The sequence below is a fragment of the Pelobates fuscus genome, chromosome 5, assembly GCF_036172605.1.
Source record: "Pelobates fuscus isolate aPelFus1 chromosome 5, aPelFus1.pri, whole genome shotgun sequence".
NCBI lineage: Eukaryota > Metazoa > Chordata > Amphibia > Anura > Pelobatidae > Pelobates > Pelobates fuscus.
Window position 1 is genome coordinate 142,114,128 of NC_086321.1, and position 144,179 is coordinate 142,258,306.

Consider the following 144,179-nt stretch of genomic DNA (forward strand, 5'->3'; position numbering starts at 1 on the left):
TGAGTATTTCACGTACAACTGTATGCTTTTTATAACAGACACATCATAATGTTCAAGTAGCTAAACCCATCTCAGAAATGATTGCTTGTGCAGTAGGAATATACACTACAAACTCTACTTGACAAGATCAGGTTCTGTAACAGAGATATATTATTTTTTTTTCTGTATTAAATTTACTTGTATTCCTGGGTTGAACAAGGATAAATAATACATATAAATTATTCACATGAGCTCTTGACAATCCATCAGTATTTTAGGACAGCTATTGCTTCCTGCATGGTAATCACTGTCCCACTGGTTACCTAAGAATATAACCAATATTTGCTAGGGGAATATGACCAGCAGTGTGATCTATCTATAAAGGCTCGCTTCTAGTTCCAGCAAATAAAAAATGCTAACCAGTGAATGACACATTCTATCAATAACTCAAACCATCTGCATAAATAAGACTTGACAGTTCTACACTTGTCTCCATAGATACAGTTCTAATGCCTTAGTGCATTTTGATGTTATGGCTATGAAAAACAACTAAGCTTTATAGAGCTGTGATCTAACTCACTGTTGCTTCACATAGCATTTTACAGATAGTGTAATTTCTAAGGAATTTTGGCACAATCACAAATAGATAACAATCACCTAGATATATAATTGAATATGATACAACCATAAGGAAGATCAGACACTCAGTACCATCCTTATGACTCCCTGACCTTTGTCTAAACTAAAATGATTATTTTTTTCCCATCGAAGCACTGTCCTTACATCTGATTTTTTTTTTTTTTTTATATATATCATAGGCATAAATAGACTGTGGACAATCCATGTCAAAACATTCTCTGGGCTCTAAGTAGCACATGTAATAGTCTGATTTAATCTCTTGGAATTTGTCCGGTAAAGGAGCAGTATGAAACACTAAAGAAAGAACCTGCACCAGGAGAATCGCTTAAGGGCTCTTTGATGCTAAAACATGATATTACTCAAACAAATTGCAATGCAGTGTTTCCCCAAAAGACTTGCAGTCTCTGATTATGTGTGACGTATAGATTTGGAGCTGCACCCATTTAATGACTGCGTCTGATCATTTTTATACATTCCATATAGAATTAATATAAAATAATAATTGGCAAGCCATTGATATCTACAAGGTTCACTATTTAATTGCAGACATATGCCAACTATTGCCATTAATTAGAAGGACCACTCTAACATTAAAAATACAAAATAAAAGGAGTGGAGCTGAGCAACGGAGATTAGTGGTGACACTACATGAGAGCTCAGAGTATTTTGTACTATTTTAACCTTTTGTGGGGCCTAAAATCCCAACTTTGACGGCACGTGGGGCTCACTTAAAGATGTGAAACTAAAAAACTGAAACTGGGTAAGCCACAGATAGGCTTTAACACTGGGGATCTTCTACGACAAGTACATGGCGCGGCTGGTCCCAAGATGGCCATCTACCCTAAAGGCTATTCTGAATTCTCAGATGATATCTCCCCCAAGTAAGAGGTGGATGATATGCCGGCAAAACAGCCTCTGGCGCCAGTCCCTATGGGCCCAGACACTGTCAGATATAGCGATGACCCCTATGGATATCCCTCAGCTCGATTGGTTAACCAACTAAATAAATCCCCCCACCCCCGCCACCTCTAGGTGGTACAGAGAGTATGTTTTAATAAGTGTACTTTTCCCAGGCATAAAATCTATTATGTATTCACACATCCAATATATAACAGTGACCTTTACTAAATTCTATCTTGCATCACGAGGTCCAAGCGGAGTTCAATTATAGTGGAGTTAGTTTGGATGTTCTTTGTTATGAATTTTGAGCATACATATAATCAAGAAAGAAAAAAAAAAAACGTGTTTAGCTGGTTTACGCTTTAGTTCAATGATCTGCATAACATTTTTGTATGAGCTTACCATTCATGTATGTTTCGATACGCATTAACTATGGATCAAAATCCCCCAAAAAATGTAAAAAAGAAAAATTACAAAAGAATCACTTAACTATTCAAATGCAATACCAGTTGTGCTGCTATCCGTTGCTCCTCTCCTAACTGAGATTAATGTAACTGATGATCTAAGCCAATCTAATGCTTCCCCATTGTGTCCCTGAAGACGGCGTGTGATCACTCAGAAACATGTGTCCGGCATTTCTTTTATCATTGATTTTTTTTTTTTGTCTCCACTTGGGTAGCACCATGTGCACTTAGTTTTGTTTTGTGTTTTTTGGTACTTTCAGGGATGGTTTGGTTCAGGTAGGCACTAGCTTAGTGCAGTGCTGAGGTAAATAGGGCTAAGGTAGCAATTTTCCCCTTTTCTTTTGACCCTTTGTGTTGAGAAGGCCCATTGGTTAGTGGATATTCCCTTATTTTTTCCTTAGTGGTCTATAAGTAACCTCACATATATTTGTTTGGGGAGAGGTGCTTATAGGGCTGGGCCTCTGGTCTAGTGGAGATTCTTTTGAGTATACCTACTTTTTACTCCTCACACTCCCTCTACAGTACATTATTATGTTATCATAAAGGGATTTATTGTTACTACCCTCCTATGATACCTACTTGTCCGAGGGTAGTTGTTATTAGGTGGATACCTTGTTCATCACATTATTGTCTGTATTTCTTTCCCCTTACCTCCTGGCCTGTTCCTATATATACTTTAGAGCGGGGTGGGGAACCTTCGACCCTCCAGATGTTTTGGACTACATCTCCCTTGATGCTTTGCAAGCATTATGGCTGTAAGAGCACTATGGGAGATGAAGTCCAAAACATCTGGAGGGCCAAAGATTCCCCACACCTGCTTTAGAGCTACCTTATATGTTTAGCTATTTTTTGATCTACATGTTTAGATCTAATAAGTATTATTTTTTTTATAATCTCCTTACACATGACTGTGCTCCCCCTGCTGTGCACTCATTAGTGGAGCATATTAGGTTCTGTTTTTCTCTTGTTATGTAATTTGAGGGTTACCGCCTCCGAGAGAGCACAGTTTAGGTGACCTCCCTCCATAACCTTGGAGGTACAATCCTGTCATAAACCATCCCTCTCCTCCTTTCTTCTTGTTAGGGTTGGGAGGCTTGTCACTGTATCTTGTTCTTTTAATTGTTAATTCTTCTCCATAGCAAATCATTGAGGTATTTCTTCCGAGCCATACATTAAAGCAATGCACCTCAATAAGCATGAGGACGCTGAACATCAGCCTTGCAAAGAAGGCCTTTTGCAATAAAGGAAGTTACTGGGGACTTTGGAATTAATATTATGTATATCAATACAGTGAAGCAGTTATACCACTATACTATAACAGAATAATAAGAGCAAACTAATTGAATATCATAATAAAGGTCACCAAGGATTTATGATATCTCTATTACATAAGGGAGAATTAAAATTGCTGTCTCAACTATTCCAACACTGGAAAGATATTCAAAGCATTTGCAGATCATTGTCAGATTTAGATGTTTGTTGATGTTTGAACTGGACACTCTTTTTTTTAGCAAATCCTTGTTTGGCTTCCACAGCTGGAAGCTCGTAAATTCCTTGGAGGTGATATTTAGATCTAAACACTCCTTCCTAAAATCTCAAGTTTATTTCTGTTTAGTGGGCAGTTCTGTTCACCTTCTGGTCTGCTTATCTTGGACCTTCAATTTCATTCCATTTTAGGGCAAGGATAATGGAGATAGCTGGAGAAATGCAGAAGTGTTAAACAATCACAGTTGTGGTCACAGGTCTGGTCCATCACATCTGATAAACAGCTTCTTTATTTAGAAACACACTTGTCTATTTCGCCAAGTACATGTATGAAGACCACAAATATGTTTTAAACAATTTATCATTCTCAGGGTTATTCTCTAAAGTGAGGAATTCAAAAAGGATTCAAAACTAAATTTCAAAATGTATGCCAAAGCTGCTGTATTGGAAAAAGTAATCAATTTACATTCGGATGCAGGGGGGGGGGAGGTGGGTTTGGAAAATTGGAAATATTTCGTTTTCAGTTTGCTTAATTTGACAATTCACTTTGAATACCCAGCAATTCTTACTTTCATGAATAACTAAGTAAGCCTTTTAGCTCTAGCTAGTCTGGAATACATATATAGCATGACAAATATACATCTTGGTGCTACTCCAAATGCTTTTCAGAGAGATCCAATCACATATATAGTAAGCCAAAATGACACTTTCACTTTCTCTGTCTGCATATTCTTGTAAAAAATGACACACCATTTTTTCAGCTGTCTCCAGCAACTGTTTTTCTCAACGTCTAGAGCTAGAGTGTATTGGGGGATATATTAACTACCGTAACCGACGAAGACAAAATACAAAATAATAGGCCATTTCCTCTTGTCCAATGTATTATCTGTGACTGTGTCACTGCTATACAACAGCAGTGACATGAATAATAAATTGGACAAGATGATTTTTTTTTATCCTAAAAGATAAAAAGAAAATATATACTTTGCCTGGAGTGCATTTTTTGGGAAGACTAGATGGGCCAACTCGTTCTCATCTGCCGTCACATTCTATGTCTACGTGTAAAGTGCACCATTTGTTAATTAACATTAATGTATCACAATGAACACTGTATGCCTGTTTAACTATTCCACGTCTAAAAAAAACATTGAAGCAGACACTTCAGCATAGCTCCTTATTGAAGCAACGCAGATAAAGGATTCTTTAATGTCACTGAGGCAAGCAACCTTCATGTGTTCATCAGTTCACTTTATCAACCTGCCTGATTGCTAATCTCTGGCATTTCAGCTGTGGGAGACATTTCCCATGATGCCCACCCAACCAAAATATCCATGGTATGCAGTGCCAGCAGTTAGCCCACAAAGTGCAGTTCTTTGTTTTTAACAAACAGCACACATTTAAAAAAACATTTTCATGGCCATTAATTTAATAAATAAGAAAACTACATACACATGCCAATGGGAAAATTCTTCACATTTTCCATCCTACCAACCTGGATATTTATCTATTGTTTGGGTAGTGAATTCTTTGGGGGAATAATCCTCACTCTTTCCTCCAGTGTCTTTTGCATGTTTTGTTCTGTTGCACCTCTACAGAGGGGTCAGGGCTTGATTTATGAAGGATTGCTGACAATGTCACAGCAATAAAACTGTTAGAGGGTTATTCCAACACCATGACCACATCAGTGATTTGATGTGTGTATGGTGGTAGTAGTCTGCATGTGCACTGCACATCCATGGATATTTTTACTCGTGTGCTGGGTGCTAGTTATACCCCCGGAAAATGTGACTTTGGCAGCCCAGAACCAAAAAAATAATTCCTCCCTCCCTTTGCTCAGAGCGCATGCATGCATCCGTGATTATCCAATCATAGGCTTCTCTACGAGAATGAGGGATATTAATGCCTGGAGCTTCCAATTCCGCTGTGTTACAGGTAAGTGTAAACTTTTTAAAGTTTCAAGTGGGAACCTATTAGTGATGCCCAATAGGGTAAGGTAAGCCGAAAAAATAAAAACCATATTAAAGGTTTGAGAAACGCTAAGTTAGAACCTATTATGCAGGAAATTGGGACACAACACAATGAAATAAAGTGAAACAAATATCAGTTAAAAACAAAACAAAGAGTAAGCAAGTGTTAACAATACAATAGAAATAAAAAAGAAATGCTTAGCAAAGAAAGAGAAAAGCAGGATGCAGACGGGGAGCATGCATGCCACAATCACAATAACGGGCAGCAGTCAAGCCACAGCAATTAGGGAGCAGGCCTCCTCCGGGTGCATAGTACTTAAATTCTATTTATCTATTATTGTATCTACATTAGATAATATTTTTTAGACCTACCATGATTTTATTTGCAGACTAATAGCTCATATTGTCAACATTAACCAAATTGTAGCTTCTGTCATCAGGAAATTAGGGACAGATTTACCAAATAAATTTTAATAGGATTGCCCACTCCAGTCATCCAGTCCAATATTTGCAGTAGTTATTTTAGTGGAGGGGACGGAGGTAAGCCAAAAATATGTGGGGGAAATTGTGTCTCTTTATTTCTGCAATAGGTTTTATTTATGGAGGGCCCCTCCCTCCTCATTGGTGGCTGTTTGGAGGAGCTTTCTTGACAGCATCTAGGCATTTCAAAGAAATGGGGCAGGTGTGCCCTGCTTCAGCAGGTTTTGCACATACCTACTCTCCTTCAAGAAGGAATTTCTATTAAATTTCTATATGTGCAGCAGAGCCCATGAGAGGGGAGGGATGCTGTTGACCTCTCTATTTAAGGGTCATCATTGGCCCATAGTACCAGGGGCCTCTGGAAAATGCAAGTGTATAATATTACGACACTGCTCATCACTAATAGTTTTAATAACTCCTACTGTTCATGCCCACTAGCTTCTTTTAAGTGTTCACTTATTCTACTGAGCTGAGACACTCATGCTGTGGCTAGTTGTGAAGCTGCACACTGTAGGACTGGGACTCTGAGGACTGATCTGATACTGATTTAAATGTTTTAATCTATAACGAGTGTTGCTTCTGCTAATCCCTTAAGGATATCAGGAGTGGTTTCCAAAACACCATAAAACCTGCACATGTGGCGTTTTGTTGTATCCGTGAGACATCACTGAACACAAATATGTATATTTTATCACAGTAAAATCTAACAGCATTATGACATTCACAATAAAAATGCCATGTAGATTATCACACGTTTCAGATTTTATTCATATAAAATTGTTTTATATATAAATATTTGGCGTGAAATGAAAGCCCTGTTTCCCATGAGAAAAATTATGTATATTGAGTGTAAATTGTAGTTGAACAGATAAATAATTAAATTCCAGGTTTTGTTTTGATTTTGGTTTGATGAGAACTTTTATAATTGCCTTCTTCCTTAAGGGTTTAACTATGTCAGCTACTTATTGGCTCCATATTACCACTGCAGATTGATTATATTTTCAGCAAATGTAATGCGTCTATCAGTGTCTTGCTGCGTTAACCCTGTGTACACGGTGTGCTAAAAGCTAATAGTGAGTCAGGAATAGCTAAAATGGTTGGAGTCTATCAGTATCTTGCTGCGTTAACCCTGTGTACACGGTGTGCTAAAAGCTAATAGTGAGTCAGGAATAGCTAACATGGTTGGAGTCTATCAGTATCTTGCTGCGTTAACCCTGTGTACACGGAGTGCTAAAAGCTAATAGTGAGTCAGGAATAGCTAAAATGGTTGGAGTCTATCAGTATCTTGCTGTGTTAACCCTGTGTACACGGTGTGCTAAAAGCTAATAGTGAGTCAGGAATAGCTAAAATGGTTGGAGTCTATCAGTATCTTGCTGTGTTAACCCTGTGTACACGGTGTGCTAAAAGCTAATAGTGAGTCAGGAATAGCTAACATGGTTGGAGTCTATCAGTATCTTGCTGCGTTAACCCTGTGTACACGGAGTGCTAAAAGCTAATAGTGAGTCAGGAATAGCTAAAATGGTTGGAGTCTATCAGTATCTTGCTGTGTTAACCCTGTGTACACGGTGTGCTAAAAGCTAATAGTGAGTCAGGAATAGCTAAAATGGTTGGAGTCTATCAGTATCTTGCTGTGTTAACCCTGTGTACACGGTGTGCTAAAAGCTAATAGTGAGTCAGGAATAGCTAAAATGGTTGGAGTCTATCAGTATCTTGCTGCGTTAACCCTGTGTACACGGTGTGAAAAAAGCTATTAATGAGTCAGGAATAGCTAGAATGGTTGGAGTCTATCAGTATCTTGATGCTTTAAGCATGTGCACACACTGTGCTGAGACATGTTTCATAACAGCAACAATATTTAATAGAAAGCTATAGTTATCATATCAGGAGCACTACTGAAGATGAGATCATGCAAAAGAAGAAATACAGAGAGAGGGAGATTGAGAGAAAAAGAGAGTCGGAGCATTATACAGAGATACACACTGTCTGAGTACCTCTATATTGCAGCTCTGTGTAATCAATCACATTGATCCTGGCTGTATGGGATAATTATGTTATCTTCTTATTGTGCCCAGCTGTGTGTGTTAATTCTCTGTATTTTGCTCATCTCAACCTGTTGGATGGGTATCTCTGCAGTCTACCCAGATACGAGTATTGTATAGGTATCTCTGTATTGTATTGTACTTAGCTCTGTGTATTTTATAGATATAATTTATTATTGTTTTTATTGTTTGAGTATCCATGTATTATACTAAGCCCTGTATTGTATGAGTATCTATACACTGTGCATGGAGGAGTATGAGTATCTATGTATTGTATGAGTATCTGTACGATGTACTGTATATGGAGAAGAAAAATTCTGGGTGAGAAGTCTGGCTTCCCCAGCATCATAAAACTTCACCAGTTGCCACTGGCTAACTCATTACCATATGTTCTAAGTAACTAGCTCCAGACCCCCATAGGACAATGATGGGAACATACTACATACTACTGCTATAGTTATTAATTAGGGAAATAAAATTAAAGTAAGTACGGCAATATTAACTAATGTGTGCAAAAAAAATCACATTTCATACATGTGGATTTTCAGTTTGGTATTCATGAAAAAATAGGGGGTTAGACATGCCATTGTCCACCATTCTAAAGGAAAGGCCACCCAATGTTCTTTTTTTTTTCAATTCAATTTTTTTCGTCAGCCCCACAAAAAACCTAATAAAAAGTTATTATATCCCCATACTAATTAAAAAAAACTTGAACTGAAAAGTGTTAACCCCCAATTGTCATTAATACCCCGAACCCCATGCCCATAGTTGGGGGTAAATCAAGACATGTCCTATCCATTCTTTAATTTTAAATATACAATACCAAGTGTGTTAATAAATCCCTCCCAGACCCAAACATCCCACAACCCATTGCCTGTGGGTGGGACAGGAAGGACAGTTTAAAGTCCCCCATGGATGTGGGCTTGGAATGATTTTTGTATATCCCCATATGTGTTGTTATTGTTTTTTTATATAGAACCCCCTACACACTGGCCAACGTCAATGATAGCATGGTGGGGACCCCTAGACATGTATAGGCTCCATTGCAATGAGATGAGCAATAGCTGTGCCGTCACTAGTTTGTGTCACAGTGAGCGGTAGACATCCTCCTGTCTGCAGAATGGCAGGTATACCTCCCTTATACTAATGTAAGGTCTTCTTGACCATCATAACTTTTTTATTTATTTTCTTCTTCGTGTTTTTAATGTGGAACTTCAAATTGTGAAACATACAGAACGGCTCCTCCATTGTCCATTGCCCTAGTTTAATTTAATTTTGTTTTATTATACACCCATATAGCATTTCAGAGTTGCAGAATTCAGATGAATCCCTTAAAATTAGTGCATGGATTTACTGTTTACAGAGGTTAAGTATTACCTGCAGTCAAGACGATGAGTATTCTAACTGCACTAGGATACCTCATTAGCATTTTATTTTGCTTCCAACACATGAATTTCAACATCTGAATGTTCACTTGCTGCCTAATATATCCCATCCATTGACAGGTTCCATTGTAACAATATAATCAATGTTATTAACTTCATCTGTCAGTAGTTTTAATGTTGTGGCTGATCAGTGTAAATACTAGTATCTCCGATCTGTGTCCAAATAAACCTTTAATTTTACACTAAAAGCTGCAGTGCAATCTATCATCCTATACATATCCTTAATCTAAGATGTTTATTCATTTAAACAGACATTGAGTACCAACCACTTTCACCCTGCTAACCCATATTAATCTAATTGTGCGCTCTACTGCTTGAGGAATTCCTGATTAAAAAGATGAATTACTGGCAATTTAAGTATGTCTAGAAATCAAAATACCCTAATGGAAGCAATAAGTCACTGCATATAGGAGAAAACAAAATAAATTGTCATGAATGATCTTATAGAAATCTGGATTTCAGGCCTCTTCAATTTGCTTCAAAACATATCAGGGCCGCTGGCTTGCTGTGGTCCTGTTGCTGCCTTTTATCTCTCAGACTAAAGATTAGAGGTAGAGAATAATTTTGTTCGGAATTGAAATAATCTGTATTTGGGCCAATCGGGTGATCATTCCAATTCCTGAGCATTAAACTAAAATGTAGAAGAATCACACACCAAAGAAAAAGCACAATGGTAGAGCATGTTAATTTTGAATCGTGATTTGGAATTCCACCTGTAGCGCCAAACAAGTTAAATGATTGATGACTAATGGCTAGTGGACAATCACTAATTGTTGATTTTATTTGCTGCTCAAGTAGTAATCGAGGGGGAAAAGGAGCAGTAAAAAATATATATATTTATATATTATGTATTTAATGAATACATAAGATATAATTATTATTTATTTTACTTCTACTCTTTGTTTTACTTCTATTGGTTCCTACTTGATCTGTGAACCATCTGGTGGGAAAATGATATAAAGAATACAATCTGAAATAGAAAAAAAGGAGAACGCAATAGCGTAATATGATAGACTCCAAACAGTAACAGAGAATATATTGCACTCACCGGTGTTTCATTGATTGCAGGTTCTTATCAGTATATTTAAAGGGAAAAAAGCCTTATTTTCTTCTCTAAGATATTTAGATATGAATTGCACATCAAAATCACAAAATCAATGGACAGGTCCAGTCCCACACCGTCAAAATGATGGCAGAAAATTAAAATACTTACGTGGAATTAATAAAATAATAAAGAATACAACTTGTGATACAAAAGTTCAGCACTTATGTAGGTTTCCAAGCCCCAGGATTTTTTTTAGAAAAAAATGGTTTTGCTGAACGGAATTCTCTCGCTGTGTGGACAGGTCTACTAGAGAGACATGATTCTCCTCTCAGTTGCTTTTCCTTTTCTAATATGCCTCTTCTTAATAAAAAGCCTCTTCCCTTCTACTTATTGTTGCTTGTTGAGCTGCTTAACTGATTGTTTTTAACCCTTTGTTTTGCATAGAGACCTGCAAATCTTCCAGAATCTCCTTACCAGCAGAAAATCCATTGGCCACATAACCAAACAGCTCAACCTGTGGGTGCAACTACCCAGCTGGTGTGTGAATAAACCCTATATTTTAAACCATGTACTAGCATCTTGAGATTTTCCAAAGGTCTACCTATTCCTGAATATAATTATTCTTGCTATACTTGCATTCCTGATTCTGCTGTGGTATGAAGAAAGTCGATCAACAATGCCAAAATAAATATCTAAGGCTGAGCTCAAAAAAAACTTTCTCTGTAGAGATAACCATCTCGGAAGTTATAATATTTCCTAATGAGACATTCATTTTAAACCAATTCTATCAAAACAAATTCAGTGTCAACTACCAGATTCCAATATTCCTGAATTTAGCATATGAAGTATCCTTTCTAGTGACACTTAAGATTAAACCACTTTTTGTTTTGTTCTGTTTGCTGGGTTCTCCTCCCGCCCATTTTTGTCTATATGGTAAGGAGATATGTTTTAAGGAATACCAATAGAAAGAGAATAAATAAAGTTTATAAAGCTTAAATAAGCAAGGAAATATAATAGAAGTGATAGGGACGAACCAGCAAATATTTATGATGACTAATATACCAGCCATAAAGGAAAAATTGGTAACGATGAAATACGGCAGGTACAGTCTGAAATATTAAAAAAAAAAAAAAAAAAAAAGATTAAACCACTTACCATAGCTCTTTATCTAGTTCTTGAAAGAGAAACATTTATGTACATTCAAGATTCTAAACTTGAAAATAAAACTTATATTGTGAAAAAAAACTAATTTCAGCTCCTATGATACGGATGACCCAAACGTTTTTCACTTTAATCTTCTTTCTTTGTCCTGTACTGCATCCAACCCTGAACCTATTCCCTGTCCAACCTGTAAATTGTGTTTGTTCTTTTTGTTCTAGCATTTCAAATTCCACATGAACCTTCTTCTTAGTGATTCTTTGCGTGGACTGAGGAACTCTTTACTCATAGTTTTCCTATTTCCTTTGGGAAGGGTTTGCTTGTTCAGTGCCTGGAAATTACCAGTAAGAGGGTGTTTTTCAATGATCCCATGGGAAGATTCAGATCTCTTCAGTTTGCTACAAGACTTATCAGAGCCATCATTTTGCTATGGTGGTACTGCAGACTTTTGATCAGTATTTCCAGTTATGCATTTTCCAGGTTTTTGTTTAGATGGTATTTAGCAATATATTTCTAACATATTTTTGCGTGAGTCTTATGAAGATCTACAAATTGTACAGAGCCCATTTCCAGATGCCCTAGCAGCCACCTAACCAAAGGCTCAATATGCTAGGGGAGTGGCATATAAGATCCAGTTGATGTTCAAATCAACTCTGTGTCCTGAATCTGGTCTTATTATCCTGAGTGTTCTAATCCTGCTCCAAGTTTCCTGAACCTGGTCCTAGTACCCCAAGTGTCCTATACTTAGTCTTAGTGACAATCCAGTGTCCTGAGTGTCCTAAGCGTAGTCCTATTATCCTAAGTGCATTGAGCCTGATACTTTTATACTGATTATCATAAACATGGCATAGTACTCTGAGTCTCCTGAAAATGCTTATAGTATCTGGAAATTGACCCTAGTATCCGGATAGGTCTGCTTGCATTCTGAGATTTTTCAGTTTTATTTTTCTGGTGTTTTGTTTTGTATTATTATTATTTGATTTCTTGTTTTGCATTATTTGTTTGCTTTCCAGTTTTACCATTAATAAGGAACACTTTAGAGTTAGGAATAGTGACCTAGTCCATAGTTAGATTAAAGCACTCCAACATAAAAACAAAACAAAAAAAAAAGTTTAAACTTACCTTTTCGCTTGCGCCGAAACACTCTCATTGTTCCTACTCATTCTGCCTCCAGCGATGTCATCTGGCATGCATTGCTCTGTGATGGTCCAGTCTAATGTTTCTCATTTACATAGGAAAGCATTGAATTTGAATTGGACTGCTTTTGATCACATGACCAAGTTTTCACAAGTACCTCTACTAGTGACTGTCAGAAAGGCAGTCATTGTTAAGTGTAAAAACCTCAATGACTTACACTGCAGGGTTAAAACCACAGGGGCCACTGCACCCAGACCCCTCCTGGATTGGTGCATATTGTGGTATTTTAATTTAGCTTTGCTCACATCTTCTTTTGTTACCTGTTTATTTCCTGAACTTTGGGTTCCAATTAACTTCTCCACTGTTCAGACATTCTGCCTCAGCACCATGACTGCTGATCCACCTCGAACCCCGTTGCCCAATAAAACTCATGATACTTATATATTTTTGGGTAAAGGGCAATGGCCACAGCTTTATTTATATAACCAAAACAGCGCCAGCAACACATTGACCTGTCAGCTGTTGGGATGTCTCTCCAACAGACAGCTTAATCTGTAAATCCAAGAGTCCAGGGCAGGCTGCCGACTGACATCAGCTCTTGGCAGGCTGCAACTCCCCAAGCCGATTCAGCAGTTTAATCCCCTGTATCCTCTATCTGCACTGGCCAGTAATAGCGCAAGCTGTGTCACAAGAAACAAGAAACAACAGACAGCACACAACCAAAACCCAACAACAAACATTTTACGGGAGGGAGGGTAGGAGAGTTAGGATCTTTCACTCTTCATCAGGAACTGGTGAGTCCCCTCCCCTTGAGCACCCTTATATCAGCCCTATTCTTGCTACAAAAGTATCCCCCTTAGTACCAGCCCCTTAGCCTACCCAGCAGTCACGTTCTCCCTTCCTTAGTGTCCAGGGAGATTCTTTTCAGCCCAACCCTGACATACAGTCATCTATTCAAGAGTCTTCAGTGAACAAAGCACACACTTATGAAATAGAATTTCCTATCTAGATGCCAAGAAAACAGGTCTGTGTTTAAAATAAATGAAATGCTGAAGTACTCACTAATTTGAATAAGAACCATTCCATTAATTATAAGAACAAAACAAATGCCTATTATAGTACTGACTGAGCTCTTCTCTCTGAATTTCCCTTGTCATAAATGCTGTCGCTGTCAGTCTGAACCTCTCAGGTAATAGAATGTTATCAGGGTGCTTCTCAGGGCTTTGAGTAATGAAATGTACATTAAATCAAGAACAATAGAAACAGCCCGCTAATGCTGCATAGTAATTAGACAAGTCATTCTTTTTGTTTTCGATAAATGCATATGACTTAAGGCTTCTTCCTCAAAACCCATACTTGTGCCTATCACTTTGTAACAGCTTGGGGTGAACAGAGGATTAGTTAAGCTTTGTAAATCTTGCTTTAGTTCTGCTATGGAAGGCAGTTACCATAACCACCTCTATAATTTAGCAAATCTGTTTATTTGTGAAATTTACAATCTGTGTTACTCTGTGCAATAAGAATATTTTGCTATTTAATTCTGCATATTTCTACCAAGATTATACCAAATTACATTTCCTGATACGTACTCTCAAGGTACGGTATTGTTTAAAATCTAAAAGTGGCTGCCGCTAAGGGATCATGGACTTTTTAAACTTTAAGGGCTATTGGTCAGTTTAAAGCTAAAAGTGCTAATATAAAAGTAGCCTGCTTTTTTGTTTGTTTCTGTGTTGTTTTTTCTCATAATTACATTCCACAATAATTTATTTAATCTACTCCTATTCTTTTTGCACTAGAAAATATATGAGGACTTTTTAAGGATTTCATTATTTTTTTATTTTTTTTATTCTTTATTTATTTGTGCTTGGTATAACATGTTTACAGAATACATTTTGGGACATTGTTGTAGTTTGGGTTCAAGCAGATCCATGTGTTAGCTGTAACATACATATTTCAGATTTTAAGCACATTTTTATTTAACATATAGGTTTAGTGACATGCCCGGGGTAGGTAGTGTTGTGGCTGGTCTGTTAGGGTGTGTTATACTCCCCTGGGATACTCCAGGTGTGTGGGTGGTAAATTTGTGATTCAGGCTAGTACAGATATGTGGTTCTGGATGCCTGTGTGTACTTGCTAGTGGAACTTTGTGGATTTCCGTGAGTTTGGTAAGTGTGTAAGGTGCTCCGGTGTGCGATGTACCCTGTGTGGCATCTTGTTTGTCCCCTTTAACCCTGGGGATGACGGGGGGGGGAGGGTGAGGGGGGGCAGAGTGGTGTTAATCTACAGTAAGCACCTGTTACCTATCTATCGTGTGTGGCTGTCGCGTAGGTGTCACTGGAGTCATGGGAGTGTGTGATCAGGGGGATTATCCCTTCTCTCAGGAGGACGGGGTCCTTATTTTGGCAGTCACCGCTATGTCGTGAGTATTGCCCCTGGTTTCAGTCCTTCAGTCCGGTCAGGTGGTAGGTGCCGGTGGCTCATTCATTGATTGTTCGTGGGTGGGGCTGTCTTTCGGTTCCCAGCTCTCCAGTTGGCTTGCAGTTATGGAGGTGTGTTGTGGGGGTTGTAGTCCCAGTGCCCTCATGAAGGTGGGCGCTCCGGTTGGGGATGTAAGATGGTGTGCGGTCCCGCTGTGATGGACGAGTAGTGCGCCCATGTTCCCCCACCTGTAAGCTATGCCAGCTTTGCGCAGTGCCGTTGTCACAGGTTTGAATGTTTTTCGCCTCAGCAGTGTGGCTCTTGTGACATCCTGGAAGAAGGAGAGCTAAGCGCCCTCAAAGGCCAGTGGTGTTTGCCTTTTATGTCATTATCTGTATCTTGTCTGATATTGTCGCCAGGTGCAGGATAACATCCCTGGGTGTGCTGGGTGGTATCCGTGTAGATCTAGTCATTCGGTAGATCCCGTCCGGGGTTATTTTTTTGGTGACTGTCTGTGGTAACAGTGTTGTAAGCAGCCGCCTTACATAATGCGGCAGTTCCTCAGTCGTCACTGCGGTTGGGATGCCCCGGATTTTGATTTGTTGTCGGCTTTGTTTTTCCTCCAGTGACATAATTTGGCCGGCTAGTACATGCTGCTCTGCCTGTAGGCATTGGATCGATTCCTTAAGGGTGGACACTGTGTCATGTACGGTGGTAATGTCTGCCTCTACTGCTCCCACTCTCTCTGTGACTGATTGTATGTCTTTTTTGACCATGGCGACATCGGCCGCCAGCAGCTTTTGTATGTTGGTCCTGAGTGTTTTTAGGTCGCCTTTAGTCGTGGGGGCTGAGTCATCCTGGGTGTCGGGCAGCTGCGGGTGTTCCGCCGGGGGAGTCATTTTCGTAGACAGCTCCTCGCGGTCAGGCTCGGATGTTTGTCCAGTGGGGGGGCGATGCGTGGTGCGTGCCGTTTCGGCTTGCACCGGTCAAAGCCACATCTCCCCTATATCTCTGTCTTGTGTGTTCACGCCAGCCGTGGGTTTGTGTGAGCGGCGGCCCATATCTGTGGTGCCCGAGTTCAGATTGGATGCGTGGTGCACGAGTAGGCTTCCGTCAAGGTAGGCCTCCAGGCCCTGGATTGGCGATGCGCGGTAGGCCACGGATTTGCGCCTTTGCCTGTGCTGCCTGGCTGCCTGGAAAAAAGGCATCAATCAATGCAGTATGTATCACTGATCGGCACCGGTTGCTTTTCGCGGCTTGATGGAGCTTGGTTTAGGGGATATTCGACGGATTGTTCCTGGTTTTGAGAGAGCAAGTTTAGATGGCGTCTATACAGGATGGCTGCCAGGCTCCACCCCCCAGGATTTCATTTTTAACTATTTAGATTCAAATTGGATATTTCATTGCAAGTGCACTGTTTTAATTGTCTTTCATTACTCAAATTTCTGTAATTAGTGATATTTTTATAGTTTTTTTTTTATAATTATAAATACATGTAATATTTTTTATAATTATAAATATATATTTTATAAAGCTATTGCTTGACTACTTAGTTACCCCAAATCTCTGGATTGCATTAAGCCCAAACATTTATTGTTCAATATGATCTATATGCCTATTTATGGTTTTCATTTCTCTACTATTGTATGTCCCTGTCCTGACAGTCTGGTCGTAATGCTTGTTTTATCCATCATAGTATTGTGATACCAGGAATAATCAATATTTTATAACAAGTCTTACTGCTTCTACACTCCAGTGACAAATAAGTCTTGAGGTTTACCTCTCAGAGCACTCCGGTTGGCTTAGAAGCTAATAGTGCGGTGTGAGGGGGACAATAGGTCCCTCTGTTATATTTAGAGCCTCACCTGCTGCCAACGGGTGAGGGACTGGGCAAACTCTAGGAACCCCATTCATTTTATTTTAATGGCTTCTACCTGGAGGCCACTGGGGACACCACACCCCCAGCACTCTATATTTTTTATTTACTCCGCTTTGAGGGCACCTAGGACCTCTGTCAGGTCCCCCTCTATTAAATGAGTCTTTAGTCTTTTATGGCATCGAGCCGCCACAGGTTTCATTCATTTAATCTCCCTCACACTCTATTTGGTGATGAGAGGGGTGGGTGGATTTAGGAAGCTTCTATTTCTAAATAATAAAGATTATTGCTCCTTGCTTGTAATCAAATACATTTCATTCAAAAAGCATTTTGTTCTTCATTCAAATTGTTGTAATTTGCATTCATCTTTCGAAAGAATGGATGAATTTCAGAAACTTTGGATGAAAATATGTTTGTCCAAAATCTAATTCTCAAATCTAATATTTACAGCTGAAATATCAAAATTAAGAGAAGCCCTAAGTTAGTACCATTAATTATGGCGAATTAATTGGTAAGTCCCTAATGTAGTACCGTTAATTATGACTATTCCACATAGGGATACCAGATTCGGGAGCTATCTGCTAAACTGCTGATAATTTTGCCTTCATTTTGTTCTTTCAGTTTTAATATATTAGTCTCTAATTTGGTATTCTAAATTATGGTTAATCCACATAAGCATAGAAAATTAGAGAGTTATCTACAGATGAAAAGGCAAAATTAAGAAAAGTACTCTGAAAGAATACATTTTACTACATCATAAGCTTTAAAAAAAATGGAGTGTGACTTTTACATCATTGAAGTAGTTGCTATTATCTGTTTGCTGTAGTAGTTAGGGGCATTGCTACATGTCAAAAAGACATGGGGTAATGCCCCTCCTGCATAAACTGCCTTAAGCCCCTCCCAAAACAACACTATATATCATGCAATCCATACGTGATATTGCCATAATTAAAGGGACACTATAGTCACCAGAACAACTACAGCTTTATGTAGCTGTTCTGGTGAGTATAATAGTTCCCTTCAGGCTTTTTACATGCAAACACTGCCTTTTCAGAGAAAAGGAAGTGTCTACATTGCCTCTAGGGACACCTCCAAGTGGCCACTCCTTAGATGGCCACTGGAGGTGCTTCCTGGGTCAGTGCTGCCAAAAAGCAGGCCTGATGTTCAGCGTCCCCATGCTCTGCATGGAGACGCTGAATTTCCTCATAGAGATGCATTGATTCAATGCATCTCTATGAGGAGGTCCTGATTTGGCCCCGTCCCATAGAAACATAGAAACATAGAATGTGACGGCAGATAAAAACCATTCGGCCCATCTAGTCTGCCCAATTTTCTAAATACTTTCATTAGTCTCTGGCCTTATCTTATAGTTAGGATAGCCTTATGCCTATCCCACACATGCTTAAACTCCTTTACTGTGTTAACCTCTACCACTTCAGCTGGAAGGCTATTCCATGCATCGACTACCCTCTCAGTAAAGTAATACTTCCTGGTATTATTTTTAAACCTTTGTCCCTCTAATTTTAGACTATGTCCTCTTGTTGTGGTAGTTTTTCTTCTTTTAAATATAGTCTCCTCCTTTACTGTGTTGATTCCCTTTATGTATTTAAATGTTTCTATCATATCCCCCCTGTCTTGTCTTTCCTCCAAGCTATACATGTTAAGATCCTTTAACATTTTCTGGTAAGTTTTATTGCACTTATCCACATTAAATGTCAGTTGCCACAACTCTGCCCATTTTTCTAGTTTACCTAAATCATTAGCCATTTGGCTTATCCCTCCTGGAACATCAACCCTGTTACGTATCTGACAGCCAGACTCACTTATCTGACACACTCATTCATTGACAGACACTCACATGCACACTGACAGACACACAAATACTGACAGACTCATTGACAAACACACACACACACTCACATGCCCACACAGACACACATACTCACATGCACACACTCACTCACACACACACTGACAGACAGACAAACTCACACGCAAACTCACAGACACACATACTCACATGCACACACACACACTGACAGACACACATGCACACACACACACTGACAGACACACATACTCACACACAAACTCACACACATACTCACATCCACACACTCACTCACACACACACTGACAGACACACAAACTCACAGACACACATTCTCACACACAAACTCACAGACACACATACTCACATGCACACCCACACACATACTGACAGACACACAAACTCACAGACACACAAACTCACAGACACACAAACTCACAGACACACATACACACACACACACACACACACACACTGACAGACACACTCACATGCACACACAATTAAAACACACACACTCACAGTAATAAATAATGTAAATTTAATTTAATTTTCCCACCCAGCCTCCCTACCTGGAGAGCTGGCGTGGGTCTCTCATTGGTGGTCCAGTGGGGCTGCTGGGAGGCGTCCGGCTGAACTGGATTGCGAGGTGGCGAGGGAGCTGGTCAGAGAGATCAGAGCTCCCTCGCCACCTCGCAATCCAGTTCAGCCGGACGCCGCGCCGGGGATCCAGGAGGTGACCTGGCAGGAGGGAGCACTTCCCTCCTGCCGGTCACTGGAATTTTGCGCCCCAAGAGCCGGTGCGCCCTAAGGCGGCCGCCTGTGCCGCCTTATGGACGCGCCGGCCCTGACTGCGAGCTGAAATGGAGACAGAAATAGAATATTTAAGATCAAAGTAGCCTCTGTAATATTTACGATCCAATTCCCACCTTAAATTTCATCATGGTTGTGACGAAAGTAACCTCGTCACAGGCCTTTGGAGGGGCCTGTTGGCCAGCCTCCTACCCTGTGACAAGCTGAACCTCGTCAAGCGATCTTGGAGGGGCCTGCTGGCCAGCCTATTGCCTCAGGAATATGGGCCCTGCTCTGATGTGGGTGATTTATTGATATGTTGTTCACCCAGATCAGGGCTATCAGGGGATGTATGGGGATATGTTGTGTTTTGGGGTACTTTTGGGGTTTTGTAAAATATGTGTTTTTTTCTGCTTGGAGATAATTGGGTTAATATAGTATCTGATCCAATTATCTAACAGGCAGAGGGGAGGGATTGTATGTTTGTTGTGTGAGTGTCGTACATTTAATTACTGTTCTGATTTGTTTATAACAATTGTCATCCTGTCCCCCACATGGTGGGTGTTCCCTTGCATGGGGACTTGCATAAAAGGCCAGCTATGGCTCCCATTAAACAAGATGCTTTACCCCTTCACGAAGTCTTGACTCATGTTTGAGGGATTGGAGAACTACACTCTGGGCATTGCTATATCACAATACTCCCCTGAGTATAATCACTAGCTCTTCTAAGAGCTGTTCCTGCTACGCTCTCTGGACTAGGAAAGGTCTACCTACTGGAAGCTGGATCCTGGTCTTGGGTCCAGGGTGGGTGGAGTACAGTGAGACCCCAACCAAGCTGGGGTTTACAGTGGTTATGGTGTTCCAGTGTAGTGCTTATGGTACTCACAGGTACTAGGAAACAGTGATTGATGAAGGTACCTGGTCGGGGTGCAGGCGGTCAGTCACAACGGTATAAAAGACAGCAGCAGGAGGAAGCCCAGTTACCAAAAATTGCTGCTCCAGTTATACACTGAAAGTGCTTCTGTAGAAATTGCATAGTGAAACTTGGTCTTATCTAGACCATCTGAATGGTGCAGCATGGTGTTTTGCAGTACAGCGCTAGCCTCTCAATGCTCTCCTACAAGACAGCATTGGACTGGCTGAGATAATGAAGATGATCTCTGCCAAGGAAGTGGCTCTGGAGAGAGCAGCACAGCATGGGATAAAAGGTAAGTACATTTTTTTAAACTTATTTTTTAACCCTTGTGGGGTGTCACCTAAACGGTGACTAGGGCACTATAGCATTAGAAATACACATTTGTATTCCACTATCACACTATAACACTATAACACTATCGTGTCCCTTTAACATGGGCTTTCCAGGAGCCCACTCAGGTCTTCCACTCTTAACAACAATGCATAAAAATGGGGAGTTGCCACTCTTGAGGGCACCAATGTGCATTTGGAGACAAGGAGCTCTGAAAAAAGCACATCCCCACTTCCAGTTTTAAGGACACAGTGTATAATGTTCCATTCATTGTCCTACAAAAATAAAAACACATATCTTATTTGCAAAGATATTATTGTGAGAAATGTGTGTGTGTTTTTCTTATTTACCCAATTCCATTACGACATTGCTTTCTGTATTGCATGTTTTTTCCAAATGCATGCTTTTTGTAGAAACCTATTTATTGGCACATAGTTTAATTGTTTCCACTTGGCACTTTTTGAATAGAGCTCACGCGTATATTAAGCATTTTGCCATCCACTTGTGGACACAAAGAGGTTGGCAACACATGGTGATATGTTCTCATTTTACAAAATTTAGAAGGATATCATGCTATGTCAATTGCTCAGCAGTAACACAATAACTATTTTGTTGTAGTCTCTAGTTCTAATAATTTTATGGAAACTGACTAATTCATAATCACAATGAGTTTATAATGTATGTAAGTGTACTGTACATTGTTATGTATATGCCAAAGTATGCATACAAATGCATATATATTTAGTACTGGTGGTCCTCACTTTAAGACCTACCTGTTTTATGATGGCTCGCACTTACGACCTGCTCTCGAGCGTGGGGATTGAAGGGATTCCCCACATTAGATAGCTGGCCTATGTTCTGGGAATTTTCCCCAAACATAGATTATAGGGATTCCCTGCTATGGTGCGCATATCTACGTTCGGGTAAAGCGCACCAGAGCAGGGAATCCCTCTAATCTATGTTTGAGGAAATTTCCCTGAACATAGAAACATGCACCAGAGCAGGGAATCCCTCTAATCTATGTTCGAGGAATGTTCCCCAAACAAAGATTTGAGGGATTCCCTGCTGTGCTGCACTTGTCTATGTTTGGGGAAAATTCCCCGAACATAGACCTGCACGGGGGCGCATGCTCTGTAGCACATCCTTACTTACCGACCAATTTGTTTTACAAACCTGATCGTAAGACTTGAATCCGATCGGTAAGTTAGGAGTAGCTGTAGTAAAGACGATATTGGTGGATTAGATTAACCCAGCCATTTATCCGTTACCCGTATCTCACAGATATGAGAACCATTCAGGCGCACACTTTTCTGAGGTGGACAGCAATCTCCATATGAAGACCGGATTCTTTTCCAAATTAGTCTCTTTTGTTTAAGGGAGACAGAAGTTAGTTAATGCTAGCAAGACCTGGACAGACTTGAATCTCTCAGATTTAACCCCACTACTCTTAACCCTGCAAGTGTAATTATTGCAGTTTTTTGTAAACTGCAATAATTACCTTGCAGGGTTAACTCCACCTCTAGTGGCTGTCTACCACTTCATATCACAAATAAATAAAAAAAAAATAAAAGATTAAAAAATAAAAATAAATCATAAATAATAAATAAATATAATAATAAATAATAATAAAAATAAATGAAAAAATATATAAATAATAAAGAATAAATAAATAAATATATTTTATATAATATGTATTCTTTATTTTTCATTTTTATTTTTATGTTTTCATATATTTTTTCATTTATTTTTTATTATTATTTATTATTATATTTATTTTTTTATTATAATTTTTTTTAAATATTTTTTTTATCTTTTATTTGTTTATTTATTTATTATTTTCTTATTTGTTGGAATGATTGTCTGAGGTATCTCTCAATTGAATTGGTTATGCTGAATTTGTCTCTCAATTGGATATTTATATGATTAACCATTATGTTTTTGTTCAGTTAGACATTAGTTCATACTGTACATGATAGATTTGGACCTTAGTCTGTGCTCTGCAGTATACTCGTATGTCTGATTACACGGACGCTCTGTGGAGATGCATTGTGTGGTAGTTATGCGCTCTGTGCCTTGTGGCACATTGTGCATGCTCCATTGCGTTGCTGATACGATGAGCACAGAACTATTCTGTTTTGGTCCTTATGCCGATCCGTCCTTGAGAGACTGCCTCATTTGCGTTCCAGTGACGTCACATGCGGTTCACACACCCGGTAACGAGCTGCATCTGGATGCCACTGATGATATTTATGTATTCATTTTATTTTATTTTATTTATTTTGTTATTCTCTCTCATCTATTGGGCCCTTATAGGTAAACTAATCATTTAAGCATTTTCTTATGTTACAGAAGGATGTCTATGTGTACACATTCCAGACTATTCCTAGCAATTGTATAATTGCATAGTGATTTATGCTTTATTTTTACTAAGTGATTGATGTATTACTGTTTGTGAATTTTGATACAATGAATATATTATGGGATTTGATTCCTGTATTTATTTTGCAACACTATTGGCACTGGTATGTGTTTTTAAATTGTTTTGTATCAATTAGTAACTCCTATTAATTAGTTAAGTGAATTATTGACTGATTTCCTGTTTGCCACTGTTTGCTATATAAGCACATTTTTCACCATGTGGTGTCAGCTTGAAAAAGACCTTTATGGTCGAAACGTTGCGTTGCATTCTGTTACAATAAAACTGCCTGCGGCTTGAATTCGGAGTGCCTGCGAGTCTTTCTTCTTAGCATCAATGTGACTGTCCATTCGGTACGACCATTACCAAGAAACATATATATAACTTACCCTAGACATATCTTAATTGAGAACAATTATAGTAATATAATGTCACAGCGTATTACAACATTCCCTCAAAATTCCCATGTAAACAAGACAACATACAGGATAAGTCAAAACTCAGCAAGCACCCAAATACCTGTAGGATACTAGAAGATGAATAGTGTTAATGCTTCTTGTCTGAATGTTTTGGCAACAGTGCATGTTTTTTATGTGTTTGACATATGGAGGCTGCTGGAGTCATGGAGTGTGACACCAATTATTTCTGCAACCTCCATCAGTATGACTTATGCAGCGTGACGGAACATTCAAAGCAATATGGGCATGCCTAAGAGATGTGACTATAGCTGATGTGGGTATTTTTAATTCTTCAACTTTAATTAGTCCTAAACTTTGCAAACTGATTTTTAGTTCATCACAATGCACTGAATAATCTCCTTTTTTACTCCGTTAACCATGATTTTTTGAGAATTGGTAAAGGAATTACAGGTTTTGTCCAATCGCCTTATATGCATAATTTCCCTGAGAAAATGTAAACAATCCCTGGTTTAGTTCATTCTGCACTTTATACATTCCCTTTGAGGTAAAGGGATGCTAAAGTCAACAAAATAACTTTAACTTAATTAAGTAGTTTTGGTGTATAGATCATGCCCCTGCAGTTTTACTGCTCAATTGTCTGCCATTTAGGATGTAAATAACTTTGTTTATGCAGCCCTAGTGACACCTCCCTGCATGTGACTTACACAGCCTTCCTAAAAACTTCCTGTGAAGAGTCATCTAATATTTATACATCCTTTATTGCAAGTCCTGTTTAATTTAGAATTTCTTATATACTACTCTGTTAATAGCTTGCTAGACCCTGCTGCAGCCTCCTGTATTTAATTAAAGTTCAATTTACAGAAAATCAAAGAAAACCAAGTTACCTGCGCTCTCTCCTTAATCCCTATATATTTTTAAACAAATGGAGGATGTAACGGAGCTCCAGTACTCCGACCGAGTACCTCCGCCAAGTCTGCTTCCTTGTAGCTATCAGGGACCCTGAAACACTTCAGACCCAGACGCCGAGGCTTGACTGGGACTACTTAGGGCCTTTTCCACCCTGGACCGAACACCAGATGACACATGGTGAAGGTTAAACAGCAACTCTTTAATGAATACAGCACACATGGTTTAAGCACCCAACAGCCTCATTTACATACAATAGGTTACATAGATTACTATAGTACAAGGAAGGGTGGGGTCAGACAATAGCAAGGGCTGATGGGAGATTGAGGAGGGACAGAGCAGCTAGTTTAAACTGATCTGGCAGTGTCCCTGGGACAACGCTCTGCTGGGGAAACAATAGGACAGGAAAAAGGGGGAGGGGGAGATGCACAGACCAGCAACACATTCAACATACCCTGCACAAATAATAGGCACAATGTGACAAAACACAAAAGGAATTTGGCAGCCCACCCATAGTGCCTGTCTTCCATCCCCAGTGATGGTGACTACCGTCACATATCTTCCTCCCCAAAGATAGACTAACCAGGTACCAGACCTCCAATCGGTCTATGCCTGAGTTAGTCGGGTAATAAGTCCCAAAAAGTCAATCCATCCTGGCAGCCTTCTCGACAAAGTTCCACATAGTTTGTAAGTTTGTCCGGATCAGGAGCATGGAGCCCTCATAGCCGATCAGTCAGTGGAAGTCTGGTTTGGGCAGGCCAGACTGGGCTTCTCAGTCATCCTGTGCCTCTAATGTGCACAGGGTGACTTAGATATAAGAGGGGACTTGGAAGTGGAGAAAGGGAGTTCCCATTGAATCTGCCATGGCCCCCTTCCCAAACTCAAACCTATCTCTCTCAGCCGTTGGAGGGAAGGCAGGGTGGCTGGGCCCCCTCTGACGTGGGGTTGGGGATCAGAGCTCATTGTCCAGCCTTCCTGGGGACTACAGGTAGAGACCAGAGTCCCATCCATTTGTATTGGATAGAGATCCCCCAGTGCTTGTGGCAAAGGGCTGAAGTTAGCCGTGCTTTGCTCTGGGATCCGCTCTTCTGTCGGACCAGCAGTGTCTGATGCCTGAGGCTCACGGGTTACCAGTGGGTTTGGGCATAGGCAAGTGGAGCTCTGCCCCGATGCCAGCACTTCAGCTGGGGGAGTTGCGAACTCCTTGAACTCCACCTTCACTAGAAGGTTGATCTCCCTGCTCTTCAACTCCAGTGTCATTGCAAGTTGGGCACAGAGGCCAGCAGCGCTCTGACTTAATGCCAGCGCTTCAGCTGGGGTGCTGGTGTACTCCTCAAGTTCCACCATCCCCGAAAGGCTGTCCTCCCTACTCTCAACTTCCGGCGTTGCTGCCAGTTGGAGGCAGAGGCCAGTGGTCCTCTGTCCTGATGTCAGCTCTTCCGCTGGGGTTACACTTTGCCGCTGGGGAAAAAGACCAACTGCCTCCTCTCCCTGTAACACAAACTTCAGCTGGGGAGGGAGATCGACTACCTCTATTCCCAGTAACTCAATCTGCTGCTGAAGCGGGGGACCGACAACCTCTGCTGCATGAGTTTCCATACCAGGAGGTGGGAGATCTGGGATGGCTGCCCAGTATCCCCGTGATTCAGGTGTGGAGAATACGGTTCCTTCCACATCTACCTGACCAACATATTCAGATGTAAGGTCTATTAAATCCCCAGTGTCTGGTACCTGCTGCTGTGCAGAGTCAAACAATTGCTTGTAATCCAGTTCAAGCTCCCACTCCATGGTGGCCAGGTGGGTCAAATCAGGTTCCAGGTCAGTTGCTTCTGAGAGATCCAGGTGTCCCTATTTTCCCTAATTTCATAAAGCCGGGACCTCTAAGGACTTCCCAATTCAATTTTATCCTCAAAGGCCTCCCACAATAGGCCAGGGCCATTATATTCCTCACCCTCTGGAGGGTCATCATCTGCTAGAAATGGGTACTGCTGGACTGCATTCCACCTTAAGGCCCGGTAAGAATTATCCAGCCACAATTCTTTCCGTACCAGCTCCTCTAATTTAAACACCCATTCCGCCAGGGGCTGCTCTCCCAAGAATTGCATCCGCAAATCAACTTGATCCCAAAATCATTGCATAATGTTTGGGAGGGATTCTCCCCGGAGACAACAAACCTCCTCAAGAACATTGTTCCAGAGATTCCGAAGGATTGAGTCCCGCTGGTCCAGTTCACCCTTTGTTAAGAAAGGGCCATCATACTGGGACAGAGCTGCTTGTAGCCTCCGCTGTAACTCCTCCTCAGATGGGGATGCTGCATGGGTGCTAACTCTATCCATTTCCATGAATTCCAGAAAGCACAGTGGGATCCCAGTAGATGTCCAGGGACGTTTCTCCAGCTGCTAGTAAGCCATCCCACCACTGCCACCAATGTAACGGAGCTTCAGTACTCTGACCGAGTACCTCCGCCAAGTCTGCTTCCTTGTAGCTATCAGGGACCCTGAAACACTTCAGACCCAGACGCCGAGGCTTGACTGGGATCACTTAGGGCCTTTTCCACCCTGAACCAAACACCAGACGACACATGGTGATGGTTAAACAGCAACTCTTTAATGAATACAGCACACATAGTTTAAGCCCCCAACAGCCTCATTTACATACAATAGGTTACATAGATTACTATAGTACAAGGAAGGGTGGGGTCAGACAATAGCAAGGGCTGATGGGAGATTGAGGAGGGACAGAGCAGCTAGCTTAAACTGATCTGGCAGTGTCCCTGGGACAACGCCCTGCTGGGGAAATAATAGGACAGGAAAAAGGGGGGAGGGGGAGATGCACAGACCAGCAATACATTCAACATACCCTGCATTAATAATAGGCACAATGTGACAAAACACAAAAGGAATTTGGCAGCCCACCCATAGTGTCTGTCTTCCATCTCCAGGGATGATGACTACTGTCATAGGAGGTTTTTTAGTTACCTCCAATAGCCATGAGAGGATGAGCCCACCTGCCAACGTCAAGGTCAGACCCCACTAGGTGGGTCCTAACTCTAACCATTCACCTTGCTTCCTTGAGCCTCTGGCAAAAATCTCTAATGAGACATAAAAATTTGCCAGAGGCTCAAGGAAGCAAAGTGAATGGTTAGAGTTAGGACCCACCTAGGGGGGTCTGCCTTGACGATGGCAGGTGGGTTCATCCTCTCATGGCTATTGGAGGTAACTAAAAAAACTCAATTTGTTTAAAAATACATAGGGATTAAGGAGAGAGTGCAGGTAACTTGTTTTTCTTTGGTTTTTACTATATATTGGAGCTGATGGTGATGGTGGCGGGTACCCGTTCGCAGGGGTCCGCAGGGCAACCGGGCCCCCTGGACTGATGGGTCCGGTCACAGCTGCGACCCCTGCGACCACGGTATGTACGCCACTGCCTGCATCTCATGCCTGCTGAGTTGTGGCTTCCCAGTCGGTTGTGTTTTGTGTTACGGTGTCTGTGTACAACCTCATTGCCGATTGAACCAGGATGTTATCTGGTTCCCCCCCCCGAACACCGGTGGGAGATTGTGTACCCTCAGTCTGGAGGCACACGGCCTCCCCAACCTGTTCGGTGCTGTTTCTAAGGTTAATTGTCATATTGTTCCCATAAATCCCACACTTTTTGACCTGTGCAGTCAGCTTGTCCATGAGATGATTGTCACGTAGTTTGTTGACTACCAGCGCTATTGGTGGAGTGTCCCTATTGGCCCAGTATTGTGTAATGTTGTAGATTGTCCCTGTGATAGCTACATAGCGTCCCTCAGGATCTTCCTGGCTATGGGTGATCACCAGGAGGCACCTCTTGTGCACCATGATGGCCACCCCCACACTTTTTCTTGGGGCTCGTGCCTCATGCGCTGTTCTGTATGTCCTGTCAGTGAGTTTAATCTGTGCCAGCCTTTTGAGATGAGTCGCCTGTATGAGTGCAATATCCGCTTTTTTGCCTTAAGTTCCCTTAATAGCAATTTTCATTTGTTAGGTGTATTAAGCCCTTTTACGTTAAAATATAGTATTTTAAGGGCCATATTGCTGCGGTGAGGTTGTGTAGAGGTCTGCTGACCTCGAGGCTTCATGAGTCTGGTCTGGGTGTGGGAGGTTAGTACGAGTGTCTATGTGAGGGGGGTACGTTTCGGTGCGCTATTGCATGGTGACCCCCACTGGTGTCTCAGTCAGGTGTGGTTAAGATGGGTAGTTTTGTTATAGTGAACAACAAGAAAATTATGTATATACAAAGAATAAAAACAACTTTTGTGGTCTGATCTTACTCGTTGCCAGAGCTGTTCCCGCCCCGTAGGGTGTGTGAGTGGTATCCTGTCAGGGAAAGCTGGTAAACGCCCTGGCCCACTGTGTGCCAATGTGTAAACCTCACAACTTTGCGTTATTGGTCCGTCTGAACCCCAGTATCTCTGACCCAAGTGTGGGTCCTTGTGTCATAGGCGTCCTCTCAGTGCCATGCCTGTGCAATCTCCCGTCTGCTCCCTCACCCTCTGTTCCCCGCCCTCTTCCCTCCCCTGACTTCGCACATCCATGAGAGTGTTCTCAGCTCCGGCCGCCCGGGGCCCCAGCCCTCCACCCCTACACGGACCCAGACAGGCCAGGGCGGTAAACCATTGGGGTGGGCAGCAGGGGCCCCCGGACACCCAGCGCCCCCTCACACCAACGGGTCAATCAGGATGTTCCTGCTGTCAGATAGTCTAACTCAATGCTTGGTGGGGCGGCATTTTCAGGCCTTAAACTCTGACTTTTATCAAATTACAACCAACTGGCAAATTTTAAACATAAATATAGTGATTTAGAAAATGTCTCCAACTCAACTGTGATCATAGCTTCACTATTTTAGCTTTGATTTTACCACTTGGATTTAATTCTCTGAAATTCAGAGTTTATTGAATAATCCTTTTTTGTCAGACTTGGCAGTCTCTCAGCATAATATATAGTTTCATTTCAATGATATACACATGATGCAATGCTTTAATACATTATGAACCCTGCTATGGCCCTGAAGTTAAATCTGAAATATTGTGAACAGAACAGAAGGTATGATTTTGTCAAGAAATAAACGAAAAGAAAAAAAAATACATTAGCCATTCTGTCCATTTCTTTTTTCCAAAAAGATCAAAAAGATATGTACTAGTGTGAGAACAGAACTATGCAGATCATAGGCTACACTGCAGTACCCATCATTCACTTTGATGTGCGCTGAGAACATATCTTAAAGGATAAAGTTAAAATGCTCAGGGCATCATTGCAGCCTGAAAACGATGAAGAGGTTTAACCCCTTAAGGACACATGACATGTCTGACACGTCATAATTCCCTTGTATTCCAGAAGTTTGGTCCTTAAGGGGTTAAACAAAAGGGAGGAATAATCAGTATCTTAAAGTTATTTCGAGGTACAGACTATTTTTACTTTTCATTTAATGTTTGTATAACATTTTAGGTCATTTATTTGTGATAATGTTGTGACAATGCACATGACTTTGCCCTTTTTAGTAAACTATGTATTGAATGTGCAGTGAACGGGTTTATTGAGCACAATGCTGCATGCCAAATAAGTCACATTCTAATATTGCTAATTATGGCCTTGATTTAATATTTTTGGATAAGCGTTTGAAATTTTATATATATATATATATATATATATATATATATATATATATATATATATATATATATATTAATGTGTGTGTGCTGTTCCTTAATCTGTAATTTATGTATAGTGTGGCTTTATGGTATCACCACTGCTAAAGTATCCCAAAGACTTTAATGATTACTTCTGTTGAGTAATCAAATTGAGACATATTGATTACTATAGGTGCCCCTTTGGAGGTGATCACAGGAAACCATAAATTGAGGAGACTCTCTGGATGCAGTTTAAGCAGTAAATTTTGCAGTTAGAATCTTAATCTCCCATGTTAAAAATTAGGGTTTGAGTTTGATTATTTATTTATTTATTTTTTTGTGTGTGTATGTGTGCACCATTCCCTACTCTGTATTTCCTATATTGGAAGTTCACCATAAACTTATCGCATATTCGCATACCTCAATTAAGTTGTTTTAAAGGTTGTATGGCTTAAGCCAAGTCTTACTTAAAGGTGTTAACCTGGTTTTGAGCAGTTTAACATCTAAGATGCTCACTGTGAGGCCATCCACACACTCCTGTGCTTTCTATGCTCTACCACTGAAGAAGAGGAGGGAATCATTGAGAAGCATTGCTGGTGGTGTCCGATGATGCTCTCAGCTTATCACTAGTCATTCATTACAAGTAACATTAGGTATTGTAACCAGAAAACAGTTTAACACATGAAGGTAAATTTCACCCAGGGGCTAAAGCCCCCAAAACAAATTTATTGAGATTGTTTTGAGGGAAGAGAGACTCTTTAATAATATTCTATCTGCCTTCACTGACACACAAAAATATATACATTTACTTATCACATATCTCAAGAACTTAAAGAACACTATAGTCACCAGAACACCTACAGTTTAATGAGGTTGTTCTTGTGTATATAGTATGTTCCTGCAGGATTTTTAATGTAAACACTGCCTTTTTAGAGAACAACCCTAGTGGCATCCACGATGTGCAGCACTGACGTTCAACATCTCCAAGTTCTGCATTTAAATGCTGAACATTCCTCATAGAGACGTACAAGCATTTCTGTAAATACATTGTGTCAATGCAAGGCAAATAAGGATTGTTGCTAAAATTCCACTATGCTTAGTTTGGACATTTGCTTTAACCCCTTCTCGACCGCGGACGTATCAGGTACGTCTGACAAAAAAGGGTTCTTAAGCGCTGGAAGCAATCATGATGGCTTCCAGTCACTCTGATTGTTTTGCAGCGATGCCTCGATGTTGAGGCATCCTGCAACACCCCCCTCACTGCCGGGCCGCCGGGTGATCGATCACTTCCGGGTTTCCCCTCGTGGCGCCCGGCAGTCAGGCTGGCTTCCGATGCTCTGCCTATGCTGAGTGCCTCGAGGGGTCAAGCCACTCAGTGAAGAAAAATATAAATTAGTTTTTTTTTTAAATACATTTCAAAAAAATAAATATACCCCCCCTTCCCTCCCTCTTCCTCCATTCCCATGTACTTACCAGTTCACCACTGATGTCACGTATTTTTCTGACAAAAGCGCATATGCTTCACAATTGTCAACAAGAACAAGAACATCAAAACAGTAATAGTGACCTCAATTTAGTTGCTTCTAATTTGTATGCCTTCAATAACATAGTAACTTGTTAACAATAACATACACAATCACTAATCTCATATTCCAAGAATTTTAAAGATTTTAATGATTCATCTTCCATAAATGTTTCCTGCATACAGTCATTAAAATGAATTTGTTTTACAAAGAATAAAGAAGTCGTTAAAATGAATTTGTTTTACAAAGAATAAATAAGTCTCATCTATGGACATTTCTTATCAGATATCGGGAAATTTCTTAGTGGGGTGCGGCACCTGAGGATGGGCAGGGCTCATAATCTAAGATGATGGTGCCACCAGTGGGTGGTTTTGTGGCACATTCAGAACAGCACTCTGCCAGCCCAGGAGCAGGATAGAGGACTGATTGAGAATAGCACTGAAAGCACTATAGTGTTCTCTCTATCATGTTTCCACGTGGTTTCCACAATAACCAGCACAGCCATAGCATAGACTAGTCTGTGAGGCTGTGCTGGAACATAGTGGGAACCGCGAGGCAGCATAGAAACATAGAAAAATAGAATATGATGGCAGGTAAGAACCATTCAGCCTATCTAGTCTGCCCGATATTCTAAATACTTTAATTAGTCCCTGGCCTTATCTTATAGTTAGGATAGCATTATGCCTATCCTATGCATGCTTAAACGCCTTTACTGTGTTAACCTCTACCACTTCAGCTGGAAGGCTATTCCATGCATCCACTACCCTCTCAGTAAGGTAATACTTCCTGATATTATTTTTAAACCTTTGCCCCTCTAATTTAAGACACTGTCCTCTTGTTGTTGTAGTTTTTCTTCTTTTAAATATAGTCTCCTCCTTTACTTGATAGAGAGAGATAGCAGTGTTGGGGCCACATCTCCAGGATCAGGCAGCCCTCCACTCCAGCATCCAGCAACACAGACCCAGTTTGTCTGGAGTCTGTCTGCACAATGGACACAGTGGGCAAAGGTTAAAGTGGCCACCCCAGGCTACCTCTACCTCTCCTCATCTCATTCACCTATGCACTGTGAAGTGTGGAAGACAGGCTTTAGGCAAAGGTTTGAAGGTGAAGCAGGCAGCACGCAAGAAAGAAAAAGGAGAAAGAAGAAGCAGTGGGACAGGAGCAGAATGATCTTAAAAGTACAGTCAGAAAATTAACAACAGTGAGTAACGTTATTTTTATTTTTCATCACACAAAATAGGCACACTCAAACACACACCAATACACAGACACATTTGAATACATATACACAAGTACAATCAGGACAAAAGAATTTAAAATCTGTGGATTTTATTTTTATTATTTTTCCTCTTCTCCTATGATAGAGTACCCTAAAAACGTATTTCACTTAGATAAACCCTTTAACCCCAACTTGACTGTCTAAGCCATCATGCAGTGCATGGCTTTAATGCCCCTTGACAGCATAGACCATCATGCAGTAAAGATGCCTGCTGTGATTAAATCCCTGATGGTACCAAGGAACCCCAGGTATTTTTCAATACCTGAGGATGCCTTTTGTCAGCTGTGGCCACAGTTATTGACTCCAGACTGACATAAACTATGTGCAGACCTCAAAGACTGACATAAACTATGTGCAGCCCTTTAAAGCTTTTAAAAATACCACATTGCATCCCTGGTATTTTTTACTCTGTCATCTGCCTGCAACAGTATGAAAAGGGAACCCCTGTGTAGTGGAGCTCCCTGTACCCTGCTTGGGATTGCTTCCTAGCTGGAACCAGGGAAAACCTCAGCACTTCTGCCCCAGTAGCCGTGGCTTGACTAGGGTCATCCTTGACTCCTCCATATTGGGACAGGATAGGGGACAAGCTATATTCCCTCCCAGGGACTGTATGACACACAGACCTGGGAACTGTAGTCCTTACAAGGACTATAACTGCCGAATCCTTCATGAACTCGAACAAGGTTCTGAGCAGTGATTAGCCCTTTCCCCTTCCAGTAACTAGATGACATATAGTTCTGGGAGTACAACTGATTTTAAGAAGCCAAACTCGGCCTTTAATGCACAGACCCCAGCATGGGGTCTCCATTGTATTCAACACAAGCCCCTCCTAAGTACCGCTGAGGACCATTTGTGAGTTTGGTTCATGCTAACAGCCACCAGGGAGCTAGAGTTCGGTTCCATTTGTGAGAAGGGAAAGTGCTGAAAAAGGGGCACCCTGAGAAAGCTGCTAATGGCGTTCTGCAGCTCAGTTTCAGGGTCTTGGCAATCTTCTTACAGCCTAGGCTATCTTTATGTAGAGCAACAATTCTTTTTTTCAGATCCTCAGAGAGTTCTTTGCCATGAACTGCCATGTTGAACTTCCAGTGGCCAGTATGAGAGAGTGTGAGAGTGATAAACACACCTGCTCCCCGTTCACACCTGAGACCTTGTAACGCTAACAAGTCACATGACATTGGGAGGGAAATGGCTAATTGAGCCCATTTTGGACATTTCCACTTAGGGGTGTACTCACTTTTGTTGCCAATGGTTTAGACATTAATGGCTGTGTGTTGAGTTATTTTGAGGGGACAGCAAATTTACACTGTTATACAGGCTGTACACTTACTACTTTACATTGTAGCAGAGTGGCATTTCTTCAGTGTTGTCACATGAAAAGATATAATAAAATATTTGCACAAATGTGAGGGGTGTACTCACTTTTGTGAGATACTGTATGTGTGGAACTCTCTTGGGGCTATGGGTGATGGTTCTTTTTTCAGCCTGGGCCCAGAGAGGTGGTGTTTGGGGGGCACTACTTTGCTGAACTCAGCTGTTTCTATTTTTATTACAGTAGATATGATATTAAGCTTTCTTGCCCATCCATCTTGACAAGGTTACAATCCATATGTTTCAAGTTTGCAGGATACTGTGCCTGGTTCACTTGCTAGTTTATAGGCTAGCCTAACTTGGTGGTTTACAGCTAGAAGTATACATATAGAAAAAGTATTTTGTTTTTCAATGGCTAGGCTTCATTTATCTTTTATAACTTACAAAATTGTGCAGGTATGCTGACATGTACATTACCATTTCACATATACCCCTTCTTTGTTTTAAGGTGACATGTCTATACCTGTTTGTGCGTTTTTTGCTGCACTACAAAAATTTAAAAAAATATATTTTTTTTTTCATTAAGCTAAATTACTTTAACATTTTTCTTATTTTGTTTGCTTGTATTATTTTCCTGTCTACTTAAACTATTTTATTCCGTCATCATTCACATAATGTATTTACCTTACACCTTATTGTAACAAACGTTTCAAACTAATGACCTATAATGGATTTATGCAACATTTATACAATTTTATAACACAACAAAAAAAAAAAACCTTTGAACTGCAAAACTACTTGTATTCAATTTCCAAATACAGGATGGTTTAAAGAAAACACATTATGGCAACACTATCAAAAGAACAGAAATGAACTGTGGCTTGGGCAGTAAATGATCTGGACAGAAACTGGCAATACAGCATGTGATCAAGAGAATTAATGTAAATGGGAGTTGTGACCAGCATTTTACTGTAAGATTGAAAGCATTTATACTAAACAAAATAAGAATGCTTATAGACAGGAACTTTTTTTAATGTGGGCATTTTATGCTTATCCTCAAGGCAGTCTTAATGAAGAAACAAATGGGGACTTGAAAGACATAATTAGCAATCTTAAGACACTCACTGCAGCCCTAACAGTTACTCAAAGTGACATGATTGTATTAAAGAAATGGTACACCATCGTCAAATACCTTGTGACATTAAGTCACTCTGAAATTCATGATGGGATGAACCTGAAGTTATATTACTATTGGGTTTTCTCTTCTGGGAAAATGTATACCCACCCCATCTAATGGAAGAGATTGTCTCTCCTTGGATCCTTCCATTTTTTTACATCCCAAAATTTCAAATGGACAAAGGTAGATACTTTAATGCTAGTGATGTGAGTAGGGGTGTGACTGGGTGGGTAATTAGTAATTTTAGGCCACTTACTAATAACAATTTATACAACTAAAATGTAATAAAGAACAATGTATCTTATTTAAACAGACTGATTACTAAAGACACATTACTGTGAGTATAATTGCTGTGGAGCTCTGTTATACACTCTGACACATCAACAATATAGAGCTCCTAGAAAAGAGGTACATTAGCACAGATAAGAGGGACAGAGGGATTTGGGCCCAAAATATGTATGGTCCCTCCTAGATAAAGACATTTGGGAAATAGGCATCTTACCCAGCATTAAGACTGCTGCCTTGGGGGGCGTGGCTGACTTCCGGCAAGGATGGTCGCATGGAGTGAGGGCTCTGCATCAGTCCTAACCCAAAGCTACAAATAAGCAGTGATTTTCTCAGGGAAACCACGATCCCGATATACAGACCGTGCATACCGTGCCCCACTACCGAAATATGTAGCCGTCAAAGCAAATGAAGCTCACTGAGCCATTCCGACAGGGGAGAAAGGACTGCCACAAAGCGCAACAAGATGGCGCTGACTTGGCCACACAATCTCCGATGTCAGAAGGCACTTCAGAGCCGGATCTCACCCAAGACACATTAGGGGATAAACCTGTGACCGAAAAAAGCATATATAAAACGATCCAAAAGGACTTCCAGCAGATTACTACCTCCATCCATAAAGACCTCGCAGATTTGGGCGAGAGGACCAACCACCTTGAAAAAAAAAGAATTGTGTAGTGACCATAACGAGGTGACAGACCGAATACAAAGATTAGAAGAAGAACATGCCATGATGAAAAACAAATTAGCTGACATTGAGGACAGGTCATGTCGGAATAATGTCCACTTTCGCGGCATTGCAGACTCTGTCACTGCAGACCAACTCGCGGCCTACATCAAAGCACTGTGCCATTCACGTGTACCAGAGCTAGAAGACACAGCGTGGATGCTAGATAGAGTGCATCGCTTGCCAAGACCTGCTCGCTTTACTGGTGCCACACCGAGAGATGAAGTTGCACACTTCCACTATTATACCTCAATGGAAGCCCTATTGAACTTCACTAGAAAGTTGCAAGAGCCGTAACAGAATCTGAATCTATTTGCAGACCTGTCAGCCTCAACAATAGCCTAGAGGAGAGAGTTTCTTACTACAACAAAGACCCTCTTCAACCACAAAACCCCTATCGCTGGGGCTTCCCAACGAAGCTACTGATATGCATAACGGCTCCCTGCACACAGTTTTGGAACCAGAGGTAGGCCTCAGCAAAATAAAGGAGTAGGGCCTGTGGATGAATCCTGAAGCTGAGTCGCCAGCACAAGCATTCTCATCCAGGGTATTGCTAGAATGGTCCATGGTGGGATCACAGAAACAGACCTAACAAGTGGATCACCGGGTCTACTCACAGATACTCACCGCAAGCTCCGGGTTCAAGTCTGCCTGATGCTGTCTGTGGCTCGTGAACAGTCAGAGGCTCACAAGTCTTCTCTCTGATCATAGACTTATACATACGGACTCGCTGCGGACTGTCTTGTGGAGATTTCTGCGAGATTGAGGGTGGTGAAGTTTGGGTATGGGTTATGCCGACGTCAAAGGTTAGCAGATGGTGGTCAGACAAAGGAAATGGAACAGTGGAGAGGTTAGAGGTAGTACAGAGATTGGTGAAGACGAGGTCAATATAGTAATCTAACTATGCCACCTCAGAATTGTCATTACAAAAATTGCAAAAATAGCAATTTTGTAGCCATTTATGCATTACAGCACACTAACAGGGGCCTTTTTTTCCTGCTTCTTTGTCATGCTGGAATTTTCTCTAACAAGAAATGCAATGTAAATAATTTTACTCCCTTCTATTTCAGATATGCAGAGTGACAAGAAGTTTTACCAAAACCTTTGAAATGCTATTTTTTTAATGTATAATACCGTTTATTGGCACCAGCAAAAAACATATTAAGGATCAGAAAACTAATAAAGGATTAGTGATCAAATATGGCAAAAGTCAGTTAAGATTTAATGCTCTGCTGCCAATAGACTCAGTTTACTGCTCACAGATTAGTGGAGTTCCTACTGATAGAGGTTTGTAATAAATACAAACCTCTGTCTTGTTGAGTAACAATGAGCCAGCCAGCCACATGCATGAAATTCTGCCATCCCGAAATGTTTTTTTATTTGCAGACGAAATGGTTCGGCCAAACACATTTTCCACCATGCCCAAGTGTAAATTTTAATATACATTAATAAAAAAAAAAAAAAAATGATTTTGCATATTGTAACATATCCATTAAATTGAGATATTAAAAATAAGTGACAACTTGTATCTGAAGTCTATAATTTTTATTCAATGTATAAAAGTTATAGTGCAGCTCCTTGAGAAGTCTATGAATGGAAAGTGATGTGCAGGTGCTTGTGGCTTGATCACACATGTTTCTCAACTGAGTTCATACTGAGGAAAAAGAGGAGGGCTTGCAACAGCTGCAGACGCCTGATCTGCAGCTATTGCATTATATTTTTTCATATACTCTGAAAGACAACATGCAAATCAAAAGGTATGCATATTTTGTTTGGGGATGTATCTACTGAATAGAGGAAAACATTTTAATGAAGTGTTCCTCTAAGATTTAGTTTCATATGTTAGTGTTAACAATAAAGCCAAAGGCCATCACGCAATTTACCATTTGACTTTGACTAAATTTCCCACTTGCCCCCCACACGAAAAGTCACTGGTAGAAGGTGACTAAGTATGTGTGGCATGACTAAAGCTCCACCGTTTATCAACTTTTGTCTATCTTCAGGTTATACATATGGAAAGGTAGTTACTTAGTTTACTTAGTCTACCCCAATACAAAAAGAAAGCAGCCCGATCCTCCTTCTCCTACAGAGCGCCGCAATTGTCGAACGACCTCCCGCACAATTGAAAATCTTCCCTAAGCCTAAAGTCCTTTAAGAGATCCCTCTCTACATACCTCAAAACATAATGCACATGTCATGGTTGATTTATATATTTCCTACCTGTTCTTTGTTAAATTTTGTATATATTGTATATTAATATTGTTTTTGCATTTTATTGTGCACTAACTGTAACAATGCAATGACTTGTGGACCCAGGACATACTTGGAAACGAGAGAAATCTCAATGTATCTTTCCTGGTAAAATATTTTATAAATAAATAAAATAAATAAAATAATCATCATGTTAAAGAAAATAAATGAGTAAATTCGTCTGCACAGGGAGCCAGGTGGAATACTATAAAAGTAATGGAAAAAATAGCCTTTTTAATTATGTTTTGAGATTTTTTTATTTTGTTTACAAGACTACTACTTTCTCCTCTTTTAGAGACTTTTATTTATTTGAGACTGTAGAATCAGCAAACCAATTGCTTAAAAGGGTAAGAATCAACCTTTAAATACCCTTACTTTTCTCTTTTGCTTGTTATCTCTGTCACAGAAACAAAAATCTTTACATTCTGTTGGTAATGAGATAATGTTTACATGTCTCGTCTTTTACCTGAGCAGATAAATATAAGCCAGGAAAGGTTCCCGCACAACATTGTGCTTCCCTTTGGTAATTCTAATAGATCCCATAAGAATTTCAGTATTTGTAATAGACATTGTTTTCACTTGTAAAATAGCCTTTGAACTACTGTCTCCTGATTTAGAGTTAGAGTTAGCTCTCATCATCCATCAGAGAACAAACTTTAACCCCATCATGTGACTGCCTTCAGGAGGATTATACAAAGGCCACATTGCTGACACTATTAATATATAAACATTGTGGCCAAGGCGGTAGCGGGGAAATTTATCCCTGAGCTTCTTCTATGTGAAGGCTAGTGAGGGGGTTGTGGACTACAAAATTAAAATAGCGGGAGGTGTGTTGGAAATGTCTGTTTACACAGTTCTGCAGGAGTGACGCAGAAGGCAAGAATTCTGCAGGGACTTTGCTAGTCCTGCACTGTGTGGATTTGTAAATGGGCTGGTGGCTGGTTCCCTCATGGCTCTCAAGTGCTTCACTGACCACTAGAATATTTCCCGGTGGACAAAGGGTGAACAACAATGGTCATTGAGGTGCGACCAGGCCCTATGTGTTCTGCCTGTCTGGAGGACAGAATAGAGAGAGTTATTGTGAGGTCTTCTTGGTCTTTGCTCTGCAAGTAATGCCAAGCCTCAATAGCAAGCCAGTAACCAACCTCATGCTGATGAGTTGCATTAACTAAACAGCTGTCCATGAGTGGGTCACTGGCTTTGTATCTCTTCCTGAGTTGTGTTTCAAAGCTGTTTTATACAGCAAACATAAACTCCAAGGAAAGGTTTAAAAGGGAATGAGGCAAAAATGTGATTCTTTGTTGACCTAATTTGCATATGTGATTTCTGTGGGCAAAGCAAGACTTATGGCTTGACTCATGTGCAGATCTGTATTTAGCAATGTATTGACTATCCACTGACTTCAGGTGTAAATCACAATTTTTTCCCACCATAACATATATATATATATATATATATATATATATATATATATATATATATATATATATATATATATATATATATGTCTAATTTGTTAGTGTGTGTGATAGTATGTGTGTCTGTCAATGTGTGTGTAGAAAAGGCAATGGATACCGCACTCTTCAGGCTTCCAGGGTGCTCAGGACCTGAGGACGGCTAGGTCTCACTTCCAAATATAGAAAATAAATATTAATCCAGGCACTCATGGATAAAAAAGCAAAAATATCAGCTTTATTTAGAGTGGCAACGTTTGGACCCAGCAGGGTCTGTGTCTTTGTCAAATAGAATGTGTATGTGTGTCTGTCAATGTGTGTGTGTCTCTCAGTGTGTGTAAGTGAGTGTATGTCAGTGTGTGTCTCAGTGAAAATGTGTGTGTCTGTCAATGAGTGGGAGTGTGTTAGTAAGTGTATCTGAGACTGTGTGTATGTCAGGGAGAATGTGTGTGTCTGTCAGTGAAAGTGTTTGTTGGTTATACCGGGTGTTAACCAATAGGTTTTTACATTGGTCAGTGAGAGTGTGTGTTTAAAAGGATGTTCATGTGATTTTTAGTAATATGTATATATTTGTGAATTTATGTCTATATGTATGCATGCACATAGTATATATTCACGTGCAGGTATTATTAATAAAAGTGTATCATATTAATATAAATAATAAGTGTATATACAAAGTGGCAGTGAAGTCAGCATGCTGGTGTAAGGACGGGGGATTTCCAAACTTATCAATTACTCCACACTTACACGCAGCCAAGCCACACACACACAAACGTCACACATACATATCACAATTAGCCAACACTTCCACAATCACACTCATCCACCACACACTTGCCGCTCAGGTGGATTACATAGGGGGGCAAGGAGGGGCAATAAGGGGGGACCTTCTTTGACACATGCATGTAGACCATGTGATTCTTAGATACGCCACTGCTGGTGGACATCATTATCTGAGGCTGAAAAGGCTGCCAGACTACAATGAGTCTGTAGGATGTCCCTGGAGGTGTTGGAAAATAGCCACAGGGTGAGATGAGACAGTAATGATGACATTCATAACACACATCAGTTGGCATTGGGGTCAATTGAGTCAGTGGAAAAAAGAGCATTTGTCCCATTTATTTATTACAAATCTCTCTCAGTATGAACTCCACTAATACGTGAGCATTAAACTGAGCCAAACCCTATCGACAGCAGAGCATAAATCTTAACTAACATTTGCCATATTTTTGTTACTAATCCTTTATTAGTGTTCTGATCCCTAATATGTTTTTTGTTGGTGCCAATAAACTGTACTATACATTTGAAAAATAGCATTTCAAAGATTTTTGGGTCAAAAGTTGTTGTCCTTCTGTATATCTGAAATACAAGGGAGTAAAATTATACACAGTGCAGTTCTAAAGTTTGAAACAAAAAAGATACAATAGTGGCATATTCCCAGGAAATTTACAGAGACGTTTTATCATCTGACTCCTTGGAGTGCTCTACCTCCCTGAGATATAAAATGCGACTGTTGTGAGAATCCCCTGTTCATTTGTATGGCTTTAGTTTCCTGTCCTCAAGAGCCCTTTCCATGCAAGCTTAACCTTACTGATAAACAAACTTACATGATTGATGAATTTCTTCTTCATGAAAGGCTTACAATCATGAGTATAAAAGATCCCCTGACATGGTGAAGACCAAAGGCTCATTTTTCCAGATGATGAATGAAGAGGTGTATTTAGGTCTCCTCCGGGATATATAATTAGTGTGACATTTTAAATCAGGCACATTAATTGCTTTCAATTGCTTTGCTGGATAAGCTCTTCTATTAACTGATGCTTTCAGCAGTTTATACATTTGCACTGACAGGGCACAACTAAGTCAACAATTTATCCCCATATCCGACCTGCAGGGTACATGGATTGGATTTGTGTCATACACTTAACAGCACCCTAGCCTGAAGAGGCTTGTCGAGTGACTTAGTGATTGTGCCAAAGAAAGAGCAAAAAAGGCAATATATTCATTAAGCAGTCTTATTACTTAGCCAAGGCTTGTCTAACTCTCCTGCTACAAACCTTTATTGAATGTTTTAGAAAAAAACTACTGGCATTAATACAGAGTATTTGACTACAGCACATTCAACTGTTGAAAATGGTGCCTTCGAGGTGTTCGTTGTAGTTTCATTTTACTCCTGGTTTGTTGCTGACAACAAACATCTGCTATTCCACACATGACCTATTTTTGTGCATCCCTTTATTCTAAAATGTCCCCTACAGCAGGTAAAAGGTTAAGTGCTCTGCGCATTATATTTTGGTTGGATGCAATGTGTGATTGACCCATGAATTGATTTGATTTCTGCCATAGATCTTCAAGCACAGCAGCTGTTTCTTGATTCACTGAACAAATAACACTGTACGTATTATTTGTTCATGTAAACACCACATTTTTTCTAAACACCAAACGGTTGCCAACGGTTTAGACGTTAATGGCTGTGTGTTGAGTTATTTTGAGAAGGAGAGCAAATGTACACTGTTATACAGGTTGTGCACTCATTACTTTACATTGTAGCAGGATGTTATTTCTTCAGTGTTGTCACATGAAAAGATATAATAAAATATTTACACAAATGTAAGGGGTGTACTCACTTTTGTGAGATACTGTATTAGCAGCACCACTTTACTTTGGAGTTATATTTAAAGGCATGAAACAAATTAACGTTATCGCTCTCATACTCTCTCATACTGGTCACTGGAAGTTCAAAATGGCACCTCATGGCAAAGAACTCTCTGATGATCAGAAAAAAAGAATTGTTGCTCTACTTAAAGATAGGCTAGGCTATAAGAAGATTGCCAAGACCCTGAAACTGAGCTGCAGCACGGTGGGCAGGACCATACAGCGGTTTCACAGGTCAGGTTCCACTCAGAACAGGCCTCGCCATGGTCGACCAAAGAAGTGGAGTGCACGTGCTCAGCGTCATATCCAGAGGTTGTCTTTGGGAAATAGACGTCTGAGTGCTGCCAGCATTGCTGCAGAGGTTGAAGGGGTCAGCCTGTCAGTGCTCAGACCATATGCCGCACACTGCATCAAATTGGTCTGCATGGCTGTTGTCCCAGAAGGAAGACTCTTCTAAAGATTCATTACTAAAACTAGAATAGAGCCTGTATTATCAGAAGAGACACAGTGGTGGTAGTGGGGAGAAAGTGGGGGGTAACCCATAATTAATTGGTAACTATAAAATTAAACAATGCTAAAGAAAAAGGGGGAAGAAAAACAAAACCAAAAACTACCAGCAGGTGTCTCCTAAGAGATAAATTGGTAAGTAGTATTGAAGTGAAGCCTTTTCACTGTAAAACTTAACTTTTAATGTTTGTAGTTAATATAGGTAACAAAAAAAATATAATAATAATAAAGGAAAAAATCTGTAAAAATAAAACGAAAATGAAATAAAAATAGGATGTTCAGTCCTATTTATGTATGATAATATATGCTGTGCAAGCACAGCAACAGCTCTGAGGATTGTGAATAGGTAGGAAGGTTAATTATCTGAGCATATTGATGTAGCAAGTCAAACGTCTGGAGGCAGAAGGATTTACAAATTACCTAGATTCAACTGTAGTGAAGATCTAGTATTCCTTGTAGGTAGCAATTTGATTACACACGTTTTTATGCTACAGCCCTCGCTATAAAGGTTGAGATAACAGTATAATCGTGAGGGCTGAGCCTTCAGTCTGATTATAGTATACCAATTCAGATATATTGCAGAAAGAAGATAGAGGCTTAAACGGCTATGAGTATATATTCACTCATTCCTATGGTAGTGTAACGAAAATATACCCCAACTCGCAGGATTCAACTCAACAAAAGACAACACAGAACAGAGATACGTCTACCGGACCTTAGAATGGCCGGACTCGACGTATATGAGAGGAGACAGAGTCAGGAACGACCCGAGGTCAAGGGCACAAAGAGACAGCGTAAACTAGGACTAGCCGGGGTCTGGTACACAGTAAACAGCAAGCCGGCAAACAGAACAGATAAGGATAAAGAGATAACGTAGTCAGAAACAAAGCCAAGGACAATACGGAGGAACACAACTGAATACAACAAGCGCTAAAGGGAACTGCAACAGAAACCACGATAGGGCAAGGACTAAGGGAAAAAGGTGAGTATAAGTACCTTCTAAATTAATGTGATTAATCCTGTCATATCCACACCCCTAAAAGGTAAGTGTATGGGGAGTGTGGCATGACAGGGGCCAATGGGAGCCTTTTGCCAATTTAGGCTCCCACTGTTTCTTTAAGAGCGCGCCTGAGACCTGCGGCACGCTCTTAGATTCAGGAGGGACATGTGACCGTTCCCGCGCTCACTGTCCGCCTTCCTGTTGCAGCCGTCGGATGAGCCGCGCGCGGCTCGAAGAGAGGACCATGGCCAGCCCCTGGATAAGGTAAGTAACGCTACAGGTAGGCAATAGTATGATCCCCTCCCTTCGGAGACTGGGCCACAGGGCAGTATTCCAACATGATAACGACCCCAAACACACCTCCAAGATGACCGCTGCCTTGCTAAAGAAGCTGAAGGTAAAGGTGAACGACTGGCCAAGCATGTCTCCAGACCTAAACCCTATTGAGCATCAGTGGGGCATCCTCAAGCGGAAGGTGGGCAAGGTCTCTAATATCCACCAGCTCTGTGATGTCGTCATGGAGGAGTGGAAGAGGACTCCAGTGGCAACCCGTGAAGCTCTGGTGAACTCCATGCCCATGAGGGTTAAGGCAGTGCTGGAAAATAATGGTGGCCTCACAAAATATTGACACTTTGGGCCCATTTTGGACATTTCTACTTAGGGGTGTACTCACTTTTGTTGCCAACAGTTTAGACATTAATGGCTGTGTGTGGAGTTATTTTGACAGCAAATTTACACTGTTATACAGGCTGTACACTTACTACTTTACATTGTAGCAGAGTGTCATTTCTTCAGTGTTGTCACATGAAAATATATAATAACATATTTACAAAAATGTGAGGGGTGTACTCACATTTGTGAGATACTGTACAAATCCTAGCCTGCCCAAGATTAGTGGGAGTTACAGCTGCAGTTACTATTAATTTAATCATTTATTCACTCTCCTCCAGAGAAGCTTGGAGAAAAGAAAACAAAGCCAGTTTAATGGGAGTTTTTCTACTTGCAGCTGCAGCCTGCAGCCATTACATCAGGCATTAATGTGGTTCCTTCATCCATTAAAGGGTTACTCCAACCTATTTGACAGTTTGGTTTTTGGGCTTGCAATGTCCTATTGGGCATTGCTAATAATTCCCTCCCCTAAAACTTAAAAAAAATATAAAATTAAAGTTTACCTGTAATCCAGCACCGGTAAAAGCTTTCTGCACCAATCTCCCTCCATAATCTGATGTAAGCAAGGGCATCGCATGGCAAATCACTTGCTTCTCATATAGAAGCCTGTGACTGGATTGTTTTGCTGGCTTAGAGCTCATTTGCATGCCCTCAGATGGTAAATGTATGGGAGTGGGGAGACCCGCTTCAGTTTGGATTCCGTGCTCAATCTGTCAAAACTGCCCTCATCAAAATATCCAAGGATTTAATTGCTGCTAAATCAGTGGTCACTACTCTCTCCTAATTCTCCTTGACTTTTTTGCTGCTTTCGACAACTTCTTCTAATTCTTTGTAAACTCGGTTTACGAGACGCTGCTCTTCCCTGGTTTTCCTATCTCTCCCAGCGCTCTTTCAGTGTTTTTTTATTCTGGTTCTTACTCTTCTCAGCAACCCCTCTCTGTCTCAGCAACTCCCAAGGATCTGTCGTTGATCCTCTTCTCTTCTCAGTCTATACTACCTTCCTTGGTAAAGCTCTTTTGGCTTTGAATATCACGTCTATGTAGATGACATGCAAATCTACAGATCCTCTCCTGATCATTTGCTGTCACTCTTGACTCATGTCTCTGGCCACCTCTCAGATATTTCTAACTGGAAGAATGCTCATTTTCTTAACTTGTCTAAAACAGCTTTTTTATTTTCTCCCTCAAATATTGCTACTCTCATGTCTGTCTGTCTCCAAGTCAATGGCACTATCATCAGCTCTACTTCCTAGGATAGCTACCTAGATGTTCTCTTTTAATCCAGCCTCTACTTCACCACTAATTTCCAGTTACTTGCCAAATCCTGCTGATTCCATCTCAAAAATATAGCTTCCATCTGCCCTTATCTAATGGCGGATGTGGCTATGGTGCTAATACATGCTACTATCATCTCTTGCCTTGACTACTGCAATCCGTTTCTCAGTGGTGATGTTATGCATAATGTTATTGTGTTTGACCTAATGAAACACTGCACAGTGCTCACTCACTTGAAGAGCACACAGTGGACAGAGTACACTCCAGGTCCTACTCTAGCAGCCTAGTTCCTGCTCTTATGAGATTAATCCACTTACTTTGGAAATGCTTCCTCCTGGGATTCTCTGCAGGTCAAATTGGGCCCTGTAATGAGGCTCCTGTGACAGGGAGGAGTGCAAAACCAGCGAGTTGGACTGGACTCCCAAATATATATATATATGGGAAGGCAGAGCCTGGAGTTGTGGGAGGGGTTGATCCGGCCTATATAAACCCGTTAAGTGGGATTACAGTACATCCCCTTTCTAATTATACCATGCGGGGATCAATACCAGCTTAAATAATGTATCTTCCAGGTTAATTGGTTCAGATGTACTCTTTCATTTATTTTCAATAGCAATTCAGGTTATAGTAATGATCATCCTTCTGTTACAGTAATACTATGTTTCAAACATCAGCCGATGTTAAACTCACATTAGGCATGTTATAAATACATTGACTACCAATCAAACACGTCTACGTCAATCACTACAAATGCGAGTCAGGTTAAGCCATTAGCATAAAACAGGAAAAAAGAGTAAGCACTAAATAACAAATGGGCAGCAACCCTATAAGGGAATCCCTCAAACACCCTTGAAGTATAACAAAAGAAGAAAGAATAGGGAATAAGGGCTGCGCCAGAGAGACTTAATATAAAATATTAATAATAAATAGTCCAAATAAAAAGAGTCTTATCTAGAATGCTCTTATTGGAGACACAGAGTCTATAGGTGCTTGGTAAGGAACAAATGTCCTCGCTGTTCTCCTCCGTGTAGATTCACTCATATGCAAGAGATAAAACAAATAGAGAACCAAATAGTGCTCACTGGATAAAATACTGGAAATAAAATATATAAAATGGTACTCACAAGGAAGGAGCAGACCAACTGCTCCTTGAAGATAGCGCTGGTGGTATTATCCCCACCTAGGATTACTTGGAGTCGAGGGTGATAAAAATGCCAGGTAAAAAAACAATCTAAAGTGTATCAAAAGATAAATGGCATAAATAAAAAGTGACCAAATAATCTTTAATTATATTAAAATACACAATAAAATATCCACAAACGCGTTTCGCCAATACGGCTTTATCAATATGGAATAAGGACCTGATACCTGGCAAGAGAGAGTTTAAATAGCAATTCAAATCTTTGAAATTGGCGCCAAAATTAGGAACAGCCAATCAAAATTTTAGTTATAAACAATTGTTAGGAACAGCCAATCAGGAACAGCCAATCAAAATTTTAGTTATAAGCAATAGTTTATAACTAAAATTTTGATTGGCTGTTCCTAATTTTGGCGCCAATTTTGTATGTATTTACCTGTGTGCCTTTAGTTATGCCTTCTCCCTGCAGTTGAAATTCATGTAATAAGTTCAATTCAGTATGATAGGAGTTATGTATTTTTGTATCCTTTTGTGTTTTACTCATAACATGTGCTCAATGGAGTCTGCCTCTATCCCTGGATATAATTGGATTATATTCCACATTGTCTCCAGGATAGAGGGCTCTGTAAAACCGGTTTGGGCCAGATAGCCATGCTGCCAGCCAGGCCCCAAAAGATACTTTACTAACTTCTGAACCCCTGGTCTGATTCATGCCATTTTTTGATATGTTGTTCCCCTGGATGGATTGATTGTGAATATATAATATTTTATGTGAATGTGATGTAGATTTTAGAAGTTATGAATATGCTAAAAAAACTGTATTTTTCATGCCTGTGATAATTGCATCTTCTATTGTATAAGATAATTGAATCACAGGCAGAGGGGAGGATTTTGTGTGGGCTGTAACGCTGTTTTATTGGCTACTGTAGATAACGTGTGTGTCCCTCCCCTGCATGGGAGCAGGGCATAAAAGAAACTGTAGCTTGAATACTTGTTGTTACTTCCAGTAAAGTCTTGTTCCAGCATTAAGCCTTGGCTCATGTGTGGATTATTTCATGTTACCATAGATATTCATTCCTGTGGGTTATTGGGAATATTCTTTTATGGGGAAAAAGGAATTACTGGACGGTGATATAAACTACTATTGTCACAGTAGGCATTTTAGGATACAGAATATTTGCGGTCCCAAGCCTAACAATTATAATGTTTTATCACAATCACAAGTTAAACCACAATCAGACTCTCCTCTTCACATTCAGCTCATAAAATGCACATATTTTCCCTTCTGTTAATAACTGCATTTTCCTTCTAAAATATTTCAGTCCAAATCACAATCGGTAGTTTCATCAGGTGCCTCTTCCAGTCCTTCTCTCTCCAATTCTATCTAGGTTGTTCACACACGTATAGGTTTACGTTCACACTCATTCCGCAAGGCCCACTTCCCACCTCTACACAGAGGTTTCGTCCAACGGCCCAACTCATAGTTAGTGCCTCACATACTCTTCTGCAGGGTCCCAGTCAGGTCCTCACATGTCACGGGCACTTGTATTGACTCTTTTACAGCCACTGAGAGGTCAACAACCCGCTACAAAACATCGTAGCTACTACATGGCCCAAATCATATGTAGAGCCTCTCACCACCACTTGGCAACTAGCAGGGCCTCACCAGTTACTAGGTAGTTAATATCTTTGCTTATCGGCACCAGTAAGCAACCCAGCTCTACACAATGGATATAATCAATTAACATCAATGTTTTGCATAAATTACTCATTGCAAATTCCCTTACAAGAAGCTGATCATGCTCTAGAGCGGCTCACGCCAGTAGTTTAGTTAACTCACCATAGTAATCAACCGATTTCAGTCAGCCATAGCATTACTTCCCACATAGATGCTAGGTCCTCCCTAAGCCATTTCGACTTTTACTATGCACAATTATATTTAGTCCCCTATTTTGTCCCCTATATCGAAACCAACTGGATTAAAATTTTGTCACGCTTAAAATTGGGTGTATACACTCAGTTAATCGCCGTTAATTTTAACTGGTATAAACATTGATTTAGTTATTCGTTATGTAAGGGTCGTTGGTTACTTCCAATACATTTGTAACATGTTTAAAATACTGCCGGAATTATCAGTACACTTTACGTTCCACATAAACACTTTCATCATAGGTTCTCATTAACATCGCTTTTATTACCTAAAATTTATTGGGTTGTCACTCAGATGTTAACTACAATTTTACCTTAGGTAACGTAGGGGGCAAGCGTTCGGCAGACTACACTTTCTCAATGTACAAGATACTCCTTCAACTTTTATGAGGTGTTTCAATTATGACCTTTGGAGGTCACCCATAGTTCACTGTCAACCATTCTCACCATTCTATACTACCCTCATTACAGGTAAGTAGGCCTTCACGACATCTACGCTAATCTTGACAGGTTAGGTTCAATAGATCAGATACCACTCAACATTATCACACATATCGGGTACGCAATAACACCTTATTCTTGGGACGTCAAGAGGCTTGACCCACGCATGGTCCACCCCAAGTATACATTCTACCATTTCAATCAATTTATGTTTTTCATGCTCATTTACGTTCTCTCTATGTCTTCGGTCTAAAGGGAATCGACTTCTCTCACGTTGGCTGTTATGTTGGTACAGAAGGGGTACTTCTTCTCCCTAAGAGACATTAACTTGGCCATCTTTCAACAGTACCTCCGGCCTTTTTGAGATCTACCCCATAGTGGCAATAGCCAAGGGTCGGGCCACCTTTGGTAGGGAAAGACAGCATGCTACACAGACAACACTACAGCATGCAAAATATTTAACAAGGGCAGGTCCTCATCCCTAACAATCATGAGTCATGTCAGGAGACTCACATGGTTGGCAGCAACACAACACTTTCACTTGTATCGTGAACACGTTCTGGGCAATCATAACACAGCAGTTGACGCCCTCTCTCATTCTAACCTACAGGTTCTTTGAATTTCATCCCAGAGCCGAGCGAATCCCAAACAGGCAACCGTTTTTCCAAGAACTCATCCTGGACTAGCAATACTCATGGCGCCCAGGAAAATACTAGCACAAACTTCGCTTTCAGCTAACCCCAGGCGCTCATTCAGTCAAGCTGTTATCATCTTCATCAGATTCCTTACCCAATACCTAATCAAAACCAGTTAACATTAGATACTATGGTGGCATTTACCTCTTTTTGCCACCTAAATCTTATAGTCGCACACAATACAATAAAACTATGTCTAACAGGCATTCAATACCACGTGATAAAGGTACTGTGACTGGGGAACGGGTTTATGTCACCAAACTCAATAAAGAACATATCAAGAGGCATCCTACGACTAGTAGGTCACAAACCATTAAACGTCAACCAATAGACGGTATAAAGTTCAGAGCATTATCTGACATATTGGGTACATAACTGTTCAAAACAGAAACAAATAATACTATTAGAACCGCTATATTTCTGGCCTTCTACGGGTTATATTTTACGATCTAACAAATTCACAGTAGATAAGGCAAACGATACTACCAAACACGCAAAAATAGCTGACCTAAACAAAGTAGGAAACCACCATATTATGACACTACGCCATTCTAAAACAAATTCAATGGGGCCGTCTGTTGACATACAACTGTTCCCCACAGATAACAAATGATACCTACTTCAATTACTCAACCATTTTCATCTAACCATTGTATATGTAAATACGTACTCTATTTTCAAAATATGTTGTGACCCGTCAGCCTTCACGGGCCATTCATTTCGTATAGGGGCAGTAACAACAGTCTCTATTCAAAATGTACCAGGACAAATAATCAAAGACTGGGACAAGGGAATTGTTTGCATACAACTGTTACATATCCAACAGGGAAAGAACGTAGACAAACATTTAAAGAATTAGTCGAATATTGATGAACTGTCATATCGTCACGATCGTCATAAACGATTACATACGTATTAAAGTGGGCTTTGCAAAAATCTCTTTTTGCCCTCTTTATTTACAGACCTGCCCGAAAGTCGGTTTCAGCACACCCCTACCGAATTTAGTAAATATAATGGTTAACACTTACTCGGCTTATTTCCCAAACCACAAATATATATATAAACCCAAACCTATCTCCATACCAGGCCGACGTCAATGGGTCACCCTACCCACAGCTCCCTATTTTACAATTCCATCATGGTAGGCCCTCTTTATTTGCAGGCCGCCCGAACGTCGGTTTCAGCACACCACAACCGACTTTAGTAAATATAATGGTTAACACTTACTAGGCTTATTTGCCCAACCACAAATATATACATACACTAGAGTTGAGCGAACCCGGACTGTAAAGTTCGGGTTCATACCGAACATGAAGTTTTTTGGACCCCGGACGCGAACACAGGCATATCACTGTATGTTCGGGTTGGAGTTCAGTGTTCGCCGATTTAATGGCGCATTTTCAAAGGCAGCAGGGCAGCCAATTAACAAGCGTTTGACTCGTGTGCCCTTAGAAGCCATCACAGCCATGCCTACTAATGTGATTGGCTCTTCTTATCTGAGAGTCAAATAGAACCGTCAAATACTGTGGTTACATCGCAGTTTTAAAAATTCAAAAATTTTTGGTGCGAAATAGTACATTTGGGGTGTGCACTTCATATCTGGTGTATGTGTGCAACACTGGGTAGTTACCGCTTCTCAAGAAAGTCTAAAGACAAATAAATGTTGCCTATGGTGCAGGTAGTATAGAAGGCAAGACTGAGACAAATCATTCGGGTTACGTTTGCCTGTTGACATGTTAATTATCTTAGACCATTAAAATTCAATAATCAATGAAAAAACACACAAAGTGTCATACAAAAATATGTATTATAGACAAGTTAAAAACAAGACTACAAGTCATGCTATAACAAAATTAAACACGGTTTAAAATATGTATGGGCCAACCAGTGGTTGTAAAAACAAAGTTTTACTGGTTACATTCATGACTACACACTCTAGTGAACAGGATCTTCATGTAGTGTTTTCATTTTTTTTTAAATCATACAGCATCCTTGCATGTGCTTTTCAAATGTCCTATTGTTAATTACCAATTTTTGTTTAGCCTGATTTTTTATTTTTTTAAATAAGTGTTACTGTGATCGCTTCACATACGGAAGCATTAATATACATTTCTATATTGTGTAAAGACACAACTCCAAAGTTAAAAACCAAACACCAAAACAACGTTCCAGACAATCTACCTGTGCATGGCTAGTGTGATACAATAAGTCTACATCTTAAAAATGCAATAACCCACAGAAGATGGGTGAGAATTTTTTTTTGCAAATGGAACTTTGATTCGAATTTACTACATCGGTCACTTGTAATATTGTTTCACACCTACAACATTTGCTAAACAGATCTAAGTGATAGAAAACAGATTGATATTTTCTACACTAGAAACTACCAGATAACAAGCTGGTATATTTAAACCAGTTATCAATAGCTAAGACGTACTTAAACAATATTGTAATTCTGGGGCAATACTGAGAGGTCAGTTTATAGGGAAAACTGTTGCCTGGGTACAGTGGCGTACTAAGGGGGGGAGGAGGGGGCGGTCCACCCCGGGTGCCACCAAGGTGGGGGGTGCCATGACCCTGGTCTGGGTGCTGGAGGGGGCTGTGTGAGCCGTACGGCCGCACAGTGCCCCATGGTAGTTAGGGTGCCGGGCGGCCAAAACAGCTCACACAAGCAAAGAGCTGCTGAACTGTCCGCACAGAGGTAAAGTGGGGGCAGAGCTAAGCAAAATCAGGGGCAGAGCCAAACTGGCAGCAGGGGCGGGGCTTAATAAGGCCCTTACCCGCTGCTGTTAGGAGGTGCAGAAAGATGGAATACCTGCTTCTCCACAGGCTTCAGAGAAGGACTTCAGGGAATCCAGTCCTCCTCCATCCCACTGTCTGTAAGTAAGAGTGTGTGTCTGTGTGTGTGGCTGTGTGTCTGTGTGACTGTGTGTCTGTGTGACTGTGTGTGTAACTGTCTGCCTGTAACTGTGTGTGTGTGTGTGTATGTGTGTGTGTGAGACTGTCTGTGTGTAACTTTGTGTGTGTGTGCAACTGTCTGCCTGTAACTGTGTGTGTGTGAGACTGTCTGTGTGTAACTGTCTGCCTGTAACTTTGTGTGTGTGTGTATGTGTGTGAGACTGTCTGTGTGTGACTGTCTGCCTGTAACTTTGTGTGTGTGTGTGTGTGTATGTGTGTGTGTGTGTGTAACTGTATGTATGTGTGTGTGTGAGACTGTCTGCCTGTAACTGTGTGTCTGGCTATGGCTGTGTGTGACTACCTGTAACTGACTGTGTGTGTGTGTGTGTGTAACTGTCTGCCTGGCTGTCTGCCTGTGACTGTTTGATGTTGCCTGTGACCGTGTGTGAATATCTGTCTGTGACTGTGTGCATGTGACTGTCTGCTGCTGTCGTGTGTGTGTCAATGTATATGTGACTGTCTGCCTGTAACTGTGTGCATGGCTGTCTGTGAGTGTATGTGTGACTGTCTGCATGTGACTGTGTGCCTCTAACTGTGTGTGTGTGTGTCTGCCTGTATGTGTGTGTGTGTGTAACTCTCTGCCTGTGACTGTGTGTGTGAGTGACTGTATATGTGACTGTCTGTAACTGTGTGCGTGACTGTCTGGCTATGACTGTGTGTGACTACCTGTAACTGACTGTGTGTAACTGTCTGCCTATAACTGTGTGACTGCATGAGACCATATATGTGTGACTGTCTTCCTGTGACTGTTTGATGTTGCCTGTAACCTTGTGTGACTGTCTGTGACTGTGTGCATGTGACTGTCTGCCGTGTGTGTTTGTGTCAACGTATATGTGACTGTCTGCCTGTAACTGTGTGTGACTGTATGCCTGTAACCGAGTGTGTGACTGTATGCCTGTAACTGAGTGTGTGACTGTATGCCTGTAACTGAGTGTGTGACTGTATGCCTGTAACTGAGTGTGTGATTGTCTGCCTGTAAATGTGTGTGTGGGGCTGCAGGGATTTTGTAGAAGGGGCAGGGGTTTTGTATTGGGACAGGAGTCTTTATAAGGGGGGACAAGCAGGGGATTTGTGGAATGGGTTGCAGGGGTTTTGTAGACGGGGGCAGTACAGGATTTGTAGAAGGGGGCAGGACAGGGGTTTTGTAGGAGGAGCGGGTGGGGCAGGGCAGGACAAGGGTTTTGTAGGAGGGGCTGACAGCGATTTTGCAAAGTTTACAAACTGTAAAAAAAAAAAGAGAAAATGTAAAATTTTTTACAGGCCAAGCACAGGATCCGCCCCGGGTGCCAAATGCGAGGTGGGCCCTATAAAAGTGTGAAACAAATCTGAGGGACAGATGAGGGGATAACCCTAAGTAAATGAGTACAGAGAAATAGGAGAGCAGTTCTGTCCCTATATAGTATCGGAGAAAATCTCAGAAATTGGTAAATAAAATTGATCCTTTATTAGTTAAATACTAAACACACGCACTGAAAATAACACAATCAGTGGTCATCGCTGCCTCAGTGCTGGATAACTGAGGTAGAAACCTCAGTATTTAACTAATAAAGGATCAATTTTATTTACCAATTTCTGAGATTTTCTCCGATACTATATAGGGACAGAACTGCTCTCCCAATTCTAAAACAATCTTCATATGTCCTTTACATGACTTTACATGCTGGAAAAACACAGGTGCCAACTGCTGTGGCTTTCTGCAGTGTGCAGACCGGCAAGGAGGGCAGTGTTGAGGAGTGGGTGGAAGATGATGTGGAGGATGATGAGGTCCTAGACCCCACATGGAATCAAGGTCATGCGAGTAACGTGTGCAGTTTGGAGGAAGAGGCGCTGGTCGCACAGAGGCACCAGCATAAGAGGGAGCAGGCCGCAAATGTTTATTTTTTTATATGTCCCAATATTTTGGGGGCTACCCCAATTAAAATAAAAAATATATATATAAAAAACAGTGTTGGATACCTCCTCCACTGCTTCTTCCACCTACACCGCCACAGTCACCGCCTCCCCAACCTATGGGTCACTTAGTATAAACTATGTACACAATAGCAGAGAGGCCTTTTCTCTATGCATCAGGAGTTGAGCTCAGTTTAAACAATGAAAGAGAATACCCTGCACTCCAACCCTTTCTCAAATTAATAATTCTGGTGATCCTCCTGACAGCCATGCTTTAGATTTTGATTTATGTTCTTACAAAGCTAAAATAAAAGATTCCATCTAGTGCTATTTTATGGCTCAGCTGTATTTTAATTTTGTATGTTATTTTAAGTGATTTCCCTATCCACATTTGTTTGCAGGGCACTTGTCCTACTCTTATCCCCATTTTACTTCCTTTAGCAGCTCTATAGCGCTTTCCAGGACTTTTTTTAGAGGCATTTTTGTGGCCAAAAGTTCCGGTCCCCATTGACTTGACAATGGGGTTCGGGGTCAAGTTCGATCACAAACCTGGACTTTTTTTCAAAGTTAGGCCAAACCTGCCGGACCCGAAACACACACACACACACACACACACACACACCACTCTCCTTATAAAGAAATAAAAGTTTCCTGCTGGGTGCTAAATCCCTGACGTCCAATATATAGCAAAATAAGAAAAATAGGGAGCACTCACAGGTTTTCATATAAGTGAAAAATTGTGTTTAATTATTCCATTAGATGTAAACAAAAATCGATCGACGTTTCGACCCTGCCGGGTCTTTTTCAAGATGCTCTCTTTGCATGCTTTCGGACTGTTACAGATGAACAGTTATTCTAGCGAACACTACACAATTCCAATTGAAGTGTAAGAACGTTTCACATGCTCTCTCATGAACGCCTTACGCTCTATCAAGTAACACTTCATATGAAGTAAAGGGAATTCCCTTAGACTACGGGTGTTCGGTTATTAAGGCGAAGCGGGCCCCCTTAACGGCTGCAAAAGGGTACTACAAGCTGTCAATTTTCTTTTCTTTCATATTTGTATCTATGTTAAATCCTTAAAGTATTGCTATGGTATTGAATTTTTAAGTAAGGTTTATTGTGTCAATCTTATGGATATGTCAATATCTACGTATCACATCACTTATGTTCCCAGGTTCGGTTTTAAAAGAATTGTACACTGTTTCAGGATTTTCTAAATTTCATAGGTTTCATATTATTAACTAGGTGGGTTACATCCTATTTACATGCGCTAAAACTTAACTTTGTTATTAGACCATATACTTGGATCGACCAGTTCTCTATTACGTGGTATACTGCATTACGGGGCAGCATTAGCTCATTATATCTCATACCTGGCGTTCGGGTAGGTTATCTTAATTTATTGGGGGTCCACAGTCTGACCCCCACGTTATTTCTAAAACTCGATCTTTACTGTACCTTTCTCACCAGTAGGGTACTATAAAGTTCCACTACCCTATACCTTATTATTCCAAAAGTACTATCCACTTTCGGTTTTACAGTCTCAGGTACGTCAGGTACGTTACCACATACCATTTCACAAATCATTACCTTTTTAGCTAGCATTTTACTGGCTCATAGGGCTCTATGTGGCACTTAATAAGTATTTTCAGGCCACTATACCTTTTGTTAGTGGTCCCACAAGGTCAATACCCATCCTCATGCCAACGCATAGTTAGCCGTCTCTCAGGGTTGCATAGAGAGGGCCTCACCTGTCACTCCCATTGTATTTAATGCTTTAATTTTCACCGAAAGACCAACACCCCGCCACAACGTTCAGTGTCTACAAAACCCCCTCGGGCCAACGTATAGATAGAGCCTCTCAAGCCGCTTGGCAACTAATTGGGCCTCATCTGTCACTTTCTTTAGTGGAATCGTTTCGCCACTTGGCACTAGATTGCGAGCCAGTACTCATGTGGGTCCCCACTAATAATAATGTCATATTTTAGATTTGAGAAGATCTTAAAAGATAAGTTGGAGCGGGAGATAATTGCAACAAGTTTAATGACGGCGCCTGTGGCTTCAGCCCCTGCAGATTGCTGCATATCTGCTCTTATTGTTTCAGAGCCCATGCCAAGTCCATGTGTCCTCATAAATGTTCCATAAACTCTATTTTACATGTGTAAATATTATATTTGGGCTGAACTGTTACGTAATCTCCCATCACAGCATTTGGTAAATTTTCTTATTGATGGGCTATCACGGGGGCTTTCACATAGGTATTGTTCACATGCCATCTGGTACTCTGGATTGCAAGAACTTGCAAATGGCACTCGGAGTTCCAGAGATGGTTGACGTATTGATAAAATGGAGTTATGTCATGGTGTCCTTTTGGGTCCTTTTAATTCCCCACCTTTCACATCATGGAGGACAAACTATTTTGGGTTAGTCTCAGGGAAATCCTCACACAAGTACAAAATAATTATTTGACCTTTTAGCCCTCACTCCACAACAGTACCTAGTCCCATTACTCTCATCCCCTCTGACAAGTTCTCCCTACAATACTCTACAATTGAGAACATTATCTGTGCCATTTCTTGCTACAGGGGTAGGAGCTTGGCTCAGTAACACAGACATGGTTAATGCGTTCATATTACTTCCCATTCACCTTTCACTTTGGCATCTGCACGGCATTGAGTGGAAGGATCTTTACTAGTTTCCCGCCTCACTTTCGGGTCCAAGAGCAGTCCAAGATTTTGACATTTTCGCAGGAGCCCTATGAGGTCTACTAAATAATGTATGCAGATGCCAAACAGTCTTTCATTACCTAGATGATTTCCTCACAATTAAAGACAACTCTCCCACCCCATACTCAGTCTTTTTGGGTCCCTAGGTATTTCATCTCCCCAGTGGAACTAAAGGTCCAGACACCGGTATACACTTCCTGGGAATCCAATTGGATTTGGTCACAATGCAGTCCTGTCTTCCTCATGGTAGGATTGAGCGCATCCTCACAAGTATAGACCTGTACTTGCGGTTTGGCTCCTGCAACCGCAAGGAGTTACGGTATCTGCTGGGCTGGCTCAAATTTGCCATCATCCCACAAGGTAGATCCTTCATTTCACGACTTTCACGACTGAGTTTATTTCCTGACCTTCATTCAGACAGTACACGCATCTCCCTAGATCACACTTTCCTGACTACATATAACGGGAAACATGTTCAGTCCCCCCTATATTGGCTAATTCTCCAACCCTCTGGACAGATGCAGTGGCCAACTCTGGTTTCACTGACATCTGTGGCAATCAGTGGCTCTGGCGCTCATGGTCCACAGAGGTTAAGAATATACCAGTTTTCACCTAAACATCTGCCCTATTCGACTTATATCCAATATTGTCAGCAGCAATTGCTTGGGATCCTTTCTGGGCAGGCCACTCGGTCAGATGTTTTCGGACAACCAAGCTACCTACCACATCATAAATAAGTGACGGTCATCTTCCCTGGTTATTAGGTTCTTAAGGAAACTTACGGGGGTGGCGGCTACACACCAATGTTTCCTCACATGCATCCATGTTCCTGAGGTCACTAGTGTGTCTGTATGACCACCTATCTCATTCCGCTTTCATGCTTTTCACATGACTCTACCTACAGCTTCCCGGCTTGCCACTCTCATCCCTGGATTAAATGTCTTGTTAATACATGCTCGAATTCTCACCCACCTGGCACTATCTGCAAACACTAGGAATCTTAGGATAAGGCTTGGCATTTTCAATAAGTTCACTACCGATTATCATGTAGGGGTTAAGTTTGCTAGAAATCCATATTAGGTTTCACTTCCTTTTGCCACCTCAATTTAAAATTGTCATTTAGCACCATTAAAATCTACCTAACAGGCATCCAACACTGTATGCTGACAATACCCCAGCAAAAAATAGGATTACTACCATTTTACCAGATTAAGGCCTTACTCAACGGAATCCAAAAATAAACAACATTATTAGCATTATTAGCCTTATTATCTACAGTTAATTGTTCCACTCCTTAGCTCATCTATTAGATTCATCACCTTTCAAACCCCTCACTAACATAGTAATCAACTGCTATTTACGTGGTTTTTATGGCTCCTACAGCCAAGAAATTTCACAGCCATCAACCTCGCCTCCACGGATTCCTTAAAGGAGCTGTGACGGTAGTCACCATCACTGGGGATGGAAGACAGACACTATGGGTAGGCTCCCAAATTCTTTTTTTGTTTTGTCACATTGTGCCTATTATTTGTGCAGGGTATGTTGAATGTATTGCTGGTCTGCGCATCTCCCCCTCCCCTGGATGTAGTCACTAACTTCAGAGTCAACTCGTCTGGGGTCTCCTGTATTGGTCTCCTTCTAAAGGGGGAGAAATTTGCTGGAAACTATTCTGAGCTGGAGATACAGGGTTCCAGAATTGCTATTGGGGTCTATGGGGGTCACAGTGGCCCCCTAAGAGTGGAGTCATATGGGGATAGGTTTGAGTTTGGGAAGGGGGCCATGGCAGATTCACTGGGAACTCCCTTTCTCCACTTCCAAGTCCCCTCTTATGTCTAAGTCACCCTGTGCTTATTAGAGGCACAGGGTGACCGAGAAGCCCAGTCTGGCCTGCCCAAACCAGACTTCCACAGACTGATCGGCTATGAGGACTCCATGCTCCCAACCGGGACAAACTTACAAACTATGTGGAACTTTGTCGAGAAGGCGTCCAGGATGGATGGACTTTTTGGGACTTATTACCCGACTAACTCAGGCACAGACCGATAGGAGGTCTGGTACCTGGTTAGTCTACCTTTGGGGGGGAAGATATGTGACGGTAGTCACCATCACTGGGGATGGAAGACAGGCACTATGGGTAGGCTCCCAAATTTATTTTGTGTTTTGTCACATTGTGCCTATTATTTGTGCAGGGTATGTTGAATGTGTTGCTGGTCTGTGCATCTCCCCCTCCCCCCTTTCCTGTCCTTTTGTTTCCCCAGCAGGGCGTTGTCCCAGGGACACTGCCAGACCAGTTTAATCTAGCTACTCTGTCCCTCCTCAATCTCACATCAGCCCTTGCTATTGTCTGACTCCACCCTTCCTTGTACTATAGTAATCTATGTAACCTATTGTATGTAAATGAGGCTGTTGGGTGCTTAAACCATGTGTGCTGTATTCATTAAAGAGTTGCTGTTTAACCTTCACCATGTGTCATCTGGTGTTCGGTCCAGGGTGGAAAAGGCCCTAAGTAGTCCCAGTCAAGCCTCGGCGTCTGGGTCTGAAGTGTTTCAGGGTCCCTGATAGCTACAAGGAAGCAGACTTGGCGGAGGTACTCGTCGGAGTACTGGAGCTCCGTTACAGGTGCCATATGCACAAATGACTAGTTTCACTATGTCCTTTCACTCACTCCAAACTAGCCAGATGGGGCACATGGTTGACATACCCTACTATCCTATGCACAATCAATGGTGCCCAGTGGAAATATTGGTCAATTTTGGTTGGTCAACGCAAAACATCTATTAGTAGTGTGTGTGGCTCAATAAGTTCAAACAAACCACAGGAATTCAGTGCTCTCTTTGTGTGGCATCTTTTCGCACGAAAGCAGACAGCGGGACTTAGTTGTCGAGTGCCTGGAGCTCTGAGGCGGCAACTCGATGGCCCAAACACCGGTGAAACCATACAAACACCTGCTCCTGTTCGCAGCAAACCAGGAGAGCGCTGTTCGACAGATTGTTCAACTGGATCTCCCGAACAAACACTGCTCTATTAGCCAGGGAACCCATTCTCCTTTATTCATTAACCTTTTTATTTTGCAAAAAAACTCGAACTAGACTGACCTCTACCCCTGATACTATGGAACTATTTCTGGGCAGACATCTCCAGAACGGTCGGTCAAATCTTCACCCCAGTAGCAATTTGACTATGTTTGTGGGATCTGAACGCTGTTCGGATATGTTGTGCGCTCAGATCCAAGCTATCTGGGGATGTGTAGACTATGGAGATTCGTTAACCCATTCGTGAAGTCTTGGCTCATGTTTGGGGGATTGGAGAACTACATTCACTCTGGGGATTGCTATATCACAATACTTCCCTGAGTATAATCACTAGCTCTTATAAGAGCTGTTCCTGCTATGCTCTCTACCCACTGGAAGCTAGATCATGGTCTTGGGTCCAGGGTGGGTGGAGGACTGTGAGACCCAAACCAAGCAGAGGTGGTTCGTGGGGTCTACAGTGGTAATGGTGTTCCAGTACAGTGCTTATGGTGCTCGCAAGTACTAGGGAGAAGCGATTGACGGAGGTACCTGGTCGGGGTGCCACGTGGTCCGTCAAAATGAGTAATGTACTTTGTTGATAATATCGCCTGCTGCCATGATGTCTGAGTAGCATTTACTGTTTGCCCCATGTGTACAGCTGCTACTATTGATTAAACCTCAAAAAAACCTGAGTTTGAGAAATTATGGTAGTTCTCGGGATACCGCATGTTTCCAAACCATAGATTGTCGTAAATGGCTGCATAGTCAGTATGGGCTGCTATATCTTTTTCAAATGACTGGGGATAAGTCAAGGGAATTAACTGAGAATTGCCATTCTAGTTGAGTATAAACTTGTGCCACATGTTTAAGTCAGCTCAAGCTTGTATATCAAGAGCAATTATGCTTTTATCGTCAGGAAGACTAGGCAGGAGGTGTAATAGTCTTGACATCAATACCATGTAGGTGCCACAAAGAGGGGCAAATAGGAAGCAATTTGAAGGCACCTTCCTTCAAGATATCTGTGTGGCTATCTTGAAGGAAGTCCATGGTTGTATACTGGAGAAAAAATTATTTGGATGGAATTAGAGAAGTAATGCTTGATGTGGCTACTGAATGCAGAGCTGCAGGTCTATGTAGCAGACCGATTCCCTTTGCTTCGGTTGTCCATACCCCCTTGTTAGTTTCCTGAATGGATGGTGTGTGGTCCCCCTTTTTATACCTTCCTGAACACCGATCACTCCTGGCTGTTAACCGCAATCAAGTCATTAACTTGAGTGCTTTCCCTGGCATGTGCTTCATTGAATGGCGACCATTTTGTCTTCTGAACGCAGGCAGTGGTACATGGTCGTTGAACACCTGGAACTATTATCAGCCATGCGAGTCCACAAACCCAGGCGAAGATTGTACCACTGCCCTTCCCACTTCCCGACCAGCTAGACGAATGACGTTCGGGAGATAGTAACTAATGACTGGGGGGGGAGCATTCTTTCCTAAAAGCCAGGGAGAACATTAGTCGGTGTTTGCACAGGAACCCCCGAAAGTAGTCAGAACTCACCACTATTTGGACAACTTGGTCGCTCAAATCCAGGCTATTTGGGGTTATAAGATTTGAGGGGTTCCTGGAAAATATAACTATGTTTTGGGGGGGTTTTATGTATGTTTCCTGTATTTCCCTGGAACTGAGAGATAATTGAGTTACTTAGTTTTGACTCAATTATCTCCCAGACACAGGGATGCCTGGGAGGGCCTTGTGTATATTTTGAATGGAGACCCCATGCTGAGGCCTGTGCATAAAAGGCTGAGTTTGTGTGGAATAAATCAGTTGTACTCCCAGAACTGTGTGTCATCCAGTTACTGTGAGGGATAGAGCTATTCACATTTCAGTGCCTTGTTCCTGAGTTCTTGTCTTCACGGATCCAGTGGAGGAAAAGTCCTTGTCAGGACTAGCGTTCTGCTACAATTTGTAATCATTCTCTTTTGTCATTAAATTTGCCAACATGATAACGGGGGTTTGTGGGAAAAAGTGGAATCCTTGCTTATAGGGGGAGTCTGCCTCGATCGGTCACAAATTGGTGGAATTGGAATAGATCATTTTATTTAACCTGGGATGTCTAGATTCAGTATTACTGATAAATCCCTATAACAATGTGATTGTTTACAATTAAGTCCCATGAGGTAATCAAGAAAGATATAAGATTCACTAGATACAAGTTTTTCCCTTCGTTTAGGTCTTTCCTCAAGAAAGAGGGGACCAGATGTGCTGGGATTATTACATGGCATAACTTTAACAGTTTAACTTATGCTATATCAAGGAGGCCAAATGTGTACTATGGTTAAAATATAAATGGCTCCCTATTTGGCCAAATACTATTTTGCACACTTAAAATTATGGCCAAATACCACTATATAATCTGACCGAATGAGGGCTGCATATAACTGCAACACTCTAATCTGGCTGAATAGGGGCAGCAATATACTGTAATTATAATCTGGCCTCATGATGGGCAAATGCCTCATGATGGCCAAATGCTGCATGCTCCTAGTATACACAGACTTGCTACAAGGCTGAGTAAGGGCCAATGTAAACATACTAATACATGAGCCAGCTAAACAAGGCTGAATGCTCCCCTAACAGATGGCAAGGCCATAAGCACCCCCACACATTTAATGAAAAGGCCAAATGCGGCCACATATGACAAATAAGGGGTGAACTTAATGAGCTTGAACAAACGAGTCGGCTGAAATGGGGCCGAATGGGCCGAATGTGCCCAAACATCCATTAAGGCCACGCAGCCTAGAGCACCATACACATAATAATAAAAAGGCTGAATGCGGCTGCACATAAAATGGGCAGAATGATGGCCAATTTTTTTTAAATGTATGCTTATTGCGAATGTACAGTAACCTGGCCAAATCAAACATATAATTATTACGAAGACACTGAATGGCTGGATGATGGCCGAGCAAAACTTTTTAAACATATAATTGTTAAACAGTTATGAATAACTGTAGTCAGGCCGAATGACAACTAAATGAAATGACAGTGAAAAACATGTTATATTTGAACAAGGACTGATTGAAAGCCCTCGATACCTTAACTTCTCATAGAAAGCATTGGATTGGCTAAAAATCAGAAAATCTGATGATGTCACCAAGTAGGGGGGGCGGGGGCGGGGGCGGGGACAGCGTCGGCAGACCCACACAGCGCTGGAAATAATGGGGGCTAAGGGGGCAAAGGAGGGGCAAGCCACCTAAATGGTGGATTAAACACTATAAGGTCAGGAATACATGTTTGTGTTCCTGACCCTATAGTGTTCCTTTAAATAGGCCTCCCACAACTACAGGCCTTATCCTCAGAATATATAAATATATGTATTTACATACGTATACGTTATATATATATATATATATATATATATATATATATTCTGCTTCACAGATACATGGAAAGTGAATCTGTAATGGAAAAATCCCTGGCTAGCAAGTAAACGCAGCTTACAAGAAACTAAAGATAAACAATGGAATTGAAAAGTATTATTCAAAAGAGTAAAAACATACAAAACAGAGCAACAAAGATAAAATATTAACAATAAAGATGATATTTAGACACAGTGTAATAAAAAAAACCAGTTGTCAGTTAGAACCAAAGAGTCTGTTAATCAAAGAGACATGCAGAAAAACGGACAAATAGTACTTAATTCTATAACTTTGTACATTTGTAACTGTTCTGCCTATTTTCCAGTATGACAAATACACTCATTATATATGATGAATCATGTTGCAACGTCATTAGATGAGAGAACAGTAGAAAACTGAAAATACAACAAAAATAAACTTGGACACTGACAAGGCCGATGCAGATCAAATAATCACTGCACACTAAGAGTGAGGAAGAATCTAAGGAGTATAAACAAGTATATAGTATATTCAAAATATAAAGAGAAAATCTCCTTAGGTTGTCTAACTAAGGGACAGCCATATGGAGAGGTACCCAGTCCAATTCCGTAAGTATAGTAAGGAAAATAATAAATAACATTATTAATTAGAATTTGTATATAAAAGCACAAAACTAAGTAGATAGAGAATTACCCACCATCAGGACATAGAAAAAGTGGCTAATAATTAGCCTACTCTGGCTATATATATATATATATAGACCTTCTAACTAGAAGGAAAAAGTACTGAATACTACTAAGGGTACTCCTAAAAAACCACAGGGGTATATAACTCAGGACTCTATCTAACATAGAAAAAGGCACACAAAATTAAAATATAATACCTAATGGAAAACGATCTCAATTAAAGGAGCCAGAGGGAAAAGCAATAAGAGGGAAGGGGATATGGAAGGAGAGAGGTAATGTCACAGTGATGAATGACTAATGAAAAGCAATCATAAGACATATATACCTCCCCCCAAACTTGCCAAATCCCACAGAACCCACTCTGAGCTAAAACCCTATGCTCCTCAAATGACACTTTCGAGGGTGTCCTAGTCTTAGCCTAAAGCTACAGGAATAATGGAGAAACCAAGCAACGAAAATAGGCAGTGGTTAGACCGCCTACTAGAGAAGCCACTACCTTTCAAAGCAAGAAAGGAGATTAACTCACTACTGCTATGTGTAGGGTATATAGAGAGATAGGGGGAGAGTAATCGGAGAAATGAGGGAGAGAGGTAGAGAGAGGATGATAAGTAAAACAACCAAACCTAATAAACCTCTCCCACCACTTGCAAACTTCCGACAAAACAGTCTCACGCTATACTAAACCCTATGCTCCTATAATAACACCTTCGAGGGTGTTCTAGTCTAGGCTTAGAGCTAATAATAGAGATGGTCCATTAGGTAAAAATAGTGTCAAATCATATTAATCGTGCAGGGTGCTCAAACGTGAGTAAAGTGAAGGCTAAAAAACCCGACGCGCGTTTCAGCGTGTTATACACGCCGTCATCAGGGGTAACGCTAGTGCGGCCTGCCCGGCCGTCTGTTATATACCCTGCTAATTGTGCCTATATCGGAGTCCGCCAATCCCCGATCGTCTGTCAATGACGCAAACGGGGCGTGTCCAGCTGCTCCGTTGCGTAACTTTTACGGCGATCAAGGAGGCTGGGAGCATTGTGGAATTAACCCGTAGAGTGCCTAATCATCCTCCAGGGTTAGATTCAAAATGGTACAAGAGATCAATGCAGCATCAGAAGTGTATAGATACACTGTATGTCCGCGGGTATTACACTTAACTGGTAGTCGAACGGATATGTAAAACCTGTTTGATAACATAGTGTAATGCCTGTAACTGTGTGGAGTAGCCAGTTTAATTTCATTGCCTGTGTAATATGAGATAAAAAATGGCAATCTTTATCCATCAACAGGCAAGTATGCCTTATATACTTAATATACACTTTTGCCAGTAATGCACATCTATAAGGGAACGGCATAACCAGTGAAAAAATAATGAGTTTATGCCTGTACTGTATATCATGCAGAAACACCATTGAGCGAACCCAGCTGCATATATACAGTATCTACCTCTGTTCCTCATGGCTTGTCTACTGTATAATGACATTCATACAGCAGATATATTCATGGTGTGCATGCATTGATAACTATGTAACTAATGTGTAATTCAAGTTGTGCCTACATATAAACCACGATTGAAATGTATCTATTCCAAATATAGTATGGTACAAATCTATCAGTGTATGCAGACTAAACACATTAATGCTCGTACGAAAAAATAGGCTCAAAAAATTAAATAATTGAAAGGAAATTTTTAACCAGTGTGAAGTGATATATACATATGTGTTTTAACTTAACTAGAATATCATTAATAATCAGTTTGTCAAATAAATGGGGAATAAGAGAAACCTTCATTTAGCCCTGCTGGTGACAGGGTTTTCAATTGGTAGATCCAGAAGGCTTCTCTCTGTCTCAGTTTCAAATCCCAGTTTCCTTTGCGTGGCGGTTGTGGAATATGTTCCAGGCCCATAAACCTAATTCCCCAACACGACAAGTAGACCTTGATGAATTCCACAAAGAATGGGATGAGGCAGCAACAAAATGCTCTAATACCTTTATGAACATTATTTGTAAATATGAGTCGATCAAACTAACCAACGTCCAACTAGAATTGGATAAAGAGATTGAATTGGTTCAGGGTTTCAAAGTAGAACCATTATTTGAGACTTTAGAGATCAAACTCAAATCCAATCTAGACAAGTTCTCACACATTATCAAATTGAGAAAACATCAGAAATACATGAGGGACATAAAAGACTTTGAGCAAGGTAGAGTTTACCATCCATTTAAAAAGAGGACTAAAGTAGACTCGGATCAATTCAGCACGTCTGAATATGAATCCACTGATACTGAAATCGAGAGTACCACAACCATAACTCCGAAAAGTCCATCCAAAAGTATTCTTAAAAAAGGGGTGGATTTTTTAGGCCTAAAGCAAGCGGACCTATCTCAGGGACCGCATACCAGGTACAGAGGCAGGGGCAGAAGCCAGAGACGGCGCAGAGAATGAATGAATCTTCCCTGCGCGTCATTAACCTCTCAGGTACCACTCTTGGCCCGACTGAACTTATGGTGCTGGATAAAGGTTTTTCGTTTGTGCCCACACCAACATTCAGTAAATTCAATTGGACCAAGGATGTGAATTTGTTTGTGAGAAAATTGGCCCTTTTTAAGTATCATGCAATACGCAAAGAAATTAGGGCACAAAGCTTAGGTTTACTACCAAAAGACCTTGATTGTTTGGATACTCTGGTTGAATTATTGAATTTAGGTGATGAGGCTATACAAAACGATATCCCGCATACTAACCTCAAACCTAAGAGCAGATTCACCCCACATTTTTCAGACTATAAGAATCTGGAAGTTTTCCTTGAAATGGTTACCAGAGAAATAGAAAACCTGAATGAGAATGATTTTCACTTATCTCCTAATGGTAACCTTAACAAACAGGAACTAGAGTCCCTTAAAAAGCTACAAAGCTATACGGATTTGATTTTTAAACCGTCTGATAAAGGGGGTAATGTAGTGGTATTGGATAGAACTCACTACATCCGCATAGCAGAGAAATTGCTATCTGACGATAACACCTATCGTATAATAGCAAGGGACCCTACAAAACAATTCCAGGAAGAACTGAAAAATTTGCTCATAAAGGCATTTAATGACCAATTGATCAATAAAGATGAGTTTGATTTCATGTACATTAAACAACCATGCTTATCCACATTTTATTGCTTACCTAAAGTACATAAATCATTGACTGATCCCACCGGTAGGCCGATTGTATCGGGATGTGGCAACCTAACGCAAAATGCGAGCATCTACGTTGATAAAATCTTGTCTCCAGTGGTACAAAAATTACCCTCATTTCTTAGAGACACCAAACAACTACTGCAGCTCCTGACCACTCTTAAATTGCCACAAAATGCCACACTATGTAGCTTGGATGTGGAAGCTCTTTATAGCTCCATTCCGCATCATCTGGGCATTCAACACGTCGGCGAACTTCTTAAGCTCGAAAGTACTCTATCCAAAAAGGTTATTGATTTCGTGATGGAACTACTAGATTTCATTCTAACCCATAACATCTTTCTCTTCAATGGTAAGATCTACCACCAGACCACTGGTACAGCTATGGGGACGTCTTGCGCGCCCTCATATGCGAATTTACATCTTGGATGGTGGGAACGATGCATTAGGTCTGATCCTAGACTTAAATCATACATTGATCAAATTTACTATTGGAAGAGATATATTGACGACGTGTTGTTAGTGTGGCTGGATACAATTGATAGATTTCATGAATTTGTAGACCTGCTGAACAATAATGATTTCAAACTCCACTTTACTAGTGAAGTAGGGGGCAAAAACCTCTGTTTTCTGGACTTAACTCTATTGATCTCTGAGGATGGTAGAATTGAAACTACACTGTATAGAAAAAAGACTGCCACCAATAACCTACTATGCTGGAAGAGTCATCATCCCGTGTCACTTAAGTCGGGTATTCCAATTGGTCAGTACCTGAGACTTCGCCGTAACTGCTCAACTTTGGAGGAGTTCAAAATAAAGGCCAATGAATTGCGTCACATGTTCAAAAATAAGGGTTACCCCAATAGGGTCCTTAAGAGGGCATACCTGAGGGCAATACTCTCTGAACGCGAAAATCTTATCACAGACAGGACCACTAAGACCGAAGATACAAAAATACGCTGTATCGGCACTTTTGACACAGGGTGGGAGGCCGTGCAAAAAACCTTTCATAAATTCTGGCCCATTCTATACTCTGATAAACATCTCAAGGAAGTATTGCCTCCCTCTCCCTCCATTACAGCACGGAGGGGGAGAAACTTAAGGGATATGTTAGCACCTAGTCATCTTCAGACCACTGCACCCTCTGGTTACTTCCAGAAGTACTTACCAATAGGCACATTTAAATGTGGCCGCTGCAGTGCTTGCCCCTTCATTAAGAGACATTCTAAACTAACCACCGATAGTAGTGGTATGGGGCAATTCAAACCTCGGTCCTTTTTTAACTGCCTAACCACAGGAGTGATCTATTTACTAATCTGCTCCTGCGGTTTAAAATACGTAGGCAAGACCTTTCGTCCTTTAAAATTTAGGATACGTGAACATGTGAATTCCGTCAAGAGACACCTGGAGACACCAGTGTCGAGACATTTACACTTACATCATAACCACTCCTCTGCAGGAATTAGGTTTATGGGCCTGGAACATATTCCACAACAGCCACGCAAAGGAAACTGGGATTTGAAACTGAGACAGAGAGAAGCCTTCTGGATCTACCAATTGAAAACCCTGTCACCAGCAGGGCTAAATGAAGGTTTCTCTTATTCCCCATTTATTTGACAAACTGATTATTAATGATATTCTAGTTAAGTTAAAACACATATGTATATATCACTTCACACTGGTTAAAAATTTCCTTTCAATTATTTAATTTTTTGAGCCTATTTTTTCGTACGAGCATTAATGTGTTTAGTCTGCATACACTGATAGATTTGTACCATACTATATTTGGAATAGATACATTTCAATCGTGGTTTATATGTAGGCACAACTTGAATTACACATTAGTTACATAGTTATCAATGCATGCACACCATGAATATATCTGCTGTATGAATGTCATTATACAGTAGACAAGCCATGAGGAACAGAGGTAGATACTGTATATATGCAGCTGGGTTCGCTCAATGGTGTTTCTGCATGATATACAGTACAGGCATAAACTCATTATTTTTTCACTGGTTATGCCGTTCCCTTATAGATGTGCATTACTGGCAAAAGTGTATATTAAGTATATAAGGCATACTTGCCTGTTGATGGATAAAGATTGCCATTTTTTATCTCATATTACACAGGCAATGAAATTAAACTGGCTACTCCACACAGTTACAGGCATTACACTATGTTATCAAACAGGTTTTACATATCCGTTCGACTACCAGTTAAGTGTAATACCCGCGGACATACAGTGTATCTATACACTTCTGATGCTGCATTGATCTCTTGTACCATTTTGAATCTAACCCTGGAGGATGATTAGGCACTCTACGGGTTAATTCCACAATGCTCCCAGCCTCCTTGATCGCCGTAAAAGTTACGCAACGGAGCAGCTGGACACGCCCCGTTTGCGTCATTGACAGACGATCGGGGATTGGCGGACTCCGATATAGGCACAATTAGCAGGGTATATAACAGACGGCCGGGCAGGCCGCACTAGCGTTACCCCTGATGACGGCGTGTATAACACGCTGAAACGCGCGTCGGGTTTTTTAGCCTTCACTTTACTCACGTTTGAGCACCCTGCACGATTAATATGATTTGACACTATTTTTACCTAATGGACCATCTCTATTATTAGCTCTAAGCCTAGACTAGAACACCCTCGAAGGTGTTATTATTATTTATTTATTATTGCCATTTATATAGCGCCAACAGATTCCGTAGCGCTTTACAATATTATGAGAGGGGGATTTAACTATAAATAGGACAGTTACAAATAAACTTACAGGAACAATAGGTTGAAGAGGACCCTGCTCAAACGAGCTTACATTCTATAGGAGGTGGGGTGTAAAACACATTAGGACAGGAATTTACAATCAAATAAGGTGGGCTGCCCTTTTGGAGAGGGCAAGAGACAGGTATGTGAGGTAAGGGTTAGTCTTGGAGGCCATAAGCTTTCCTAAAGAGATGGGTTTTAAAGGCACTTCTTAAAAGATGCAAGACTAGGGGAGAGTCTGATGGCGGTAGGCAGGCTATTCCATAGGAAGGGAGCCGCCCGCGAAAAGTCCTGCAAGCGCGAGTTGGCCGTACGAGTGCGGACAACGGACAGGAGGTGGTCACGGGCAGAACGGAGAGACCGAGAAGGGACATACCTATGGATCTGTGAGGAGATATAAGAGGGGCTAGAGTTGTTCAGTGCTTTATAGGTGTGAGTTAGTACCTTGAATTGACTCCTATAGCATACAGGAAGCCAATGTAAGGACTGGCAGAGGGGTGAGGTGTGAGAGAAACGACTAGAGAGGAAAATCAATCTAGCAGCAGCATTCATTACGGACTGTAAGGGTGCAGTACGGCTATTGGGGAGACCAATCAGGAGAGGGTTACAATAATCCATGCGGGAAATTACTAGAGCATGGACAAGCTCCTTGGTAGTATCTGGTGCAAGAAAGGGGCGGATGCGGGCTATGTTTTTAAGATGGAATCTACAGGATTTGGCAACATGCTGGATGTGAGGCTCAAAGGTGAGACCAGAGTCAAGTATGACGCCAAGACAGCGCGCTTGCAAGGATGGACTGATGTTGGTACCACAAACTTGGAGGGAGAGCGAAAGAGGAGGATCAGTATTAGGAGGAGGAAAGACAAGGAGCTCAGTTTTTGAGAGATTGAGTTTCAGAAAGCGGGAGGACATCCAGTCAGAGATGGAAGAAAGGCAAGCAGTGACACGTTGCAGGACGGCAGGGGAGAGGTCCGGGGAGGAGAGATATAGCTGGGTGTCATCAGCGTACAGGTGGTAGTGAAATCCAAAAGAGGTAATAAGTTTGCCAAGAGAGGCAGTATAAAGAGAAAATAGAAGGGGACCAAGGACGGAGCCTTGGGGAACTCCAACTGAGACAGGGCAAGGGGAGGAGGTATCATTAGAGCCATACATGGTGAAGTATGTATAAATAAATATAGGAGCATAGGGTTTAGTATAGCGTGAGACTGTTTTGTCGGAAGTTTGCAAGTGGTGGGAGAGGTTTATTAGGTTTGGTTGTTTTACTTATCATCCTCTCTCTACCTCTCTCCCTCATTTCTCCGATTACTCTCCCCCTATCTCTCTATATACCCTACACCATAGCAGTAGTGAGTTAATCTCCTTTCTTGCTTTGAAAGGTAGTGGCTTCTCTAGTAGGCGGTCTAACTACTGCCTATTTTCGTTGCTTGGTTTCTCCATTATTCCTGTAGCTTTAGGCTAAGACTAGGACACCCTCGAAGGTGTCATTTGAGGAGCATAGGGTTTTAGCTCAGAGTGGGTTCTGTGGGATTTGGCAAGTTTGGGGGGAGGTATATATGTCTTATGATTGCTTTTCATTAGTCATTCAACACTGTGACATTACCTCTCTCCTTCCATATCCCCTTCCCTCTTATTGCTTTTCCCTCTGGCTCCTTTAATTGAGATCGTTTTCCATTAGGTATTATATTTTAATTTTGTGTGCCTTTTTCTATGTTAGATAGAGTCCTGAGTTATATACCCCTGTGGTTTTTTAGGAGTACCCTTAGTAGTATTCAGTACTTTTTCCTTCTAGTTAGAAGGTCTATATATATATATATATATATATATATATATATATATATATAGCCAGAGTAGGCTAATTATTAGCCACTTTTTCTATGTCCTGATGGTGGGTAATTCTCTATCTACTTAGTTTTGTGCTTTTATATACAAATTCTAATTAATAAAGTTATTTATTATTTTCCTTACTATACTTATGGAATTGGACTGGGTACCTCTCCATATGGCTGTCCCTTAGTTAGACAACCTAAGGAGATTTTCTCTTTATATTTTGTGTCTTCCCGAGGGTTATCCCCTCTCCACCCAGTCCAGGTGATCACTTTTTACCTTTTGAGTCAGTGACAGAGTTGAGGTTTTCTCTCCTGTCTTCTGATCTCTTAAAGTTCTATTTATATTAATATAGTATATTTACATGTCGCAGACCATGAAAATGCCATGCAGTAAATAAGCCCCATTGCTGGAATGTGCTTGGATTGTTTTTCTTGTCCTCATTAGATGACAGGATACCTGAGATATTGTCCTCTGTAGGCTAAATTACGTAAATCCAGAGGGGCCATGTATTTTTATTTTATTTTTTATTATTATATTGAGAAAACAACTTGGTGTTAAAGTGAAAGCCTCCAACTTGATTTGAAGCCTGAAATTATGTTGTCCTAGTCTTCTCAAAGTAGTCTCACTGTGCAAAGCTCGTAATGAATTTAATGGGTTAGAAAGCAAGTAATGAGAAAGCTGGGCTTTAAAAATAAATTAATGGAAAACAAAATCTGCTACTGTTTTTCAGGCGTGAATTGAATTCTTTACAAACTGTCCTGAGCTTGAAGGCATAAAATGAATGTTTCGGGGAGGTTATTCTTTGCATACAGAGTGAGGGATGACTTCTCCTTCCATTATCTGCTTGGTGCAGTCGGCTTAGATGTAGCTGCTCATTTCTTTTTGCCAAATCTGTTGCTTTGTTTACTGATTTAGCAAGAAACAAAATCAGAGATGGCGATTCATTACAAACAAAGAAAGGACAGCCTGCCGAATAGCAGAACAAACAGCAGAACAGATTACATATTGTTGGCAAACTGAGCTAGAATTGTTCTGCATCAGTTTGTACATATGCATTACATTGACACTGTTTCCATGCTCTAACACTGTCACCGCCAGAAAGGGCCTGAGTTGTTTAGAGTGCACCGAGTGGACCATATCAAGGAATATAATAGACAATTAATTCACCCATGATTTGCATAGATAATGTTTTATTGCTGATCGTATATAATAAAGAATGTTAACAAGATTCTATCATAAAATGTTTGTGTAATCAAATGTAAATATTTCTATGTACATTATTGCAATATCTAATTTCAGTTCCACCACTATATATTATTCTTATATCATATACAAAACACAGTGATTGTTATATCCCCGGATAGCACTAAAACAACTAGAAAAGCTACAATTTCTGGGGAAATTGTGTGGTGTTCTTGCCTCCACCAGTAGTCTACAACTGGAGTGTGCGGAGTAACTGGGTGGAGTGACTTGAGTAACTGTTGTGTGGTTGGAGTGGCTGGAGTAACTGTGGAAAGGTTGGGGTGTGGTTCACTCACTCTACAGCAAGGGCAGAGAAGAGCTTTCAAATCTTTCAAATCCCTCGAACATTCCACCAACTGCCAACAGGAACTAATAGATTCCAAATAGGGCAGAGAAGAACGGTTCAAAACAAACTGCTCCAAATTGCTCAATAATAATAATAATATATATGTTAGATAATAGTAAGTGGTCTTGCCATGTAGGGATATAAATGTACCAATTTATATCAAAATGTTCAGCTAGCCCTGCTGCCACTGTGATGTTTTGTACAAATCAGTGAATAATTCCTGTATAACGAAGTACTCACTTTATTAATACATATATAACAGCATCTTCATATTGCAGCCTTGTTACACAGGGTTTCTGCAGCCGCCATTTCAAATCCCTCGAACATTCCACCAACTGCCAACAGGAACTAATAGATTTCAAATAGGGCAGAGAAGAGCGGTTAAAAACAAACTGCTCCAAATTGATCACTTCACTGGCGGTTGCCATCTTCAAACGGTAGTATTTTAATAACTATAAATCCTACAGTGAATAGCTTTATATTGTGAGAGTCACAAGACCCAGACCTACATTGATGCATAGTATGTCTCTGAAATATTAAAAATGAAGGCACAGTCGCAGTTTAGAAATTGCCCTTCATATTTGAGGTGGCTAGAGTGGAGTTTCAATAAATGGTCATATTGTAAAAACTATCAGGACTATGGCTTAGCCGTGGACATGTTTAGTGGCAACAGGGATAGCTGAACATTTTGATATAAGATTTGTGTAGGTGGGCTTGAAAATTAGGTAGTTGTGGCAGTTTAGAAATCATGTCCTGATTTTTCAGCTTTTGCCAGCTCCCACTCTAGTTTTGAACATTTCGCCATTCATTCCTATGGGACCAGTTTCGACACAAAAATGACGCTATTTCGTGAACCATTGGGCGAAATGTTCCACAAAGTAAGAGCACACCAATCAGGAACAATCCGCACGTTTCGGTATATTACTGTCTATGTAGTGTAAAAACTGTGGGAGGAGATATGGTGGTAAATTTGGCTATAATAAGAATAATAATATATATGTGAGATAACATTAAGTGGTCTTGCTGTGCAAGAACACTTAATGACAATATTTCTGACTTGATAGATCTCTAGGTTATGGCTAAGTGTTACAGGAACTAACTTCTCCCCATTACCTTTCTTCCACATGTCACAGGCCCTTGTTATGTTACTTCCTAACACCTTTACACTTACCATGTCACTAATCCCCATATTTGTTTGCAAAGATAGGTGATTTTAAGTAAACTTGTAAAATGTAAAATTGTATTTTTTGTATCTTGTATATATTTTGGTTTTAACGGCAACACCACGGATGTGAAATGCATGTTCTGTGAGTGTGTGACTTCCCCTATTTTTATTTCACTAACTTCCAGAAACATCTCAGGCTTAAGACCAAACTCAAATTCGATAAACCTGTATCTTTAGAGTCCACCCTAGGAGCCTTATTCCTGTCTCTTTACGTAAACCTTGCCACCTATGTTAGCTAGATTGTCAACAAATAAAAACTCCTGTAAATTGCAACATACTGTATTGCTAGGAATTTAGAATCAGTTTTCTAATATAAAACTATGATACTGCATCCCTCCTAAAGAACCCAACATCTGGGGCTTCATTCCCCAGTGCCCCTACCAACACCTCTGAATTTAGGGGGATCATTCACAAAACAGCACATTGAAGTTTTAAGAAATCCAAATAGCCCCCATCCTACTCCATGACCCCCAAATAACCACCCATCTTAAGACAGAACTCACCCACTACTTCACTACAAATAAAGACTCAGTGCAATCTCACGCGGTTCTATGGGCAGCCCACAAAGCAGTGATCAGAGGATAGCTTATTAGCATAGCCACCGCACACAAAAAGAAACACATAGCCCACATAACATCCCTATTGGACCAAATCAGACAACTTGAAGCACAACACAAGCAAACCCCTACACAAGATCTTACAACACAACTGCACAGTCAGCACCAGGCCCTTAAACAATCCATGGCGAAAGATGCCACCAAAGCCCTACAATGGACAAAACAAATGTTTCACGAAAAATCAAACAAGGCAGACACACTTTTGGCCCAAAGGCTGTGTAAACGCCTGCAATCCAAACAAATCACTTCCATTCACACCCCCACAGGCCAACCAACCAAAATCCCCAGCAAAATCGCTGAGGTCTTTCAGAAGTACTTCACAGACTTATCCGATCACTCCCCACAACACCGCCACAAGGACAGCCCCCTACATGACCGAATACAAACCCTCCTAAAAAAAGCCCACCTGCCTACACTTACAGCAGAGGCCAAATCACATCTCTCAACAGAAATCATGGAGGAGGAGGTGAGGAGTATGATAGGCACCACAAAACCCAATAAATGCCCAGGCCCAGATGGATACTCAGGCATCTACTATAAAACATTTACGGACACCCTACTTCCCCACGTGACAAACCTATATAACACTCTCATGACAGGCGACCTGATACCCGAAGACATGCTGGAGGCAAACATATGCCTACTACCCAAACCCGGAAAACCGTATACAGATCCCGGCCACTACAGGCCCATCTCTCTACTGAATGTAGATATCAAAATCTTCACAAAATTCCTCGCCAACAGACTACTCCCCTACATACCAGCACTAATCCACCGTGACCAGGTAGGGTTTGTCCCAGCAAGACAAGCAAGTGACAACACCAGACGGACCTTGGACCTAATATGGGTAGCCAACCACCGCAACATCCCCACCCTCATACTGTCCCTAGACGCCGAAAAGGCCTTTGACCAACTATTATGGCCCTTTCCAAGTCGCCTCCCTAGAGAAACTCCACTTTCCCGCTCCCTTCACGACAGCCCTCAAAACGATCTACTCCACCCCAAAGGCAAAACTGCTCAGCCCCCCCATTTTACTATACGCAATGGAACGAGACAGGGTTCCCCACTATCCCCCATCCTCTTTGCCCTCTCCCTGGAGCCATTGCTACACCTCATACGCACCACCCCTACAATCTCTGGCATTACAGTACGCTCCCAATCCTATAAGGTAGCCACATACGCCGACGACCTCCTCCTAGCGCTCACCGAACCCCTCTCTTCCCTCCCACCACTTCTACAATTGGTGGAGGAATACCCAGAAGCCTCAGGATACAAACTAAACCTAGACAAGACAGAAGCACTCACCATAAACATAAACCAAGACAATAAGACGATACTACACGACACATATACCTTCCGCTACAACACATCCCACATCCCATACCTAGGCATAAAACTACCAGCAGCACTTCATCGCACATATTTTCTCAACTACACCCCAATGATACAAAAAGCAGCAGACGATCTCAAAAGATGGCAAAACCTATCACTATCATGGTTAGGATGCATAGCATAAGTAAAAATGAACCTCCTACCCCGGTTCCTCTACCTATTGCAAACCCTCCCCATCCCAAATCCCACATCAGATATCAAATATGTCCAAAAACTAATAGACAACTTCATCTGGGCCAAAAAAAAGGCCAGGAATGTACATCCCCAACAGAACAGGAGGATTGGGACTACCCCACTTTCAAAACTATTATTACGCCACACAACACAAACAAATTCAAAATTGGCACACCCCACAGGGGATTAAAAGATGGGCGGACCTGGAACATGACTTATTCGGGTATGATTTCCCATCCCTCTATATATGGGTACCAAAGAAATCACGCCCCCTACCACCACCACTACCCCCATCACTCACCAACTCAATTGACATATGGGACAAAACGACCAGGAAATTCCCCATCATCAACAACCCGACCCCAATGACGCCTACACTACGCCACAGAGCATTTCCCCCAGGCTTATCACCCAAAGACTTTGCACACTACGAACAAAATGACCTATAAAGACTACACCACTTCTACATGAGAAACCGTGTAACCCCATACACCACTTCTACATGAGAAGCCGTGTAACCCCGTGTAACCCCATACAATGACCTTCCCAATACTCAGACAGCATATAATACCCACAATTTCTTCTGCTATCTACAACTGTGAAGCTTCCTAGAACAACCCAAAAACGCCAAAGCAGCCACTTCTAAACTCACACAATTTGAGAGAGCATGCACACACACCCCACTCCGCAAAGGTCAAATTACAGAAAACTATACACTTCTAATCACGAACCAGCCCTCAGGGGCACTAGCCTATGTGGCGGCTTGGGAGAGGGACCTGGGGCCCCCAGATGAACCCACCGACTGGCAAGACATATGGGAGGCAACAGCCTCCATATCCATATGCATCAACCATAAGGAGCAAGCCGACAAAACATTGCTCCGATGGTACTTAACCCCGGTACATCTATATCACATGGGCAGGTGAGACTCGGACCTCTGCTGGAAAAATTGCGGACAGAGGGGCACATACATACATGCATGGTGGCACTGCCCCAAACTGGCTCCACTGTGGGCGGAGGTGGCTTCCCTAGTCTCAGAGCTCCTTCAAATCACCGTACCACTAGACCCATGGACATGGCTCCTCTAGAGATCACGAGAGGACCTATCCAGAGCCCAAAACAAAATGACAAACAGGATAGCCCTAGCGGCGAGACGAGCAATAGCAGAATTCTGGGGCACCCCAAACGCCCCCACACTACAAACAATCATACGCAAAACCAGGGAAGCAGTAACATGGACAGGATCTCAGCCATAATACATGAAACCTCCAAACAATTCCACAAAATATGGGACCCTTGGCTATCCGACCCTCACCTATCACCACAACACCAACACACAACAGAAGATGCACAACCCCAATCCTGACCTTTGGGTAATCATTATCTCCTCAAAACCGAACCTCACCATGGTGCACCAACCCCTGTACATAGGTTCTTTATCCACCCCCCAGTTGGTTACCCCTACCCACCTGAACTCATAACCCTGCAGCACCACCACCAAAACCTACCAGACGAAGAGAAACCCACCCAACACTAAACCAGCTACGGCTACGAGACTTAACACCCCACACCCAGTTACCCCACATACCGCAAGCATCAACACATGTTTGAACAGATGAACTAAAGAGAAACGAAAAAGAGACCAAAACCGAGGACCCTGAATCCCACCAAAACACACACCTGACACCTAACCAAATGCGAGGACTAGGAACACACCACGTAATAACGGCTTCTACGCAAGCCCTATGACAACAACAAGCATTAACAATACTGCTCATCTGAATCAAACTCATTGTGCTACCCCTATCCCCTTTCATTTCTGTACCCCCTTTACTTAAAGGGACACTATAGTCACCTAAATTACTTTAGCTAAATAAAGCAGTTTTAGTGTATAGATCATTCCCCTGCAATTTCACTGCTCAATTCACTGTCATTTAGGAGTTAAATCACTTTGTTTCTGTTTATGCAGCCCTAGCCACACCTTCCCTGGCTATGATTAACAGAGCCTGCATGGAAAAAAAAAAAAAAAAAAAAAACTGGTTTCACTTTCAAACAGATGTAATTTACCTTAAATAATTGTATCTCAATCTCTAAATTAAACTTTAATCACATACAGGAGGCTCTTGCAAGCTATTACCATAGCAGGGTATAAGAAAATCTTAATTAAACAGAACTTGCAATAAAGAAAGCCTAAATAGGGCTCTCTTTACAGGAAGTGTTTATGGAAGGCTGTGCAAGTCACATGCAGGGAGGTGTGACTAGGGTTCATAAACAAAGGGATTTAACTCCTAAATGGCAGAGGATTGAGCAGTGAGACTGCAGGGACATGATCAATACAACGAAACTGCTTCATTAAGCCAAAGTTGTTTTGGTGACTATAGTGTCCCTTTAATTGAGAAACAATAAATAAAGAATGTTTTAAAAAAAAAAATCCAAATAGCAACATTTTGGCTGATATATCGAACTTTGGTCTTTTTGGTCTTCTTTACACTACAATGATATGCTCAGTGAAAAACTCAGAGAGACACATCTACATTTAGTGTGCAAAACAAAATAGGGGAAAACGCTGTCTCTACCTAAAAAGAAATTAACAATACATAGTTTAAAACTATTTAAGGCATGTATAAAGACACGCTATTGAATGCATTTACAGAATGTAGATAATCAAAGTGCCTTCAGGGTGCCACCCCTAATCCTTTAGGGGGGTATAGTAAGGATCCCCAAACTCAGGAACCCAGGAACCAGGAAAAAGCAGGAACCGAAGTATAAAATAAAAATATATTTATTTGTAAAATAGCCAACGGTCCTACGCGTTTCGTTCTATAAAAGTAGAACTTATGTTACACAAAATATGCAGTACAAAAAATCTACATTTAGGAAGAGTTTGTAACAGTCTAGCATGGTCTCGAGAGATACATACAGGTATACAGTGTTTGGGCGAAACTATGGTAAATGACCTGTAACACAGAGTCAAGTTGAACTAACACATATTTAATATAATTAATTATTTGATTTAATATTTACATTAATGCATCTATTGACACCCATAGGGTGTGTAGACCAAAAGAATATTGAATAAATAAACTAAGATTCCCAAAATTTCGGCCAAAACAGTTACATTGGAAAAATTTGTGAAATGTGTTTTTTTCTTTTACCTCATCTATTTAAGAGAAAGATTCAAAATTCTCATATCACTTCTTGAAAAACTCTACATTTGGTGAATGTTGTTCAACTTTACCCGTTTATCCCCCAATAACTCTGAATTATGTTAGGGTTAATCACTTAACTCCAAATTTTCTGGAGTTAGTTCCGAATGACAAACATAACTAACCTGTTCTATAGTTGATCTTGAGAGTGTTTGAGATCAGCAATATCTACCTTAACATTAAAATTTGCTAAAAATCACAGTTTAGTGAAAAACCCTGTGTGTGTATGCTCTGTATAAAAGTAAAGTATAAACTGCTTTGCTGAATATTTATAGACTTGATCCATGACATCATAAAGACATCACAAACATGACATCACTGCAGATACGCGTGGCTAATGAAACACTACTGATGTCATAGAGACACAGACAGTTATTATATAAAGTGGTAAAGAGATAATGTTTTTAGAGTAAGGTGGTGCTTCACAGAGATCAAACTGTCCCTTTTATATTAAGCAATCAAATTTTAACTAAATGTATCTATAAAAAGTGATTGCAGTAAACATTTGGGGTTTATTCACAAAACAGCATGTTGAAGTGATCTAAAATTTAATTAGCCACATTTATGCTAGAATTTGGTATGGAGCAGATATATGATATACATTGTGGGTGTATACATAAGAGCACTACGTGTGTCTGTGGCTGCATTGGTGGTAGTTCCGCCACTGCTTTGGACTATGCATTTGAAAAGTTAAATGTCTTTGATGACCAAGAAGTGGGAAAATGGCACCTCCTGCAGTGATATCATAATTTTACTAACGCTTAGTATATAATGAACGATATAACAATCAATATATAATCATTTTATAAAGCCTTTTTAGTAGGTTCTGATATTCTCAAAACGTCCAGTTTGATTCACCTAAGTATGTCTCATGGGTTTGTAGATGTACTTTCAGACAATGTATCATTATGAGATACAGCAAGCCTCTATTTAGGGAACAATTGTTCTGGTCAGTATAGTTTGTAACTGCAGGCTAATTCATGTAAACACTGCCTTTGCCTTTACATTACTGCCTAGGGACACCTCCAGTGGCAGTCATTCAGACAGCCACTAGAGGTGCTTCCTGGGTCAGTGCTGACATTTAGCATCTTCACGCTCTGCATGGAGACCCTGAACTTTCATCATAGAGATGCATTGATTGCATATATAACGCATATGTACGCAACTGAAAATGCAGACAGAGGGCTCTGAACACCTCAAGTAGTATACTGCTCACTAGTTAGGGATCAGCTGTTTCCTACATGTCCGTTTTGGTCAGAGATATCAGTCCACCTGCATGACCAGATGAGGTTGAAAATCTGGGAGGCACATTCTTCCTTTACAATTAGTGTCTATCACAAAGAACAAACTTATAAAACTATCTCCAGGATCTACCGAGCTCCAGTTAGACTATTCAAAATGCAAAATTTACCAATCTTTTCTGGAATCAATTGAACCTTAGAGGCAACTATTTAGACTTCTGGTGCTTTTGCCCTTAAATTTCACTATTATGGCACAAAAATGTATAATCTTCTCTCCTGGCTACTTCAAATACAAATCTTATTAAATCCAAGGCTATGGTTTCTCTTTCAATCATTAGACACTCTGAAAAGAGTACAAGATAAACTACTAGCCACAATTGCCCTTTCCAACAGAAAAGCAATAGCCAAATTATGTGTTTTATGATGGGGTGCAGAGCAGGGCCGGACTGGCCCACCGGGATACCGGGAAATTTCCCTGGGGGCTGCGGCACCTGGGGGCTGCAGAGCTCTTACTCCCTATAGAGAGGGAGCCCTGCAGTCATTTATAATAATATCGCGACCGCCGGCCGCATGTCGGTGCCGCCCGGTGGCTGGTCCAGCGGCACACTCTGAGGGGGTACTCACCTTGCGGCTGGCGGCCCCATCTCCTGTGCTGACAGCTGTACTGCTGTCAGTATCAGTGAGTGTGCCAGGCGGCCGCCTAAGCAATCCGGCGGCACACTCACTGATACTGACAGCAGCATAGCTGTCAGCACAGGAGGACTGAGGGAGGGGGCGGAGCTAACTACCATGCTCCCTCGCGGTACCCATAATTCCCAGCATCTACACATCATAGAGTAGCGATTACTCTATGATGTGTAGATGCTGGGAATTATGGGAACCGCAAGAGAGCATGGTAGTTAGCTCTGCCCCCTCCCTCAGTCCTCCTGTGACAAGTTCAGCAGGGACACAATAAAAGAGGGGTAATAGAAACACCGGGGAAGGGGGGGACAAATAGAGGGGTAATGGCAAGACACAGGGGAAGGGGGGACACAGAGACAGATGGGGTAATAGAGAGACACCAGGGAAGGGGGGGGGGAGGCAAAGAGACAGAGGGGTAATAGAGACAGGGGAAGGGGGCAAAGAGACAGAGGGGTAAGAGAGAGGCATACGGAGGAGATGGGGAAGAGAGACACAGGGAGGAGTGGGGAGAAAGAGACATACAGAAGGTTTGTTGGGGGGACAAAGAGACATACAGAAGGGAAGGGGAACAAAGTGACACACAAGATTTGTGGGAGGCAAAGCTGGGCTGGGGGAAAAAGAGACACAGATTGGCTGGGAGAAGAGAAAGAGGCACACAGAGTCTGGAGACAAGATACACTAAACAAGGTAAACGTAATAGACGTAATTGATGTGATCCTGACAGCAATACACACACACACACACACACACACACATATATATATATATATATATATATATATATATATATATAAAAAATACAGAATCCAGCGCACTCGCTTATTAACTAAACAATGCTTTTTAAATCTTAGAGATTGTAATAGTTTTATTTAAAAACACCTCACCTAGGCAAAAAATTATGGGGGTTTAGTTACATTATATGATCATACATTGCATAAGCCTGCCAACTACGTCAGCAGCACCCTATAATGTATGCATGTTTAGGTGAGTGCAGCCCTCTTGGTTTCTTTTATATATTTGGGAGTCCCAGGCCAACTCCTTGGTTTTGCACCCCTCCCTGTCACAGGTGCCTCATTCCAGGACCCTATTTAGCCTTGACTTGCAGAAAGTCCCAGTAAGGAAGTATTTCCCAAGTAAGTGGATTAATCTCATAAGAGCAAGCATTAGGCTGCTATTAGGATAGGACCTGCCGAATATGGGGTACTTTGACGTAGTTGGCAGGCTTATGCAATGTATGATCATATAATGTAACTAAACCCCCATAATTTTTTGCCTAGGTGAGGTGTTTTTAAATAAAACTATTACAATCTCTAAGATTTAAAAAGCATTGTTTAGTTAATAAGCGAATGCGCTGGATTCTGTATTTTGTATATTTTGGCCCCAGCAGCACCCTATAATGTATGCATGTTTAGGTGAGTGCAGCCCTCTTGGTTTCATATATATATATATTTGTGTGAAGGGCTCATGATGGCAAAGAGAAATAAGACCTAATAAGTGTAGGATGGTATAAAAGTAGCAAGTCGGTTGTGGTGTGCCGAAACCGACGATGAGGTAGGCCTGAAAATAAAGAGGGCCCACCAAGAAGAAATGTAAGAAAAAAGAGTTGATAAAGAGGTGTGGGTGGGAGGGTGATGCAACGCTGACCTCGAAGGTATGGAGCCAGGTAAGGGGTGTCCCTTAAGTAGGGAAGGGGTGTGTCATACGCCCCTCCCACAAACACAGGCCAAAAGGCCTTACTACTTGTGTGAAGGGCTCATGATGGCAAAGAGAAATAAGACCTAATAAGTGTAGGATGGTATAAAAGTAGCAAGTCGGTTGTGGTGTGCCGAAACCGACGATGAGGTAGGCCTGAAAATAAAGAGGGCAAAAATAGAAATTCCAACATTTTAATACAAACTACCAATATACAAACTTAACAAGACATGTTCTGAAAAGCATTCCTTACTTCTTGTACAGGGTTAGGAATGTACCGTGTGTAAGCGGATGATTTCCAGCGCCCCAGTGTCTTGATAACATGAACCGGTATGTTAACACTGGAGGCTGTGGAGGCCGCTCCTATGCGGAAGGAGTGGCCTGAATAGTTAGCTGGCTTGAGTCCCAGCTGTGTTAGTAATGACCTAACGTGGGTCATGAAGTTGGTAGTAGTGAGAACTGAACCTCGTAGAACAAAAAGTGGTTGTGATGGTGGTGCCTTGAGACTCTCTGTATAAGAGTCCAGTATTTGGACGGGGCACCAACTGTTGTGAGTCGGATAGTATTTAACCTCTACGGGTGGAGCGTGTTGACTGTTTTTTGAATGAGGTAGTGTCAGGATATAATAGTCCATGTGTTTGGTTAAGTGCGAATGAAGCAGTAGGTGAGTGGATTGTGTTGTATTGATGGCGGTAAACTCTCTAGGTCTCAGAAACCCATAAAAAGCCACATAAATAGCTGTTTTGATGACTAGTGTTGTGTTGAAGGAGAAGGGTTTTAGATCTAGTAGTTGTGATAATTTCTTAAGGATATGAAAATCTATAGGAAGCCTCTGTGCTGTATGCGGGGGTTCGGATCTTTGTATACCCCTAAGGATGTTCTTGATTTGGTATGATGACATGAAACTTGAGTTGTTGGGTTGTAAGGTCAGCATGTGATGTTGGATGCCTGTAAGATATAGTTTGATTGTGTTGTAAGAAAGTTTGAGTTTGAGGTGGCAAAAAGAGGCAAAACCTAAAAAAGATGTCATGATGAATGGTTGTAATATGTTGTGTTCCAAAAGGAATCTTTTGAATAAACTGAAAGCTCTGTTGTAGGTTTTCCTGGTATTTGTAGATAGAGCTAGTTGGGACAAAGTTCTGCAATGTTGCATGATAACGTCTAGTCCATTGTTAGCTGATGGAACAGTGGAGTGGCCGTGGCTGTGAGCGCGGCTGATGGGAGAAGTTGATGAAAGGCCTGGAATTTAAAACGAGACAAATTATCAGCTGCCTCGTTACAAATACCTGGAATATGAACACAGTGCAAGAAAAAATTATGACATGCTGCCAACCAAGTGAGTTTCCTCAAAAATCTCATGATAGTAAGGGAGTTGGAGCGACCTTTGTTGATAATGGAACAGGTTGCTTGGTTGTCTGAGTAACACCTGACTGATGAACCTGTCCATAGATGTCCCCATGCCACGGCAGCCGCCACGATGGGATATATCTCGAAAAGAGCTGAGGTAGAGAAAAAACACTCCAGGTCCTGCACCTCTGAAGGCCAGCTACCCCAAAGCCATTCGTTCCCAAAAATTGCTGCAAAACCTGTGGTAGACGCCGCGTCTGTCCAAACAGTAGGAGAAGTGTCAGACAATTGAGGGAGGAACATGCTTTTCCCGTTCCAGGAGTTTAAAAAGTTTCTCCACATGAGAAGGTCTGCCGTGGCTTGGGTATCTAGGGTTAATCTGTGTGCATCATGTAGAAACCGTGGGAACATGCTGAGGAGACGTGATATGAAAGCACGGCCTTGAGGTATAATACGCATGGCAAAATTGAGTGACCCCAGTAAAGATTGTAATTCTTTGCGATTGCAAGTGCGTAGTTGTATATAGAGGTTGATGTTTGTCAGAATGTTTTCTACCTTGGTGCGTGGTAGGCTAGCTTGCATGTTGGCTGAGTCTAGCATGATGCCCAGGAAAGTGATGATGGTATCTGGGCCTTCGGTCTTGGTAGGGGAGACTGGGACCCCCAACTGGTTGAATAGGCTGACAGTTTCTTTGAGGCTAGTGGGAGGGGAAGAATTCTCCTCGACCATTAGGAAATCGTCCAGATAATGTATGACTGTAGGGCATCTGGATATATTGAGTAGTAACCAGCATAGGATTTCGGCAAATGTGTCAAATATGGCTGGACTACTTTTAGAACCAAAAGTTAGTCGTGAGAAAAAGTAGTAGTTCCCTTCCCACTTGATGCCATGTAGGTGCCACAGTGTGGGGTGGATTGGTAGTAGTTTGAATGCATTTGTTATGTCGGTCTTACTGAGCCATGCACCGACTCCTGCCTGTAAGATAGCCGTAATGGCGTGGTCTATAGTGGAATATTGCAGGGAGAATTCCTCCGATGGTATTAGGGAGTTGAGGCTAGGAGTGGTAGAGGTGTGTGGTGCCGACAAATCGATAATAAGTCTCTGCTTGTTGGAAGATTTTCCTGTGACAACCCCGATAGGGTTTGTCCTCCATGTAGTGAAAGGAGGGGATTGAAAAGGTCCCAATAAAAAACCTTCTGACACTTCTTTAGCTATGAGTGTGTCAACAGCTGTAGGGTTGTGTTGGGCGGATTGTAGATTTGGACATTCCAGGATTCCTGAAGGCATATGTATGATACCTGTGTGGAATCCTTCTGATAGACCAGAGATTATGAAATCTACTAAATGTGTAGATGGATGCTGTGACAGAAATGTCGCAAGTAGGGATATGTTGATAGACGTTAGGTACTGTTTGGGATACATTTTATTGGGACACATGATTTTTGCATGTGCCCTGAAACATTTTGAGCATATATGCAATAAACGACAACCACTGTAATTACATGTACCAACATTAAAGTTATTACATATCTGGGATTTGCCCAGAAACTTGATAGGTCTACCCAGTTTGTCTTTAGCTATTTTCTCCGTAGGACCAGCGGAGCTAGGTCCTTGCACGTGGGTATGCTCGTTAGCAGTGGTGGGACAAAAATTTGCAGAATGAGACATGGAGGAGCAGTATGCACAAGCCGGCGTCCTTAGCCCTGCAAAGTGTCTGCAGAAAATCACTGTGTCTATCTTACTCCAGTTGGACCTTGTCCCGTACTGTGAGAAGGCGCCTGACACTTTTGCAGAAAAAGATCTATGGTAATCGTAGAATGCCGAACCACCATATTTATTGCCCAGGTCCACCAGCTTGTGCATATACATGTCAAATTCCTCACGCCTGTGAGGGTAAACGGCACATATGACATCCCGGTAGATGCCAAAAGCCAACACAAATTCCGGGATGGTGAGTTTCCTGTTTAGGCGTGCATCCCTGGACTTGACCACCACAGAAATATCCTCATACGCATAAGTTTTATGCTCCACCACATCCTGGGAGGCAATTAGTAGTGCAGCTAAGTTGACATCTTTACCTTCCAGGATGTCTTTCTTAAGGTGCTCAGGTATCATATGGGCAGGGTTAACCTCCTGCTCGTCAGAGGTGGTGGCTGGAGAAACTAGTGGCAACTCGACCAGAGGCGGAGGGGTCACAGTGACTGACCCAGCCAAGGTAAGGGCTGTGGTGACCGATTCCAGTTTCTCCAGCCTGGAGTTTACCTTGCCCATGGATGACATGAGGGATGTAAGCATGCCATGTATATCTGTCGGGTTAGACTGGCTAGTCCCTTCCCCTGCATCAGAGTTATCAGTTGAGGTGTGCAACAGTTTGTATAGTTCCGCTTTCCTGGCAGTAGCGGGGAAAGGAATGTGTCGCCTCCTGAGTTCGCTAGTTATGCGAGGGATTGTCCAGGACCTGAATGACGCAGGACTAGCCATGTCTTCTTCCGGTGGTGGGGAGTTTGGTCTAGCCGGAGTGCTCGGGATGGAGAAATCCTCTACCCCTTCTTGAGACATACTAGATGAGAAAATATACCGTTAGTGTTGAAACCCAGGGGATGTACTGGCGGGCTAATTATGCCGTGTGAGGCGAAAAAATTAATCTTGTCCTTTGGTGACAGGTGAGGCCCTGCTATTTGCCAAGTGGCTATGAGAGGCTCTATCTATGCGTTGGCGCGAGGGAATATTGAGGCCACCCATGTAGTGGCAGGAATTCGTAGGCCTCTCGGTGACAATAAAAGAAAAACAGGGGAAGGGAGTGACAGGTGACGCCCTCTCTAAATTTTGCGAGGCGGCTAACTAACGTGTGGCCCGAGGGGTGTATGCCTCCGAAACGTTTGAGGCGGGGTGTTGGCCTCGCGGACCTCTAAACTATAGGCGGTATGCCAAGAGGGGAGATACCTATTTGGGCCTATACCCCTAACTTGCCAGTACTCTATGTCCTATTTAGGGAGAACGTATGTGACACGTGAGCAGGCTTACGTACCTGATAGTATGTATACGTATATGGTGCGTAAGGTATAGAAAACCTGGATAAACCTAAAAGGGTAGAAATAGATATGATAGTATGAGAAATGGATCCTGTGATACTAACGTAGACTAGATATGCTGTGGTTGATTTTATTAACCGTATGTGTTGAAGGGGAACAATTAGAGTAAGGAAGTACCCCGCCTGATTGTTATGGAGAAAAACCGTAACGCAGGATTAGCTTGTAGTGTCTACATATAATGTGTATACCTGGTGACCAAAATTTAAAATATATATATGGCCGTGCTACTGTAGTAATCATAGTGCAGGGAGTATGAGTTTAAACTATGAAAATTGACCATATGCAGAAAAGTTGACGTATGAGAGGTTAAACCAAAAGTGTGATTCAAACCTGAAAGTGTGAGATGTTGGGACCGTGTTCTGTATACACGATATATCGTTTGAGTATATGCAGAAAGGTCAGGAAATGTACGTGCCATGTAAACGGGTGTACATGGTAGTGACAATGTAATATACACAATTAAATTAGAGAAAACCTTATCACATATATATACATTATACCTATTCCTGATTAATTATCTGAGTTTCTAGTGTATGTAATTTGAGTACATAAAGAAAAGTCAGCACATGACACGTGCCATGTAATGAAAAGTGTACATGGTGTGTTTAAACAGGGAAAAAAAAAAAAACGTTTGTTTAAAACAAATTTCCTAAGTGTAAATGGAAGGTACACAAAAAGTAAAGTTGTTCAAGCAAAACTATGTATATGTATACCAGGATAATATCATGAACTAATAATACATGAGCCCTAACCTAGGTATAATTAATGTGACAGCATAAATTATGAAATACATGCTATAATCGTTATATGTATATAAAACAGACTGGTATTTAATAAACTGTAATCTGCATTAAAAATGAATAATCCTACTATCAGGTACTAAAACTTATATAGAAACAAACTGAAATAAAGGAGGGAAAAAGTAAAGCATAAGAATGCTACATACTTAGTACTTGGTTTCCGGAAACCGGAGGGTTAATTTGCCTGAGACTTTGGCCGTAAAGCGTGTGGCCGTAAAGTGAGGCTGAAAATTATTGCGACGCCGTGGGAAGTGATCCGGGCGACGGACTTACGATTGAGAAGTCCTGAGGACTCGATCAGCGAAGAAGACCGGGTTTTTTGTGCGTGGCTGGCCGTGGAAAGACCTGTAAGGAGTTCCTGGACACAGCTGACACCGAAGAAAAACGCGGGTTTCCGAAAACAAGATGGCGCCGTCCGTGAACCGGAAGTGGATTCAGGATGCAACGCTGACCTCGAAGGTATGGAGCCAGGTAAGGGGTGTCCCTTAAGTAGGGAAGGGGTGTGTCATACGCCCCTCCCACAAACACAGGCCAAAAGGCCTTACTACATATATATATATATATATATATATATATATATAATATCCAATAGTACCCAGCACATACACTCACAAAACGTCAAAAAATGCCGGGTGCATTGCAGCCATAGCCAAGAATATGTAGAAATACAAAAAATGAAGGCTTGCATTAAACGTAATAGACGTAATTGATGTGATCCTGACAGCAATACACACACATATATATATATATATATATATATATATATATATATGCATGTATATTGATGTGTGTATTAGTAACATATATAATTATGCCTATAATATTTACACAAAGTTTACATCCCAAAATTATTACATGCAATGAATGAGGACGCTCCCGATTGAAGAATCCAGCATTGTGAGTGGTTCAACACATGGTAGGATGAGGAGTTTGTGAGGAAGATTGTTTAGTCTGACAAAGCACAAATTAAGCTTAATGGAACAGTGAATTGGCATAATTGTGTTTATTGGGCACCAGACAATCCCAGGGGTCAGTGTCGGCTATGGATTATCATCAAGGGTTTTAATAGGACTATTCTTCTTTGGAAGTATTGTTACTGGTCAAGTGTACCTAGACATGCTACGCACATCCATTTTACTTGCCATTCATGTACTTTATGGAAATGATTAATTTTTCTTAAAACAAGACGGCTCACCACCATACTGCCACGCAAGCTTACCTGGATGAGAATTTACATGGACACTGGAGAACGAAGAGGTGCAGTTGAGTTCTCCGTCTTTTACCCTGATTTAACAAATCTTGACTTTTACTTATGGGGGGGCCTAAATAACTATTTTTATTCTATTTTTATGGTATTTTGTTTTCTTTTTTTGTTTTAAATTTATATTAAAGATTTAGAAATGACATCATAATACAGTTCTGATGAGGTAAAACCTGGGGAAATCAGGGGAGAAATATAAACATTGTTTTATTTTTCCTCTTCTCTGTATGCATTCTCTATGCTGGCTGCCTGGTGCAAAGGAAAGAACGTATAATAGACAGACAGGGAGCTAAGATGGAGGCGTCCAGTTGCAGGATAAAGAGGTACATATAATTAGATTTTTCACACATCACAAATACATATTTGTTAAATCTAAGGATAAATAAATATTATATTTACAAATCCTGCGAAGTGACAGTCTCCCTTTAAAAAAATAAACATAAGCACTCTAGAAGACCTTTGTAACCACATTATAATCTAGAAAAAAATGAAGGGTATTGTTTACAGGTTGTTTTGGGCATAGTTACTTAAAAAGACAAAGAGTTTTCATAACTATTGGAAAATATGATTATGGCTTTTTTCTACGAGGCCATGTAACAAAAATGTGTTTCAAATGTAAATGAATGATGAACAAGAAGACCAGGGGTGCCCTTTGTACTGCTCCTGCTTAAATTAACGTCTCAGAAACAAGTGGCTTCCACAGGATTCCAGGTGGCTCTATAAATGAATCAATACACTGAATATCAAAACGTTAGTAAGACTCAACAGTGCAGCTGTGTGTTTTGGCCTAATCAGGTACATACTCAGTTCTTTTTCAACCAATGCCAAAGTAGAAAGAATGCTGTTTATTTCAGACCCTAGAGTGTATATAAAAAGAAAAAAGAGTGTGCATAAGTGCCAATTCTGCCTGCATGTCAGAGAAATTGTACGCAATGTGCAAGACTTATCAGGAGTCGACTCTCAATGGGCATTAAATGTGCTAATGCACAGGAGTTACAGTCTAATGTATGTGCTAATCAAACAGCCATGAAAAAATAATGGCACATGCATGTTAAGCAGTATAAAATAACTGAAAATTATGCTACAACGTTGATACAATGATGATGCGACGTTATGTACAGCATGTTTATTATTTCGATATATACAACTCAACAAAGTAACATGAAGTAACTTATGAAGATGATGCAGAATCAGATAAAATATGAGTTTTACAATGGTCTCTCCAAATTTTCAAAGTACACGTTTTTACACAAACCCAATTTAGCAAGCTCCTCTGTACAAAAAAAAAGAATTAGTAAGCAACAACTACTATTTATAACATCTGACATTCATGCATACATCTCTACTATGTACTATAAATTAACGGAAACTACTTATATAGCTGTGAGTTGAATTGTGGATATGCTTGTCTGTATGTAGGCTCTACATCTCATCAAGTATCAAGATATTAAACGTCATTTTGATTTCTACATTTCGCAGTGCATACATCTTACCTTGATCCATTCAAAAGTACAGTATATAGGAGGTGAATGTGTTAGTGGGGGAAAAAAAGAGGATAAAAACATAAAATAAAAATTGAGGGATGGTGCCAAAATATTAAGGCTGTGGGATGATGGAAACACATCTGTGTGGCTTAGAAAGTGTCATAATGTATAAATCATGACAAACAACTTATATTGTTTTACAGATGCATTATAACAGCTTACATACTCCGAATCACAAAAAAAACCTGTACATTCTGGCAAAACTCATGACTTTTGGGACAAGGACAAAACTACTTAAGTGAAACAAACTCAAATCAAGCAATTTGATTTTGTCAGGAGAATGCTGCCAACCTGACTACAAAGTGCCAACAGGAACATTTTGTTGGGGAGGAAATGGTTTAGTGATGTATCTCGTGGTTGTGCTTTGTGGTCCCTTAGTTCTAGTAGATGTACCTCTTAATGCTACAGCATACATTGACATTCTAGATAATGTTCTGCTTCCAAATTGATAGAAATGGTTTGGGAAAGGCTGAATATTCAGTGCAAAATGATGTCCATACAGAAACAATTTGTCAAGCCTGGTGTGAAAGAAATTTGATTAGCCTGCTAAAGTCTATGTTCACTCTCGTGTGTGGAATGAAGAAAATTATGTCTAATCACATATAATCACGTCTAGTCATCCAACAAAAGTGATGGCTGTTAGGAATGCGATATCAATGCTATAGTTAGTAAGTTATATTTTAATAAGAGGTTTAACAAATAGTTAGCATCTAATACAATGGTATACATTGATAGTAAATCTTGGGATGAAATTATTTTCCAGTCTCTCATTTGGCTGAAATGGGGAAAAATGTGGATAGAATTTATGGGATAATGTATTAGCATCAGCAAATGCACTTCAGTAAGCACTAAATTCTGTTTATTACATATCACAATGCTTCAATCACTTCAATTTTAATAATTTACCTATCATTGTAATATGCAAAAAGATGTACATTTCCATTTTCTTGTCAAATATATGTAAATAAGCTCGGATGCATCTCCTTGTCTGGGGTATGTATTCCACTACTTGGTGAATGTATAATATCAGCAATTCATCTGCCAAAATATAGTGATTGTTGGCAAGTGGCTTACCATTAATATTCTAAATTTGAGCATTATTGAATAGGGTTTTGGTATGTAATAGTCCTAGTACAATCACAGTTTATAATTTTGCTTCACAATGTACTTTGTCACCTCTAGATTTAGCAATACAAAGATGTTCTTCCTTAGAGCACTGTACTTTATTTAACTTTATGTGCAAATACCGATATATCAAAAACCCACACAGTTTCATCACTGTCTTCCTTTTTCTTAATAAGCAGGATGAACAAACTGTTACGTCCTTCACAGCTCAGCTTCTTTTCTGCCATTCATAAATGTGATGTTTCTATCTTTAGGTCTAATTACACAGTGCTATGTTGTGTGGTAGCACCTCATTTTTAATAGCAACGGAGGTAACATTCAGCAGGGTTTTGGAACTTTCATTTAATTAATGGCCTGTTACTCTTCTTCCTAATGAGGAAGGACAGGTCCCTAAATATAATTTCTTGTAAAACAAATAAGTGTGTAACTTTGTGTATGTATGTGTATGCATGTATTGTGTGCAGGACCGTCTTTAACGCAGGGCAAACAGCAGCTGCCCCGGCCCCAGTAACTCTTGCGGGACCCAAAGCAGCTGCTCCGTGGGCCCCGCTCGTCTCAACAATTGTTTCCCCCATGGGGCCGCTGGCCCGCACATTAAGGAGGCCACCGTGTGGGTATTGTAAGCCCAGTCACACGCTGTAGCCCTTTAACAGCCCTTTGCTTTTCAGCAGTGCTGGGAGGAAGTGACGGCTGCGAGTCACTTCCTCCCACTAAGGAGAGGAACTGCGCTGGAGACAAAGGAGGGAGCCTGTACCGGGAGAGGCAGATCCCAACAGCCTCACCCTTCAGTCTGGACACTGGGGAACCACCTTCCAAGGTAGGAAACTAGAGGGTGGGTTTAAAAGTGTAAATGTATGTCAGTATGTCTGTCAGTGTATGTTTATGTACGTGTCTGTGTTTGTGTCAGTATGTCTGTCATTGTATGTTTATGTCAGTATGTCTGTCTGCGTATGTTTCTGTGTCAGTATGTCTGTCAGTGTATGTTTATGTCTGAGTATGTGTCTGTGTTTGTGTCAGTATGTCTGTCAGTGTATGTTTATGTCTGTGTATGTGTCTGTGTTTGTGTCAGTATGTTTGTCATTGTATGTTTATGTCAGTATGTCTGTCTGTGTATGTGTCTGTGTTTGTGTCAGTATGCCTGTCAGTATATGTTTCTGTCTGTGTATGTGTGTGTTTGTGTCAGTATATCGGTCATTGTATGTTTACGTCAGTATGTATGTCAGTGTATGTGTCTGTGTTTGTGTCAGTATGTCTGTCAGTGTATGTTTATGTCCATATGTCTGTGTTTGTGTTAGTATGTCTGTCAGTGTATGTGTCAGTATGTCTATCTGTGTATGCCAGTGTGTCTGTGTATGTCATTATGTCTGTCATTGTATGTGTCTGTATGTGTGTGTCATTATGTCTGTTATTGTATGTCTTTATGTATGTGTGTCAGTATGTCTGATGGTGTATGTTTGTGTGTGTGTGTCAGTATATGTGTCTGCGTGTGTGTCAGTATGTCTGTAGTGTTTGTCCCTGTGTGTGTGTGTCAGTATGTCTGTCAATGTGTGTCTGTCTGTGTGTGTGTATGTGTATGTGTGTTAGTATGTCTGGCAGGGGGTCCAGGGGCCCCAAGCAAATGGTTGCCCAGTGTCCGGTCAATATTAAAGACGGCCCTAATTGTGTGTCTATCTATATAACCCACTCAATGTAGATTTCATTAAATTATCAGACATTCTAATGTGCAATCTCCTGCTATTTTGCAATGCATTCTTATGTGCTAATTTATGGATTAAGAATAATAATTGAAGAGGTATAACTTCAAATTGCTGTTCGTGTTTTTATTCCCACACCATCTATGTGGGCACCTCTTTTCACCTGATTTTTGGCTTCATTGCTTGGACATTACAGTGACAGTGGTGAGTCTGTATCCTACATTTACAGAGGATTATAACTTCTTGATGGATCTGTGAATATTCTCTTTATTTGGGAACTGTTTATGTACTTAATCCCTTTGGAATGATATGGATTTCTGCACAAATTGGTCATAAAATGTGATCTGATCATCATCTAAGTCACAACAATAGACAATCACAGTCTGCTTAAACTAATAACACACAAAGAATGAAATGTTGCCATTTTTTATTGAACACACCATGTAAACATTCACAGTGCAGGTGGAAAAAGTATGTGAACCCCTAGACTAATGACATCTCCAAGAGCTAATTGGAGTGAGATGTCAGCCAACTGGAGTCCAATCAATGAGATGAGATTGGAGGTGTTGGTTACAGCTGCCCTGCCCTATAAAAAACACACACCAGTTCTGGGTTTGCTTTTCACAAGAAGCATTGCCTGATGTGAATGATGCCTTGCACATAAGAGATCTCAGAAGACCTACGATTAAAAATTGTTGACTTGCATAAAGCTGAAAAGGGTTATAAAAGTATCTCCAAAACCCTTGCTGTTCATCAGTCCACGGTAAGACAAATTGTCTTTAAATGGAGAAAGTTCAGCACTGCTGCTACTCTCCCTAGGAGTTGCCGTCCTGTCAAGATGACTGCAAGAGCACAGCGCAGACTGCTCAATGAGGTGAAGAAGAATCCTAGAGTGTCAGCTAAAGACTTACAAAAGTCACTGGCAAATGCTAACATCCCTGTTAGCGAATCTACAATATGTAAAACACTAAACAAGAATGGATTTCATGGGAGGATACTACAGAGGAAGCCACTGCTGTCCAAACAAAACATTGCTGCACGTTTACAGTTTGCACAAGAACACCTGGATGTTCCACAGCAGTACTGGCAAAATATTCTGTGGACAGATGAAACCAAAGTTGAGTTGTTTGTAAAAAACACACAACACTATGTGTGGCGAAAAAGAGGCACAGCACACCAACATCAAAACCTCATCCCAACTGTGAAGTATGGTGGTGGGGGCATCATGGTTTGGGGCTGCTTTTCTGCGTCAGGGCCTGGACGGATTGCTATCATCGAAGGAAAAATGAATTCCCAAGTTTATCAAGACATTTTGCAGGAGAACATAAGGCCATCTGTCTACCAGCTGAAGCTCAACAGAAGATGGGTGTTGCAACAGGACAATGACCCAAAGCATAGAAGTAAATCAACAACAGAATGGCTTAAACAGAAGAAAATACGCCTTCTGAAGTGGCCCAGTCAGAGTCCTGAAATCAACCGATTGTGATGCTGTGGCATGACCTCAAGAAAGCGATTCACACCAGACATCCCAAGAATATTGCTGAACTGAAATAGTTCTGTAAAGAGGAATGGTCAAGAATTACTCCTGACCGTTGTGCACGTCTGATCTGCAACTACAGGAAACGTTTGGTTGACGTTATTGCTGCCAAAGGAGGTTCAACCAGTTAATAAATCCAAGGGTTCACATACTTTTTCCACCTGCACTGTGAATGTTTACATGGTGTGTTCAATAAAAAATGGCAACATTTCATTCTTTGTGTGTTATTAGTTTAAGCAGACTGTGATTGTCTATTGTTGTGACTTAGATCATGATCAGATCACATTTTATGACCAATTTGTGCAGAAATCCATATCATTCCAAAGGGTTCACATACTTTTTCTTGCAACTGTAGAGCAAAACGAAAGTGATAAACGCAATTCAAAATATGCAGTGTCAAAACTAAACAATTAAAGTAATAGTGCTCTGAAGTATATGCTAACAATGTATAGCATATATCTGCTCTATGAAAATTATAATAAAAGTGACATTACTTTCCCAAACCTCCTCAAATCTTATTCTTTGGCATCTATCATTTGAACTATAACTAGGATTTGGAGTTTAGGCTGGAACTCTCCACTCTGGATAGTTGGTCTCATTGTTGATATTTATGCATTTATTGAATTAATTCACTAATAAATATAATCCATTAGCGTAATCTTTTGATGTTTTTTATTGTATTGCACCTTACATAAGCCACCCTATTTTTAGCTTTTCCCTTTTTATCTATTAATAGTTATTTATAACTTTATGTGTATATTTCCATGTATGCTTTTTTAGTATTTAATAAGAACACCATCTGCTTTCATATACTATGTTACACACAATGTGATCTCACACACCATTTTTCTTTTTTCCTGTATTCTTAAGTATTCAAATGTAACTGTGCTTTTGAATAATATATAGATTCTTCTGAATTGTAATAATAACTATGTTCTTGCATACTGAAAAATACACAATTTGTAATATGTTTAACCCTTTGAGTGTCAGGTGTGTGCACATCTTAAAGTGCTAGGCCCATCGCTGGAACTCAACAGATTATGAATACTTGGGGAAACAGGAATAGAGAAAAATGGTGGACGAGCCTCTTAGAATTTGTCTAGCAAGCATACGTTAAGAGACATACAGTGCGTAGTGACATCAGTCATCAGTTCTAGGAGCAGACTAACATGCCTGAAGTTTCTACTACAACTGGGCATTCTCTACAAATGACCAAGGTTTTTGACTTGCCGATTTGCACTCAACCGTTCTCTAAACAGTTATGAATTATTATAGCATTTCAGTTTGTGTTGCGTTGTGCAGTATAAAGGGAGAAAAAACTATAAAGCTGTAATAATTAAACAGATAAACACAATACATTTTTTTTCTAACATTTGGCAGATTACAATGTAACTCCTGACACCATAAATACTGCAAAGGGCCTTAGTGGTTATAGTGCTTTGAGGGTTCTTTTAGTGGTTATAGTGCTGGAGAGTTCCAATATAAAGACTCACTGCAGCAGTAATAGGTACAACATTAATAAAAGAAATGGAATATTTTAGCTATGAAGAAAGATTAACAAATTTAAACCTATTTAGTTTAGAAAAATGGTGCCTCAAAAGGGATATGATAACATTATACAAATATATCCAGGGCCAATACAAATCATTGTGTGGAAATCAAGTCACAAACTTAGGACATGAGGTCATGCGTTTAGACTAGAAAAAAGGAGATTTAGTCTAAGGCAAAGGAAATGTTTTTTTTACTGGAAGTGGAAGTGGAATTCTCTGCCTTAAGGAGTGGTTTTTATCAAAGACTGTACAGATGTTTAAACAGCAACCAGGTGCATACTTACAAAAACATAGTATTCAATTATATAATTTTTCTTTTTTTTATATATATATATATTTTTTTTATTTTTCATATAATTTTCTTATTTCTTTACATACATTCCCTTTTAAATTACAATTCATGTATTCACTATATCATAGACATAATTCCATACAAAGAAATACATATACATTTACACATATTGCAAAATAAAATTACATACAATAAAAACTATATCATAGACATAATTCCATACAAAGAAATACATATACATTTACATGTATTGCAAAATAAAAATACATACAATAAAAACTTTCAAACACATATTCACACACCCCAGGGATCATTTTTTACCTTATTACTTATTGTCCCATTATGTATCTATTATTCCTTTTATCTTATATTTATACCAAAACACAATAAATCTTATTTTCCTTTGGGCCACATTCATACTTGTGAGACATTAAACATTAAATTTAACTGTAATCAATAATAACTACCTTACTCTGAACTTCCTCTTTTATTATACATACTTGCTTAGCCAGCTAGAAGCTTTTCCACAATTTTTGTCCATTTATTAATTTTTCTTAATCCATATGAATTATTTTTAATTATTCCAATTTCCATTTTACACTGATATATTGTTTGATTTTTTTTATTTCATTCCACTCTAATATCTTTTTACTTTTCCAATGCCTTGCCAAAACTATCTTTGATGCAATCAACATATGTATTATCATCGTACTTTTTTCAGTAGACATACTGGGCCAACCCTGGTGTAATAAAAAACTCTGTGAAGTGAAAGGTATTTTTACCGGACAAACTGTATATATTTGATCATTAATCTCCGTCCATACTTTTGTTTAGCTGTTCACACTGCCACCATATATTGAGATTGTCTCCTTTTCCTGTATCACATCTCCAACATTTATTTTGCCTATCTTTATATATTTTGGCCAATTTTTCTGGGACCATATACCATCTGTTTATTAATTTATAAAAATTCTCAGCAATGTTCAAGCAATGTACATTTTTATTCATCCTTTGTGATTTCTGTTTTAAGATCTTTTCCCTACTTGTTCTTAGCTTTACACTCAAAGTTCGTCTGTGACTCTTTTAAAAATTCAAAGCATCTAGTTATGTGTCCTTTCTGTCTATAATTATCAAGAATAGTTCTTAAATGATTAATTATATAATTATTTCAATTGTAGATGAATAACTTCTTGATCCATGGATAAATCTGACTGCCATTCTGAGGTCAAGAAGAATTGTTTTCCTAGTTTGTTGCAAAATTTGAAGTGCTTCAAACATTTTTTTATTTTTTATTTTGGATCAACAACAAAAAATAGATGTGAGGAATGCTGAACTTGATGGACACATGTCTCTTTTCAGCCTATGTAACTATTTATTGCAATGTAGCTAATTAGTACCTATCTAGAAGTTACTGGGTCTTAAAAGAGGCACGCCTACACAGGCACAGGAGTGTAATTTTGTGAATCTCATACAGGACAGTGGCAGCTCTCATGAGCTTGGGTTTATGTTTAGAATCATCTATTTTCTCTTGTATCTAGCTGGATACAGGGCCTGGCGCTACCATTAAGGCGAATAAGGCATTCGCCTGGGGCGCCGGCCTCTGGGGGGCGCCCACTGGGAGGTTTCCCGGTGGGCTGCCCTGCTGCTGTCTGGGGATGCTGTGCTGGGCGAGCAGCTCCTTAGCCACCCCCCAGCGCAGCCATTCAGCTGCTGGGCTCCCTCTGCAGCCGATTACCTGCTCAGGGAGTGGGGTTTACTGCAACCCCATCCCCCGAGCAGAGCAATGTGCTTCCTGCAGGCAGGGGGAAGCCGGGATGTGAACTGGTATCCCGGCTGCCCCCTGTCTGTGAACACAGGAAGCACTCAGAGGGGAACAGGAAGCCGCCTGTGCTCACAGTGCACGGCTCCCCTGCTCCCCCAGCAGCAAGAAAAACAACACCCTGGATCCTGCTGCCTGAACCTCTTCACAGCACCCAGGTATGGCATGGGGGATTGTTTATAGTATGAATGTTTGTAAATTGGTGTGTGTTACATTACTGTGTTTGTGTGTGTAATTAAAGTGTGACTATATGTAGAGTGGTGTGATTTTGTGTTTGACTGACAGTGTGTGTGTGTTAATGAGAGTGTGCAAGTGACACTGTGTGTGTATGTGTGTGTGTGTGTGTGAGAGAGTGTGCAAGAGACTCTGTGTTAGTATGTGCAAATGACACTGTGTGTGTGTGTGTGTGTGTGAGAGAGTGTGCAAGAGACTCTGTGTTAGTATGTGCAAATGACACTGTGTGTGTGTGTGTGAGAGTGTGCAAGAGACTCTGTGTTAGTATGTGCAAATGACACTGTGTGTGTGAGAGAGTGTGCAAGAGACTCTGTGTGTGTGAGAGTGTGCAAGTGACACTGTGTGTGTGTGCAAGTGACACTGTTGTGCTAGTAAGAGTGTGTAACTGGCAATGTGTGTTGGTGAGAGTGTGTAGGTGACACTGTGTATGTCAGTGAGACAGTGTGTGTGTGTGTTAGTGAGAGTGTGTAAGTGACACTGTGTATGTCAGTGAGAGAGTGTGTGTGTGTTAGTGAGAGTGTGTGACACTGTGTATGTCAGTGAGAGTGTGCAAGTGACAATATGTAGGTCAGTGAGAATGTGTATGTGTTAGAGTGTGTAAGTTAGTTAGAATGTGTAAGTTTGTATGCCAGTGAGAGAGTGTGTGTATTAGTGAGATTGTGTGACACTGCAAAGGTAATTCTTGCAATTTTTAAGAAAATGAAATAATTACTGTCCTGGGTTAACGTTAACTCCTCTAGTGGCTATGCATTGAGACGTCCAGCGTCATGCAAAACCTAGTGTCTTGGAAATACCACTGCGAGCGCGGCCATTAAGGAGCGAAGGCGGACCCAAGCCAGCACGAAAGACATTGGTGCTGGACCCAGGTAAGTGACAGAAGGGGTTTTAACCCTTTCTGCACCACAGGGGGGTGTGCGTTTGACAGAGGGGGAAGCTATAGTGCCAGGATAACAAGTTTGTTTCCTGGCACTATAGTTTCCCTTTAATGCCTACTCAGTGCGTCTCTTTCCCTAAATGTCTCTTCACTGTAATTCAGAGTTTAGTGAATAAACATCTAAAGGGAATGTAGTTGCATTCATGGTGGGCGGCAAAATGGATTGTTGCCTAGGGCGGCAAAAATCCTTGCACCGGCCCTGGCTGGATAGTAGTGAGACTGTTGTTATAATTTCAGTTACTTTGTATAATTTCAGTTACTTTGTATGGGAGTAGTTGAATTTGCTTTGTATATTTAAAAATACAAGGCAAATTCAACCTCATACCATGAGGAAATAAAGGAACTACAGAAAATACTTACTCTGTTAGTGTTCCACCCAACACTCCGTTACAAAGATGTAGCCAATGAACTGGCATCTGATGATCCTGGCTGTCATTTAGTGTCTTTTTTTGTAACTATGAAGAAAGATGGGATTTATTAACCTGATACTATATTGTCACATTGTCTGATTAAAGTTAAGTTATATGTTTGAATGGTCTTCGAAGACTAAGGAGAAATACTCTTGGCAGCTACTATATATTTTAATGTTTTAATTATTCAGAGCAATCAGCCCTTTTTTTCCTTTAAGCCTTTGCATTAATCTCATCTACTGACTGCACAATTCTTGTAGAAACAAAGTTAAATCAACTTACTTTAGGTTTGACTAGAGTTCCTTCCACCTACTATCATTTAATCTAACGAGCACTTCTGTTTTAATATTAGCTTCTATACTTATAATGGGCACCAAAACTTTCCAAGCAGCTTCTTAAGCTTGAGGCGAGCCATTTACAGAAACAACATCTAAATGAGACAGATGATATATAACTAAAATAGGGAACTTTAACCTAGGGGCATATTCTGAGGACATACAATAGATTATAGGGGTCATGAAATAGGGGGCAGGTAGTTATGAAATGGAGAGCAGGAGTCATGAGATAGATGGCAATGGGTTATGAAATTGATGTACCAGGATAACATGAAATAGATGGCAGGGGGACATGAAATTAATATTCTAATTGTAATGAAATGGATGAAAGAGGATCATGAATTAGATGGCATGCGGTTATGAAATGCATATACCAACTGTAATAAAATGGATGTCAGGGGGACATGAAATGGATGTGCCAAGAATGGATGGCAGGAATCATGAAACAGATGGGAGAAATTATGAATGGATGACTACAGAGGAAGGGTATGAGATGGAAGAAAGGGAACAACAGCAGAAGATAGGACATGAGGGAAGTGAGTTGACAGAGAGCAGATATGAACTTGCTGTAGTCTCTATGCAGTGTCTAGGGTAGAAAAAGGTTGTGTAGGAGGAACAATGCATGCATTTCATATTACATACAGCATAGTTTGGAGATGCTCTTTATGTTCACAGAGATCATTACAGACAGTCAGCCTTTATATTCATACAGAGCATGTTATAATCATTGCTTATATTCCACAGTATAGCCGCATAGCCATTCTCTCATTACTCTATATTCACAGAAGGTAGAGGGAATGCTTGTTTAAAAGTCCAATAAAGATGCCATGTGGTTTGTTGTCAAAATGTTAGAGCAACTTACAGTTGTGCTCAAAAGTTTGCATACCCTGGCTGAAATTGTGAAATTTTGGCAGTGAAAATATGACTGATCATGCAAAAAAAAAAGAATTATTGAAGGATAGTGATCGTATGTAGCCATTTATTATCACATAGTTGTTTGGCTCTTTTTAAATCATAATGATAACAGAAATCACCCAAATGGCCCTGATCAAAAGTGAACATACCCTTGAATGTTTGGCCATGTTACAGACACACAAGGTGACACACACAGGTTGCAAGGGCAATTAAAGGTTATTTTTTCACACCTGTGGCTTTTTAAATTGCAATTAGTGTCTGTGTATAAGTAGTCAATGAGTTTGTTAGCTCTCACGTGGATGCACTGAGCAAGCTAGATATTGAGCCATGAGGAGTAGAAAATAACTGAAAAGACCTGTGTAACAAGGTAATGAAACTTTATAAAGATGGAAAAGGATATAAAAAGATAACCAAAGTCTTGAAAATGCCAATCAGTACTGTTCAATCACTTATTTCAGGTGGAAAATTCTGGACTCTCTTGATACCAAGCCAAGGTCAGGTAGACCAAGAAAGATTTAAGCCACAACTGCCAGAAGAATTGTTTGGGTTACAAAGAAAAACCCACAGGTAACCTCAGCAGAAATATAGGCTGCTCTGGAAAAAGATGATGTGGTTGTTTCAAGGAGCACAAAATGACGATACTTGAACAAAAATGAGCTGCATGGTCAAGTTGCCAGAAAGAAGCCATTACTGTGCCAATGACACACAAAAAAACTGGTTACAATATGCCAGACAATACCTTGACACACCTCACTGCTTCTGGCACACTATAATTTAGAGTGACAAGACCAAAATGGAGATGTTTTAGGGGGGAGGGGGCTTGAGCTTTTAAGGCATGGGGAATCTTGTGAAAATTGATGGCAAGATGAATGCAGCATGTTATCAGAAAATACTGGCAGACAATTTGTCCATGCGCCTAACAAGGTCCACCTGGGTGTCACCCTTGTTGGGAAACTTGCATAAAAGGCCAGTGCGCCTCCATTAAAATCCTATCCCAGCTTACACTCCAAAACTGTGTGTCATCCTGTTATTGGAGGGAAAGAAGATTTATTTCTGTGTCTGCTGTTCCAGCTTGCAGGAGATTCAACGGGGAAAGTCCTTGTAAGGACGAGAGCTCCCAGGACTGAGTGTCGTCCAGTGCCTGGGGGTATCTAGAGCTAATTCCCCATTCGGCTCCAGGAAGGAGCGGTTCCAGGGCCCAGTCAAGCCACAGCGACTGAGGGCAAGAGTCCTGAGGTTTGTACCCTGTTCCAGCTAGGAAGCGGTCCTTGGCGGAGGTTCCCAGCCAGGGGTACAAGGAGTTCAGTTACAATATAATTATGATGTTTTGGCTTTTAGGACTTAATCATGGAACGCAATTTTATATTAACATTTTTCCATCTAGTAATTTACCCTCACACCATGTTCCTCCAAACATGCGACGGATGCTCACATTTAATTATGCATTTTTTTATTAGGTTGTATATCTAAAAACAGCTTCCAAAAGTTGCAGATCTCTTGTCTCTGCCTTTTGCAAGTAATTTCTGAGCCCAGACTTTCTGTGGCTGTTCAATCACAGACATCCAATTGCAGCTCAGTGAAAAGTTTTTGCAAGGCTGGTACTCTGTGCAATTACCTGCCTATGGAATCGAGCTTCACTGAGTTAAACAACTAGGAAGTAACAGGAAGTGTTTGGATGTTTAGAGTGTTCCTTTAAATGTATGTGTCAGCTATCCACCCAGATTTCAAATAAATGCTATACTATTTTTTTTATTTTTTATTTTAAACTAAAAAAAACTTTGCAGCTAAGGGATTGTAAAAATTAAATAATGATGAATCAACCAAACAATGATAGAATTTAAAAAATTCCTGTTAACTAATTTTGCTTCTACACTACAAAACGTGCTGGTCCACAATGTGTCATCAAACCAAAATTATTCACAGGAAAAATCTCTCAAGTGTCAATTCTTGAAGGAATCAAAATATAGCTAGTTTCTTTTGAATTCCATCAATCGGTTCAAGCTAAATTCCATTGCATCTACATGTTAGAAGTCAAAATGTGTGCCTTTTTTTGCCATATTCATGTCTAAACTGCATTTCAGTGGATAACAACATTTTTATGTGCAAGCACATTTCAATGAGCTAACAATTTCCAAGGTACACCATTTATTCTTTACTTATATCAGTGACTTATAAATGGTGCCTTTTGATGCAGCCATACCTGAAAGGAGGTATGCATACTTTGTTTAACTAAGTTGATTTACTAATTCTAATTGTTTGCCAGTTGGGAATGTAGACACAAATTAAAACACATACTTAAGAGTTGCGTTCAGTCTATTACCGCCCAGAAGTCAATATGTTCATTGGAATGAGGTGACTTGAAGCACAATAGTTAAAAAAAAACACTGCTGTATTTTACAGATATATCCTGATCGTTTCTCTCTCTCCCTGTAAATGGTTGTAAGCTTCTGTATTGTAGAAACAGTGTTTGAGCATGAGCAGTTATTTTTTCCAAGATAAATCAGTTTATGCAAGGCATTACAAACTGACGAAATGTCGATGACTTACTTTGGGGGTGATTTCTAAAAAGTAGCGTAGATGCTTTCATTCCAAAAGTCAGCAATGAATAAAGGGCATAGTAACCTTTTTAAACATAATTAAATGACACATTTGCACAAAACTGACACAATTGTGTGAAAACTGACATCATTCTTTGTAAATAACCCCCACTGTTCTTTAATATTTTCAGAGAACTTACAATAACACATAGGAGTGTAAACTGAAGGAGCTTGTGTTTTCTAGTTTACATATGACATTCAAACTGCAAAATGTTTTTATATTTCTCTTATAATAGGTAACTCTTAAAAGGGCAATATATACCTGCTCTACTATATATCGTTCTTAGCTACATCAATAACAAGGTTAGAATTATTTTGCGTGTGTGTGTGTGTGTGCAGCATATATATTTAATAGCTGTGACCCTTCTTCTTGTTCCTCCATTAAGTGTTTGCAGAGAGAGATTTATAATACAAAGTTTTTGTTGCCCTTGTTAATATATCACTGTGGGTCCCCATTCACATAGATGCAAGCTTCTACTATTGACTTTTCAATAGATCCTCTTTGTGTCACGTGAGAATTGTACGTGACACAAAGATGTGTTATTTGATAAATCCTCAGATGTCCCTTCTAATGCCGGTCTTTGGTCTGGATTGTCTTCCCTTGTAAGGACTAGAGCTCCCAGGACTGAGTGTCATCCAGTGCCTGGGGGTGTCTAGAGCTAATTCCCCATTCGGCTCCAGGAAGGACCAGTTCCAGGTCCCAGTCAAGCCATGGCGACTAAAGGCAAGAGTGCTGCGGTTTGTCCCCTGATCCAGCTAGGAAGCGGTCCTTGGTGGAGGTTCCCAGCCAGGGGTACAGGGAGTTCCATTACAATATACTTATGATGTTTTGGCTTATAGGCGTTAATCATGTAACACAATTTTATATTAACATTTTTCCATCTAGTAATTAACCCTCACACCATGTTCCTCCAAACATGCGACTGATGCACACATTTAATTATGCATTTTTTTATTACAATGTATTTCTAAAAACAGCTTCCAAAAGTTGCAGATCTCTTGTCTCTGCCTTTTGCAAGTAATTTCTGAGCCCAGACTTTCTGTGGCTGTTCAATCACAGACTCAGTGAAAAGTTTTTGCAAGGCTGGTACTCTGTGCAATTACCTGCCTATGGAATCGAGCTTCAATGAGTTAAACAACTAGGAAGTAACAGGAAGTGTTTGGATGTTTAGAGTGTTCCTTTAAATGTATGTGTCAGCTATCCACCCAGATTTCAAATAAATGCTATACTATTTTTGTTTGTTTTTTAAACTAAAAAAAACTTTTCGGCTAAGGGATTGTAAAAATTAAATAATGATGAATCAACCAAACAATGATAGAATTAAAAAATCCTGTTAACTAATTTTGCTTCTACACTACAAAACGTGCTGGTCCACAATGTGTCATCAAACCAAAATTATTCACAGGCAAAATCTCTCAAGTGTCAATTCTTGAAGCAATCAAAATATAGCTAGTTTATTTTGAATTCCATCAATCGGTTCAACCTAAATTCCATTGCATCTACATGTTAGAAGTCAAAATGTGTGCCTTTTTTTGCCATATTCATGTCTAAACTGCATTTCAGTGGATAACAACATTTTTATGTGCAAGCACATTTCAATGAGCTAACAATTTCCAAGGCACACCATTTATTCTTTACTTATATCAGTGACTTATAAATGGTGCCTTTTGATGCCGCCATACCTAAAAGGAGGTATGCAAACTTCGTTTAGCTAAGTTGATTTACTAATGCTAATTGTTTGCCAGTTGGGAATGTAGACACAAATTAAAACACATACTTAAGGATTGCATTCAGTCTATTACCGCCCAGAAGTCAATATGTTCATTGGAATGAGGTGACTTGAAGCACAATAGTTAAAAATCACTGCTGTATTTTACAGATATATCCTGATCCTTTCTCTCTCTCTCTCTGTAAATGGTTGTAAGCTTCTGTATTGTAGAAACAGTGTTTGAACATGAGCAGTTATTTTTTTCCAAGATATATCAGTTTATGCAAGGCATTACAAACTGTCGAAATGCAGATTACTTACTTTGGAGGTAATTTCTAAAAAGTAGTGTAGATGTTTTCATTCCAAAAGTCAGCAATGAATAAAGGGCATAGTAACCTTTTTAAACATAATTAAATGACACCTTTGCACAAAACTTTAGGTTGAACTGATATCATTCTTTGTAAATAACCCCCACTGTTCTTTAATATTTTCAGAGAACTTACAATAATACTTAGGAGTGTAAACTGAAGGAGCTTGAATTTTCCAGTTTACATATGACATTCAAACTGCAAAATGTTCTTATATTTCTCTTATAATAGGTAAAAGGACATTATATACCTGCTCTACTATATACCGTTCTTAGCTACATCAATAACAAGGTTAGAATTATTTAGCGTGAGTTTGTGTGTGTATTATATATATATATATGTATATATAATAGCTGTGACCCTTCTTCTTGTTTCTCCCCTAAGTGTTTGCAGAGAGAGATTTATAATACAAAGTTTTTGTTGCCCTTGTTAATATGTCACTGTGGGTCCCCATTCACATAGATGCAAGCTTCTATTATTGACTTTTCAATAGATCCTCTTGGAATGACTCAAACCTAGCTTCTTTTTTTTCTAACTCGAGTGGAAGAAATGCTTGAGAATTGTACGTGACACAAAGATGTGTTATTTGATAAATCCTCAGATGTCTATTCTAATGCAGGTCTGTTTCATTGTGAGCCTCTTGGGGTTTAAATTATCCAAAGCTAGCTTTAAGGTTCGGCTCTCTGTGATTTCTTCTATTCCGATGATATTGCCCTTTGTCTTTGATTTCTTCTGGCACGATAACTCATTTTATCTTGACCTTTGGAGATTTTTATTTATCCACTGAGAGTGTAACAGTGTGGAAATTAATTGAATACCATTATCATTTGTATACTTGATAAAGTAGTTCCTTAAATCACAAAAAAGAACAGCCACGGTAGTAGATTTTGTTAAACCTCCCAACATAGTGTTTCTGTTAATTACAAATGTCGGGGTTAATTAAGCACAGCCATCTTAGTAATGAAACTAACAATGCAAAAAAATAAAAGGAGCAAAGATGCTGTAGACAGATGAAGTACTTATGTTAGAGTGAGTTGCCTTCTTTACATTTGAGCTTAATGAATAAACTAAGTAAATGTCTTTTCTGCCTTTACCCTGTTGAATTCTGTCAAATTCACAAAAAACGTCAAATGATTATATCCTCGGTGATCATTACTGTCTATTTTTACAGCCACGGCAAGTTAGAATTGATAAATTAAAACTTCTAAATCTAAATTAAAACGTAAATCCCATGCAGACTAAATCAGTGCAATGCAGACTAAAAACTGAAAAATACTTATTTGTAAGAAAAATGAAAAAAAATGTAGCTACAAAGTTTATTTGCCTGAAAACCTTAAAAAATAAAAAAGGAACACTGGGTAGTGTGGCACATCTTGCCATAGAGACACCAATACATCATCACATAGCTGATACATGCGGCCACTGGCTGGGAGCTCAGCTGGCTACACTTTAAGAGTGAGATTTACCTGCTCTTCCTCATCCACTACTTCTCATACCAAATGGAAATCATTTCTGCCAAAGGTAACATAAGGGTGAAGGAGGGCCTAATTTGCAAAGATCTTTCATACTATAATAATGATGTGATCACAGAGTGAATTTACATGCAAGTGCTCTGAATCATTAAAGTGTGCACACGATTGGAAAGGAACTGTTCAACATTGCTAGATATAGTAGATATATCCCCCATAAATGCATGCATATATTTTTCTCTATATACTTTCTTTGGGGTATATGCAAAAAAAAAAAACATTGGCTTGGACATTTTTCCATGGCTCAGAGCAAACAGGCACTTTCTGCAAGAGTAGACACTAACCACATGTGTCGCCAGCGTGCTGTGTCAGTGGTGTAATTAGCTTCAAGCTCAGCGTTTCAAGCAAATCTGCTGCATACATATTCCTACCACCATGAGCTCCAAGCACCGACAAGCCCTGGGTCTATAAATCAGCAGCGTCCTGCATTTCTTCTATTGCCTGTCTCCACTTCCACCAAACAAAAGATGCTAATTGTGATGACTAGGAAGATGAAAGCACTCCCTGATCTCTGGATGAAAAAGAGAAGCTTTGTAGATGTCACTAAGTTCTTAAATCCACATATTATCCCATACACTAGGGTTTCTCACCAAAATTGTTGATATGATGAAATGGGAAACTACACTCCATCACTGCACCAAGACTTACAGCTCCAGCAGGAATACAATGTTCCAATGCTTGAATCAGCTTTAGTAACCATCTTGAAGAGAATGGCACATGAATGGTTCACAAGCTCCTGCCTCACCCAGGGTGACTTCTAAGCCAGAACATTTTTGCCAGCAGACAGAGGGACCTTGAACCAGCTGCTTCTTCTTCGCAGATCTTAATATGACATCCTGCTGTTACCCTGGGAGCTAGTTTCATGGAGGAAGGTGTAAAGGTGCTCCAAAATCCTAGGACCTGTTGTTTGAAACTTTTATCAAAACTTTTTTGGTCTATCAAAGTGTACAGCGAGGTGACATTACCAATGGAAAGATAGCTAGAACATGACCTGTGTGTGGTCAGAGAATCTAATCCCAATCTTATTTGTATTTTGCTTTAAAATCTGATTTGAGAAAAAAAAAAGCTTTAGCAGACCAAATCTCTCCCTATCACTGATGGTCCTACGGCCCACCTGGCCAACCATTTAGACAGAGAAGGGAAACAAGTTTCCACAGACCAGACCTATTAATAAAGTTAAAAAAATAATAATATTCATCTAGCTAACTACAGCCATAGATAGGGAATATTGGAAGGAGCCACTTTTGAATCAAATGAAAGGCAAATATAATTTTAGGATATTTTTGTTACAATGCAATGTTTTTGTTTCAATGTAAGGTTAAGCATGTATATGAGGACCCAATGGGGGGTTCTAGCTTGTAAGTGGGCACCGGGTTTCTATTCTTGGGGGGTAATTTGGTTCACATGAACTGGAGATGGAAATGCACAATGCTGAAAACACAATGTTTTTTTGTTAGGGTGCCCTGGTGGGAGAGGGGGGAGACAAATACTTGAATATTTTATAGCTAAATTTTTTGATGAAAACAAAGGTTTGTAAATATTAATTTGTAGCAGGTTAAACACAACCTAGAGATAGACCTGTTGGACTAGTTGGTCTCACTGCTTGTAAACCACCCCTAGATCGGATACAGATCATAACACAGCATTTAAACTCAGATGTCAATATGGCTTTAAACACCACTTTTGCTGTTTTCTCTCAGAATGTGAAGGGACTGAACTGCATAAATGGAGACTTCTTTTCCAGGCCATGGTGAAATCCAAACCAGCAGTAATATGTCTACAAGAAACACACTTCTGTAGACACAATCCACCAAAGCACAAAACTGCTAACTAACCATTAGTTTATAATGCCTATGCAATTTCTAAAGAGAAAGGGGTAGTAGTTATGCTCCACAAATATTACATTTTCTCTGTTAAAAAAAGAGTATGTAGACCAGGAGGGCAGGTTCTTGATAGTTCTGGATACAGTAAATAACGAACCAATTACAATCATGAATCTATACGTCCCGAATTTGCATAAAATATCTTTTATTTGGACATGCTTAGGGAAATTGAACTCCTGTAAAAAAAAAAGGACTTCAATTGTGTCCTTGACCTAGAGTGGAACACTTGGGAAGATAGTGCCTACTTCCCCTCTGTGACGAGACCAATCTCGCCACTGTGCATTGGAGGAGCCTGGTTGCCCGCCTGCTGCCTTTAGACTATGGCCCCATGTTGAAATGCTTGATTTTCCCCTGCAAAGACATGAAAGCCGGGTCATTTGGTGCTTGCCCTGTTTGAGCGGTGATACTCCAGATAGCTATGCCATGGAGCCCATTTGTATAATCTTATAGATATATGACAGATGGGGAACAGGCATGTAGCTGGGTGACAGTGGGGCAAAGAAGCAGGGGGGGAGGGAAGAGGAAAGGGCTAGCTAGTCCTGATTTGGTGCAACCTAGCAGATTTGCCCGTTTGAGGGAAGATGTTGGGAGCATCAGCTCAGGAGTAGCTGTATTAGAGGAAGCTGTTACTTCTAACAGCCGAGGTGACAGCCCCTCTAGTACGGGTGGGGATCAAAATATAAGGAAGGCAAGACAGGTTGTGGTGGTAGGGGACTCTATCATTAGGAGAGCAGATAGGGCAATCTGCCACTCTGATCGGCTCAACCGGACAGTTTGCTGTCTCCCGGGTGCTCAGGTCCGGCATGTTGCTGACAGAGTGGATGGATTATTGGGAGGGGCTGGGGATGACCCAGCGGTCATGGTCCATGTTGGTACCAATGACAAAGTAAGAGGAAGATGGAAGGTCCTAAAGAATGATTTCAGGGAATTAGGTAGCAAACTCAAGAAAAGGACCTCCAAGGTGGTATTCTCTGAGATATTACCTGTGCCACGTGCTACAGTGGAAAGGCAGCGGGAGATTAGAGAGGTTAATGCGTGGCTGAAGTCTTGGTGCAGGAAGGAGGGTTTTGGGTTTTTAGAGCACTGGGCCGACTTTGCGATTGGGTACAACCTATATAGTAGGGATGGATTGCACCTAAACGGAAGGGGGTCTGCAGTGCTGGGGGATAGGATGGCTAGAAGGTTGGAGGAGATTTTAAACTAGTAGTAGGGGGGAGGGTCATAGCAATCTACAAAATGGAGATAGGACAGAAAGGAGATGGGCTTTAGAACAGTATAAGGAGGGTGGAGACGGGGGGAGGGGCAAGCTCAGAACAGAGAAGCTATGTAATGTTGGTAATTCACAAAATAAACAAGAGACGCATGATATTAAATGTATGCTTACTAATGCAAGGAGCCTAAATAACAAAATGGGGGAACTAGAGGCATTAGCATACACTAAACAATATGATATAATAGGCATAACTGAAACATGGTGGGATGAGACACATGACTGGGCAGTTAACTTAAATGGGTACACATTATTTAGGAAGGATAGGAAAAACAAGAAGGGTGGTGGGGTATGTTTGTATGTCAACCATGATTTAAAGCCAAATCTTAAGCAAATTGAATGCGATGAGGAAAATGTGGAAGCTTTATGGGTAAATATCTGCTTGGGGGAAAAGAAGGGGAACCAACTATTGGTTGGGATATGTTATAAACCACCTAATGTTAATATTGACGAGGAACAACAGCTGTTTGAGCAAATTGAGAAAGCTGCAAATCTTGGTAACACTTTAATTATTGGAGATTTTAATTACCCAGACATAAATTGGGACATAGGGACTAGTAGCTCAGCAAAGGGAATTAGGTTTTTAAACTTGTTAAATGACAACTTCATGTCACAACTTGTACAAGCACCAACTAGAATGGACGCTTGTCTGGACCTGGTTTTAACAAACAACGTTGATCTTTTGACCAACATTCAAGTAGGTGAGCACTTGGGAAATAGTGATCACAATATAGTGTCCTTTGAAATAAACTCAACAAAAGCACATGGGGTATAAAACAAAACAATAAAACAAAAGCACATGGGGTATACTAAAACATATAATTTTAAAAAGGCCAATTTCAATAGGATAAGGGAAGCTTTACAATATATTGACTGGCATAAACTCTTTAGTGAAAAGAACACTGAGGATAAATGGATCATCTTCCAACAAATATTAGAAAGGTACATTTCTCAGTATGTACCATTGGGAAATAAGTATAAAAGAAACAAATTAAAACCAATGTGGCTTAGTAGAGAAGTAAAACAAGAGATTAAAAATAAGAAAAGGGCATGTAAAGCATTTAAATCAGACAAATCAGATGCATCTTATAAAAGATATAAGAAAGCAAATAATGCGTGCAAAAAGGCAATTAAACTTGCTAAACTTCAAAATGAAAAAATAATAGCTAAAGAGAGCAAAACCAACCCCAACGCATTTTTTAAGTACATAAATTCCAAAAAACCCAAAAATGAAAATATAGGTACACTTAAAACTGAAACGGGGGTGTTAGTTAATGAAGACCAAGAAAAACCATTCTAAATAACTATTTCTCCTCCATATATATTAAAGAAGAACCCATGGCAATAGATGTGCAAATGATTGCTACTAAAAACTTGCAGAATAATTGTAATTGGTTAACTCAAGACAATGTGCTGCAACAACTAAAGAAAGTTAATATAAACAAAGCTCCAGGGCCTGACGGTATCCATCCATGTGTACTTAAGGAACTAAGTGTAGAAATAAGTGAACCTCTGTTTTTAATCTTTCAAGATTCTTTTCTTTCAGGAAGTGTTCCGGAGGATTGGAGGAAGGCAGATGTGGTTCCTATATTCAAAAAGGGTTCAAAATCCTTGCCTGGAAATTATAGACCTGTGAGCTTAACTTCTGTGGCTGGTAAAATATTTGAAAGGTTATTAAGGGATAATATTCAAGAATTCCTTGAGAAGAATATGGTTATCAGCAAAAATCAGCACGGTTTTATGAAGCACAGGTCATGTCAAACTAACTTGATTGCGTTCTACGAAGAAGTAAGTAGAAGTATAGATCAGGGTGTTGCAGTGGATGTGATCTATTTGGATTTTGCCAAGGCATTTGATACAGTTCCACACAAAATATTAGTGTTCAAACTCAAGGAAATCGGTCTCGATTAAAATGCTTGTTCTTGGGTAGAACATTGGCTTAAAAACAGAATACAAATAGTTGTCGTTAATGGTAAATTTTCAAGCTGGACAGAGGTGGCAAGTGGTGTCCCTCAGGGGTCTGTTCTGGGACCCCTTCTATTTAACATTTTTATAAATGATCTTGAAGACAGCATTGAAAGTCATGTTTCAGTGTTTCCAGATGACACAAAACTTTGTAAAATAATACAATGTGAGCAAGATATTACTTTGCTGCAGAAGGATTTAGATAGACTGGAGGACTGGGCACTCAAATGGCAGATGAAATTTAATGTTGAAAAATGCAAAGTTATGCACTTCGGCGTAAAGAATACACAAGCAACGTATACCCTTAATGGAAGTGAATTAGGGATAACAACACACGAAAAGGACTTGGGAATTGTTATAGACAACAAACTATGCAACAATGTGCAATGTCAATCAGCAGTGGCCAAGGCCAGTAAGGTATTGTCATGCATGAAAAAGGGCATTCATTCTCGGGACGAGAATATCATTTTGCCTCTCTATAAATCACTGGTAAGACCACATATTGAATATGCTGTGCAATTTTGGGCACCTGTTCTAAAGAAGGATATCATGGCACTAGAAAAAGTGCAGAGGCGGGCTACAAAATTAATAAAAGGAATGGAACATATCAGCTATGAAGAAAGGTTAACAAATTTAAACCTATTTAGTTTAGAAAAACGTCGCCTGAGAGGGGATATGATAACATTATACAAATATATTCGGGGCCAATACAAACCATTGTGTGGAAATCTATTCACAAACCGGACTTTACATAGGACACGAGGCCATGCATTTAGACTGGAAGAAAGAAGATTTCGTCTAAGGCAAAGGAAAGGTTTTTTTACTGTAAGAACAATCAGGATGTGGAATTCTCTGCCTGAAGAAGTGGTTTTATCAGAGTCCATACAGATGTTCAAACAGCTACTAGATGCATACTTGCAAAGACAGAATATTCAAGGATATAATCTTTCAATGTAGGGTAATAACTGCTTGATTCAAGGCTAAATCTGACTGCCATTCTGGGGTCAAGAAGGAATTTTTTATCCTAGCTTGTTGCAAAATTGTGCTTCAAACTGGGGTTTTTTTTTTTTTTTTGCCTTTTGGATCAACAGCAAAAAACAGGTGTGAGGAAGGCTGAACTTGATGGACGCAAGTCTCTTTTCAGCTATCTAACTATGTAACTATGTAACTATGTAACTATGTAACTATGTAATAATGAAAGACTATTGGAAAGACTTTGGCTTCATGGCAATTGAACTGTATGTGTGTGATCTGAGCGCCATTCAGTAATAATGTGCGCTCAGATCTGAGCTATCTTGGGATATGTTGAATGTACCTGTTTTATGCAATGGCTGCACAGGTATATATTTTTATGTATTTTATTGTCTTTTGCTGCCATGTGTTCAATGGAGTTTTGCATCTGTCCTTGGAGATAATTGGATTACTTCCCAATTATCTCCAGGATAGAAGACTCTGTGGAACTGGTTTTGGGCAGAAAAGCCATGCTTCATTTGGTCACAAAGGACTACGATCTATCTTTTGAACCACTGGACCAATTTGTATGATTTTGACGTATGTTTGTATTTGGAGTATGCTGATTCTGAAAATGTAAGTGAATGTGATGCATACTTTTAAAGTTATGAATAATGTGGAAAAACTGTATTTCTCTGCCTGTGATAATTACATTATCCATTGTGTAAGGTAATTGTATCACAGGCAGAGGGGAGGATTTTGTGTGGGAGTGTCTGAGTGTATTGTACCTGTTTATTGGTTGTTTTCCAAAACCCTGTGGGTGGTACTAATGTGTATATACGTATGTATATAGAAAAATGTGTACAATACCTTGCACTCAGGCTGCCAGTTATTTCCAAAAAAACGGGTGCAATACCAGGGCTGTTTATCCATATATACAAAAAGATGTGGCTGCACTCACGGATGTTCCTTTAAAACTTTTTTTCGGTTCCATAAAACAGATCGACGTTTCAGTCCAACATGTGGACTTTAATCAGGATCATCCTGATGATCCTGATGATCCTGATGAAAGTCCACATGTTGGACTGAAACATCGATCTGTTTTATGGAACCGAATAAAAGTTAAGTTTTAAAGGAACATCCGTGAGTGCAGCCACATCTTTTTGTATATACGTATGTATATATGTATAACGGCTTTTAACCCCTTTTTATGCGTGGGGGTGCCGTTACAATTGGTGGCAAACGGCGGGATCATTCCCACAGCCCAGAAGGACAGCTACAGGAGACACCATTCCCTGTATTTACAATTTGAGGGCAACGCATGTCTGAGTACAGCGACCCTGACAGCAGCAGGATGGAACCAGCAGTTTTATACGATGAGGATGTCATGGACGATCGAGATGCAGTCCGCAAAGGCATCTGGTACCAGGCACTGGATAATATACAGCACCAGCGGTGCGAGGGACTCCCCAGTGAGGAGCAGCGACAGCAGACACGAGTGGTACTGCGGATGCCTCTCCTGGGAGAGCAGCCCCTGGAGGAGTGGGTAAAAGAACTGGAGCACCGGGTATGGCAGGAGCTGTGGCTGGAAGATGCCTACCAGGCACTCTGGTGGTATGCAGCGCAGTATATACCCTGGACAGCCGAGCATGACAAGCCAGAGGGAGAGGAGTTTGATGGCCCTGGTTTGTTATGGGAGTCTTTTTCGGAGCCTGATTTTGGGAGCTCTACACAAATCCGGTTCCGTGACATTTTTGAGTGGAGGGAGAGTATGTACGACTGGGATGACCCTCATGAGGTGGAGCAAGACCTGGCCCACCAAGCGACCCGAGAGATGGAGCTGGAGCAGGACTACCAACATCTGTTCCACTCCATTGAAAAGGCACGGCAGAAAAGCAGAGTGGCAGATCCAGTTCCAGACCCCTTCAGCTGGGAAGATATTATAGAGATTTATTGGGAGGAACCCCAGGCGGCAGGTGGAGATGGGACCGAGGTCTCTCCACTGGCCCTACAGGGATGCTGGGTGGTCAGCCCAGATCCCCAGCGGCAGATTGATTTGCAGGGAATAGAGAGCCGTGTCTCCTTTCCCCAGCGGCAGTTTGAAGTGCAGGGAGTGGAGAGCATCATCTCCCCTCCCCAGCAGCAGTGTACCTTGCAGGGAGAGGAGAGCAGCGTCCTCCCTCCCCAGCGGCAGGGTGAGCTACAGGGATGCTGGGCGGTCAGCTCAGATCCCCAGCGGCAGTGTGATCTGCAGGGAATTGGGAGCCCAGTCTCCATTCCCCAGCGGCAGTGTGATATGCAGGGAATTGGGAGCCCAGTCTCCATTCCCCAGCGGCAGGCTGAGTTACAGGGGGCAGAGACAGTAGGTCCTGTCCCCCAGCAGCAGAGTGTTTTATTGGGAGAGGAGAGCCTTGTCCTCCATCCCCAGTGGCAGAGTGTCCAGCAGGGAATAGAGAGCCCAGTCTCCTTTCCCCAGCAGCAGGACACTGTATTGGGAGCGGAGACAGTCAGTCTCCCTCCTCAGTGGCTGGAAGTATGTATGGGAGAGGAGCTTGTTATCCCCTCTCCCCAGCAGCAGCTTAAAATACCAGGGGGAGACAGTAAGCCCCACAGCCATGCAGATGGGACCGTGGTCTCTGCACTTACAGCACAGGGGGTAGGGACGGTCGGCCCTGTCCCCCAGCAACAGGGCTGTTTAGCCAAAGGGGAGACAGTTGGCCTCCCCCCACAGCAGCATGGTGGTTTGTCCAAAGGGGAGACAATCAGTCTCCCCCTCCAGCAGCAGAGCTGTGTGTCCAAAGGGGAGAAAGTTGGTCTCCCTCTCCAGCAACCAGGCTCCAACCAGGCTACTTATGTGGTAGTGCTGGCATCAGGGCAGAGTATCGCTGGTCTCTGCCCACTCAGCAACCCACCAAGGCAACCTACCAGTCCCCCACACCGCCGTGGTGAGGCACCTGGACATGGACAAGTTTCTCCCTTACTCAGGTGTAGTAACCATTTATTGTGGGTGGGCTGTACTGCTGTTTCTGTTTTGTGGGTGGGCTGCTGGACTAACCAGGGCACTGACCGGCAGGAGGTCAGATACCCTGTTAGTCTGTTTGGAAAAGGGGAGAGATGTGACGAGACCAATCTCGCCACAGTGCATTGGAGGAGCCTGGTTGCCCGCCTGCTGCCTTTAGACTATGGCCTCATGTTGAAACGCTTGATTTTCCCCTGCAAAGACACAAAAGCCAGGTCATTCTGTGCTTGCCCTGTTTGAGCAGTGATACCCCAGATAGCTATGCCATGGAGCCCATTCGTATAATGAAAGACTATGGGAAAGACTTTGGCTTCATGGCAATTGAACTGTATGTGTGTGATCTGAGCGCCATTCAGTAATAATGTGCGCTCAGATCTGAGCTATCTGGGGATATGTTGAATGTACCTGTTTTATGCAATGGCTGCACAGTTATATATTTTTATGTATTTTATTGTCTTTTGCTGCAATGTGTTCAATTGAGTTTTGCATCTGTCCTTGGAGATAATTGGATTAATTCCCAATTATCTCCCTGATAGAAGACTCTGTGGAACTGGTTTTGGGCAGAAAAGCCATGCTTCATTTGGTCACAAAGGACTACGATCTATCTTTTGAACCACTGGACCAATTTGTATGATTTTGACGTATGTTTGTATTTGGAGTATGCTGATTCTGAAAATGCATGTGAATGTGATGCATACTTTTAAAGTTATGAATAATGTGGAAAAACTGTATTTCTCTGCCTGTGATAATTGTATCACAGGCAGAGGGGAGGATTTTGTGTGGGAGTGTCTGAGTGTATTGTACCTGTTTATTGGTTGTTTTCCAAAACCCTGTGGGTGGTTCTAATGTGTATATAAGAACAATAAACCCACAGCTCTGTCTGTTCCTGCTTGACCCTCAAAACTGAGCCTTGTCTCGTTCTTGGGGGGGATTTATTGTATGCTGTTCCAGTTTGACTGCTAGGAGTGTAAACCTATTCATATGGTTTTTCCTATTCGGTGGTTTACAGCATTCGTATGGTTCCGGTTCTGCTGTTTACGGCATTCATATGCTTCTCCGGTTCGCTGTATTGGTGTCTACAGTAGCTGTGCCTTTGTCTCTGGAAGGGAAGATCTATTAAACGGCTTTTAACGCCTTTTTATGCCTGGGGGTGCCATTACACCCTCCAAGAACAGCTTGTCCCAGGGCACAGCTGATGGTTGGATTTCACTTCTATGACTCATGGTCGACACTGAACGCAGGTGCAAGAGACTACACCCATTTTTCAATACCTCATCTACGGTGATTAAAAATGGTATTCCAGGGAGGGCAAAATTGGAAGGTACTGGTGATTGACTGGTCAGACCATGCACCAGTCCCTCTAATTCTGTAGGTAGATTACCCAGCAACAGGTCGTTAGGCTTGGGGACTAAATGAGGCAGTGCTGTCTAAACCCCAAGTTAAACAGTGCTGAGTTCATATGTTTCTCAAAATAGGGGTTCTGCATCGCTGCTGCCAATCTGGCTGGTAAATAAGTCAATCAAGTAAGGGTTACTTATACAACAGGGAGTGATCCACAAATGGCTCCTAAATGAGAAAACAAACAAATTGTAATAACAGCTGCAGTCACTAGAGACAGAAAATAAATTGTCCCCATCCAACTTGCTGGCCTCAGAGATATCCCAAGTCAAAGCAGATATTCAGGAGACATGGCTGGTGTCAACAGAAAAATAGCCACGAAAATTAGGACATACTTATTATAGTCAGGGAAATAGGGCAGCAGAGACAATTAAACAACCCTATGGCTATTGTGAATGAACTAGAAATTTAGAAAAACTGTCCGGCTGACAGCTTAGTCTGTACAGCATTTTTTAACAGATGTAGACTTGCCACAACTCACCTTTCACCAACAGGAGGAACTAACTGATTTCACTAGAAGTGAAATCTCCCAAATTATTAAAACATTGCCCAAAAACAAAAAACACCAGGACTGGACGGGTTCAACAATCAATACTATCGTAAAATTAGGCGCAGTTGTATGTCTGCAACTGGTTGACCTTTTTAACTATATGAAAGGTACTGGCATGATACCCCACATGATGCTAGAAGCACACCTTATAACACTGCCCAAGCCCGGCAAGCTATCCTGTTATATATGAAAGGTACTGGCATGATACCCCACGTGATGCTAGAAGCAAACCTTATAACACTGCCCAAACACGGCAAGCTATCCTGTTATATATGAAAGGTACTGGCATAATACCCCACGTGATGCTAGAAGCACACCTTATAACACTGCCCAAACCCGGCAATCTATCCTCCAAGACTTGATTGGCTTTCGCCACTGCCCATTGGTCTGAGGGGGATACAAAGATGAAAAAGGGATAATATTCAGGAATTCATTGGGAAGAACTTTGATATTAGCAATAATCAGCACAGGTTTATGAAACATAGGTCATGTCAAATTAAACTAATTGCAAGTAGAAGTATAGACCAAAGTGTTGCAGTGGATGTGATCTACTTTAACTTTAACTTTAACCCCTCACTGTCATAGGTGCCTCATCCCAGGGTCCTATTTAGCCTTGTACTGGAGAGAACTCTAGATGGAATTTTAAAAGTAGCTCATTTAGCAGGCATTAGGCTGTTAGAATAGGACCTGCCACCTTACTCTGAGTAAGACGTTGTGGCAGTTTTATGCAATGTATGATCATATAATGTAACTAAACACCCATTATTTTGTGCCTAGATTAGGTGTTTAAAAAAAAAAAAAAACTAACAAAATCTGTCAGAACCACAGTTGCTGTTTAGTGGATAAGGGAGTGCGCTGGATTTTCATTTTTATTGTGCTGATTTTAGACATATATTGCTGCTCATTGCAAATTTTAAAACCCTCTATGCCAAATTAGTAGCTGAGAGACTAAAACCACTGTAGAGTACTATCACTGCCCCTGAACAGGGGTTCTTGCCAGGCAGGAAAGAAAATGCTAATACTAGATGAATTTTATACATCAAGTTCATATGGATTCCTGACAGCCATGGGGGTTCTCTACTCCACCCCATTTGCTAAAATTTCTAACACCGGCTTTCTGTCACACACTTTTCCTCTTTACAATCGAACGCAACAGGGATGCCCCTTATACCCTTTAAATTAGCTGAATAATTAGTGTTGGAGCCCCTTATATATCAAATAAAAAGGGAAAGTCAAATCATTGGCATTGCCATCATGTCACTGACAAATATATTGGAGTTATACACTGACAACATTATCCTAAGCCTTATGAACTGAGCAACTCGCTCCCTAGCTTGATGATCCTTTTAAGAGAATATGGTATATGGTCTCCTTTTACAAAAGTAATCTTGGTAAGACTCGAGATTTACCTATATGCATCCTGAAAACTGAATTTGACCAGCTCAAGTCAAAATTTGATTTAGATTGGAGAAATACATTGCTAACCAATCTGGGCATTCATCTAACAAAAAAACATCCATACAGTCTCGATGCTCAACCGCCAACAGCTGATTAATAAACTGCAGTCTAAAGCAGATGCATGAGGAAAATTGTAGCTCTCGTGGCTTAGGTATATTAATGTATTCAAGATGTATTTTCTCCCTATCATCCTTTTTTGTTTTGTACAATACCATTGTACACCATTCCAGGTGTCTCAATGTTGGCTACCAAGATGTTTGGGGGGTTTGAGTCCCTGATGTAAAGATGTACAAAAATCAGTCAGTAGCTGGTGTGACCACCATTTGCACATACACATGTTTCTAGTTACACCTATGCATGGAACAATAGCAAGTTTATTATGAATGTATTTACTGATCAATGTACTAAGCCTCTTTGCCATTTGGTTAACAGGTCCTGTTTGACTCCTCTATGCCATTTGGTTAACAGGTCCTGTTTGGCTTTATTCTATTTTAAAATGTCTCAATAAACATGATATATGAAAAAAAAAAAAATCCTGATTTATTTTAATTAAGTATTTAAAAAAAATATTTTGTTCTAAAATGCTTGGGTATTTGAACACTAGAGATGTTAAAAAGACTACTTGAAATATTTTGAGCTTTGATGCCATCTCTGTGAATATAAAGGTTAACCTGGATAAAAGTGACCTCTAAATAACAACAACAATGTAAATGAATTCCACCAAGCCAAGCTTTGTACCACAGAAGAATAAAATGCTGTCTTGAAGAGATGAAAAAGCTGAGCTAATCTTTAACTTCAGGGTTTTCATCTCTTTTTAGCTGGGATTATTTGATTCAGATTCTTCTAATGCTTTCAGTGATTTCTGTATGCCTCCTTTTATTGTGAAAATGTCCAGCCAAAATCAGTGATGCAGGCAGACATCTAAAAAGGAGATATGGAAAGAAGAAATGGAAATATTTATTTTGTTAATAGTTAGCTCGAGTATATTGCACTGCAACGTATCGAAAATAAAACACGAAAGTGTCACGACTATTATTGTGATCAAACATGCAAAACTATGAAGCATTACATATAATAGGAAAATAGACAGAACATAAACCAGTCCTTAGAATGGCCGGATGAATACATTGAAAGACAGAGAATGGTCAAGGGAAAGTCGTGGTCAAGGAAGCCAGAAATACACAAGATCGGTAAGAAAGCGAAGTCAGGGAAACAGAGATCAGAAAAGTCAGCAATAGCCAAGGTCAGAATACCAGGAATATCAATAACAAGGACAAGAAAACGCACTCTCGGGAACCAGGAACAGAAACCACGACAGGGCAATAAACTAGGGATTTTTGGGAGTTTAAATATCCCTCCTTGGGCTGTGATTGGTCAGGACTTGGCCTTTGACCCCAGAATGTGCGTGTGCGTCGACGTCGTGACGTCACACGCACGTTTGCTTGATTTTTGGAGGCGGGGCTACAAATAGCTGCGACCTTACGGTCGGCGCCATCTTGGATCCCACGTGTGGAGGAGACGGACGCCCCAGCTGGTTGACTTCCAACTCGCTGCTGCACAGGTACGGTGCGACGTGCAGCAACATGCAGCTGCGAGCCGAGGACCGTGACAGTACCCCCCACTTGAAAACTGCCCAACAGGCGGGAAGGAGCTAGCTTGTTGGGAAACCGGTTGTGGAATGACTGGACATGACGAGGAGCATGGACTGTATCAGAAGCGACCAAAGAACGTTCCTCAGGTCCATATCCTTTCCAATCCACCAAATAAGACAACACACCCCTAGACACCTTGGAATTCAGTATGAAATGGACCTCGAATTCCTCCTGGCCTCCAACTACCAGTGGAGGAGGAAGTACGAACTGTTTGGTGTATCGGTTGCAAGTAAGCGGCTTCAATAAAGACACATGGAATGAGTTTGATATCCGCAAATGTGCAGGAAAGGCGAGAGAATACGTCACAGGATTAATGCCTCTAAGGACTCGGAAAGGACCTATAAAGCGAGGAGTCAGTTTCATGGAAGGTACTTTCAATTTGATATAATGAGTGGAAAGCCAAACCATGTCCCTAACTTCATAGACAGGATTGGCACCATGCCGCTTGTCTGCCTGAACTTTAGTACGTCTGGAGGCCAACTGTAAAGCTTTGTGTCACAGATAGAGGCCAAATGGACGACTAAATCAGGAATGTCTGAAAAATCAGAAGGTAATATAGGGTGATAACCATTATTTACATAAAAAGGACTGAGAGTAGAGGTTGCATTGTTTCTAGCAAATTCAGCCATGGGTAGGAGTTCTAACCAGTTAGTCTTATTGGAATCAATAAGGCAAAGTAAATAAGACTCCAAGACTTGATTGGCTCTCGCCGCTGCCCCATTGGTCTGAGGGTGATACAAAGATGAAAAAGTGATAATATTCAGGAATTCATTGGGAAGAACTTTGTTATTAGCAATAATCAGCATAGTTTTATGAAACATAGGTCGTGTCAAATTAAACTAATTGTAAGTAGAAGTATAGAACAAAGTGTTGCAGTGGATGTGATCTATTTGGATTTTGCCAAGGCATTTGATATGGTTCCTCACAATAGGTTAGTCTTCAAACTAAAAGAAATTGGTCTAGATGAATATTGTTGTTCTTGGGTAGAACATTGGCTTAAGGATAGAGTACAATGAGTTGTCATTAATGGTAAATTTTCAAGCTGGACAAAGGTGGTAAGTGGTTGCCCTCGGGGTTCTGTTTTGGAACCGCTTTTATTTAACATATTTATAAATGATCTTGCAATAGGCATTGAAAGCCATGTTTTAGTGTTTGCAGATGACAAAACTTTGTAAAGTTATAAAATGGTAGCAGGATATTGCTTTGCTGCAGAGGGATTTAGATTGATTGAGGGACTGGACACTAAAATGGCAGATGAAATTTAATGTAGAGAAATGCAAAGTTATGCACTTCGGGTCAAGAATGCACAATCATCTAACACCCTAAATGGTAGTGAATTAGAGATAATGACACATGAGAAGGATTTTGGAATTGTTATAGACAACAAATTGGGCAGCAATATGCAATGTCAATCTGCAGTTGCTAAGGCCAGTAAGATTTTGTCATGTATAAATAGGGGCATAAATTCTCAGGATGAAAATATAATTTTGCCTCTTTATAAATCACTGGTAAGACCACACCTTGAATGTGCTGTGCAATTTTGGGCACCTGTTCTAAAGAAGGATATCATGGCACTAGGAAAAGTGCAGAGAAGAGCTTCAAAATTGATAAAAGGAATGGAGCATTTTAGTTACGAAGAAAGGTTAAAAATTTAAATATCTTTAGTTTGGAAAAAAGGTGCCACACCTGGGATATTATAACATTACACAAATATATTCTGGGCCAGTACAAACCATTATCTGGAAATCTATTCATAAACAGGTCATGAGGTCAAGCATTTAGGCTGGAAGAAAAAAAGATTTAGTCTAAGGCAAAGAAAAACATTTTTTTTACAGTAAGAATTATAAGGATATGGAATTCTCTGCCTGAAGAGGTGATTTTATCAGAGTCCATACAGATGTTTAAAAAACAATTGGATAAATACTTCCAAAAACACAACATACATGGATATAATTTCTAATTAGTGGGGTAATAGCTGCTTGATCCAAGGAGACATCTGATTGCCATTTTGGGGTCAAGAAGGATTTTTTCCTAGTTTGTTGCAAAATTGGAAGTGCTTCAGACTGGGTTTTTTGCCTTCATTTGGATCAACAGCGATCAACAGGAAATACATATGTGAGGAAGGCTGAACTTGATGGAAGCAAGTCTCTTTTCAGCTATGTAACTATGTAACTATATGTAAAGGGGTAGTAGGCGCTTTCCAGAAGGAGGTACCAGGAGACAGGTAAGACACCTGTGAAATGTGCTCCACCCCCTCTCCTATATAATCCTGCTCAGACCTTCTATCTTTGCTCAGTATTCTGTGCTCCAGACTCCTATCAAGTTGTTCCCTGTTCCTGTCTGCTTATCTGATATCCAGCCTCTGGCTTGTTGTACGTTTATTATCCTGCGCTGCAGGATAATACCGACCCTTTTGCCTTTCAGACTTTATCTCTGCCTTATCCTTGTCTGTACTTAATTTTGAACAACCAAAGTCTGTAACTGCATATTGGGTTCTATCTACTAAGCTGTGACACCAACTCTTCTTGTTGCAAATACTTGTCTGTTAGTCCCCTATTGTACAGCACTACGGATTTGTTGACAATTTATAAATAATAATATACTGGGGTTACAGGGGATGTGGTGGGGTGACAGATTCTGTTGTGAGGTAAAAGGGGCTATATAAAAATGTATTCCCCCCTCCCGGAGCCTTACTTTGTGCGAGGGCGGGCAGAATCTTGTAAGCCACAGCAATGCTTCAATTTAATACAGGCAAGGGAAAGCCTCTCGCTTTTCAAGCAATGGCCCTGCAATCTCCCCTGTTAGTCTCAGCCACACGGTAGGAGAATGAACTGGCCAGTGAGGGAGATCTTTGCTGCCCCTCTTCTGTCTGCTACCCTGACGCCATTGCATTGGTGGCCTAGTGGCAAATCCAGCCCTAGGCATTAACAGTTTATCACATACAAGCTTACATACTTTTTGTTTTCAAGTAAGTGAGTTACAACTCTGACCAGCTATATTTGCATTGGTTCCAGAACTCCTTGTCATCAAAAGTATTCATATAAGCGCTATGGAGATGCTAAGCTGCATTCTGAAGTGGGTCTATGCCGTATATCTTAGTATGAAATCATAGTTGTGTTAAGAGAGCACATGCTATAAAATAGATTCATCTTGGAATTAGTATAGCTCAAATTGTGACGATGACATAGATTCTAATTGGTCTAATGATAGAACAAATAATTACACCAAACTATTTGGAAGGGTTTTAATATACTTTATAGACTGCGGCAAGACGTGTTGTGTGCTTTTTTCTTTTTTTTTAAAGCTCCATTTACTATGCACTGTACGTGCAATGAAATGTGTATGCTTTATTTATGAAGTGTAATTAAATCTCTTGATGTCGTCCAGATATTTTATTTGGTAATCTCCATAAAAGAGTCTTGTGGTTTGGAAAAGTGTTGTGCGAAATAAAAATAACTGCGTTTTTACAACTAGTAGACATTATTCAGACAGATGCTGGCAGAAGACATAGACAGTAATGTGTATGCCTCAGGGCATTGTGAGCTCAAAAGGTTCATTCCAACACATCTTCTCTGGCCATTGCCTCGGGCTTCCAGCATCCCAACATGGGCATGTATTCCCAACAGTCTGTGAATATGAGCAAGATAGAGCACTCCAGCAGCTGGATAACTGTTATTCTTCACAGGAGCACTTTAGTTATGAAAGACAGGGCTTTCTGATCTCTCGAGTGCATACAACATGGCAAATTAGGGAAGCAATCAGAAAGGTCAAGAAAAGCAATTTAGGACATCTTGAGAGTCTGGAGAATAGAAAAAGATGACAATTCTACAAATGTGTTTTGTTTGTGTGAATGCTTGCATGCAAACATGTGTGCAGACTAGAAACTTGGAATTGTGAGAGATGCTTGCCAGTCTATTTATCGTCATCCAGTCATCATGTCAGGCTCACATCGAGTAAGACAAGGGATGAAGATCAATCAGCAATACCAGGATAGTTATTGACACTTTTAAGCAAGCAGTGTACAAAATATAAAGACCGCATGTTCCATTGTGCCTCCAGTAACTTGTCATATAAAAATCTTTCACATGGAAGGTGCATTAATCATACACCACTGTTCGCTGGCCTCACATGGGCCACACAGCCTCCTCTGTACCCTAGCTGGCAATCATCTTATCAGTCCTGGGTTGCGGATACCAATCAGCTTGCAATCGCTATTAAGATCCAAAATTGATGTTGGAAGATACTGCACTGTAGTGGTTTTGCAAAGACATGCCATTCTAAAATGTAAGTAGACATGCCATTCTAAAATGGTTTGAGATCTTAACTGGCGCTAGCCAGGTGCTGCTCTTTGCCTTCACTACAGTCTACAGGAGAGCTGGAAACTTTCTGTCAGAGCTAAGCTTTGCAGTGCAGGGCTTAGCTCATTGGCTGAGAGTTATCAGTTAATGTTCTCAGCCAATGAGAAAACTCTCATCAGTTATCATTCTCATATGCTCTGGCTCTGTCATAATACAGTCATTGTACAATTAGTGGGATGACAAGCTAAGTAATTGAATTAGTACAAGCAAATGAGGGGCAAACAGGTATGACCTTATTTGCCCAGCTTATTATATATGATTGAAGCATATTTATTTCAAGTGTTCTGCAAAAAGAAGCCACAGGCACTAAGCACTGTGGCATATATGTATGGTGGCAATTAAGGAGTTAATCTGTTTTGTCCAGGATTTGAATGTGAGGAATTTTACATCTTGTGGTAGTTGGTCAGTTAGACGGGTATGTGGGCAGAATTGATGAAACAGTTGTTTCTGGGGGCTGGAGCTGGCATGGGATTGGTTAAAAGTTGCAAGCAGAGAAAGAGCGGGAAACTGGAACAGTATAAAAACAAGCAGCACAAGTTTAATCCTGTCAGAGTGGACTGAAGCAGGAACGGTATGGACACCCCCATCCCCTTTACTTTTATTTAACCCCTTCCTGACCGCTGACGGTTCAGGACCGTCATCGGAAAAATCCCCTTGAGGACCAGTGACAATCCTGAACCGTCATAATGGACCGCCGTCGTTCTCACAGTGGCGATCGGCGTTGCTCCCGGTGTGGGGAGACTGCCTGCAGCCCAGAAAGTCTCTCCGCGGCAAATTAGGACCCGGCGGCCACGTGATCACTCAACAGAGCGGTCACATGGTCTCAATAGGTGTCCAAGTGTCTGCCTGCAGGGGGACTGCCTGTACTGACAGGCAGTCTCCCTGAATGTGTAAAAAAATATAATAACATTTTTTTAATGTTAATAAAAAATATAATTATATATATATAATGTCATACTAAGTGTATTTTAATATATATATATATATATATATATTAATATATTATATAATATATTAATATATTATATATTAATATATACGTATATTAATGTAAAAATACACTTACAATTAAATTACATACATATATATAATAATATATATTGTGTGTGTACATATATATATATATTTATATATATATATATTTATTTATATATTAAAAAAATACAAATAAGGAAATTTAAATAAATTTAAAACCCTAAAATAATAATATAAAAATGTAAATTTGATGTCATTGGCTGAATGCGCATGCGCAGCAAGAGCCACGTGCGCATTCAGCCAGTCCATAGGAAAGCATTCTCAATGCTTTCCTATGGACGCTGGCGTCTTCTCACTGTGAAAATCACAGTGAGAAGCGCAGAAGCGCGGAAGCACCTCAAGCGGCTGTCAGTGAGACAGCCACTAGAGGCTGGATTAACCCTAAAGTAAACATAGCAGTTTCTCTGAAACTGCTATGTTTACAGCAGGCAGGGTTAATCCTAGATGGACTTCATTGACTTCATTGAGCTGAAGTGGTCTGGGTGCCTATAGTGGTCCTTTAAGTAAAACGCGGCCAGGTTAGTTATGACTGACTGGCTATTTGGTGCTTAATAATGTTAAAAGTTTTGAAAGTTGGTGAAACATATGTTATATGATCAGGGCCGTCTTTAAGGAGGGGCAAAAGGGGCAGCTGCCCTGGGCCCAGTTACTCCTGGGGGCCCTAAGGCAGCTGCCCCATGGGCCCCCTGCAGCACCTGAGGTAATCAGGGGCCCCGGCCCTTTAATACTGCTCTGGACCGGGGCCCTGTAATATGGGATTGGCTGACTACATACTTACAACTAGCCCGCTCACACACTGCCCTGTGATCCCTTTTCTTCTCCGTGGCATGCTGGGAGGAAGTAAGGTCAGATCCTCCCAGTAAGAACAGATCACTTCCTCCTCAGTGCCGCTGGGGAGGGGGCACACACCACATGGAGGACGCAAGCATTGTGGGGGAGAGGGACAGAGAAAGCTGATGGCAAACTCCCATCAGCCTGGGCCTGCAAGCTCCCACTGGACCCCAGGGAAGCCACCTTTCTGTACCCAAAAGGTAAGGAGACAGGAGGGTGGCTAAATATTTTTAGTTTTATTTTGTTATGCTAATTTATGATATCACTTTTATTCAAGTGTTGGTGTTTGTAATGTAACACACAGAGAATAAGTACATGTTAAAAATCCTAGAAGAACCTGGCAGTTCCCTATTAAATATAAATGTAAAATGTATTTATTTTAACATATTATTGCATCAAGTGTTATCAAAGGCTGTACACCATTTCCAAATGTCACTTTTGCCAAATTCTGGACCAGGGTATGTAAGAACAGAGTTGAGACATTATATTGGCCAAGGTTGCTGGGAGTTGCTGTCCAAGAGCTGCTAGAAGGCAGAGATTAAAATATGTAAATGTACACATATATGTGTGTGTGTGTGTGTATCTGGCTGTGTTTGTGTCAGTATGTGTGATGTAGAATTATTAAAAACCTGTATTGAACCTGTGTTGAATTTTTGCACTAACTCCATTTTAACCCACATTACCTGACAGATCCTCCATTTTAAACTACATTTCATGACAGAATTTCCTAACAGCATTTAGTGTAATGAATAGAGACTGTATTTTCTATAAAGACATGACTAACTCCGGAATTATTGAATCTCCTGTAACATGCAACAAAGTATAACCAAGGCCATAGCCAAGGCCATGAGAAGCTGGCCTAATGAAATGTTCTATTCATAAAAGAACCCTGCACCTGACCACGAGTCTGACATCACTAACTACCCAAAATGACGCTCAAGCCCCCCTTCCCACCGAGTAAGCCTCGTGCTGGGTAAGATGGCGCTTGAGCCATCTGTCCTCACCCGTGTCCAGAACAATACCACCTCCCGGTGGGAGGACACCTAGCTAACCACTTAGTTCTAGAGCCAATAACTAATATTGATGGGTGGACATTGACATAGCCACTTAACATTTAATCCAATTAATGATGTTTATTTACTGATATCTCAATAATCAATGATGATGTAATTTCGCTCTTATAAGGGTCTGCAAGCCCGCTTTTCCTCAGATGCCATTAAATTTTCTCGAAGTTATTTTAACCTGAACTCCGTGTGTCAGTGTGAATTTACTTCTGCGTATACGCAATTTAATCATCTCAGATTTGGACAGGAACAGATAGATTTTTAAACATATTTATTTATTTCTAAATTAATCTACATCAATTTGGCGCCCAGAACGTGGGGCACCGGGCTATGGCCTCTGGCCGGTAAGCCGTCCTAAGGAAGACGCAGTTGGACGGAGGAATCCGGGGGGGAGGAAAGGAGATTGATCACCTCTCTGTACACGGTAGAGACTACTGCAGAGTTTATCCGGTATGTTCCAGCCCCTTTGATTGACCCGTCCACGTGTCTGTGACTGCTACCGGGAGGATATCAAAGACAGGTAATATCTTGCCCGGTGTCTTGTTGTTACCCACCTGTTTACCTGCATTTAGTCTATCTGTTGCCTGGGAGTGTTTGTACTGGCTTGTTTAGCTTAAGTGCCCGGATGGAGTGTTTGTCTGTGTGCCCCTTTTGGGATAAAGGGGGGTGGACCTGTGGTGTTTGCCTGGGGGTCCTCTGTTGCCTGTTTACCCCTTTTAGGAGCCACGTGGCTGTGGCTGTAGGGAAAAAGGGGGGTGGACCTGTGGAAGTTTTCCTGGGGGTCTTCTTTGCCTGTTTACCTCTTTTAGGTGCTGGGTAGCTGCAGCAGTAAGGAAAAAGAGGAGGGGGAATCTGTGGAGGGGGTGTAGACTCATTGCTTCCTGGGGATTCCCCATGGTGTCACTTTGATAGCCTAGCTAGCCTCATTGTGCACATAACTCTGCTTGCAGAGAGGTGGTACCCTCCAGCTTCGAGCGCTGAGGCTGGTGGAATTCCAATTTTATTTGTGGCGGGTGGATTCAAGCAGGCATTGCTGTCTCCAGCACCACTTGGTAGTGAGACTTACGGGTGGGTCAGTAGGGGCGCTACGGGGGTGAGGATAGTGGTAGCCACACTTAGTGGACTGCTGTAACAAGGGAGGCTATACAGGATTCGGGTCGGAGATGGTTGCTGTTTCCTGTGGCCGCTGGTAGTGAAACTTACAAAAGTTGTTCTCCGAGCGGGGACACTACAAGGTTGAGGGAGGTGACTTTGGTCACACGAGTAAAGGAAAGGGATTACTGTTGATTTTATTTGAACTGTGATGCATGCACTGTATTTCAATTGAATTGTTGTTTTTTGTTTAATTGGGAGTCATTCAAACTCCTGTGTCTGTCATCTCAAATTTCACTTTACTTTTACTTTTACTCTACTTCCTGTGTTATTTACACTTTCCACTCCTATTTCTCTTGTGAGAGAAGTGATTGGTCACACACTTCTCACCCCGCTCCAATCCGTGACTACCACCTCGGGTAGGCGGATTTAGTGACTAGTCTACGTTTTGGGAAGACGCACTTGGGGGGACCCACCCTTTCTGAGTGGCAGTCGAGCATTGTAGACGCTCTGTTTCATTTTCCTTTCCCTATATCTGGGACGCCTTTTATAGGGGGATATGGGACAGGGATTGAGTAAGCCCGGTAAGGGCTGGCTAGCGTGCGATCTCGTTGAAGATAGAGAGGGTGTAGAAATGGTTAAAGGAGTTGAAAAGATTGCTAAAGTGTGTAAAATTGCTGTGCCTTCATGTGGTAGATTGCAGCCAGAAAGCTGGCGTAGATTACTGACAGAGAAGAAAGGCAAGCTTACAGATAATGATTTATTGCGTACTGCTGAAGCATGGTACAGAGTAGCGAAGGCTATTCAGCAGGAAGGTTGGGTTGAGGAAGAAATAGATCACAAAGGTGTAAAATTGTTTATGTATCATAATAATTGTGTTGCTGGGGCATTCCCTCAGCCAGCGCCCCAAAATGGCGCCCACGGGATGTCCATTCCCAAGGTTCAGTCAGCAATAAGTGACAGCCAGCTGACCATGTTCCCCACTCCCAATCCTCCCAACACCCATCCCGTCATTTCCCCTGTTTGTCCGGTCCTGAATTCTGATGGATCATTATTTTCCCCATCATCATCCCTAACATTCCCATCATCCTCATCCATCCCTGCACTACCTTCTCTGCCTAATCCAAGCATTTCATCCGCCATTCCTTCTCTACGCTCTCTCTCCGTCAATAATCCTCCCCTCCCCTCTGCATCCACCCAGTTAACTAACTCCTCCCCTCTTGCTACTGTCAATCCTACTACACCCGCTCCTGCTCCTCCTACTACACCTGCTTCTGCTAATCCCTCTCCGCTCTCTCTCCTTCCCACTCCTCCCACAGCCCAGGTTCCCACCCCTTCAGTTTCATATCCGTATCTCGGATGTCCCACCTCCTCCCCTAATCCCTGCCCAACTAACCCACCCTCCCCAGGTTCCGCCCAAAACCCTACCCAGTTGTCTTGGCCCTGCCCTATCCAAACCAAGCCTACTTCCTTTCCCAAGCCACTCCCCAGACCCCGGTCATGCCCAGTCCAGCACAGTCTGCCTCGGATGTGCCCACATCCAACATGGCCGCCACTTCTTCCCTTAACCCTAACACAGCTTCCTTTCACGCCTCCAATATGGCGGCCCCCAGTCATCTAGCACCCCTAATGCCGGTACTTCCCGGTGATTACTCATCCCAAGCTCATAATCCACTGGCCACTCCAGCTTCTGGGATTCCCTCATTTCCCCCGGTTCTGACACCTCAAATGGCCCCATTAATCAGAGGGGTCCAGGTCACAGATGAAGATGAGTCTGAGCAGGGATCCCAGGGCTCACAGGATGCCATGGGGCCCCCGCCCCGCCGTTCCCTCGATGATCCTTTCGGACATACAGGCCGGGGGGATCGGGCCCCTCCTAAATATGTAGCTTTTAATCCTACTCAGGCTAGTGCCTTGATGAAATCACTCCCTGACCCAGAAAAACAACCTATGCCTTTTTACCGAGGAATAGTTCAGATTCAAAAGACTTATTCTGCAGCATGGCGTGATTTACTGAGCATTTGTGCTATTAAAGCCGGGGATGCATACTGGCCCAGCATGGCCCGCCACCTCAGTACAGATCTGCTAATAAGTGACATTGATTACCCCTCCGGAGTAACTTTTTGTAACCAACTAAAAGAATGGGCTAAGGACAAACTTGCAGATCAGGCTGCTGGCCTTACTGATATTGTACAAGACAAAGGAGAATCAGTGGAAAGGTTTCATGCAAGGCTGTTTCAAATGTTTACAGATTTAGGATTTGATCTTACAGACAAGATCCATTCTCAGATGCTGTCTGGTGCATTTGTCCAAGGTGTTAAAGACTCCATACGCAAGGGAATCATTGCTGCACGCCCTGAATATAAGGTAGTCCCTCTGGATACCTTACTCTTAGTTGCTAGGGGTCTGGAATCTGCCCAGACTCCTAGAAGGCCCAGTTCAGCTCCCCTCATGGTGTCCCAAAAGGCACCAAACCCGAGGATGGACATTGCTTTAATTGTGGTGCTAAAGGACATTTCAGAGGTGAATGCCCAGAGCCCAAGAAAGAGCCCAAGAAAGTGACAAAGGCTGCACCTGTCCCCAAAGCCCCCAAAACAGTTCCAATTGTTGAGGAACCAGATGAGGAAATTGGCAAGCCTGTGTCATTAACCCCTGTCATGGCAGTGTCTTCAGGGGATAAGGGGGGGGGGGGGCACTTGCCACTGTGACTCTACCCATTGAAGGACAACCTACTACATTTCTTGTTGACACAGGTGCAGCCCGAAGTGTTCTACGACAACAAGACCTGCCAGACCCATCATTTCTGTCAAATATCGATGTCTCTTGTGTAGGAGTGGATGGCCAACCGAGACACAATCCCTTAACAACTCCATTATGAGTTGGCAACTATCCTAGCTTGCTTGCTCGTTTTGTGGTATCCTCCACATGCCCAATTAACCTGTTAGGCGCTGATGTCCTCTCACGCCTGCAGGCATCTATCATCTTCACTCCAGATGGACAGGTAGAACTATCTACCCCTCTATCTGTATCAGACACCTCTGCCTTGTGCTCCCTGCCTCTGATGCTGCATTTAGATGAACCCCATGGGGAAGCAAAGGAACAGAGGTCCAATTTTCCAGATGCCCTAAAGACAAGGGTACCTGCAAAACTATGGTCCTCAGGCCCAGAGGACATAGGTCATTTAAAAGTTCCACCTGTGGTGGTAAAGCTCATTCCAGGAGCTAAGTTACCAAGGAAACCACAATATTCTTTAAAACCAGCTCAAGCTGCAGCCATTTCAATTCAAATCAAAGCACTCTTGGAGAAGGGTGCTCTCGTGAAATGTGAATCAAAATGTAACACCCCATTATTTCCTGTGAAGAAGAAAACTCCAAAAGGTGAACCAGAGAAGTATAGAATGGTTCAGGATCTCCGTGCAGTCAATGAAGCAACAGTCCTGGACACCCCTATTGTGCCTAACCCACACACTCTGCTCTCTGGGGTCCCACCTTCAGCAAAATACTTCACAGTCATTGATTTGGCCAATGCCTTCTTCAGTGTACCACTGGATCCAATTTGCCAATACCTGTTCGCTTTCACACATGAAATGCAACAGTACACATGGACTGTCATGCCCCAAGGGGCACAGAACTCTCCAAGTCAGTTTGCAAAGGCCATGTGCTCTATCATTGATCCATGGCAAGCAGACCATCCAAAAGTTGTCCTGCTCCAGTATGTGGATGATTTACTGCTCTGTGGAGATGACATACCAACAACTGAAGAATGTTCAATTAGTCTCCTTTGCTATTTAGCAGAACAAGGATGCAAAGCTTCACTTCTCAAGCTGCAATTCTGTCAATCTACAGTAATCTTCCTTGGACATTGTCTATCTCAAGGTACCAGACACCTCACCCGTGACCGAGTCAGGGCAGTACTGGACATTCCACCTCCAAGGACTTCAAAATCTCTACATGCCTTCTTAGGCCTCATTTCCTATTGCCGAGCATGGATCCCAGAAGCCTCTCTGCTCATGCAACCACTCTATGATGCACTCAAGTCTGACCCATTCTGCCTGACCAATGAAGCACTGGATAATTTCAATACACTAAAACGTGCCATTGCATCTGCTCCTGCTCTAGGCCTACCAGACTACACCAAACCCTTCAAATTGTTTGTCTCTGAAAGACAAGGCCATGCTACAGGAGTCCTTACCCAAACAAATGACTTAAGAGGCCGTCAAAGGCCTATTGGCTTTTTCTCCTGCCAGCTGGATATCGTGGCCAGAGGGACCCCTTCTTGCCTTAGGGCAGTTTTTGCAGCAAGAGAACTCATTGAAAGAACTGCAGACCTGGTCCTTGGCCACCCTCTAGTTGTCTTGGCCCCTCATGACATTTCTGCCATCATCAACCAAGTACAACTCAAGCATGTGTCTCCTGCAAGACACCTACGTCTCCAATGTCATCTCCTGTTACCTGACAACATTACCATACAAAGATGTCAAGTTCTCAATCCATCCACTCTTCTCCCACTACCTGAGGGAGGTATCACTATGGGTTTATCATGGATGAAACCTACATCTACCTTCTTGCTGGTTCAATCAAGAGAATGCATCCTGATTTATCCTTTCATGATGGACAAGCTCCTCTCTGCGAGGGACCAGGATATGCCTTCTGTACCATGTGGTATAAGCCAAACAGCACTCCTGAGCCTTGCTACGAAGATGAGCTTTATCACCTAGTGGAGGTGAAACTCACTGCCCAAGACTTTTACTGTGACTCTGAAGGCAACAGCATGGCCTTGATTCAATTACCTTCAGAACTCAAATACTTGTACCGTCATTGGGATACTGCTATTCCACATGTCCCTGTCACCAAGTTGAAAACAAAATCATGGAATGATCTTGGGCCCATGGCAAAATTATGGGCCACCATGGATGAATCACAGCTACAGGAAAATGGCATTGTCAAATACCCAACAACTGACCATCTTGAAGCATGGCCACGCCACTTCCTGGAAAATGAATTTCAAGATCTGGTCATAGTGAATGATTATGACCCAGAGACACCTCATGACTCTTTTGAACAGATGAAAATGGAGACAATACACTTACCAACTGTACATGAGAGTCCATTAATAAATCCTGATTTCACCCTGTTTGTGGACGGTTCAAGGTATGCTGATGAAGAAGGAAAATACCACACAGGATATGCCGTAACCACAACAGATGAAGTTATCAAATCATCATCTTTACCACCAGCAATGTCTGCACAAGAAGCTGAATTGCAAGCCCTGACTTCAGCATGCAAAATCTCCGAAGGAAAACGTGCCAACATCTACACAGATTCAAGATACGGTCTGGGTGTGGCACATGACTTCGGCCTAATTTGGAAAACAAGAGGATTTCTTACCACTGCCGGTACGCCAGTCAAACACAGCTCTGCAATCAAGGAACTAATGGGCGCCCTCCTACTCCCTGAAGAAGTGGCCATCTTGAAAGTGAAGGCACATGGGAAGTTGGATACAGATGAAGCAAGGGGCAACCATTTGGCTGATCAGGCTGCTAAGCAAGCAGCAAGAAAATTGCAGGAAGTGGATGAAGAAGTGTCCGGACATGAAGAAATTCCTATTTTTGCCTTGCAGACCCTTCCTACTGACCTAAGAATCTTACGGGAACAGCAAGCTACAACTACCCCCGAAGAAATACAAAAGTGGAAGAAGAAAAGAGCAGTCCTAAAGCATGGAGTATATTACAACAACTTTAGATTCTGCCTTCCTAAGAATTTATATCCAGCAGTTGTCCAATGGGCACATGGACCTGCACATCTGTCAAAAGACTTAATGGCCGCCCTCATACAAAAGTATTATGAAGCACCTGGAATCACAACATTGATCAACAGCTTCTGTAGGGCCTGTGTCATTTGTGCAAAATGCAACCCAGGGAAACCAACCAAGGTGCCCTTGAAACACCTGGCTAAGCCCATGTACCCATTCCAGAGAATTCAGATTGATCACATACAAATGCCCAAGAGTGGGCCTCATGAGTATGCACTAGTAATAGTGGACATGTTCTCAGGCTGGCCAGAAGCCTACCCAGTGGCCAATATCACTGCCAAAACAACAGCAAAACGTCTACTTGCAGATATTGTATGTAGATTTGGACTTCCAGAAGTCATTGAAAGTGACCAGGGCCCAGCCTTTACAGCAACAGTGACTAAAGAAATTTGCAAAGTAGTGGCAAAGTGGAACGCATGAATGGCACCCTAAAAGCCAGAATGTTAAAAATGTCACAAGAAACAAAGATGCCCTGGCCAGAAAGCTTGTCAGTAGCTTCATTCAGTGTTAGACACACACCTAGAGGGAAGCACTCACTATCCCCATATGAGATTCTATTTGGGACTGCACCCAGACTAGGTTGTTATTACCCGCAACAGTTGCAGCTTCAAACTGATGTTTTAGTAGACTATGTAACTGAACTTGCAAATGCCTTAAACAAAATACATGCCCAAGTTTTCTCTTCAATTCCAGATCCCGAATCTGATACGGGTACCCACAACCTGCTTCCCGGAGATTGGGTTCTAGTCAAGAAATTTGTGCGGAAACACACCCTGGAACCAAGATTTGACGGGCCATTCCAAGTTCTCCTGATCACTGCAACCTCCGTCAAATTGGCCGGCAGGCCACATTGGACCACGCTTCCCATTGCAAGAAAGTTCCTGCCCCAGAGGAAGCAGATACCGCACAACCATGTACCTCTGGTACATCTTCTCCTTAGTTAGCCTAACTAAGGCCCAGCAAGTAGCCATCACCAAAGATGCCAGTGGGTATACCTTCTGGTACAATTCTTCATGTACCCGTGTGGCTACTTATACTTTTGATTACTGTGAAATTGTAGAATGCCCATTCCCTACATCACAGATTCAAAATATCTATAGAGACATTCCTCATTCAAAGGACCCCTATGTTTGTGTAGTTGACAAACAATGGGGGCACGATTGTAACCATTGGGGGGCGGCGGGATGGAATGCCGGGCCTGCCTGGGGTTACAAACCAAAAAGCGCCTTATCTAAAGTAGATGATCATGGTAGATCCCTCCTCCAAAGAATGACCCTAAGGAAACCTGGAGGAGGCACACCCATGAAATTAATCCTAAATATTGAGCATCCCAGTCCAACAGATGCAGATCAGTATGTAATGGGAATGTATTGGAAGAAAGGTTCCTATAACAAGCTAGGGCCCTTATACCTTAAAGATATGTGCCACTCTCCAGAGTGGCAAGGGGCCACCCATATGGTCTCAAATCCATTAAAACCACACATCCAGTCCTTTAAAGACATGATGGCCATTGCAAACCCCACCTTTGAAGATACCATGGCCCCTGAAACAGGTTTTAATGATGTTAATTTATGGTTGGAATGGATGAAATATAATGCCAACAAACATAACAGAACCGCATGCTATGTGTGTGGTGGTGCCCGGCCTCACCTCGGCACCGTACCTTTAACCTTGCCAATAGATATAGAAGAATGTGTTTTGAGTCTTTTTGCCTACCACTACAATTTCAATAGGTCCCTCTGCAAAGCATGGACAGTGGAATATCCTCTCTTAGCCAAGGATGTCAAACCCCCAGATGGTGTTACAGTTTATAAAGGTAACTACACTTGTTATGCTAATTATGATGGAATTGGTAAATTCTTGGGTAACTTCTCCAAAGGGTATTGTGCCACCTACAGAACTGTCTCCATGAACCTGCTGCAATTCCATACTAGGTCATTGGGGGATATTTACTGGTTGTGTGGGGATTTACAGCTAAGATCCAGGATGGACAAGGAATGGTGGGGGGAGTGTACTCTGGCTAAAGCCATTATGCCTATACATATTATCTCTGACACACACCCTGACACACATGAGTCCAAACACACACCAGCCAAGGTTAAGCGTGAAGCCCCAGTAAAGGGCAGTTTTGACCCTCACATTTATATTGATGCCATTGGGGTGCCTAGGGGGGTGCCCAATGAATTTAAAGCAAGAGATGAAGTTGCTGCAGGATTTGAATCACTTTTTACCATAGTTACTGCAAACAAGAATTTGAATTGGATAAATTACATTTATTACAACCAACAACGCTTTGTTAATTACACCAGGGATGCCCTCCAGGGATTAGCCGAACAGCTGCAGGCTACATCCCAAATGTCCTTCCAGAATAGAATGGCCTTAGACATGATTCTAGCTGAAAAAGGGGGTGTATGTAAAATTTTGCCCGACACCATGACATGCTGTACTTACATCCCAGAAAACACAGGCCCTAATGGTAAAGTCACCTTAGCCATAGAAAAATTTAATGAGCTCTCTGAAGAGTTAAAAAGGAATTCTGGGATAAAAGATCCCTGGGAAAGATGGTTTGGTTGGATGACAGGATGGCAAAAAGCTTTAATGCATATTGGTATGGCAATACTAATTTCTCTTTTTATCTTTGCTCTTCTCGTTTGTTGTGTCCTCCCTTGTCTGAGAAAATTCCTACAGAAGACTGTAGACCAAGCAACACCAACTTTTGCACATCTGGCAGTTGATGACCAAGATTTTCAAGATCTCAACTCACCCTGTATACCGCTGCAAACTATCCCTTTTGTTGATAAAGTGCAAGAGTTTTAGGAAGGGACCAGCTTAGGGACAGCATCCGTCTGTAATGGGTAAAGTCCCTGTGTGGAGAAGTGGTGGACAAGCCACCATGGGCCACCCATGGGAGTGAAGCGTTCGAGAGCCATGCTGATGGATGAGTTAGCCTACTAGGGTCAGATTAAGGGACAGAATTGCACTTTGCATTAACACCTAGCTAGCGGCCACGGGGTTTCTGTGCCTTTGGGCTAACACGTCTTCTGGTATTAACAAATAAAGTTTATCTTTTTAGAATCTAACATTTCATAGGGGGGACTGATGTAGAATTATTAAAAACCTGTATTGAACCTGTGTTGAATTTTTGCACTAACTCCATTTTAACCCACATTACCTGACAGATCCTCGATTTTAACCCACATTACATGACAGAATTTCCTAACAGCATTTAGTGTAATGAATAGAGACTGTATTTTCTATAAAGACATGACTAACTCCGGAATTATTGAATCTCCTGTAACATGCAACAAAGTATAACCAAGGCCATAGCCAAGGCCATGAGAAGCTGGCCTAATGAAATGTTCTATTCATAAAAGAACCCTGCACCTGACCACGAGTCTGACATCACTAACTACCCAAAATGACGCTCAAGCCCCCCTTCCCACCGAGTAAGCCTCGTGCTGGGTAAGATGGCGCTTGAGCCATCTGTCCTCACCCGTGTCCAGAACAATACCACCTCCCGGTGGGAGGACACCTAGCTAACCACTTAGTTCTAGAGCCAATAACTCATATTGATGGGTGGACATTGACATAGCCACTTAACATTGAATCCAATTAATGATGTTTATTTACTGATATCTCAATAATCAATGATGATGTAATTTCGCTCTTATAAGGGTCTGCGAGCCCGCTTTTCCTCAGATGCCATTAAATTTTCTCGAAGTTATTTTAACCTGAACTCCGTGTGTCAGTGTGAATTTACTTCTGCGTATACGCAATTTAATCATCTCAGATTTGGACAGGAACAGATAGATTTTTAAACATATTTGTTTATTTCTAAATTAATCTACATCATGTGTATCTGGCTGTGTTTGTCTGTGTGTCAGTGTTTCTGTGTGTATGTATACCTGTGTATGTGTACTTGTGTACTTGTGTGTCAGTGTGTATGTGTTCCTGTGTGTGTGTTTGTGTGTATGTATGTGTCGGTGTGTGTAAGTGTGCATCTCAGTGTGTGGTAATGCATACATCCCAGCATTTTAATGCCAACACAAATACACTCCTATATTCCATCCTTAGCACTGTACACATACACACCCCTGCATTTATACCTTTATGTATGTGTGTATCTGAGTGTGTGTACATACCTGTGTCAGTGTGTGTGTGTGTGTATCTCTGTGTGTGGATGTGTCAGTGTGTATCAAAGTGCTTGTATCTGTTTGTCAAAGGGTGTGTATCTGAGTGTGTGTGTGTGTGTGTATGTATGTATGTATGTGCCAGTATGTGTCAAGGTGTGAGCATGTGTCAGTGTGCTTATGTGTGTATCTGCGTGTTAATGTGTATATGTATATGTGTTATGGAAATCACACAACATGCAAACAGACCCCTGCAAACACAAACATTACATACAAGCACACCAGTTTGCTGAAACACCAATACTACACACAAATGTACATATGCATTTAAAACACAACACTACATCCAAACACCCCCCTGCATTCAAACGCAAACACTACACACAAGTACACCACTGCATTCCAATGGTAACAGTACATACAAATACACCCCTACATGCACACATACACTCTATACAATAACATGCTGACATTCAATTGCACAAACACTGCTCAAAAATACAACCCTGCAAGGATGGTAGATCCCCAGCTGGCATAGCATCGCAGGAGTTGTATGACAGATGGGGATCTATCTTTTCTTTACTCTTGTGCTACAGGGCAGGCCTGAATATTTTTTTGCACCAAGGCACTCTCTACATTAGTTTTGCCTCTAGGTTGGGGTGGAGGGAGTGATTGCATGCCCAGGGGGCCCAAGCAAATGCTTGCCCAGGGTCCAATCAATATTAAAGACGGCCCTGTATATGATTATGGTTATAAAGTTATGGTTACAAAGTTATGGTCGTATGCACTTTGAGCTTGGAATAAACACCATGGCCAAGTCCATTGAAAAGTAATTAAACATTGCCTGTGGTTATTGTGTGGTCTTGTTTTATTTATACGAATATTGCCTACCATACATATTACCCTTTTGCTATAAAATCTTAAAGGAGATGTTAAAAGTAAGTGTTACTAGCCACCCCTATTGTGTTCAATATTATCATGTTATTTGATATAACAACTCACGTCATTCCAATGTACCTTAATCTTGAGCACAACAATAGTGATGTCGCGAACACAAAATTTTCGGTTCGCAAACGGCAGACGCGAACTTCCGCAAACGATCACGCACCGGCAAACCGGGCGAACCGCCATTGACTTCAATGGGCAGGCAAATTTTAAAACCCACAGGGACTCTTTCTGGCCACAAAAGTGATGGAAATGTTGTTTCAAGGGGACTAACACCTGGACTGTGGCATGCCAGGGGGATCCATGGCAAAACTCCCATGGAAAATTACACAGTTGATGCAGAGTCTGGTTTTAATCCATAAAGGGCATAAATCACCTAACATTCCTAAATCACAATGGATATGGATTGACACCTGACATATTGACACCTCGACATATGGATTGACACCTGTCCTGAGATACCCTGATACACACTGACACAGAGCAGAATAGGGACTGTTCCCCCTACATAGGGTCACTTGGCAGATATGGATCGACACCTGTCCTCAAAGCCCCTGATACACACTGACACAGAGCAGAATAGAGACTGTTCCCCCTACATAGGGTCACTTGGCAGATATGGCGTGGTCGTGGGAGGAGGAGAATGACTTTCACCTCTTCCCCTGTTAGATTCCCGTTGTGCTGTGACATCACTCTTATACGATGTGTAAAGCATACTTTTTAATTTATTTTGCAAATGCTGCATCCTTTCCGACTTGTAATTCGGTAACATTTCCGCCACTGTCTGCTTATACCGGGGGTCT